This window comes from Sycon ciliatum, chromosome 5, assembly GCF_964019385.1.
Source record: "Sycon ciliatum chromosome 5, ocSycCili1.1, whole genome shotgun sequence".
Classification (NCBI taxonomy): Eukaryota; Metazoa; Porifera; class Calcarea; order Leucosolenida; family Sycettidae; genus Sycon; species Sycon ciliatum.
In genome coordinates this window covers 32,798,097-32,940,724 of record NC_088647.1, presented here as the reverse complement: position 1 = coordinate 32,940,724, position 142,628 = coordinate 32,798,097, and the positions used below count along the sequence as shown (strand labels likewise).

Here is a 142,628-nt window from a genome sequence, read left to right as displayed (position 1 = left end):
TCAAACTTCGGTATGGGTGGGACATATGAAACCTTACAGGTATACCGACTGGAAAAACCATCTATCTAGTCTAATCAAATGTCTAGTCTATTTCTCGGCCATCATAATTCTGACGTAGTCTGCGCAAGTTAATGACGTCATCATCATGTTACCAAATTTAGTGCAAACTTCAAGTTGATATAACTCGTAAACGGCTGCTCCAATAAAACTGGGACATGTGTGTTTTTGTGTGTGTTCATGTGTGTTTTTTGTTTTTTTTACTAGCAAACACAGCCCTACTAATAATCAGGGGAAGAGGACAACTGAAATGACACTGGACAACAAGACAAAGGGGAGTAGGGGCGATGTGCCGATGTGGTTGGCGAGGCTTGTCCGACCGGAGGTCTCGGAATCATAGCCTACGACCAGGCATCGATAGGAATGCAGCTAGGTAGGTAGGTACATTTTTATTTGAATTCGCAGAACCAAACGGGCGGTGTCGCCCAATTACATGGAAGCGAATGGAAACAGTAAAATATTGTAGGAAATAGCCTAACATGATAGCAGGGTGTAGTACAAAGCAAAGAACGCTCAGTCAAAGAATAACGTTAACGTTAGAATACAATAACGGGGAGGCGGTAAACAGCACATGACTGGTACTGTGGAGTACCGCAAACGTTCAAAGATTCCTGTAGTGTTCAGTAGTGGGTGAGGGAGGGAAATCAAGTGAGAAAGAGAGAGAGAGAGAGAGAGAGAGAGAGAGAGAGAGAGAGAGGGAGAGAGAGAGAGAGAGAGAGAGAGAGAGAGAGAGAAGGAGAGATAGAGGAGAGAGAGGGAGAGAGGGAGGGAGAGAGAGAGAGAGAGAGAGAGAGAGAGAGAGAGAGAGAGAGAGAGAAAAAGAGAGAGAGAGAGAGAGAGAGAAGGAGAGAGAGAGAAGGAGAGAGAGAGAGGGAGAGAGAGAGAGAGACAGAGAGAGCCACGAGAAAGGGAAATAAAATAAAACAAGAAATAGATGATGGACGAGGGTAGTTGCTCATTGACGGGCGACATAGCCTTACAGGGAGTCCGTAGCCCAGAGCCAATTATTTTGACGCAAGTGGCGATGGACCTTCGTCTTGAAGGATTGGAGAGACTTCAACTGGGGCATCGGATCCGGAAACATGTCTTGCGTGTGTGTGTGCTTGTGTGTGTGTGTGTGTGTTTGTTTGTGTGTGCGAATTTGTTTCTGTTTGGGGAAGGGCTTCAGTCGTATCGCATTGGACGGATGCAGAGAATAAGTGCTAACTACAGATGAAGTGATACATTGTCTACCCAAAGGTACAAACAGTCATTGCGACAGAACTACGACCGTGTACATGATTGTGGAGAATAATGCCCACAGACAGACCAACTACGGACACAAACAGGCTTGCACATGTAGTGAATAACACATACAGTCAGACCAAGCACTGTACATAAACGTTTCACACCTTGTCTCGAAGCCTCCAGGCAAAGTCTTGAAAAATGACTTAACCTCTTACACCCCCGACATGACAATTTGTTTGGTGTGCCAAAGCTTACTGCAAACTTCAAAAACGCATCCCATTTATTGCAGAGGAGTATATCCCAAGCCCCTGTTTACTCACGCTGAACAACACGGCAATGATAGCGATAGCATCACGATCTCCACTTGCCAAGGCTTGATTAAGATTTTGGTACGAGCCGTTGTAGAAGACGACATCGAGCTGGATAAGTGAAAATCACACACAGCAGTCAGCTATCCTTTTTAAATAATCTTTCTGGAAACCTTTTCACGGTACTCAGACCCTGCCCAAAAATTAAAAATATTAATAATTAATTAAGAAGGCCTCATTTCCTCTGTGCTGCGCTGACGAGTCCACAAAGGACGAAACAGTTCTGTCCGCAGATTGAGTAATTAATTAAGATGTAAAGGGAAAAAGGACCTATAAGTAATAGTTACCAGTTATGACTAACAGTCCACCAAGGTAAAACTGAAAAAGGTGCTGGGTTCTATTTGCCACAGCAGGGTAGGGAGCAACACACAAATCTGTCTACCAGTGTTTGGCTATTACCCCTCTCTCGCACGTTGCGTGCCATTTAGTTATGGCCCACAAATTGAGTGAAAAAATTGATCTACATGTACATCATCGACTATCTAAAAAATGGAAATCCTCGGTTATCTAAGAAATGTCTATAACATCTCCTTCGCACTGCTATCCCCAGTCTGCGTGAGACATGTTACATTTTCCTTTTGAATGCAAAAGCATGGCTTGAGTAAGTGTATGTAGGCTGCATCCAACGCTTGCAACAGGAGCAAGCAGCTAACACGGAAACAGTTATATCTCTCACACTATACACTTAGATTTTCACACCCTAGCTTAGCTTTTTATTCAGCATAGTTCGCACACCATAGTGACAATACAATCACCCGTGCTCCCTTGTTACTGTGGTCATTTTGTAACCTTCAATCACCAAATATTTTGAGCATACATTATTTTTATTTTTATTATTATTAAGAAAGGGTTTGCTCCCCACACCGGAGCTCGCGCTATTCCGCCGACTTTACTTGACACTTGACTGACTCACGACTGCCATCCAGAGCACACGAGAAGTCCATCAAACCTTCGACTCGGCAAACCTGCAAGAAAGTACCACTCCCTGCTCAATACACAGTGTTTCGGGGAATTCACCCCTCATCAGTTGAGCTTGAGTAGGATGAGGAATATTGTGCCTGAAGAGCACCACTTATATAGTGCTCCCCAGGCACAAACATCACCAGGGATACAAACTTACAGAGACGCTCCGTTTCCAGCGCGACAAACACCTCGTGAACACCAGATAGCAGCATGAGTCAGTGTCGCTCCTGGACGGTGAGACAGACGTCGAGGCCCCCTTGGTCATTCGCAACGCTGTCACCTCCAAACCAACTAGTCGCAAGCCCGCGCTGGGCACAACAGTACGAAGTATTGGTTGCGACTTCGGCGATGATTTGTAAGAAAGGGTTTGCTCCCCACACCGGAGCTCGCGCTATTCCGCCGACTTTACTTGACAATTGACTGACTCACGACTGCCATCCAGAGCACACGAAAATTCCATTGAACCTTCGACTCGGCAAACCTGCAAGAAAGCACCACTCCCTGTGACAGCGTTCCGAATGACCGAGGGTCCTCGACGTCTGTCTCTACGTCCAGGAGCGACACTGACTCACGCTGCTATCTGGTGTTCACGAGGTGTTTGTCGCGCGGGAAACGGAGCGTCTCTGTAAGTTTGTATCCCTGGTGATGTTTGTGCCTGGACAGCACTATTATGTGGTGCTCTTCAGGCACAATCTTCCTCAGCCTACTCAAGCTCAACTGATGAGGGGTGAAATCCCCGAAACACTGTGTATTGAGCAGGGAGTGGTGCTTTCTTGCAGGTCTGCCGAGTCGAAGGTTCGATGGACTTTTCGTGTTCTCTGAATGGCAGTCGTAAGTCAGTCAAGTGTCAAGTAAAGTCGGCGGAATAGCGCGAGCTCCGGTGTGGGAAGCAAACCCTTTATTATTATTATTATTATTATTTGAACAAACGGCGAGGAGACAACAATTTGAAAACCGCAATCAGTAATACAAGCTGGATCGACATTTTGTGTACACTGTATTCATGTATTGTAAAACTGTGGAGACAATGTGCAATAGAACGATGAAAAATGTGAAGAAATTGTGTAGAGAAAGAAAAGGATTTAAACAAGTTTTCGTACAACACTCATCAGGAATCGTCGTTGTACTAAAGGACACTGAAACAAAAATTGAACTATTATAGAAAATCTAAGTTAGAGAAATAACACTAAGAGCAACAACAGTGAAATTTACAAATGTGAATTTTAACAATCAAAGCGAGAAATGAACAAAGGAGAAAGGAAGGAAAGACAACGTGATAACACATAACAGCAGTACATTACACCTAGAACATTAACGGCCAAGATTGGCCGCACTAAACACGACACGTTACTTGAACAATTTCAACCCAATTATACTATCTTTCTGTACACACAAATTAGGCTTGTACAGACGCTGATAGATAGCTTCCAACACTTTTAACTGTAGTCCATAACCATGACGACCACGGCACAATACAGTGAACGAAGAGTCGGAATACGCACCGCAACAATCAGGACTAGCCAGCAGATGATTGTACACTGAAGACTTGCTACCACGAAACCTACGCACAACACTAACACTCTCACCGGCACTCTCACCATCACTTCCATCACTGCTCTCCGACTCACTGCTCCCTCCGCCGTCCGTTCCATCCTCCGCTTCCTCTGTACTCTCTCTGTCTCGTCCATCCCGCCTGACCGGGTCCATTGAACTCAACTCGGCCGTCCCCCTGCTATCACGTCCCTCCTTTCGCCCTCGTCCGCTGAGTGCGTAGCTTCTGTTGTAGTTGGCTGTTGATCGTCTTGGTCTTTCAATTATGGGCTTGGATGGTGGATTAGTTGTGGTTGCTGTAGATTGCGTTGTTGGTGTTGGTGTGGGAGTTACTGATATGCAAGGTGGGTCTCTTTGAGTCGGCATTTGTAGTGTTAATGCAGCTGTCAGTGTTGCTCGCGGTCTGCCACTGGCAAGCTCCACCGCCGCAAGAACCGATGGCGGAGGATCAGGAGGAGGCAGTGGGACCGGGACCGCAAGCAGCACCGCCTCAGCCAAAGCCGCCGGGGGCACTGACGAGGGAACCACCGACGGCCGGAGCAAAGGCGGCGACACAAGCCGACCCGATGAGCCACCACGCCCATTCTCCTCCACCACCGTCACCAACGACGGCGGAGCAAGCACAGTCTGAGATCCAGGATCCGCGGGTTGTGTAGGCAACGGCTGTGTGGTTAATGGTTGTTTTCTAGGTCGCCCTCGCTTCGGTCTTTGTTGTTGTGCGCAAGGTGGAAGTATGTGACGTGGTGTGTGTTGTTTGATGCGTGCGTTCAGGTGCTGAACAGTCCTACCAACATACCGACTAGCCTTTGAATTTGAAGTTCTCCCAATCCTTTCCAAATTATTATTATTATTATAATGGGGGTGGCTTTATTGGTTTTGTGTTTGTATTATGCAGCATCCCGGGTCATTTAAGACCATGGGGAGTACTGCTGTTGTATGTGAAGAAAATATAATAAGGGAGACTGAGAAAAAAGAAAGAAAGAAGAGAGAAATACTGTGAACAGCAAATCTACAATGATGCATGTACAATCTATTATACAACTAATCTGCGAGAATGAGACTTAACACAAGCAGGTACAGTAATAGCAAGAGAGCTTAATCAGAAAACAAAATCCGTTGAAAAGTAACCGTCATCAAATCTGAAATCGAGCCCTTCAGCGACACAATAGCACTGAAGGCAGCAATATAATTCTTCTCATTCAACATCAGTGAAGCACCGTCAAAACCGGTGAATGGGGGCTGATGGTATTATTGTTGTCTTTGTTATTGGCAAGTGATTAATATTACGATCATAATTATTTTCTGCAAATAGGTGCTTCAACTAATAGTTCGAACCATGGGCATTCGCAAACCAATGTAACTTTTTAGAGTGTAATTATTATTTCATCTGAGTTATTGACCTGATGATGTCAACTGTGCCAAGGAGTGCCTCCTTTTGCAAGATCGGTACACTAGCTCCGGCATCCAGTTCCCTCACAAAGTCAGCAGTCGAGGGGGTTAATCCACCTAATGCCCCCACAATTACTGGCACGATCTTGGCTCGCACCTGCCACATCTGCTCCACCTCACGCTTCAGGCCTTGATATTTCTGTATCTTTTCCACAGATTTTCGGCGGATGTTCCTATCCAGAGGGACACTTACGTCCACAAGTAACGCTTCATCTTTGCCCTTGATAATAATGTCGGGTCTGTTTGCTCCAACGGGCGCTGCTGTTGGAATTGGCACTTCCCAGTAGATTGACACATCCGTTTCAGCACTGTACACGACGTTGGTGAGTTGGTGACTTGTGTACTTATTCGAAATGTCCGATGCACCATACTTCCTGCACAATGCCCAGTGGAGATATTTTGCTAACCTGTTGTGGCGATTGACATAGTGACTTCCCGCACAAGCTGTACACGCTCCGATAAGGTGGAAAACCGTTTCCTTGTCCCTGCCACACATCCTGCAACTCGTTTTCGTTAACACACCTGTTCCTCGATTAAATATCTCTTGTAAGTTCCGTGTTGGGATAGCCTGGTCCTGTATGGCCATGACAATACTCTCTGTTGCCGGACGCAAAGCAGAAGATCGCATCCTGCAGCATCAGCCAAAATTGGCCATGCAGAGGCTTCTTTCTGATTGTCTCCTCCCGATGCCGCTGGTATCCCTGGCGTATTTGTTCCTTTGTGGCTGACTCCTCCATACCAATCTTTGCCAAATATTTCGCAGCATCACTGGAGACAGAGTATTTTGCTTTTTCATGATGGTACTGTTTTAGGAGAGCAATGGCAATGTGGTCTTGGTGGCCCTCGATGTATTTATTGATTTGGATGATGGATCGTTCATGTAGATCCACCACACTCTGGAATCCACGGCCGCCTTCGGCGCACACCAAATGCACCCTCTCTCTGTCAGCCCGAGGGTGATGCCATCCCTTCTTGGTGAGCTTCTTCCTGAGCAAGATATCCAGCTGCTCCAATTCTACGGGTCGCCAGTTGATGATGCCAAAGCTGTAGGTGAGCAGTGGCACCGCGTATGTGTTTACTGCCTTTGCTAAATATCCAGCCGTTAATCCAGGCTTGAAGATCGCATCTAATCGCTTTCCATAATCCTCACGAAGCTTGCTCTTTATCTCACCATGCGGCAGCGCAGCCGATTCAATGAATCCGAGGTATTTGTACATGTTATCTTCTTGCAGGGTGGGTAAAGCCATACCCAATAGTGTTTCGACAGGCTCCGCATCACTTGACTCAAGCACTCCCCGGTGTACATGAAGCGTGGCGCACTTCGAAACACCAAACTCCAGGCCAATGGCTGAAGCTGTGATCTGCGCGACGTTGATCATGGGCTTCAGCTGGTTGCGATGTTTGGCATACAATTTAATGTCATCCATGTACAGGAGTTGAGAAACGACCTTTGAGACCTGTCCAATTTGCATTTGATATCCGCCGCCTGTCTTCTGCACCTCTCTTGAAATGCAGTTAATAGCTAAGCAAAACAAGAGGGGTGATAGCGTGTCTCCTTGGAAGATACCACGGCGAATCCTGACAGATTCTGTTGAGACCCGTGCATTTTTGATATGATAAACTCATGTGTGTATTCCAGAGCTGCATGCTTGCCTCCAAGAACTTGACAAGAGCTGGGCTAAATTTGTACATCTCTAGCATCCGAATAATCCATACATGAGAAACGCTGTCATAGGCTTTCTTGAAGTCGATATACGCAACAGAGATATTGCGCTTATTATGCCGAGCGTGCTCCATTATCATCTTATTGACAAGAAGTTGCTCCTTACAGCCTAGTGTTCCCGGGGTACACCCTCTCTGTTCATCTGGGAGTATCGAATTGGTGTCAATGTGTTTCCACATGAGACTAGCAACTACGGCTGTCAGGATCTTGTATTGTGTGGGTAGACAGGTGATAGGGCGATATTGGGCTGGGTTAGATGTGGGTGGCTCCGTCTTGGGCAGCAGGATTGTGCGGCCAGTCACCAACCATTCAGGAATTGGCCAATCACCGACAAGGGTCTTCTGGAAGGCGATTCGCAGGGCAATGTGTAGATTTGATAATGTTTTCCACCAGTAACCATGACTTGCGTCTACACCACTAGCTTTCCACCTGCTGACCTTAGCTAGCGTGTCCTGGAGTGCCCGTTGAGTCACAGATACGGGTTCATACTCTGCAATGGTAGTCTCATATTCCACTCTTTGTTCTTGATACCACCCTGATGACTCATCAAACGGCACAGGCTTGGCTAGTATACCAGACCAGAACTCGAATACGGCACCCTCACTCGGTAATTCCCCGGGTTGCTGCTGCTCCGGTTCCTTTCTCAGTCTACGGTAGAATTCTTTCTCATTTGTGCAGAATAGTGTGTTAGCTCTCCTGCTCTCCCAGATGTGTTTATCACGTCTTGTCCTCTCCGCTAGCTCAAGCAATTCCAGCTTCCTCTGTTCCAGGGCGTATCCAATCTGGGAAGTGTGGGATATTCCGTACTGAGCAAAGAACCGTTGGTGCTTGACAGCAGGGTTTTTCAACATCATCGTTAGTCGAGATATATCTGCCCGTAATTTCTTCGCTTTGTTGCGCGATTTTACTAACCAAGTCGGTTCCGGTGGTCGCGAGCTCGCCGGTTTGCCACTAGCGTTTTCACCGTTCGTCTCAGACAAGGAAATGCCACATCTGGTCAAGGAACATCGAGCAGCAACATATACTAAGCAATTGAGATCTTCCATTTGAAGATCTTTGTTTTTACTAGTGGTGTTGATCACTCCAGGGATTGCTTTGTTCACAAGTGATGTCACCTGATCGAGTTTGCGTTGAGGCACATGGCGAGGTACAGGTAACCTAGGACTTTCGGACATGGGTACATTTCTCCATCTCAAGTATGCCTCACTGAGCGCGTTAGTGGTGTCAGTGTTGAGTGCATCCATGGCGTCAGTTTCTCCATCTTGAGGATGAGTAAGGTCAGTGCTGCTTTGTGAAGGCATCCCCTGCACTAGGTTGTCACTGCTTGTACCAGTAGCTACTAGCACAGCTGTAGCAGGCTGCAGGCTGTCACGTCCCTGCTCTGGAGGTGTCAAAGCCAGGGCTGCTCCAGCATTCAAACCCGTAGGTGTAGATGCAAGTAGCAGTGTAGCCTGCGTCGCTGGTGTAACCTCGGAGAGATCACCCATACTAGTACTACCAGTACCAGCAGCACCACCAGTACACAGCTCAGCATGCTCATCAGTCTCCACGGTTACATTACAGTTAGTTTCATCAGCTGAGTTGGTTTCCATGGTGGTAGAAGTTTCAGACGCTCTTTGGTTCCGCTCCTCCATCATCTGCTTCCGCAAGACGTCTTCTTCCACCTTCGAAATTTTCTTGTTTTTAGTGATATATCGCCTTCTATCCGCCAACAGACCCTCACTCACCGGTCTATCAGGCCTCATAGCGGTCCATATATCATGCATACGCCGCACGTACCAAAGCTGCAGCCGTCCACACTCGGTGGCAAGCAAGTACGCCTTTATCACATCCCGGTTGTCCTCCCATGTCCATTCCAATCTCCTCCGCGCACGAACAGGAGGGACAGCGCAATCCTTTCCCGAGTGATCCATTACACATCATATCCTTAGTAAACTTGGGTCTTTTTCCCTCCCCCAGGGGACCAACCACGGTCAGTTTCTGGAAACTACCAGAGGTGAAAGAAAGTGATTTAATTTGGAAAGGATTGGGAGAACTTCAAATTCAAAGGATCAGTCGGGGAAGTGAACTGCCTGAAAAGAGAAAAAACGCCAGACCCACCAGGACTCGAACCTGTGCCATCAGTATGTGTGGCACGTGTTGTGAGCTGCCTTTGGAGTGAAAAACTTGTCAGCGCCTTCTACGTTCAGCCTGGTCCCATAGCTCAGTGGTTAGAGCATTGCTCATGACAAGCAGGGTCCCAAGTTCGAGTCCTGGTGGGTCTGGCGTTTTTTTCTCTTTTCAGGCAGTTCACTTCCCCGACTGATCCTTTGAATTTGAAGTTCTCCCAATCCTTTCCAAATTAAATCACTTTCTTTCACCTCTGGTAGTTTCCAGAAACTGACCGTGGTTGGTCCCCTGGGGGAGGGAAAAAGACCCAAGTGCCATCAGTATGTGTGGCACGTGTTGTGAGCTGCCTTTGGAGTGAAAAACTTGTCAGCGCCTTCTAGGTTCAGCCTGGTCCCATAGCTCAGTGGTTAGAGCATTGCTCATGACAAGCAGGGTCCCAGGTTCGAGTCCTGGTGGGTCTGGCGTTTTTTCTCTTTTCAGGCAGTTCACTTCCCCGACTGATCCTTTGAATTTGAAGTTCTCCCAATCCTTTCCAAATTAAATCACTTTCTTTCACCTCTGGTAGTTTCCAGAAACTGACCGTGGTTGGTCCCCTGGGGGAGGGAAAAAGACCCAAGTGCCATCAGTATGTGTGGCACGTGTTGTGAGCTGCCTTTGGAGTGAAAAACTTGTCAGCGCCTTCTAGGTTCAGCCTGGTCCCATAGCTCAGTGGTTAGAGCATTGCTCATGACAAGCAGGGTCCCAGGTTCGAGTCCTGGTGGGTCTGGCGTTTTTTTCTCTTTTCAGGCAGTTTACTTCCCCGACTGATCCTTTGAATTATTATTATTATTATTATCTTTATTTGAGAGATGACCCAGAGGCGGGTAGCCAATCGAGGGGTCTCAATTTGTGCGATATTGAATAGGTAGAATACCAAGGCGTGAGGGAATAGAATAAATTAGCCAGACACATGGAATGGGACAGAAAAACTTCAAAGGATAGTCTGATGTGCAATTACTGCTGAGGTGTGCATTCTGGTTTGCTTCCCCATACGCATTATTCGATGTGGGTTCATCAATGACCATCGAAGAAAAAACGTTTCTGAATCCTTTTCTTCACATTCATTTTATTTCATTAGTTTATCATGGTATTATGTCGGCGTCAATTTTTTTATTCCTAGCTTTTTTGAAACTTCTTTCTCCGTAACCGCTTAATGGTAGTTCAGCTTGACAATATGCAAGACGTTTAACAGTATTCGAAAACAGGAACTTCTTCCTAACATGTGCAGAACCACATACATGTAGCATGCATCTCAGGCTTGAGGTTTTAACGAGAATAATACCCTGAGGATGCACTCAGTGTGCTGAGATTGCTCAATAGCACGAAGGCAAAGAGTATTCCATGGAACAAAAATGGTACAAGGCTAGCTCGGTGCTCTGATTTTGGAATCATTAGGCTTAAAGATGATGTTGGCTAAGCCAGTATAATTGTAAGTAATTAATTACAATACAAGAACACGCGAATGTCCCTGGTTCGAGTCCTGGTGGTGACAGTCAATTTTTTCTTCAGACTTTTCCCGTTTGTCTCTTTCCCTCAAACTAGTGAATACAAAAACAAATTCCCAAAAATGTCCTTGCATACCTGGCGTGGCCAACAGTATTTTCATGTTGCCTGACGATTGCATACCATGACGTTCAGAATTCCAAAGACCAACCCTTGTGCCTTTGTTGTTCTGTCCGAAGAGAAAAGTACACTGATTGCTGCTCTGTGCTTACACCACATCTGAGGCTGGGTTTTTTAAAGCCTCTTAAAGCCTCTTATGCGGGCAATCACAGAACATGATTTCACTGGCCTGACGCAATAACTACACACTCTGAGGCTGGGTTTACGCGGCAACGAAGTACAACCGAAAGGGAACGAAATTGTGGCCTTTACTTGAGTACTACTATCGTTTACAAGACAACGCATGAAAAGGCACCCCTAAACGGAACGAAATGGAAACGAACTTCAAAGTGTTTTGAAACGTTTTCGAAATGTTTTCGCTCTCGTGTAAACAGTGAAAGCGATTGGAAACGGAGTGCGGTCATGGAAACCATTCCGCGCGGGGAATATTCAAACCAAGTGCACAAACAGCATTCAGGAGTTAGCCAGCTCGAACTAGCGTGTTATATTCCGCTCTTACGCCAGACTTGCGCGGCCTAACTCCAGCCTGATCGCCTGTTTTCCGTTTTCGTGCAAACGGTTCAAAACGATTTGCCGTTCTCGTGTAGATGGTTTAGAAACGATTCGAGGACAGTGCGTTTTGGTTCCGTTCCGTTTCGTTTCGTCTCCGTGTAAACGCAGCCTGAGTACTCTCAGCCAATTGGGTGAACTCTGTGTGAGGAGAACAATTCAAAACTCCAATGAAGATTCTCACCTCTGCTGATGTTCGCATGCCATCGATTGCATGCTCCGACCCATCGTACGTGGAGTTGCCGTAATGCAGGTGGAAACTGTGCAGCTTGTAGTGAGTGACTCCCACCGGTCCACCTGTAAACCACGTGTTAGAGGAACCATAGGCGAATCCCGTTGGTGCGTCGCCGACGTTCTCCAAGTGATAGACATCTGTTGTTGCGTTGCTGGTGATATTCAGCGGTGGATAACTCGCGTACATTGCACTCGCCGTTGGGATGTTGATGGGTGATTGCTCAGTTCCCGTTCCGCATGTTTCGAAACCCGGGATATTGCCCCAGTTTGCAGGGCCTGAAATTTAAGCAACCATTTCCAAAAGAACAGTTAGCGAAGGTCTCGCGTGGTGAAACGAAATAAACCTAGGCTACAGAAAATTAGTACCGTATTTGCTGTTGTATACGCCACACCCGTTCCTCATTTCTTTTGTTCATTTGGCTTATTCGAAGACTAGCCCAGGTTGATTGGTGATGTCAACACGAACAAGCTTATAATAATACTTCGAAGTAATACTAATAAGCCGCACCTTAAACACCAGTAATTCAGCTGAACAAAAACGGTGCGGCATATACTGCTATGACCAAGTGACCCATTTAAGGCGGTAAGCAGGGCAGATGACCACTTTGTCCCAAAAACATGTGGGTGCCGCTTATACATGTACTCCGGAAAGTCACTGATGTGACCAGCATGTTGGAATCTACGTGTACATATACTGAGGCCACTTCTTTGAAGCCCCCGCCGAGTGTCGTTATTCGCAAAGTTGGCTGTACATGTATTGCACATGATAATTATATCACCTACTGAGCAAGGTGAATTGACAACCGAAAATGCAGAAAATTAATCGTCAAAGTTTGATGGTGGGCTAATATTTTTTACAAGACAAATACATAGTTATTTCACGGTTCACGCGAGGCTCTGTTAGACTGAGTTTTCCGCATCAGTATGATTGTCACCACCCTCAAGAATCAAGGCGCAGATGCAGCCCCAGAAGCGGAACACTTCCAATCATAGATAACAGAATTTTATTAATGCAGAGTAAACTATGAAGCTGTAAGCTGTTTAATGATTGTGCAACCTACCAATGTTGGAAGATGGGTCGTAATTCCAACTCTGACTCGCCACTTGGCTACATGAAACAGCTGCAGTTGATATCGACGGCATCAGCAAACAAGAAAACACTCGGGATTTTCCATAGACACCTTGTGCTGAGGGCAGACTGAATTATTATTTTGATAATTATTAGTCAATTTGTTGGGTGAGCCCATTGACGTTACTAGTAACTGCCTCTTTTGATCCCCACTTGAAACAAATTTTACAACAACAACATTCGCCTTCTACTTGCTAATCGTTCTTGAAGTTCGTTCACAAGCGATATCTAGTGGCAACTGAATACGTTATGCCTATGTGTGAGATTTGAGTACAATATTCAAACGTTGGCTATGCGTCACATCACATAATGACTATGTAGCCGTGGGATTAAGGGAGACCGGAGATTATCACCTGCAACGATGTGCGTTATATAATGATTTTTTAAATTCCTGATTTGGAAGTTCAACATCATTCGTGGTGCAAATCGCGATGGCTGCCTTGATCTGCCGACCCCAACTCAGCAACGAATCAAGCATGTTCCAGACAAGCGATTCATGCCAGAGAAGTTTTGTTATTCGGCCCCAAGGCAAGGGTGACTGTAATCTGGTAATGGAGGGCTAGATTTCGAAATCCACGTGGCCACATGCACAGAGCTACAGCCGTCCGGGCCGTGTCATTTCCTTGCGCAGTACGACAGTGAACATAAAAAGGCTAGAACTTGACGAAGCAGTAGCCTCTCTTTTTGCATGCTGGTGTTATATTAATTAATTTTTGTATGTCACACTAGAAAGGTAGATACAATCATGTATACCAGCAGTGCGATAGCATCCAGCACTACAAGTTAGTGTAGGCTGAGAGTAAAATATGCCGCTACACAAAGGGGGATGTTTCATCCTGAATGAAGCTTCCCCAAACGGAATCAGGGGGGGGGGGGGGGGCTGCCTGTCATGTAACAATCACGCCTTCTGGCAAATTCTCCCTGCTCTATGAAATGACAGCTAATAAAACCACAACTGTCTCCCCCAACGACCGTACATGTATCATCGCGCAAGAACTATACTACCTGGTCTTAACCAATAATTATTACTAAATGAACGTTTTGTTCAGTGAGGACGGCCTGACCAGAGTCACATCATGTCAAAAAGGACTTGCCTGCTAGGTTTAACGGAGTAGGATTTTAATTTTGCCGTGCTCCGTTTGCATATCAACGATTCACCTTTCAAGCACTGTTTCTGCAAATTCCGGTTCGTGGGCGGCGGGAGGGGGGGGGGGGGGGCGCCTGTATTCCCCGCTGATGGAAAACTCGTGTTTATGGAACTCGTGTTTATGGAATATTTGGAGTGAGAACGAACGATCTAAGAGTAGAGAATACACGGTGACTACATTGGCTGACGATTTCGGCACTATTCATACTTTCTTTGGGGCGGGGGGGGGGTTCCCGGTAGTGCATTGGGTACTCTACTTGCCCGAGACCCGGAAGGTCGCCCCGAAGTCGCACATCCAACTGCAAAATCCCCACGATGAAGTACACTAGATCAAGGTGTGGGTTCTCTTCACTCAGTACAGTAGAGTAGAACGAGTTACAACTCCCCGTGCCGAAAGGCCTGCTCACGCCCCTACATGACTACTTCCCCTTGTCTAGACCCAAGACTAAAATGATAGTAGCAAACCGGCCGAAAAAAAACTTCCTTCATATCAGCAGGTCGAACAGGATTAATTTTTATTGCAACTCGCCCGGGGGGGTCACTTTTGCGCGGTCATCTGGCAAAAATCATTCTTGTCTACACAGTCTACTTGTACACCCCACCATAAACACCTTGGCATTGTCAAGGGGGGGGGGGCGATATACACTTAGCCCCCTCCCCCCATCCTTACCATCTTCACAAGTTATAACCCGAGTCAGACTCATGACGTCATAGTTATACTGTCATTATTGTGTAGGTGCCACGCACCTACAACACGTACATGCATTTGCCAATAATAATAGAAACTCGAAACTCTAGAGTATTTATTTTATTTATTTATTTATTTATTTCTGCACCTCGTGGCATGTCAAGACAGCCAATTGAATTGAGGAGAGGGTGAGACCAACCACGGAAGAAGAGAAAAAAAGAAAATGAAGAGCACGTACACAAAGTGGGAAGGGATTAGCAACTTAAAAAGCAATGGGATGCTCAGCGAGCTATGCAGCGGAAGTGGTGACTGTGACTTTGTTTACTGGGAGATACTGAAGTGCTGTCTGACGAGGGTACGGAATTTGGGCATATCTGGGGCTTGTCTAACACTGGGAGGCAGTTGGAGCCACGTGGAGTAGGAGGAAAAGAAAGGGGAATTTACGAATAGGGTAGACCTAGCTAGGGGGAGACGAACGCAGCTTCGGGTGGTGCCACCTGAATTGAACCAATTAAGGGACTGTAAATGAGCAGGGTGCTGATCAAGAAAAATTGAATGTGCCAGGGTGCACTTGGAAGCATCAAGGTAATGTTGCAGAGTGGTAGTGGATTCAGCAGCATACAAGTCTAGATTTGTGATATAACGATCAGTACGAAATATGATGCGCCGTATACGGCGATGGAGAACTTCGAATTTACCTATGTGGGTTTTGTTAATGGTGGACCAGGCAGGGAAGCCGTACGTGAAGAGGGGAAGAATGTATGATTTATAAAAATTAATCCGGCAATTTTGGGGCAAATGGGACAAGTGACTTGACATTATGCCGACAGATCGGCATACTTTGGACGACACATGATCAGCATGGTGAGACCAGGAGAGGGCGGAATCTATGACAATGCCAAGGTGTTTATGGTGGGGTGAACAAGTAGACTGTGTAGACTATAAGTATAATACTTCAGCACTAAGTCTTGTACTTGTACTGTTGTAGACTACACACGTAACACAGTCTATCAGGCATGGTCTACGGCCCGGATCTACATGTATCATGATCATGCATGTGGAAGGCGGGAGGCCCAAAAATAAAAAAAATGGTAACACCTATTGAGTGAGCGTTATATCTTTTAAGACTGCCAAAGCTAGGAGTTGCAGGTAGGACGATAGTCGCACGTACGCTGTGGTATGACGACAAGCACGGCCTGTACTGTAGTAACTTACTTTGAAGCCACTTGTACCCCGTCATTGTCAAGTGCCAATAAAACAGGTGGCCATATGCGAGTTAGTATAGCTATAGGGGCATCCAGACGAGATGCCAAAATCCCCACATGTGAAACGCATGTTCTTCCACAGTAATCGCGATTGGCGTACTGGTAGTAGTACCGCGTACCGGTATACCACCTTTTCTCTACCGCGTACATGTACATGTATAAGAAAAATTGCCATGCTAGGAGTTTCCTAGCTTCCTGCCATTTCGATGTAAAATCCGTAGATAGAGTGAAAAACCGCCAGTAAAGATGCCACTCATTGTCCGAAGTTGAATGCGTTCATTGAACTGGCAATATCGCTAGATTGAGCGAAGTGAATCCACTAATAATCAAGGGATGAATCAATGAGACTTGAGCAGGTAGGTAGGTAGGTACATTTTTATTTGAATTCGCAGAACCAAACGGGCGGTGTCGCCCAATTACATGGAAGCGAATGGAAACAGTAAAATATTGTAGGAAATAGCCTAACATGATAGAGGTGGTGGTGCTTTCTTGGTTTGCCGAGTACACGGTCCGCTTTCCTTCCTCTGTGCTCCATACGGCAGTCGTGAGTCAGTCAAGTGTCAGGCAGTCGGCGGGAAGCGAGAGCCGCAACATTCGGAGCAGGTAGCCCCTTGTTGTGCAATCACGGCTTTACGCTATTTCATCCGGTTGAAGCACACCTGGCGAGATGGTGGTAGCTATACGCCTGCCCAGAAAGCGCGCTGTAAAGCTGGAAAGTTCCAGAACAGAGGGCTCCTTCTCGTTCCCCAGGGTTTAACCAATATTCGGTGATGCACTCTAACTGAAGATCCTCACATTTCTTACAGTAAGCAAGCGAGCTGCAATGTGGTGAGAAAACCATTTCCTAGTTAACAAACCGTTCCAATAATTACGTATTGCTAAACTAGCACTATGCATTGCCACTTCGAGCATCACGCTAGCCGATAACCAGGCCCTGTAAACCTCTCAATAACTAATACTTGAACATATTCCATGGTTTCGCGTACGGTGCGGGTCAAGAGACACCTTTCCGCTACTGTGGAAAGCCCCCCCCCCCGGTGTAAAACGTATGTTGACTGACCACTGCGAAGCGTTGCACACAGAGTTACAGCACAATGTTCAGTCGCCACGTCTTAGAAACCTCTGCCCAAGGGCACTTGGGAATGTTTCAGTAGTGGAAGTCGCCTTTAACACTATCCATTGAAAGCATTTTTATACATGAAGGTATCACTCACCCAGTGACATAAAGATGATGAACTTCATGGTTAGCGGTTCAGTCCTTCCCACTGGAAACGAACTCTTCACGGTTCGAAGAAGACGAAGAAAATAGCGAAGCTGTTCCCAGATCGGTGAGGGAAATACGGGTGATATCGCTGGTAACGTGAAGTTATATTTCGAACGGTAAGTATGTGCAAAGATGCCAACTTTGCCGAGTGGCAGGCACCAGTTGCACAAGCAAGCCTCACCATGTACGGACAACAGAATCCCTGTGGTGGTCCGCTTGACAACAAGTGCCTGGACATTTTGAACTGGTATGGCGGCTCATTGCGCACAGCTCGAATAGGGTCCGGAGCGCAGTTCCAGTCATGCTGGTGATTATCGCTAATTACTTTAGTAAAAGACTTTATTGTTCCAAGAATATTGGTCCGGGATGATCCACGATATGAATGCATGGCGGTGTGATGGTTGCATTCAAATCCTTTGCGTTTGAGCGTCAGGCAATCTCCACTGGCTGTACCCAAGGCAATAGTCATGTGGCACGTGTACATGTACAGTGTTGTTTTGTACGAACGACACGGTAATCTAGGCTCTAAAAAGTGTGGCCCTCATGACAATATCATGTACCATCATGTAGTCACCATGCATCCACTTAGGAAGCGCCTAGAAGGTAGGCAGACAGCACTTCAGACTAAGTAAGTTGCACTACTTGTAAAGCAGCGCCATATTGCAAACAAATCAATGAATTATGTTGAGCTCTGAACGGTACGTATTGGGTTTCTATGTGGTTACGTTACGCTATATAGATACTTGCCATCCCAAGGTATAGTCCCAAAGTAAAGAAGACTCTTTCAGACCCCAGTACGCCAGTAGGTGGCCGTGGGTTAACAAAGTCATGTACATGTAAATGAAGTACCTGAAGGTAACCTGTACGACCTTAGAAACGATAGTTGAGGACCAGGCCTAGGAACACAAATCCAAGCACGTCAAAGATTAAGCTGGTCCACTTCGGCACCTGTCGCCCCGTACCCTGTGTTGATTAAGGCTTGAGGACCGCATTCAAGGAGCAAGATGAAGAGTCTGAATGGAGTAACAGTACAGCCATGCACATTGTAGATGCCAAACTACATCCAGCAGAGTAATTATTATTAATTTAGCTTCAACGCCCAGGCCAGTGAGGCTGAGGACCCTGTTATGCTGTGGCACCACCTCTTTCCAATTTTGATGATTTGATACCTTCAACTATGACCAAAATTGGCAGAATATGTCTACAGGTGGCATCGCATTTCAACCAATGGGTGGAAGCCTCAATCCTTTTGAGAACCTGGACATGGATCATAGCCATATGCCTGCTTGCATATTCTACTTAATGTAGGAGACCAAAATGCATTCAGCATAATAATATCGACGTCATGCGGCACATGTATCTCTGCACAATGATCACTCCGATGCCATTGATATTTTCGGTACGTTTTCGTTCCCTTCTAATAGGGCTTGAAAGTGATGACGTCAAAACGGCCAGGGAGTAGTAAGTTGACATCAGATTTCTATTTTTGGATCCACTAAGGTGTGACTTTGCTATTGCCTAAGTATGTGGGTGCATAGCAACCCACTCATGTCGCATGCAGGTGTGACTTTTATTTCGCCACCAGTTGTAACCCCGCCCCCAGTAGCCAATTCAGTCAGTTTCACTGGCTACATCACCATGCTGTGGGTAAGACCGCTTGAAATGTGCTTGGATCCATACAAAAACTGGATCCAGGTGGATCCAGTTTTTGAATTTTTGAAATTGTTGCTATGCTGTGACGTAGCACTTTCAAGCCCTATAACAACACGCGTGACAAGGTGGACATTTATCAAGTTTGGAATAACACACATTTGTTATCTTGATGTTTAGTATTCTTATTCTTTAGTTTTTTACCCTATTAATATTTATGGAAAGGAAAAGGACATATGGATACGACCCTTTAAGAGTAATATTTATTTGAAACTCGGATGTTGAGCCATAAATAAATGTGGAAGAGAAAAGGACATATGGATACGAGTTAAGAGTAACTCTCCATCACTGTAACACGATACTATTATACAGTCAGAAAGTGCAATAACTAGGCACAAAACTGACAGAGTACTGAAACATTCGACGTCCTGACACCTAGCTTCAACACATCTCCGTAGCGCTAACCGACAGCCTTCCAACTTGGAAGGTTCAAGGTTATGGAAAAGACCAAAGAGGGGAAGGCAAGCGCAACGAAAACGAGCAAAAGCTACAGTCCCAACGGAACAAAGAATGTCGATTGTTACTGGACGATGACGAGACCAGTACGATATTTGACAAAGCGGTCTAACTACAATTCGAAGCAGCAAAGCAGCACACCACCCAACTTGGGTGGGTCATAAATATCAAAGATAAGTAAAGAAAGGGAAGCTTTGCGAAAACGAATTGTACAAGCCGAAAGCCAAACTCCTACAGTACTCCTCATGCATGACATTGTGATGGACTAGTTGACTACAAAACAAGTTGTTTCACACGACGTACGTTTCGCCGTATGGTTCGTGACGGCTCATCAGGTGTGCAATTTGAAACTCGGATGTTGAGCCATAAATAAATGTGGAAGAGAAAAGGACATATGGATACGAGTTAAGAGTAACTCTCCATCACTGTAACACGATACTATATACAGTCAGAAAGTGCAATAACTAGGCACAAAACTGACAGAGTACTGAAACATTCGACGTCCTGACACCTAGCTTCAACACATCTCCGTAGCGCTAACCGACAGCCTTCCAACTTGGAAGGTTCAAGGTTATGGAAAAGACCAAAGAGGGGAAGGCAAGCGCAACGAAAACGAGCAAAAGCTACAGTCCCAACGGAACAAAGAATGTCGATTGTTACTGGACGATGACGAGACCAGTACGATATTTGACAAAGCGGTCTAACTACAATTCGAAGCAGCAAAGCAGCACACCACCCAACTTGGGTGGGTCATAAATATCAAAGATAAGTAAAGAAAGGGAAGCTTTGCGAAAACGAATTGTACAAGCCGAAAGCCAAACTCCTACAGTACTCCTCATGCATGACATTGTGATGGACTAGTTGACTACAAAACAAGTTGTTTCACACGACGTACGTTTCGCCGTATGGTTCGTGACGGCTCATCAGGTGTGCAATTTGAAACTCGGATGTTGAGCCATAAATAAAAGTGGAAGAGAAAAGGACATATGGATACGAGTTAAGAGTAACTCTCCATCACTGTAACACGATACTATATACAGTCAGAAAGTGCAATAACTAGGCACAAAACTGACAGAGTACTGAAACATTCGACGTCCTGACACCTAGCTTCAACACATCTCCGTAGCGCTAACCGACAGCCTTCCAACTTGGAAGGTTCAAGGTTATGGAAAAGACTGTATATAGTATCGTGTATATAGTATCGTGTTACAGTGATGGAGAGTTACTCTTAACTCGTATCCATATGTCCTTTTCTCTTCCACAGTAATATTTATGTTTTAGTTTTTCCAAGTTGAGCCATTCCCAGTATTATCCCTGATGAGAAGGGAACGAAAACGTTCGATGGCTGATGAGAAGCGCTTTTTGGATGGATTTGGAAAATTGCGTGAATGCATGCGGACCTGCATGTACATGTACATGTACCTTCGGTTTGAACAATCATTATTAGAAAATCATTATAATTATTAGGCGCATTGTCGGGCCTAATATGGCTATTGGCATATCTTCAGGCTCTTAAAGACCGCTAGGGGTGCTGATAAAATATGTTGATATGCAGTATTATGAGGTTACTACTATTTTTCTAAAAAAATTCTCATACTCTACATGTACATGTATATGTGTGGCTAGTGTGGGTCGGTCATAACGAGAGAGCTTGGAAGCTCAGGGCCCTACGCTATGCTTTTTTTGCCTTGATGACCTAGACAAAAAAAGCATGGGGATGTTATAAATTAAGAAAGGAAAAGGACATATGGAAACGAGTTAAGAGTAACTCTCTACCACTTTAACTAGATACTATATACAGTCAGAAAGTGCAACAACTAGGCACAAAACTGACAGAGTACTGAGACATTCGACGTCCTGACACCTACATGTATCTTCAACACATCTCCGTAGCGCTAACCGACAGCCTTCAACTTGGAGGGTTCAAGGTTATGGAAAGACCAAAGAGGGGAAGGCAAGCGCAACGAAAACGAGCACAAGCTACAGTCCCAACGGAACAAAGAATGTCGATTGTCACTAGGTGTTGGCGGATAATGCTCGGTAATATGGGATATAATGCTCTCAGTAATGCTCCACAAAAGGCCATATAATGCTCCAAATAATGCTGATAATGCTCCGCCGGATGGAATATAAACACCTGAACCTTGCGGTATTGGGCTAAGAAAAACGTTATTATATTGCACCCATGCTATGATAACCACAATACAATACCAGGTAAACATTGTACGCTAGGTACAAACACATACAGGCATATTGAGTCATACCGGTGCCAGCTAGAGCCTTCCCAAGTCGTTTCTGATACGCCAAGAAGGACTCCTTGACCAGCTTCTGCCTCTGAATTTCCCTCTCCAAACGGGACTTTCCTTGTTTGTGTCCCGCGGTAGCTATATGGGACATGATTACACTCTTCTTCCCTGACTATGTTGTATGGCATGCCAGGCACACTAATTACTTGCCACAGTCGCTTTTGAGCGGCGCGGCTCATCTGGGAACTCCCGCGCACGTGTTTCGGCACTGATGGCCACTTCAGTGCTCTGTCCATGAGCTACTCGCGTCCTTTTGGAAACATTTTCAGACTTGGTAACAGCTGTTTTCTGAAAAGACCGCTTCCTCGCTATCTGCAGTTTCCAACTCGACGACGTCACTATCATCAGAGGACTCCGCCAAAACTTTATCTGGAGAAAGCCCAGCTTCCTCCCAATCCCAAGAACGGCATCGTGGCGAGTCAGCCATAAGCGTTGGCTGCTAGTTAGCTGGTCTCACACAATGGTCAATGTCCGGTGAAAGTCCAGCGTTACTCTTCGACAAAGACACGACTCTTCCTTCGATGAAGAATGTTTTTTTGTAACATTGTGGACGGTAACCGGGTAAGGTCTGGAATGTGTGCGTGTGCGCACCTCCACCGTTCCATGCTGGCTCACATTTGTTTCGTTGGTTCGGCGCTGTTACCATGGTTACCTGGATCTTCAAAAAGTTAGTTTCTGGCCGAAGATAGACTTCCGGGACCGGAAGTTTCTGCGAGAGGTTCCACGCTGTGCTGGACCACAGCTAGCTAGCACGACTGCATGCAGTATACCATGGTATACTGGGCCTGGCACTGCGTGCACCGATTTGTTTGGTAGATCTACATCATGTACATGATCTACCAAAGTCCATGCATGATGACTTGTAAAGATCTACGAGTCGGTGGTCTATCGCTTGAACTAACGCGTATAGTAATAAATGTTGCCAATCAAAGACCAACGCTATAGCCGATACGAATCTGTACAATGACGAATTGACGATGTGTGTAGATCTACTATGCAGTCATGTAGAATGTCGTCTATTTACTATTAGCCGTGTCTCCCCCCTCCACCACCCTACACAGTGGGTCCATTGTTATTAGGCATCTGCCTGTATAATGCCATTTTTGGCCTCGTAATGCTTTATGTTACGTTTCGGTTTCGCTCAGTCGGCAGAGCACGAAGGTACAGTAATGGTTAATGGTTATCATACAGAATTGCACACTTATTCAGAGAGAGAGAGAAATAGTTCTCAGGTAATACACTGTAGTCTAGCATGAAACTAATCCCGTACTAGTCCGTAGGAAACTAGAAAGGCAGCAGCTTTTATAGCGAAGGTAGAGAACTAAGGTTGGTGGTAAGACAAGGATTACGAAATCATCCTTCTACAAGTTCTAGAATAGTGGAGAAGGCAAACCTAGATCATCATTGCTACACATGTAGATGTAGATGAAGTGAGCATTGCGTAACAATGACTAAGCGAGGTGTTCTAGAAGGTGAGATATGCAATTTAGTCAGCAGCATTAGTCATCAGGCATATTACTGTAAGGTATGGAACATTCCGGAATCAACGACGTGATTGACTAACTAAAAGGAAGTGGTAGAAGTACTACTAGTTCTAGAAGTGCTGACAACAAGGTTACAAGCATGGGAGTTCTAATTATAGCTGATGACGAGGCTTACATTTACGTGCATGTACTACAGTACTAGTACTAGTAGTAGTCGCAATCAAGTCATGTACATGTCATAATGTATGCATTTCTACCCTAACATTTATAATGCTCGTAATGCTCCGGGTGGTGTATAATGCTCGAAATAATGCCGGCATTATCCGCCAACACCTAATTGTCACTGTACGATGACGAGACCTTTAACTCGTTTCCTTCGATTATGTCCTTTTCCTTTCTTCTTTTATTAGAGAGGTTAAGTTTCACGCAAAAGTCTTACGTCCGTGAACTTGTGTAAGTTTCCGGAATTTTATCGAGTTTGTTGAAAGATTTGATATTTGCGCGAACTAAACCCGAATCCTGCCAGGCAAAATTTCACGTCACGTAGCACGTGTAACTTAACCTCTAAAAATTACACGTAACGTGAGATTTGCACCGCGTTTTGAAAAAGGGCAAACAACGTGTAACTTAACCTCTCTATTACATGTATTGGCTCAATACCCGAGTTTCAAATGTTATAAATTCTTTAAAAAAATCCCTTTTTTTAAGACATAACCTGGGATTCGAACCCGCACTATCGCGCGCCCTGCATGCATCCCCGATACACTTCGCATACATACTAATTCTTCCAAGTTGCTTCACGTTATGATCTTGCATTTGAAAGCCCTATTTGAATATGCATTGTGGCCAGCCGTCTTTGATGGTACGGTACGGTACGGGATAGGTACGGGACAGGTACGATCGAGGGTAATACGACACCGTCTACCGCCTTGATGACGGCAAAAAAAGCGTAGGGATGTTATACATTTTTCAATTCTCCTATTTTTTTTTTCAGGCATATCCTGGGATTCAAACCCGCGCACTATCGCCCTACATGCATTCCCCCATACACTTCGCATTGATACCCATTCTTCCAAGTTGCTTCACGTTATGATGTAGCGGTGCTAGTGATCAGTTCTGTAATGTGTCTTTATCATGTCCTGGCAGCTCATCGACCATAGAAATTGTCCATGAACATAAGCACCTTGGTATAATTATTGACGAAGTAAAATAATAAAATACAATACAATACAAAAAAATACGACTGTCCAACATGGGCTCCTCATGTAGACTATATTTGCAAGAAAACTAGTAGTGTTCTCGGCATACTATATCCTCATCGTTCTCATTTGCCAAATACATGCCGTTCTATGTTTTATCGCTCGTATCTATTACCTATTTTCCAGTATGCATGTCAGTCTTGGTGTAGTCTAAGTCAACATCTTGTGAACAAACTTGAAATCCAACATAAATCTCTTCTTAAAATATTGTTTAACAAGCAGCGTTTATTTCCTAGTCTTGAGCTCTATTGTATCAGCAATACTCAGCCACTGCAAGATAATCGCAAACAGAAGCTTTGCGTTTTGATCCACAGAATTTGCCTAGGTAAAATTCCCATTCATCTCTCCGTATTCAATTGGTTTTCTCTGTCCCGGTCCACTCGTAATAGTCTCTCACTTCCCCGTGCTAATTCAGCCGCATTTACCAACTCTCCTCTGTTTGTGTCCTACAGCCTTTGGCTGCAACTTCCCCAGCATGTTAAGACATCAAAATGTCTTTCCACTTCCAGCTTTAAAAATGCACTCCGATCGCATAATGTAGTACGATAGGATCTCATTGCTGGATTCTTGTCTATCCTTCTTTCTTCTCTTTTTCTATATTCCTTTCTTTTCTTGCCGTGGTTGGCTATCACCCCTCTCTTGCACTTTGCGTGCCAATTGGTCACGAACCACGAGTTGAGTGAAATAAATAAATAAATAAAATAAATGATCTTGCGTTTGAAAGCACTATTTGAATATTGCGGCCAGCTGTATGTGGCCAGCTGTGTTTGATGGTACGGTACGGTACGGGACAAATACGGGATAGTGCCAGGCTTGACACAAACAAACAAACACACAAATACCAAATTAAAGCCGTGTGGACCCTGGCTAGCGCCAGACGTCACTGAAGTAGCGTCTTCTGCATAGCTACCTGAATAATTATCTACTATCACAATACGCAGACTACAACCATTCCGTGAAGCCTGTTGTGAAACCACAAGTTCTCGAGAGTGAAAGGCCTTCTCGCTTGTGACATTGTGTTCGTGACAATGCAGTTGTATCCCGACGCCATCGTACCGCTGATGTTTACGACGTAGTATACGCTACATGCGCTATGTGCGGTTTGCTGTGTGCGCTGTAGTTGTATGTTGTATGTGTATGCTTTTCTCATATACGCTGTCATTTTCACGCTATAACTACCTGGTGGTTTTAGTGTTAGTTATTCAGTTAGTTCAGTTCATTCCGTTGTTCATTCAGTTCATTCAGTTGTTCCATTCATTGTTCATTATTATTAGTCGATGGAAGTGAAAGATACTGTTGAGAATAAATAGTTGTCCTCGTGCCGTGTGGGGTCGTTCGTTCCTGATACTTAAGAGAACCAGAGGGTTCACAACATTTGGCGACCACGCCAGGATACGAAGCGAGCATGGCACAGGAACTATGGATCATTGAAGCCAGCTTTATCGCCAAAGGAATTCGGTATGGATTTGAAGGCGATAGGTTGAGAGAATACGTGGAGAAGAGGCTCCGACAGAGCGAGGAGTTTGAAGAGCGAAGTGCTAGACGGCAAGAGTGTGCGCTCCGCGCAGAGTTTAACGAAAAGCTCAGGAAGATGGCCGAGCGCATCGCCGTCAGTACATATTATGAGGAAGCAAAGCGAGATTTGCTTGCCTCGCCCGGAAGGACGCCGGACAAGGCGTGTAAGACTTTGCTTGCAGACAAGCAGCGGTCAGAGGAGTATTCGAAGCCAGTGGGAGGATCAGATCCAAGGCCCACTGGGTCGGTACAGTGCATGGCGACATCGGTCGGAGACGCTCAGAAGCAGCTGGAGTCTCGGCCGAACGACGTAGAGGCGCAAGACGTAGAGGCGCAAGACGTAGAGGCGCAAGACGTAGAGGCGCAAGACGTAGAGGCGCAAGACGTAGAGGCGCAAGGGTTAGAGGCGCAAGACGTAGAGGCGCAAAAGTTGGAGGCGCGAGAGTTGGAGGCGGAAGAGTTAGAGGCGCAAGAGTTAGAGGCGCAAGAGTTAGAGGCGCAAGAGTTAGAGGCGCAAGAGTTAGAGGCGCAAGAGTTAGAGGCGCAAGAGTTAGAAACGCAAGGCGTAGAAGCCGGGAAAATGAGAAGGGCGATGCTACTGGTTAGCACGGAAGAAGTAAGCGGCGAGACTGTGTGGAACACAGAGATCCGACGTGTGTCCTCGGATTCCGCGCCCGCCCCGGTTCGAAGCAGTGTACCGGTGACCATGTCGTGTGTGACAGCCCACATCGTCGAGCTTTATGACATTATCGGTTGTGTGTTGTCTGGTCCAGCGTCTGCCCCATGTCGAAGTGGATCGGTGACAGTGTCGTGTGCGACAGTCCACAGCGGCAAGCTTCGCGATGTCGAGTTTTCTGAATTGGTGGGCATTAGTGATATTCTACCATGGCCACCACCGCAGCAGCAGATGACGCGTAGTAAGCCCCAAGTCGTTTGACTTGTGAGTTGTTGTACGGCGGTGAGAAGCCCTTTGGTGGGGAGAATGTTGTGAAACCACAAGTTCTCGAGAGTGAAAGGCCTTCTCGCTTGTGACATTGTGTTCGTGACAATGCAGTTGTATCCCGACGCCATCGTACCGCTGATGTTTACGACGTAGTATACGCTACATGCGCTATGTGCGGTTTGCTGTGTGCGCTGTAGTTGTATGTTGTATGTGTATGCTTTTCTCATATACATGTACGCTGTCATTTTCACGCTATAACTACCTGGTGGTTTTAGTGTTAGTTATTCAGTTAGTTCAGTTCATTCCGTTGTTCATTCAGTTCATTCAGTTGTTCCATTCATTGTTCATTATTATTAGTCGATGGAAGTGAAAGATACTGTTGAGAATAAATAGTTGTCCTCGTGCCGTGTGGGGTCGTTCGTTCCTGATACTTAAGAGAACCAGAGGGTTCACAACAAAGCCCATGCTTGCTACTGTGGCTGAGTCATCCTTTCATGGCAGACGAGCAGGAGTCCATGCATCTGCCAACCTCAATCTACAGTACACTTACATGGCCAAACATGCTTCAGAAGGTATGTGTGATTCCATGTGTCTAATAATATTATGATGTCAATTGGATAATTGATTCTACAATCATGTAGATCTACTTTAAATTATGACGCGGTTCTTGGAGTGCGCTTCACTATGGGCTTTGGTTAAAATATGGGTTGTATTTTATTAATAATAATAATAATAATAATTTACATATACATGTATATCTCCAGATTGAGTGTAATTAGGTTACTTTTAGTATTGTAAGATCAAAATCGCATGCTCTATGTATGGCTAGTGTGGGTCGGCCATACCTACTTTCACAAAATGCAGACTCCATCCATTCCGCGAAGCCAATGCTTGCTTATGTGGCTGAGTCGTGGCGAACGAGCAGGATTCCATGCATCCGTCACTGGCAGTGCACACTTAGCTGGCCACATGTTCTTACCAAAAAGGTTTGAACTGGCAGGTACGCGTAGGGCCATGTGTCTAGTATGAATCAAGTGGCATACATGTAGAGGTACTTCGAAGCAATAATAATTATAAATCATGTCATTTCTTGGAGTCGGCTACGCCATGGTCTTTGGATCCATATACATATACATGGACATTGTATTTTGGCGACTATCTACAAGTAAAAGAGAGGTTGGTGCTACTTCGGCGATACAATTCCCTATCCACATTGTACATGTATCTCTCCCTGCCACATCTTCACCTTTTAGTCTCAGCTCTTTCCCTCTCCCTTCTTCTCGGCTCTTTCGACTCTATAAAATTTAATATCAAACAACCTGATTCACTCTGTCACATTATAAGATGCACATGCATGCGCGTACGTATTAAATGTGTCTCTTGGTGTAGGCGTAGCTCTGGTGATAAAACCGAGATCAGAGAGAGTGAGCCAGCTGAGCTGAGCTACGAAATGCGTGCAACTAGATAGCATAGAGTAATGAAGCTTCACCAGGAGATCACCGCGGCAGAACGAGCACTCGAGGGAGCTGTACGGAGGGGAGATAAATTAGTTCACGGCTACTTCAGTTTGTGTCATTGTTCCTAGTTGACCTACCCGAAATAAATAACTCACGTATCCTAACCCGAAATCAATCAGTACTATCTGTTCTTGGTTCAGTCGCTTTGCCCCTAGTAATATGTAACAGTAACTATTCGCTCTATAGGAAAATCTACCGATAAGCACATAAAATACGTTATGCTGATGCTGCTGCAAAAACCTTTAAAAAAATATAATTTTAAAGACTGGACATTGGTTTACATAAGGAAGTAGAGCATCAGGCAGCAGCGCGAGTCAGTGTCGCACATGGAGTTGTGAGAACTGGCTCAGCTGCCTAGTACTCACGAGGTGTTTGTTGGGCTGGAAGCGGATCGTCACTCTAAAGTCTGAGTTGGTATCCCCAGTGATGTTTTGGCTCGGAGAGCACTACATGATGCAGTGCTCTCAAAGCAGAAATTTCATTAGTCTACTCAAGGTCATCTGATGACGGATGAATTCCCCCAAACACTGTGTACCGGTATTGAGCAGGGAGTGTGGCATTCTTTCAAGTTTGCCGAGTGGAAGGTTCGACGGGCTTCTCGCGTGCTCCAGACGCAGTCGTGAGGAAATCAAGTGTCAAGTCAGTCGGCAGGAAGCGCGAGCTCCGACGTTCGGAGCAGACTCTTTCTTCAAGAAGAAGAACAACTCGCATATTACTCAGAATTGAGCTCTATGCATCTGTGAGTGAAAAAGGGTTCCGTTCGTGTCTGTTTTCGGCTAATAGCAATAATATAAAATGCACGGTTCGAGTCAGACTCGGCTAGAGACAGAGTTTCTCGCATCCGTAGGAACGCCAACACCTTCAAGGATCAATTCGCAGATGCAGATGCTAAAGGGGTGAGAGGTGAGGAGATCAGACCCACCAAACTGGTCAAAGACCTAAAACCCCATTCACTGGATACATTCTTCCCTAGTGTCAGGTCACAAATTCCCTGTTGGTCGCAGCACGGCTGGAAAAAATCCTTCCGCTTCCAAGCAGGACTTGAACCTGGTACCCTCTGTTTCTCAATCATGGTGTTAGACCATCCCACCATGCTTGCCGGTAGATGATAGCCCGTGGTTAAACATGTATGTGCGTAAAGATAAACTACTTCAGACTAGAAATATTGCACTGCTGCGCATGTTTTGCCAAGCATGTATTTAGAGCTTTAGGGCCTCCATAGGGCAGCTGTATATCAAGATCAATGTAAATGTGTGTGTGTGTGTCTTTGTGTGAGTATGTGTGCGTGCGTGTGTGGATTTAGTATGTGTGAGCGTGTTTGCTGAATGCTTAGATTTGAGGATATCATTGTATTTTAGCAACATTTTCGTGATTTGTACCCGGACATATTGGTTTCCAATTCTGCCAAGATTCGAACTTTCACTGCCTTTCACTGTCTTTTGCAAAGAATGAAGTGCACGTGCACCGAGCGGCTTACTACTGATAGAATGTTATCCACTCTTGCAGCGTAGAACATGGATTGACTGATTTTGCCTTGAGTGCTTATGTTGCATTAGTATTATTATTATTATTATTATTATTATGAAATGACCCAAAGGCAATGTGCCTATCGAGGGGTTCATTTGATTGAAAGAACAGTAGATGTAGATGTATGTACAAAGAGAAGTAGGAATTGATGTATACAATTACTTGAAGTACTACTACATCCTCGCCAGACAAATCATGCCCTTTCATACATGCCGACATCCATGGTATATCCAGTTGAACTACTACAGTTGAACGTCGATTATCCGACCACCTCTGGGCAGACAACTGTCAGGCGGTGTTCAGATAAGGCAAATGTTCCGGATAAGAAAACACACTGTAAATACATGTACATGCACATTGTAAATAGAACAGAGTGCTACTTTTCAAATTTTTTCTTATTTCTTGAATGGCTCACTACATGCACAGTGCGTACTCTACGGCACGTGCGCCCAAAAAAACTGTTACGGATAATCGAATGGTCGGATAGTCGATGTGCGGATAATCGATGTTCAACTGTACCTCTATTCCGATTTTTGTTCAACCATCCAATCATGAGGATCACTTGGTGCTAAGCAGATAGAAAGTGGGAACTTCATTCATTTTCGTATGCCGCAGAGACAAAATAATGAAGTCTGAACATAATGTGACGGATGAAGGAACGTTGGCAAATCTGAGTAGAAAGTAGTGATGTGAGGGCGTTGTGAGATCCCCTATCAGATCGCAGCAGTGTTTACTACAAGCACTGTACTTATCCATGTACATGTACCGATTATTACTGTTGTCCTGACTTACTATAGTCATAACACCCTGACTACATTCATGCATAAATGTTCAAAGATTCAGCCAAAATCAAAGACAACTGGGTGCGGTACAAGCTTTATACACGTATCTCCATGCTATATTCCTATTTCGGCATATACATGTAAAGAGGTGTAGACCCTGGCTAGCGACATACGCTTCTAAAGTAACGTCTTCTTGCATAGCTTTGGGAATTAAAGGTCTTGTTTGCTCCGGTTGATTTCATCACTGTAATGTGTACTACAGCTGCAGGTGTGCTGTGCCGCATCTTCTGTGATACCTTCTGCTTGCTATTGGTAATGTCTGATAGTATCAGGAAAGTAGTTTCCACTATGGTGATGGTCATCGTCATCGTCATCATCGTGACGGCGGTGTGGTGGCGGTGGCAGTGGTGGTTTAAGGTTCGTAGAAATCACTTGAATCCATACGTTCGCATGCGGATGACGGATTTCTGAAAGTCTAGATCAGTCTGAACTTCATCTCGGAGTATAGGACCCACTTAAGAAAGCGAGGGTGATAGTAGTTGGAGGAGATGGCTTGTCCGTATTCGCCATTTAGAAAGAAATAGTAGCATCCACTGAACCACCAACCACCGCTCCAGTACGTAGCACAAGAATTTTGTTCTCTACCATGGTCCTCAGTGCTGAACGTGTCTCCGTTATGCTGGGTAACCTTATCTGGTAGTGTCGTACTGAAGAAACCCGACACGTGAAGTGTATAGTTGGTGGCTTCGCTGTCCACTTTGAAAGATGAGCACGTGGCGGAATGCATCTCTTCGCTAGTATTGAACACCAAGTCCAGGCGCAGCTCGTATCTCGTACTAGGTTGAGAGGTTAGATAATGTATGTCTTCCAAGCCAAGCCAGAATTCCTCAGTGGGATTGCCGAAGCCGTTCTTGTACGATTGCCAGTTTCGATCAAAATCAACGGAACCATCCTGCCGTCGCTGGAAGACAATCCAGCCGCCACCATCAGTTTCCCGATCGCAATACGCAGTGCTTTCACCCCGATTGGTACGGAACGTGAATACTCCTGAAGGGCCTTGGTCAGTCCTCGAGCAGCCCTGTGCACCTAAAACACACAAGGTGGCAACAGAAAAAAATGTTGCATTTTACACGTGGATGTTTGCCGGCTCCCACTATTTTGGGGATAGTGGCATAGCATCTATATCTACATGTATCATTTCAACACTCGCTTCGCACACATCCTTTTCCATTTGCTATGTTCCTAGTGTATACACATCCATTAAAATCCAAATGCATGTCTTACTGGCTGTAGTGTCGGTAGAGAGTGCCGGGGAGACGGTGGTACTTTCGTCCTGAGTATAGCCGTAAAGAACAGAAACCAAAGAGAGGATTTACATGCATTGTGGGCAAAATTGGAGAAATCATACATGTACATGTACGTGTACATCATGAGGTGTGCAATCCCGTTTGCCATAGGCGTAGCTCGTACCTTTTACTTCTTCTAGAACAGGACATACAGTGTAGAGGAAAATGTCGACCCTGTGAGTTGTTTTAGAATAATTATGTTACGTTTTTATCAGTATGCCACTTCCTTCATTATCGTGTCGTGGTTGTTTGAGTGGAAAGGCCTCTAAGTGTGAACTTGTTGACCATACTTTAACTTCTAAAAGGAGAGTTGGGGCACTAGGTAATGGAAATATGCAGAGTCAGGCACTGCACTGAGGGGCGACCATTGACAATTAGGACCACTTTTCAGCACTTAGAAAAATGCGTGGCGTACATGCACTATGTAGTTGGCAATTTTAGTTGGCAATCAACCTGTGAAAAAACTGACAGACATTCTCAGAGTACATACACTCACGGTCTGTTGTTCGTTTCCATGGAGACGGGAGATTTCATTTGATACTACATCAATTTTCTTCTCCAGCCTTGCCAAGAAATCTCCAATGTGATCCATATTGGCCTTACGCTCTGCTTCTGCTTCTCTCTTTAACTTCTGCATGTCTTGTTTGAGCTGAATGGCCATAGCTGATTGATTGCAGTTACCTGGCGTATCTCGTGGTCCTGAACACAAACATCCATTATTATACTATGATAAGTTCGTTTCACGCACATTTCTACCAATGGTGATGAAACACCCAGACTTGATGACTGCAAGATGAACTACCTGTAAACCTTTAATTAAGTGATTTATTTAATATTGCGTACTGCACTAGCATTGAACACCTGTATTTTGTAATCGGTGAAAGTCATGGCAACCATGAAACCCTTGTACAGCTTCATAATGTGCCTTAAACAGATTGGTGTGTTGTTGTTTATTTCTATTTTACTTCACAAGACCAAACGGGAAATGGTGCCCAATTCTACGGAAGTGAGAGAGCGAGGGAGAGAGAGAGAGAGAGAAAGATAGAGAGAGATGGGGGGGGGGGAGTTACAGAGGCAGAGAGAGGAAAGCAGAGAGGTTAGGGGTATCGTCGAGATGGATTGTATGGATGTATGTTGTATGTATAACTCATAATCACAAGGTGATCGTAGAGGAATTAATCAGCGAGAGAATTGTGAATGATGTCTCTGAATCCAACTCTATCGTGTGCTGCATGAGAGAGAGAGCATGCAAGGGAAGACCCGTCCAACTTTTAATGTTAGAAATCCATGATGTCGCGGGCCTTCCTCTCGATCGAGATCCAGGAGTTCATCCTTGCAGGAAGGGCTTGGAGAAAACGTCATGTCTCGTAACATGGCCAAACCACATCAACTTAAATTTCTTGACTTCGTTCGCTAGCCGCATCCTTGCTCCGATGATGTCATTGATTTCTTCCAGGATAGATTGGTTGGTACGCCGGTCGTGGTATGTTACTCCTAAGAGTCGGCGGAAGCATTTCATCTCGAAGGATGAAATTCTTCTCATTGATGAGGCAGATGAGTGGTGCGTTTTTGGCGCATCAACGTGTGGTTGGGGGTAGCAGCGAAGAACAAATTCTATGTAATTTAGTATGATATGTGAAGGCTGCAGAAACCCACACAATGCATATCTCTGTCTTCTCAGACCACTGTCGGTGTGGAAAGTCATGTAAATACGCGACATGTATTATTTGGTGAACCGTTTGAAGGAGATCATGTTGCCAATTTTAATCTGGTAGTATATTGCATTTAGCAGCATGATATCCATGTTGATTTGGTGGCATTTTGCATTTAGAAAAATTATCTTCTACGTATAACAGGAGTATTTCTCGTGGCCTCCATATCAGTAGGATGTTTCAATGATTTGTTATTGTGTAGATCAGCTCTTGGGTGCCATGCCACGCTCGTGTACGCAATACGCCTCACTGCACAGATTCCAAAATATTTTCTTGCTGCAAAGCGAACAGGCCGATACTAGTGTCATCCTCAGTTATCTTACTTCAGTATTAGTTGCGCACGTCATTTGTGAGCAGCACAGAAGATATGCATGCGCTTTTGGGTTCTCTTTTCGTTGGTCCGTCTTGATATTTGTACTTCGTACTGTTGAGGCAACAAACATCAAACCAGAACGGAAATTGGTGAAGTACGCCGAAGCGTGATCTGAACAATGCTGGCCAGCGCCTTTTCTATTTTACTAATCACTCAACTTGGTTCAGAGCGTGCTAGTTGCACGTACCATGTACACATACATATAATGATGTTGCGTTCTCTAGAATCGCGTTTTATAATCCTGGCATAGACAAACAAAAGTAATGTGCCAGCGACTTACTTCAAGTACATGTACAATGTAGTTGTGAATGTACGTGTAGGACCGGGTACATGCACATGTGCTAGTGGAGTAGTGCACACGTTCTCAAGTGCGTGAATACATGTACAAAGTCATGTAGATGTGTCATAGCCCGAGAGTGAGGGCTTGTAACTTACTTCTGATAGCTACTGTGCGTAGAACTTCAACACACTATGCCTTCCGTAGTTGGAACAGTTATTGTACAATATACTATACGGTGTGTGCCAGCTATATCACCTACCTTTAGAATGATAGGTTTGGCTGTCAATAGATGAAGCGCACGACTGTGCACTTGCGGTAGAAAGTGCAATACAATGTAATTATGAACTCGCAATATAGTAGTAGTACGCGAGGTGTGGATGAGCGTGAGTGCACCTACTTGACCACTTGGTTGGCAATGCTTTTAATCAGGTTATTGCAGTCCAGACGCCGGGTGTAGGCTCTCCCCTTTCAAATACTCTTTCACACTTTGCATATCTTATCATGATGACAGCCGCTTCTAGATCACGCATACCTATGCGTGTGCGTACGCGTGTCCGATCGGCGTTCCGCGCAGGGACCAAAGTACATATAGCAGTTTAGCTGCATGTGTGGTAAGTACTATCGCTACTGCCGCTGCTTGCTGTTTTCTACAATGTGTTATAATCATAGCATGCTGCTGCTTTTAGCGAGAGATTCTTTCGGTGCTCTTCTCCTAAACAGTGAACATATTCTCTGCTCTGACGAGATCAGTTGGTTATGTGTGTGTTGGGTTAGGACTGGGTGAAGTTGCGTTATGCCAGCCGTGACTATACTTGTCACAAAACGTTCAGAGGGTTAGAGACGACACAGCCAAGGGCGAGACTAACCGGAACACTCTCGACCGGGTTTGACAGATGTAAAGCCTATGGCCCGGCATGCACAGGAACGCATAAAGCTCGTATTCCATGTACATGTGTCATATCCGGCAATGCTACAACTGTGACTTTTCCTACTCATGACTAGATGTATGTTATTATTATTGTTGGCCGCGAGCATCATGCATGCAGAGCTGTCCTAACGTATCCCCTTACCTCTACATCTATGTACTTATTGTAATGTACTAGTAGTAGTATTGATCCACGCCGCCATCATCTTGCCTCTAGCTCTCCCCTGACAAATCAGTTGGTGACAGTGCGACATATTCATACCTATCACCGTCGTTATGGTCTGGTGCGCATATACATGTACGTCCGTACTAGTACTGAGTACTCTTAGTCCCGCTGATGACAACATAGGACCTCACCGTATAGCCGGTGCTATTGCTGTTGCACTGAACAATACATTAGCAGCGTAAGTGCTTCTCAGCTGGCATTGTCGTTCGCTATTGCATTATAACCCGCGCTGATGTTTACTTCATGTTTTTAGCTAAGCTTACAATAGGAGGTGTTCGTAGCCGCTAGGGTCACTTCTCGTTTCTCCCTCTTCTTGTCCGGGGCAATAAACGTCCTTTAGGTTACGGTGACCTTGTTGTGTGAGTGGTTGGGCAGTAGCCGTATATTGCAGCTGAACGCTACTACTAGCGGGATACCCGGTTACGACATTTGGCGCTGCGAGCAGGGTCTGCCCACCACTCTACAAAGGATGGCGGAAACTAGCAATTGCCAGGCAGAAGAGGTCCGGAGGGCGCTCCGCGATGGAGCGGCGGCCTTGGAGGCAACCGGGCGCGAACGGCCTGCCACGCTGCTGCGGAGGCTGCGTGGCGAGCTGGTTCGGTTGCAGCGGTCATCGGAGGGCTTCTTCTCCTCCTTCGTCGGTGCGGATGCCGGCAGGAGTGAGGATTCCCCTCCGGTACCAAGGCGGAACGGTTCCCTACCCCAGAAGCGGCGACGAGAAAGCGAGGAGTCTGCCAACGTCGCACCAGGAAAGAGGTCCTGTTCTGACCGACGGCGGGTGAAGCGGGAGGAGCGGTGGCAGGCGCATTTGGCCAAGCGAGGTTGGCCTGCGGAGAAGCCTCGCGGTGAGGCGGCGGCAACAGTTGCCGCAACTACTGCTGCAGCTGCCGTGGTGGCAGCCGGAAGTGTGGCGGGAGTTGTCAATGCTGCACCTCCCAAGAAGCCCTCCTATGCTGACGCGGTCCGCGGCGGGCCAGAAGGTCAAGGTGACCAGGTCGCGATGGACCTGGACACCGATCTCGATTACGGAGGCACGGAAGACGAGGAAGAGGTCAGCGCAACCTACACCGGTCGGCTACGGTCGGTGGTCGTTAAACCAGTCCGGCCACCACCGCCACCACCGCCGGCACCTTCAGCGGAACCCCAATGAGCGCCTGCTCACGCGGACATCGTGTATACTGACTTGTATGTATTGCTAACGCATGATCTACATGTGCATGTATCATGATGTATGTCTACCTGTCCTTCAATGAACCAATGCTTGGATATGAACTAGCCTGCGGCATGCTGTTGTGCTGTGTGCGTCACCTGCTTGCGGTTAGCAGTCACTTGCTCGCATGGGTTCAGTTACGGGTCGTGACGGAAACTCTGGCAAGGCTTTAGACAAGGTGTGGAACTGCGGTTAGTTCCAAATCATGTATCAGCATTGACTGTGGTTCTGATCAGTCTGAGTAGGTGTCATGGTTGGTTGCGTTGTCTGTACGTCTAGAGGCTTGTTGTTACCCTTGAGGGCATTGGTGGTTTGTTCGGAACAGCGCTCTGATAAGGGTCTAGTGGTTGTGATTCGGTGTGATCCGATGGAGTTGATGTATCCTGGGAGCCTGTGGTTAGGTCAGGTTACAGTTGACGAGGATAATTTATTAAGAGTCTGGTGGCGCCACCAGGGATAACGATGTACTAGGGTACTGTGTGCGTGTGTGTGTGCGTGTGGACCGAATGCACAGAGGTCAGAGTGTCGGGACGGCTAAGGTAACAATGGACAGCTCTTGATGAGCTGGTCGTGGGCGATCGGGAGTATCGCGCGAAGACCTGGGTCTTCGGTGGGCCGCTAGGAAGTGCTAGCGGGCCCAGTGATAGTATAAAGCAACGTGTTCGTCGCTGGGGAGTCAGTTGGTGGTTGTTGTACCTTGTTTCCTGACGGATTGTGCCTGGGTCCTGTCGTCCCGCGTTTTCTTTTTTTTGTGTTCTTAATTTGTTGTGTGCGTGAGAGGTGCGATGGCTCAACGAGGGCAAAACCAGGGTGCTGCCGGTGCAGCGCCCGTAGGTGGTGGTGCCGCTGCTGCTGTGGGGGCAGCTGCGCTTGGAGGTGTTCCTGCTGCAGGAGCCGCTCCAGCGAGAGCAGGCGGCGCGGTTGCTCGGCCTGCTGTTATGCCAGAGACCTTTGATGGAGAAGGAGATTGGCAGGAATACTTGGCCTATTTCATACAGTGTGCGGAAGTCAACGGATGGCAGGATCCGCAGAGGGCCCAGTTCCTTGGGGTGAGGCTGCGCGATGCGGCTCGCCGGTTCTTCACTACCTTGCCTGCTGCTCGACGAGTGAATTGGCAACATCTCTGCGCTGATATGGGAAATCGGTTTGCCTCTGCTGCGGTTGCAAACCAGTACAAGGCCCAATTCCGTACGCGGCGACGGAAGGCGGGTGAGGACCTACTGCGGGTCGCTGATGATCTTCGTCGCTTAGTCGTCTGGGCTTACCCTATGATGCCAGATGCGGTTCGCGATGATTTGGTGCGAGACCAATTTATCGAATCTCTTACTCCAGTGGCACACTTGCCTTGTGTATATTGACGACATCATCGTCTTTGGCCGTACGTTCGTTGAGCAGCTTACCCGGCTGGAAGAGGTGTTCGCCAGGCTGGCGACAGCTGGACTCCGTCTCAAACCTAGTAAGTGTCACCTCTTTAAAGATGAGGTTGAATTCCTAGGCCATGTTGTAACGCGGGAGGGAGTTAAGACTGACCCCGCCAAGGTACATGTACACCAACTCGTCCACTGGGCCCGTCCTGCTACAGTTTCAGATGTCCGTGCTTTCCTAGGCTTCGCTGGTTATTATCGTCGTTTTGTTCGTGATTTTGCAACTCTTTGTCGGCCCCTCCATGCACTAACTCAGCAGGGACGCTCGTTTGAGTGGACAGACGAATGCGAGCACGTATTTTGTACATTGAAGGACAAGTTGTCCCGTGCCCCAGTGTTGATGTACCCTCGTTATGGGTGCGATGCCCCACGTTTTGTTCTAGATGTGGATGCTAGTGGGGTGGGGTTGGGCGCGGTGCTCTCCCAAGCTGATTCTGAGGGCTGCGAACGGCCCGTGGCTTTTGCCAGTAGATCTCTTACCGACACGGAGCAGCGGTATGCGTCCACAAAGAGCGAGTTGCTCGGCATTGTTTGGGCCTTCCGGCACTTCAGGTGCTATTTGCTGGGTAGGCCATTTCTGGTGCGCACGGACCATCGCGCGTTGGAGCACTTGTCTCGGTTTAAGGATCCCCCTGCGATTATCGCGCGTTGGTTAGAGTTCCTCAGTGAGTTTGATTATGTTATGCAGTATCGTGCGGGGCGGTCCCATGCCAACGCCGATGGCCTATCCCGACTTCCTGGGAAGGCGTCTGCGGTGGCTTCTGTCTCTGCTAATACGGTGGCAGAGCATGTAGTACCCTCACCTTTGGTGCAGCGTCGCGGTTGGACGTTGCAGGACTGGCGCGACTGCCAGAGCAAGAGACACGGATTTGTCTCAGTTAGCTACGTTGCTCAGCGGTGATGAATCTGCTGAGGTCGCGGACTTGACAGGTGTCAGTCCTGCTTTCCCGTCTTACTGGCGAGGACGCCAGCGCATGTTCGTTTGGGAGGGGGTGGTGTGCAGAAAGTGGGAAGATCCATGCGTCTCTGTGCCACCCAGGACCCAGGTACTGGTTCCGGTGAACCAGAGGACTGCGGTTTTGTCTGAGTACCATGACCACGGGGGTCATTGGGGAGTACAACGCACGTACGCGCAGTTATCGCTAAGGTTTCACTGGTATGGAATGAAACGGGACGTCGAAGACTGGGTCGCAAGCTGTGAATCGTGTAGCCAGAGACGTAAGCCAGCGCAGAGAGGGCGAGGCGCCCCTCTGCAAGTAACATGGTGTGGCTACCCTTTCGAAAGGATTGCTATGGATCTTATTCCTAACCTGCCTGAAACTGTGAGAGGCAACAAACACATCTTAGTTATCGCAGATTATTTTACTAAATGGGTAGAGGCCTACCCACTACAGAGGATGGACGCCGAAACCATTGCCTCAGCATTTGCTAGCGAGTTTGTTGCACGCTATGGTGCGCCGGAAAGTATACATACAGATCAAGGCCGGAATTTTGACTCTGCTCTGTTCAAACACGTGTGTAGCCTGTTGGGTATTAGAAAAACACGCACCACAGCGTATCATCCAGCCAGCGATGGTCTCGTGGAGCGTTTCAATCAGACGCTCGAGAAGGTCTTGTCACACTATGTGTCGGATCACCAGCGGGATTGGGACACACACTTGCCCGCCATGTTGTTGGCGTACAGGGCCACGCCACAAACCAGTACCGGAGGAGGTCGAGCCCGTGGGTGATTCCGGATGCAACCCCGCTAAAGTTCGACAACCTGAAGCGTACCAACCCGATGCCACAGACCTTCTGTACCGGGACGAGTGCGATAATGGCGAAACTTATGGTGGTGAGCCTGCCGTTATGGCACAAGCGCATGCTCCCATTCCTCAGCTGCCACCAGTAGTTCAGCTGCCACAAACGCCTTATGCCATGGCGCGGCCGCAAAGGAATCGTAGACCGCCGGCACGGTTCTGATATTTCATGTTCTTAGAGAAGGTGCTGTGAACTATTATAATAATCATGTGGCATTAGCAATACCATAATTACCGTTCCTAAAACGAAAGTGTTAGTGAAATACGTTGGGTAGGTTTAAATTCCCTTCTTTCCCCTCCATTCATTGCTTGCGCTACGCGGACTCTCTGTACAGTCTTTTCCATTTGTTAGTTATTCCACCTTTGCAAAACACGAGGACGTGTCTTTTGCGAAGCCGGGGGAGATGTCATATCCGGCAATGCTACAACTGTGACTTTTCCTACTCATGACTAGATGTATGTTATTATTATTGTTGGCCGCGAGCATCATGCATGCAGAGCTGTCCTAACGTATCCCCTTACCTCTACATCTATGTACTTGTTGTAATGTACTAGTAGTAGTATTGATCCACGCCGCCATCATCTTGCCTCTAGCTCTCCCCTGACAAATCAGTTGGTGACAGTGCGACATATTCATACCTGTCACCGTCGTTATGGTCTGGTGCGCATATACATGTACGTCCGTACTAGTACTGAGTACTCTTAGTCCCGCTGATGACAACATAGGACCTCACCGTATAGCCGGTGCTATTGCTGTTGCACTGAACAATACATTAGCAGCGTAAGTGCTTCTCAGCTGGCATTGTCGTTCGCTATTGCATTATAACCCGCGCTGATGTTTACTTCATGTTTTTAGCTAAGCTTACAATAGGAGGTGTTCGTAGCCGCTAGGGTCACTTCTCGTTTCTCCCTCTTCTTGTCCGGGGCAATAAACGTCCTTTAGGTTACGGTGACCTTGTTGTGTGAGTGGTTGGGCAGTAGCCGTATATTGCGGCTGAACGCTACTACTAGCGGGATACCCGGTTACGACACATGTAACTGTATACATGTGAAGTAATTCTGTTTATACCAACATTGGGTTTTTGATGTTGTGCCTGCTGTACATTTTTTTAAAGTCTCACCACAAACAGGCAACTAAGGTTTCTTACATATACATACATGTGTGTGACTATAATATTATGAATAACTATTGCGGAGTGGAAGGTGCGACGTGCTCCTCGTCTGCTCTGGATGGCAGTCGTGGGTCAGTCAGGTTCGGCAAGAAGCTTGTGTTCCTAGTTGGAACAATCAACTTCATGATTATTACCGCCGAAGTCGCAGCTTCTAAGTTTCGCATTGATTTCTATTTGAAGTAATTGCACGCTTTCAACCATAGCAACAACAATAACTCACTGATAACGACACTCTGCATGCTCGAGGGGCGTTATTCGCAAAGTAACTTAGTTCACTTTTAATGTTAACTGAATGAATTTATTTACCTGTCTCGCAGTAGTCTCCTGTGTAGCCAATGTCACACTGGCACCCATATGAGCCAATGTGCTGACCAGACCGCGAGAAGATACATTGTCCAGCGTTACTGCAAGGATGATTCCGCTGGCAGGCCTGTAATTGCCCGGCTGTTAAAACAAATTGTACATACATGTACATGTGCACATACCGTTTTAAAATACACGTTAAGTCCCCCTTGAGTGATATTGCTCTATACTTGTGGTGTTCAACACTCTAGGAAATCTGGGAGTTCTTGCCCTTGTAACGTTAAGATGTGCATTCCTTCTTGTTGATTCACCACTTCCGCTGATACTGATACGAGAGAATTGCAGACACTAGTACTAGATGCTCCTACGCCGGTGGTGTCAGGTGGATTTACCTACATAGGGCTACATATTTTGTGATGGACAATTGTCAATTAACGGTACTAGAATCGAATTGGCCTGCTCGATAGGGCGCTCATACCAAAGCCCTATGAAAATCTAGCATCCTGGAAGCTTAACTAGCTTCTAGTACCAGTAGAAGCCCCTGATCCGTCCAGCTCGTCATGCACGACTCCTCTGTACTGCCGAATGTGTCTATACTTCAGCCACCAGTGCAGACTATGCTCTTCACAAATCGAATGTTTCACTCCGCCGTCAACACGCTTCTTAGGCTGCCCGAATTTCGATCTGAATGTACATCCCCACTGACTTGCTCAGTAAAGGGTGCCTGGAAAGAGAACGCTGCCAGCATATTGAGTAAGCCCAGAGATGTCTATTAATTTCGAAGCCAATTTCGTTTACAGTAAAACCAGGTTTAAGCGACCACCCCACGGTGCAAGGAAAAGCGGTCGTTGAAGCCAGGTGGTCTTTAGAACCATGTCCCACAGTGTCGGTGTAGAACTGTCGGTGCATGGAAAAACGGTCGTTAAGGGCAGGTGGTCGGTAAAACGAGAGTTCGCTTACACCAGGTTTTACTGTATTTCTGTATCTCACCTGCACATCACTTTTAGTCTTTATAGTTGTACTTCAGAAATTCAACTATGGATCCTACTATTCTCTGATGATCGCTTAACGCGTAAAAACTCCGAGCAGCACAACATGTTCATCCTCTTATTCTTGTATGGATCACACGCACCCATTGTTTATTCTCTGCACACAGAAGTAATAGTAGAGTATAAAAAAATTATACAATTGCGAGTGTGATATGTTTTAAAACGTTATTGTGGTGTTCCACATTGGTGTAATTTGGCGAAGTCTAGTATGACCGTTTCAAGTTCACGTGTGTTTTTAGTGCGTGTAAATTCACTGTACGTTGTATGCCCGGCACACATTAATTTGATGAAAGTTATACATGTATATGTCCCGATTCTATGTAACATTGTTCTAACTTACTGAGACACTGTATCAACTTCCTGGATGTATCACCACCCAGCAGTACAGACAGAGCGACTTGGTTTGCCTGCTGGGCGTTTCGCTGATCAACAGGAGGCGGTATACTCTTCAGCAGCAGTTCAACTTGCGATCGACTGAGGGTGGTATCGGGTAGAAGCCCCAGAACGCGTCCCATGCATGTTTCTGTGTGTGGCGAGGAACAAACACGACATATAGGTACCATTAGAGGTGTAGTATCATAATATTGTCTTGGAGACTGTACTTAATTTAAGTACTTGATGTATTTCGAGGTACGAGCATTTTGATCAGCTGCAGAGGCAGAGCACATTAGGCTACACATTAGGTTAAACACAGACCATGGTGTTTACTCCGCAAATCGCCAGAACCGTAGCCATCGACATACATGTAGGATACATTGACACCTTTATGAGGATAGACTGCGACGGGGAGCTAACAGACTCGTAAATGCAACCATATTGGTGGGTCATTCTTCATTTCACAATATGACTTAGGAAGCTATGTTCAACATTAGATACCAAGGAAACTAAACTCGGATAATGAGCCAGTATGAAATGTAAACTAGAAGAAGAAAACATATGGAAACGAGTTATAATTTTTACATTCGTGGAAAGTTGCTTCATAACTCGTTTCCATGTGTTTTCTTCTTCTAGTTTACAAAGGAAACTGCCTAGCAAAACATCTTCCAATACAAACATTTAGTGCTAAGTGTTTTACCTTTCGTATTCGTGGAGATGACGTTCTGTATCGCCGACAGCATTACAGAAGCTGAGAGCAGGGTGATTGGGCCCGCCGTCCACTTCATGATTTGGTTCTCTGATTCCCCGACTAATGGGGTTTGAAGGTTCCAGGACCAGAATAGGAACAGACATACAGTGCCAGGCGAAGCTGAAGAGAAGGATTTTAAAATGACAAGTTGCTTTACCAGGTCGGCAGAATATATACGGCCCTTATTCTCATAAGCTCATGCATCTCCGCTGTCAGCTAAATCGTAAGTTGACAAGATTTATGAATTGACCAGAGGACCACTTTTCTATTGTGCATTTGAACGGTTCCAAGACACCTCCGACGGTGTTGAGTGGTCTAGAACAAGTTACATCAGAAACTTCCGAACGGTAATTCAGACCTTGTTCAAAGCCACAGGACAACATACCATCGCCACCTAAGATACAGCACACACCGATACAGCACAGACCGATACCTGTAAATGCAAATGTATACAGGCACCCACATGTAAGCATTCTTGCACAGACAGAAAAATGCTTACTCATAAGATAATTTATAGAAAAAAGAAAGACCAATGAACTACAAGTTACGCTATACTGTCCACTAACACCACCAGTTACTAAACAATAAGATCATGCGATAACATTGCACAACACTGACCCACCGCACTGACGTTCTACAACTACATGTACATTGTAACTGGCTAACGGTTCTAGCATATCTTGGATGCGCACTCCAACAGCACTGTTATCGCATGATCTGGTTGTTTAGTAACTGGTGGTGTTAGTGGACAGTATAGCGTAACTTGTAGTTCATTGGTCTTTCTCTTTTGTATCAATTAAACCTTTGCTCTCCGTCTGAGTACATAAAATAATGTAATTCAAATAGAACCACATTAACATGTCAGTTTTGTGCCCTGTTATCGCACTGTGTGACTGCGTATTATCTTCTTACAGTCGTAGATAGTTCCTTCATAACTCATTGCCATGTGATTTTTTCTATTTGAATTATATTTATTGGTTCAGTATCCGAGTTAAATTCACACATACATTTACAGTATTTGTTCATGTATATGTACATGCATGGAAACACTGCTGCTGACCAAATCCCCCATACTTTTGCTCTGCCTGTATCGAGGGTCAGGCACGAGGGGTACATGGATGCAGCTAATGGGGTCGTTCTCGGCACTTATGCCAGTGGTTGTGCGACTTATCCACTCACCCCCACCGTTAGGCGCTGCATCTGCCGCTAGGGTTTACCGGGTGTTAGCGGCCGTCGTGAGTTCCCCACGATCATTTACTTTTTTTATCGAGGTCAAATTGTCTTGCTCTAGCGTGTATCATTACTATGTTAAAAGCAATGTATAGCTCAAAAGGTCCACAAATAGCACGGAGAAAGGGTCTCAGAACGCCAAGTAATAGACACGTTAGACATGATGCCATGGGTTTTTAACTGGGTGCCCCTTTCGCTCCATTCCTTGCAAATGTATTACTTATCCCCTGGTGACTTACTCATATTCATGTATGAGAACCGCAATCAAGTGGATAAACGCATTCCGCATGATTGTAGTGACTGTATTGAAGCAGTGGCGGCCGATGGAAACAATGTTCCGTGAAAATATTAATGCAAAAAGAAACAATAATTAAAGAGAAAACGAAGAATGCAGAAGTATTCCAATTGCCAACACTTTGTCAGGCAACACTCATCAGGAATCCTCGCTGGGCTAAGGGACAAAGCGTCACAAACGAATTTTCTTCGAAACCCAAAGAAAGACATCTTACGCCTACATGTAATAGAATTAGAAGCATTGAAAAATGCAAGTTTGAATTGCGACAATGAACATTACGCCGAGACCTGTAATAACAACGCCTGACCACACCGAACACACAAAACACTACTTAAACGATGGGAGAATTGTACCCATTAAGGGGAGGGGGTGCAGTCCCATGCTATTTTACAAAATAAATAGCATTTAATTGGCAGAAACCCCTCTGCAAACGAATGGAATACCTGCACTTAGACGGTAGAGCCAACTCCTGCCCACGCCTGCATTGCAATGTACTCGCAAGAAAACCGGGTTCCCGTCGTACCCGTTCCGTTATGAGTCTGTGTCAATTACCTCACTACTACACAATCCGTTCTCGTGTAAACCTTTCCACTTGTAAATCACCCTCACGAATCCATAGCAAAGGGAATTGCGACTCAGAGATGCTGATGTTGGCATTGACTGTCCAACTGATCTCATCAGCGCAAGAAGTAAAAAAGGATGGTGTGGTGATATTATAGCACCCGAGTTTCCCTGCATGGGTCTTGGCACTTAGGCTGCTAGTGCTACTGTTCGCACCCTAGGCCCTGCACTGCTGGACCTCTGGCGCCTTGCGCATAACACATTCACATCAGGGATCTCAAAACGGCTGAGGTTGTGAACACCAAAGTTGGTGACAAGGCGCTCATGCGTGGACAAACGCAAATGGAATATCCACCGCAGTCGCAGGTCTTCTATTGTCTTCGAGCCTGCTGGCGGGCAGGTGCCGCGTTTCCAGGTACCACTGCGGAGCATGAGCGCCCCCTCACGTTTTTTGGCTGCGCACGTCCATCTTTCACGACGTCGCTGTAGCGACGCACATTGGACGATGGCCGTGGATGTTGTTCACGCTTTTTTCGCGCTAAAATCGCTAAATTGCTTTTTTCGCGCTAATTACTCGACAGTGCTCAACGCCTGTCTGTCCAGTTCGCTGGTTATATTGAGTTCCATATTGTCATTTATCCTCATTCTTCTGATGAAGTGACTCATGTCACAGAAACCGGTCAGGTTAAAGAACTTGGAACTCTCCTTGCTTGTGAGTGCGTGGTTGTTATGTTTTAGACTTCCCGTGTAGGACCTTCGCCGCTACTTCACTAGGGTCACCTTTCAAGCCGCCTTTCCAGCCAGCTTACCTTTAAAAGCCATTGAGTTTCACTAATGATTCATTCTCATCTTTCGAAGAGTTGGTCTGCCTTGAGCAGGACACAACATGGCGCAGCGAAAGACACGAACCTCTGTCAAGGCGAAGGCCGAGGAGGCAGCTGCAACCAACGACGGGTTGACAGAGCGGATGCAGCCAGGGACTCAGGAAGAAGGAAGCTTGCTGCAGTCTATCGTCCAATCCCTCAGCCAGCAGCAGCAGATTCTGCTTAAGCTCACAATAGCGCAGTCAAGCCAGCCCGCCGCAGCCGCACGCAGCGGCCCGCCACCATCCACCTCAAGACAGCCAGAGGCAGGTCTGTGGGCCCGGAGAGCGGAAATACCCCACCTGCCCAGTCCAGACTCGATAGACCTAGCTGGTTTCCTCGAGTGGAAAGTCAAGTGGTACGACTACGTGTCGTTGACTGGGCTATGCAGAGACGCAGGTACAGTTACGCAGCAGGCAGTTCTCCGTACAGCTCTGAACGACGGTTGGGTGCGGCTGTGGCAGGCGGGCATAGTTCCCATAGCCGCCGGCTATGATGAGCGGGTTGCCGTCCAGAAGCTGGAAGCTTTCCTGAGAAAACGAAGAAACCCGTTACTCGACCGCCAGGCCTTCCATGGCAGGAGCCAGAGACAAGGTGAGAGTATCAGCCAGTACTTCTCCGGTCTGTCTCAGCTGCATGATGCGTGCAGCTACCCAGATACCGGTAGTCTGCAGTGCGGCAGATGCAGGTCACTGTGCGGCCATGAAGCCCAACTTCGGGAAACCCGACTCCGCGACAGGCTCGTCTGTGGCCTAAGGGATCGAGCGATGCAACGACGGGTGCTCGAAGAAGAGTATGCCAGTGAGTTATCGCTCGATCGGGTCATGCAGATATGCTCTGCATACGAATCCTCTACCCATACGGAATGTGGCCTCGGTGAGCAGCTGCCCGTCCTGGCGTTGGCGGCGGCAGCGAAGTCCACTTACAAGCGTCAGCAGGTGCAGGCAAAGACGCTGAAGTCGGACGTAGGCACGTGAAGGTTTTGTGGGAAGACTCACCACAAGGGCCAATGCAAGGCTTATAACCAGACATGCCGCTTGTGCCTCAAGGTGGGTCACTTTGCTAGGGTTTGTCGACAGCTGACCTCGCCCTCACCAGGAACGGCGTCTGTCGACTCGCTGTTTGTCAACCAGGCTGGTCCTTCTAGGAACAAGCTGGTGACGGTCGGCGTCGCGATCCAGGGAGGATCGTCATGCGCTATCGGGTGGCTGCCGGACACGGGCGCGGATGTGGACGCCATCAGTCTGACCGACCTGGATGGTATCGACCCAAGCCTCAGGATGAATCTAGTGCCGAACACAGCTGATGTCAAGGCAGCTAACGGTACAGCTTTGGATTCCATGGGCAAGCTCGAGGCTCAGTTGTCTTTGAGCGACACTACGGCCATGTCGACTCTGCACGTATTCCGGCAGCTGAAGACACCTCTGCTCAGCAAGGACACGTGCATGAAGTTGTGGCTTCTCGAGGATGGATGGCCTCACTCCCGTCTAAGGGCACAAAGCGTGGCTAACATCTCCATCCCTCGGAAGCAAGCATCCGAAAACGCAGACACGTCAGTAGGTACTGCGTCGACGGCGGCGGAGGAAATCCGACGTACCTTGCTGGAAGAGTTTCCAGAAGTGTTCTGTGATACCCCGCTCAAGCCCATGAGCGGTGAGCCATTGCGCATCGAGCTCATCAACGGCGCGTCGCCATGCCGCCTGTATCGCGCTCGCTCTATCCCATTCAGGTCGCGGGACGCTGTGCAGAACCAGCTGTCCGACATTGTGGGCAAGGGCGTCATTGAGAAGGTGCCTGTCGGCGAAGCATACACTTGGTGCCACCCAGTGGTGGTGGTCCCTAAGAAGAATTCCAGTGAGCCGCGCATCACGGTGGACCTGACGGGTCTAAATAAATGGGTCAAGAGGCCGGCATACCCAACCCGAGTACGTCGGGAGGTCGTCGCGTCGATCCCAAAGGGGATGCAGTACTTCACCACCCTAGATTCTCGCCATGGCTACTGGCAGGTACCCCTCGACGACGATAGCACCAGGCTCACAACGTTCATGACGCCATGGGTTTTTTTTTTTTTTTCTACAAAATCCACATATCTCCAGACACTGGGGTGAATGATGGAGTGTGGTGGTGGGGCCCATTAAGCTCCGCCGACCAGAGGTCTCGGCTTCATAGCTCCATGGACGCACCAAAGGGATATTGGTGCCTACCGTTTCAAGCGGAACGTCATGGCCTTGGTGTCGGCAGGTGACGAACACAACCGGAGAGGAGACGAAGTGTTCGCCGGGTTTTCGAACCTTCAGAAAGTGGTAGAGGATGTCATCGTGTACGACACTGAGCTTGAGGCGCACACCCAGAGGGTTCGCAATGTGCTCAAGCTTTGCTCGGAGAACCAAATCACACTGAACCGCCGCAAATTCGTCTTTGCGGCACCCAGAGCATCGTACTGCGGATTCGTGGTGACGCCGGACGGCTACAGTCCTGATCGTAGCTTAGTGGAGGATCTACACAACTTTCCAATCCCCACCAACCGCACTGATATCCGATCCTTCTGTGGACTCGTGCAGCAGTTCGACGCGTTCACACCGCGCCTAGCGGAGCTTCTATCCCCGATCCGTTCTCTGCTATCTCCAAAGAATGAGTTCATCTGGGAGGATCCGCAGTAGCAGGCATTTACAGCTATACTAGAGGAGCTGGTAAGCCCTCGAGTGTTGGCTACCTTCGACCCAGCACAGCCGCTTCGTCTCGAGACAGACGCCTCGCAGTCAAACGGTCTCGGCATGGCACTGTGGCAGCAGCAAGTGGACGGGCGGTGGCGTCTAGTGCAATGTGCTTCACGGCACGTCACTGAGACCAAGGCCAGGTACTCTGCAACGGAGATAGAACTGCTGGCGGTAGTCTGGGCAGTCCACAAGGCTAGACTGTTCCTGGCCGGTGCTGATTTCGAGCTGATAGTCGATCACAAGCCGCTCATTCCTATCCTGAATGCTAAGACGCTGGATGAGTTGACGGCTCCACGAATCGTGCGACTGCGGGAGAAGCTGACGCCTTTTCGGTTCGTGGCTCAGTGGAGAAAGGGTGCCGATCACAAGGTCGCAGATTGTCTGTCGAGACACCTAGTAAGTGCACCAGACCCTGACGATGAAGCTGGTGAGGAAGAAATCGAGCACTGCTACTGTGTTCTCCGTCAGCTGTCGCAAGAGGACGAGGAAACAGTCCTCCCCGACCTTGGCATTACGAAGGTGCGGGCGGAGGGCCCGACGGACCCGGAATACCTCAAGCTGCTGAACGCCATAAATACCGGCTGTCCGGTGGACAAGGCTGCTCTGGACCTCGATCTGCACCCGTACTGGCAGGTTCGGCATGATCTGTCGGTCGAGGATGGCATAGTGCTGTTGGGCCACCGTATTGTCGTTCCCGGAAGGTTACACCAGATCGCACTGGAGCAACTTCATGCTTCTCATCAGGGACAGACCCGCACACTCCGCAGGGCCAGGCAAGCAGTGTACTGGCCCCAGATCTCCAATGACGTTAAGAACGTCGTCCAGACCTCCAAATCCTGCGTCACGCTGCTCCCCTCCCAGCCTTCTGAGCCGCTCCTCTCTGACAGTCGTCCGTCCAGACCGTTCGAAGGTGCAGCGGCGGACATCTTCTCCCTAGGCGGATTTGAGTACCTGGTTCTCACCGACAAGTTTTCCGGCTGGCCATTTGTTGGGCGTTGTGGGAGGTCAGCTACCACGTCTGATGTCACCAAACATCTCGTTAGTGGATGTCGGATGTTGGCGTTCCTACGCGCCTCACGACGGATGATGGGCCGCAATTCAGATCTTCAGCGTTCGCTTCGTTCTGCTCAGAGTGGAACACGACCCCAGCAGCCCGTACAATCCTCAGTCAAATGGCGCGGCTGAGGCAGCGGTCAAGGCCATGAAGCACTTGTTAATGAAAATCGGCAAAGGAGACGCCTATAACAGCAGTGCCTTCAGAGAAGGGTTGCTGGAGTGGCGTAACACGCCGGGTGCAGGAGGAGCAAGCCCGGCCCAGCTGCTTTTTGGAAGGCCAACGAGGACCAAGGTTCCCACACTCCCTGCAAATCTGCAGCAGTACGCTGCCCACAGCCGCAGCGCTCCCCAGCAGGTCTCATCCCGGCTTGGCAAACCTCTGCCCCCTTTGCACGTAGACGATAAGGTATGGATCCAGAACCAGTCTTCAAAACGCTGGGATATGGAAGGAACGGTCACAAAATGCACAAGAAGAGGACGGAGCTACACGGTGCAGACGGTAACGGGGTCCAGCTTCTGGCGGAACAGACGGTTCCTCCGGCCACGTGCATAGATTGACTGGGCATGCTTCTCCTGCGTTTTCCTTGTTGCTTGTGCGCTACGCTGTGATTTTCGAATTTCAGTTTCAGGATTTTCTTTTTGTTAGTGCTCCAAAGTCGCACTTAAGCCGAGGGGGCGTGTGGTGATATTATAGCACCTTTCCCTGCATGGGTCTTGGCACTTTGGCTGCTAGCGCTACTGTTCGCACCCTAGGCCCTGCACTGCTTGACCTCTGGCGCCTTGCGCATAACACATTCACATGTCACCTTTCAAGCCGCCTTTCCAGCCAGCTTACCTTTAAAAGTCATTGCGTTTCAATGATGATTCATTCTCATTTTTCGAAGAGTTGGTCTGCCTTGAGCAGGACACAACAGATGGCAAGTCATTCGGCGACTGGGCAAAAACTAAAGCTTCAGCTGAAAAGAAGAAATGCTTTGGTAACTTCAGACAACATGCACACAATTGCAATCATTACTTGAAACGTGTATATATACAGATGAGTTAATTTTAATAATATTAACTGGGATGGTAAGACGACGGCGCGTGCCTTTGTTGTTTGCAACAGGTACAACAGCCTCAGGTCCGATTTAGGCAATGGATAAGACTGGTAAAAGAGAATAGACCCTTTGCACAATAACGGTCACGTGATCCGAGACGGGGCATCCTCTTCGATTTTTGTGCAGAGTATCAGTTGTTGAGCATGGTGGAACACTGTATTTTTCCATTTTGGAGATGGAGGAGAGAGTGTCGAGTGGTTTGCCATCGATGGCTGTGGAACCCGTGGACGAACTGTCAAATGAAGATCGGTTGTGTAAGGAACTGAACAGTTTTCTGCTGAATGAGGGTGCGTATCTGTCTGGAAAAAGAAGGAGTTGTTGGAGCGGTAAGTTTTCCGCATTCAGTGGATATTTCGGATTACTGTAGATTGAAATTTATTTTTATTTTCTCTACCTTCTCTCCTCTGTCGATGTAGAGAACACTTCTCTATGCAGAACCCTGATGCTCCTAGAACTAAGAAGGGCACCACTTCCTCGAGTGTACCTTCATCATGCCCAACATTTCATGCGTCCCAGTGGATGAGTGATGAACCTCTGTTTCCCAGAGTGAGTGCCACACCATGCTTGCTCGTCTCCAACGCAGGGGCAAGTCGCCGACGACAGTGAAGAGGGAGCTGATGGAGTAGTACTAGTGAACAAGCCCGTGGATAGTGTCCATGAGTTTTACTTTGGTGGCTATGTGCATAATGTGAAAGTCCGTCATATCGTGCACACAGCCACAGCTCGAACTCAGATGACTTTCTCCGCACACCTGAGCGATGAGGCCGCGTCTCTCTCCACTTCAACAACAGCAGCTCGAGCAGCGCCAGCAAGCAGTCGATCTTCCAATAGGGCTTGAAAGTGATGACGTCAATCGTCGCTTGGCAACAAAACTGGATCCACTTCGCTTTTTGGATCCACTCGCGTCAAGCTGATTTGATGCTGTTTCCCATACTTTTCGAAGCAGAAAGAAGCGACATTTTGAGAAGAGGCCACTTGAAGAACTGTGGGAGCAATTTTCGATACCTAGTATACTCTTGACCCGGCAGGGCGGCTTCGTATGACCATGGTGCAGTGTTTTGCAGCAGAATGCAACCACAGGACAGAGGATCGCAAGTGCAGCTTCTTCCGATTCCCGGCGAGGGATCCAGAGCGCAGAGAGATATGGAGGAAGATGTGTCGGTAAGGATATGTAGGCAGCCTGTACAGTACCTGGATAGTTTTATCGTGATGTGCTATTCACGCTGTGAGTAAATGCTTACCAAGTCTGCTAATGCGTTTTGCTTTGCTGGCGGATGGATGGCGTAACGCTTTTTCACAGTTTGTATTTTGTTCGATCGAGTGGAAGTAATTTTTTCAATTATTTTTTTTATTTTCCCATAGTTGCAGGGAAGCCTACATGTAGTTGGTCCCATAGGTCTTCAAACATTTGGTTGGTGACGGATGTGCGTAAATATCTACGGCGTGATAAATTCTTCCTCAGATTTTTCTCTTTCATATCCTGCAGGGCATGATTTACTCAAACCCAGAATCAGATGCATAGCAACTCACGTGTGTTACAGTGCATGGCATAAATGAAAGATCAGTGCAGTGTACAATGTAACCTCAAGAGTATATAACTCCCCAAGAGTGTGCAACTCCTGATACCCTTTCTATGGGGTACGTCGACGGCGAAAACTCACATCACGTGCAGTGTCGCAGTTGTACGTTTCCAGCCCGTTTTTAGCGAGCAGCGGAGTAATAAAAAAAATCTCTGACAGAAACTCACTGCGGGTATGCAAATCCCCAGCCAAATCATGGCAGATATTCGGATTGCACGCACGCAATCCTTCGTTTGTACGTAGTACGAACGTATCAGAGACACGTGATATGAGTTTTCGCCGTCGGAGACTCCATGTGCAGAGTTGCACACTCTTGGGGGGTTATATACTCTTGATAACATTTAGTCTGTGGACTCCACAATCTGCGCAGTCGACAACGTATTTGTGCTACTGTCAGAGTCAGTACCGTACCGAGTGCTCAGAACATGTGGGGTACAGGTACACACTTCACACGACCTTTCGACCGCAATGCATGGCATGCATCGCACATTTTCGTTACACAACCCTGACCTTGAGTCGCAAGTAGGCGCATCTGCGTCGCAAACTGCCATGCGAAGTAGGCGCATCTGCGTCGCAAACTGCCATGCGATATGGGATAAATCATGCCCTGCCGTGCTAACTTATATTTTTGGCAGAACGATTTTGTTTTTAATCAATGATAGCCGTCTAGGCTAAGCTAAACCAAATTAGTACATGAGCAAGACTGTGCAAATCCTTATACAATCATGTAGGTGGCTTTTTATGATGCAATCTATTGTGACTATTTACTATTGTTTCAAGTTATTGAGCAGCTAGCTAAACTCTCCTGGATATTGTTTGCTCTGTACTTTGCAGGCGACAAGACAAGGAGCCAGATGCCAGTTCTCGACTATGTAGCTGTCATTTCAAAGACGGAGATAAAAAGAAGGACCCCACTATATTTCCACGAAATAAGGATAAGGCGTTCGGTTTTCAGGACCCTGAACCAATGCATAGAAGGTATGTAGTCTAGGTCAATGTAAGAGATTTGTATATTGAACTTGATGTTCTCCTGAAGCGATTTCTAAATTTGTTTTGCCATCCCCCTAAATGAAGTGTGCTATGTGAATTCTAGTAGAGGACCAGATCAGTATTTCATAACACTGTGAACCATCGACAGGCAATCTTTCATTTTTGTTTTGTTTCTCACTGTCTCTCCATTATTTTGTGCAGGAAACGGACTGTAAAGGCATTAGCTGTTGATGATACGGACAAGGATGGTAGCGAACCAACTGAAGCTGACCCATTTGAAGCTGAACGTGAAGCTGCTGAACGCGAAGCTGCTGAACGTGAAGCTACTACTATGCAACGCCTGCTTGAACTTTTCCAACGCATCGACACGTCAATTCTCGAAGTGAAGTATGATAAGCTGAAGGCTGAAGTTAGTGCCTTAGAAAAGCGAAAAGCGAAGGTGGAAATCCAGTTCTGTTTCGAATTTATTTCCCGGAAAGCTGAACTTGTTCGGCACTACACCGGCCTGCCGTCTGCTGACGACTTTCGTATCCTGTTTCGTCTTTGCACGAGGTTCCCGATAGAGTATCACCAGGGCTGGCGAGTGGAGCTGGTACCAATGGAGGACCAGCTCCTCATCACCCTCATGAAGTTGCGGTGCAACTTCAGTCTGACTGACCTCGGCTTACGTTTCGGCACTTCGCACACCACTATATCTAATATCTTCCATACATGGCTTTCTGTCCTTCATACTGTACTCTATCAAGGCATGCTCCCGTCGCAACTTCTGTCCGTCACGAAAAACAAGACTTCTCTACCCGTCTGCTTCTCTACGTTCTCCAGTTGTCGTTTAATACTTGATTGTACTGAAGTCGAAATTGCAATTCCAAGCCGTATGGACACTCAGACGTGGACCTATTCCCACTACAAACATAAAAATACATTCAAAGGTCTTGTGGGTGTCGCACCGAACGGTGTTGTCAATTATGTCAGTCCTCTGTACCCAGGTTCAACCAGCGACAAAGAAGTCGTTCGCCACTGTGGAGTGCTGTCAAAGTTGACAGCCGGTGACATGGTACTCGCCGATAAAGGATTCCTGATCCATGACTTGATGCCGGCTGGTGTTTCTCTAAATCTTCCTCCTTTTCTCACTACTCCTCAGTTTACCGCTGCTCAAGCAAATGTAACTGCCCGCATCGCAAGAGCTCGGATCCATGTGGAGCGAGCCATACAACGCATAAAGATCTTCGCCATTCTCGACTACATACCCTACCAATACCGTTCTTTCTCCAGCGAAATCTTCCAAGTCTGTGCAATGCTAACTAATCTTTGTAATCCTCTCCTGAAGGAGATTGAAGCTGGTGACCTCAGCGCTGATCCTGCATCAGAAACTTCTGAGCACACCGACATCTCTACTCTCACACCACTGCAAACCCCTGCTGCTAAGCCATCACAGAAACTGCCCATCACACCCGACATGGTGAATCAGTTATTCGCAGTCCTGTCAGCTGCAGACCCGTTAGCCAAAGCACCAGCACCGTCAGCATCAGCCGCAGCACCGTCAGCCAAAGTACAGTCAGCATCAGCCACAGTACAGTCAGCATCAGCCGCAGCACCGTCAGCATCTGCCGCAGCAGCAGTACCGTCAGCATCTGCCGCAGCAGCAGCACCGTCAGCATCAGCCATCACACCCGACATGGTGAATCAGTTATTCGCAGTCCTGTCAGCTGCAGACCCGTTAGCCACAGCAGCAGCACCGTCAGCATCTGCCGCAGCAGCAGTACCGTCAGCATCAGGCGCAACAGCAGCACCGTCAGCCGCAGCAGCAGCACGGTCAGCATCTGCTGCAGCACCGTCAGCCGCAGCAGCAGCACCCGCAGCATCTGCCGCAGCACCGTCAGCCGCAGCAGCAGCACCCTCAGCATCTGCCGCAGCACCGTCAGCCGCAGCAGCAGCACCCTCAGCATCTGCTGCAGCCGCAGTTTCACGGGTCTCCCTGGATACATTGCATTATTTGCCACATGACATGTGCCAGTCTCGAATGGATGGGCGGCAATGGAGCAATGCCTGCACCATCATTGCATGTCTACAGGCCTGGAAGTACCTGACTGTGCCCTACCCCATACAGCCATTGTCATCTGCCGAAGTCACGAAGAGATTTGTAAACAGCATGAGAGAGGGCAATCGACTGTATGATGATGCCAAGTTGGGGAACAATCTCCTTGCCATTTATGATGCGCTTGATGTCATACCAGGCAAGCCACTTCGGGTGGCACCTCGTTCCGATTTTGGTGCACGAAATGAGGAAGGTTTATCAAAGTTGTTAAAGAAGTGTAAGGATCAGGCTATTCTTTCCCAATCTGTTCTTCCTGCCTCTTTAATTCAAAATCCCTACACCATTCTTCTGGTATTTTTCCCATCTGGTTATGCTCAAGTCTTCGACAGCCATGCCCATGGCGAGCGTGGTGCCCTAATCGCTATTCTCCCAGCTGACATGAAAGTTGCAGCGAATTTTCTTTCCACGCTTGTTGGGCACATAAAAGATAGCCATCTCTGTATATTGGCACGAAAACAGTAGTTTATCCTTTTGGTGCGTTTTGCCAAAATTATCTTGACCCACTGATTGTGACGAGAAATGTAGTTCTGGAAACTATAAACATTTCAGCCATGTGTTATGGCGATCGCATGCATCCCCCCGATACACATCGCATACATACTCATTCTTCCAAGTTGCTTCACGTTATGATCTTGCATTTGAAAGCCCTATTTGAATATTGTGGCCAGCTGTCTTTGATGGTACGGTACGGCACAGGTACGGGATAGCGCAAGGCATGCCGATGGCACAAACAAACAAACACAAAGTTAAAGCTGTGATGACCTTGGCTAGCGTCAGACGTTACTGAAGTAACGTCTTTTGCATAGCTACGGTAATAATATAATTGTCAGCTTGTAGGTGCAATTGTGTGGAATGTTCAGGTGGTGTTGAAGGAAGAGGAAGGTGTAGAGTTATGATTGCAGCCATGGCACAGGTGACTAAAGCAAGAGGGGTGCTGTTTATCATGCACCTACAATATTCATGCATAAACGAACACGCACATGCACCCACACATACAGAATTATACACCCATACACAACGCATCACACACAAACACACACACACACATGCACCCAGCCACACCTACACACACAGTGGCAGAACTTCAATTTAGAACAAACATACAGATGTTCTCACTGTACTCTACTGTACGCTGTTTTGGTGGAAAGAAAGACATGGCTGGATATAGAAGGGAAGAGTTACACAGGCCATTGCAATCCTAGGATTGACTACACACCACCATCCAGAAAGACAGGCAAGAAAAAGGTTTTGTAGAATTCCTCGATCCGAGCCAAATTTCCTGACCAGGTCGGGTCAGCCCGAATTGGGATGATCACCGTCTCCAACGGAGTCCACACGACAAGGTCGCATACTTCACGACCTGTCAGACATAAGTTACCTTGGATTTGATGGAAATAATTCCATCCAGATTCAGTTGACAAATCAAGGGAAAAGTTAGCAGGAGAGGAAGAAGACACTGACAAGAAGAAGGTCTTTTCCTTCGCCATAGCTGCAAGAGATGTCGATCTTGCCGAGTACGGACACTTGACCTCGATGAGCTTTGTTTCACTAACTACGCCATCTGGGGAACCACCAATGAGGCCACATGGTGCAAGCCATAAGCCGCTGGATCTCACAGACACATATTCACACTCCTCATAGCATGCAACAGCCGTACTTTCGTGCATGAGACCCCACTGGATGGCCTTTTGCCCAGACAAATCATACTGACCAAGAAGGCGAGTAAATAAAGATTTAGATGGCTGGCGGCCAGATGAGATAGTCTTCAGCACAGGACCGAAGTTGGATGCCGTTATTCTGCCCTTGCGTAGAAGCGACCAAGTAGCATTCGAGTTTTGGCCACGTGTTGCTTTTTCCACGGCTACAATTTGGGCAGCAGATACGGATAGCCTGGTACACACATAGGTGACTTTGTGTTCTGCTTCCAGGAATCCTTGACTCAGGGTAATACCTTCAACCGTCTCCGTCGGCAAATTGTCCGCTTCTTTCACCTCGGGATCTAGCAGCCAACGAAAACCCTTCCACCTGTCAAGTGTCCCAAGCTGATGGTGAAACCATGCCCTGTCCTCATTATCCACAGGGCGTGAAATGGCACAAAACGGCTTCGACTTCGGGAAAATGTCATCCACAGTCCTACAAAGCAGATAAAATGCGTGCACACACACACACACACACACACAGAGTGCTTTTTATTACTCCGTTGCTCGCTAAAAACGGGCTGGAAACATACAACTGCGACACTGCATCACGTGACGTGAGTTTTCGCCGTCGGCGTACCCCATAGAAAGGGTATCATGAGTTGCACGCTCTTGGGGGTTATACTCTTGCTAATATCAAGAGTCTGCCTGTCTTCTGGCATATGCGAATACGTGGACTTACTGTTGACGTAAACGCGGACGTGAATATACTAATATCAATAAGTATATAAACAAGAGTGTGCAACTCGAGGATGGGTTGGCCCACGACGCAATTTTTTGTTGACGTAATATTTTCTATGACGGACACGCTGCGAGCCTTTTGGGAAGTTTTGCCTCGTGCACTTGGCCAGGCTTTACATTACAAGGTCGGTGCCCAGCACCTGCTCTTACACTGCCCTGCGGCAAAATCCGCATGCTCTGTAAAAAAAGGTGACGTCAACAAAAAATTCTGCCCGCGGGCCGCGGTATCTGCAGATTGTGCAGGAGAGATCCGGAGTTGCACACTCTTGTTTATCTACTCTTGCTAATATTGATAAGCATCCTCCACATCAGTAACAGTAACACCTGCCAACTGGTTGTCGCACATGCTGGATTGCCAGTAAGCTAAACATCGAGGCAAAGAATTTCATGAAACCAATACATGTACGTGTTGCAGTCACATCGGAGGCACCAGTTTTCTACTTTCACAAAACTAATAATCAACAATAATTTGCTTAAAAATCCTTACTTTGTTTCACTAGTTCCCTTCCGTACAGTCCAAGAACATTCCCTGTCCGTGCTGCTCACATTCTTGTTCGCGTAGACAAGGGCTGCAGCCATGTGGTGGCACCGTCCTTGGCCTTTGGGACAAGTGCACGAAGCGCGTACAACGCCACCTTCAGAACCAAGTTCGATCTACACAAAAATTTGAATATAAAAATAGTAGAAATATTCAAAGACGATGTGAGGGTGTCCAGGTCGATAGAAGAGACTGTAAGCAGCTAGGAACGGCACAACAGTTGCTTAGTGCTAGGTTGCTCACCTCCACATCATATCTCTTGTCCTTCATGCTTGCGTGGATCTTGGCAGTAATGTGCCCAAGCTCATGGTGAAACAGAAATGATTCCACGCGGTTCGAAGAGTGTGCATTTTCTCCACGCTGGATCAGCCTTGGTTCTCCACTGAAAAAAGTGGCGATGCTAGATAACGGTACTAAAGACATTCTAAAACAAACAAAACGCAGAACTGGGGGCCAGGGGGAAGACAGCAGCCTAGGCTTCTGGTCGAAATCGAAAGAAATATATGTCTCCTCCACTATTTTCAAAGCTGGTCACAAGAGCTCGAGTGGGTAGTGGATCCAGTTCATGTTGCACGTGATCCCGTGACGTAGGACTTTCAAGCCCTATAGCGAAGACAGGGATGGGTCATGCCTTTTTCTCAAGCTCCAGAGTCTCTTGGCAGGGCGTTCCATATCTTCGCAAAAGCAAGGATGAAAGTCGTCATGGACAAAGTGTTCCGAGCACAACACTGTAAACGATATCGCAGCACTGCGGCCCTCAGTGCCCGGCCCTCTTCTCGCCAGATAGCCAGGATTCCAGAGTGTGGAATGCCAGCATCACCAGGGAACGCATGGAAAGACAAGTGGGTTCCTTAGACTAACGTTAGGGATGACGGTTGCTGCAAACAAGAACCCAACAGTGGTCCTTGGAAAGCATTTCGGGACTTCTTCCTTCAGAACTAGAAAAACTTGAAAATGAAAAAGGCTGGGGAGTACATACATGAACATCGCGTCGGGACCGTGAAAACACAGCCTGTCACAGGAAACTTGATCACGTCCTGCAGCAAAACCATGCATGCTGGTTGCATGCCAAGTGTGCAGCGCGTGCACAGCATGCCCCGTCTCGACCCCTCTCGCTTATTGCGCAAAGGGTCTATTACCACCTCTGGAGTGTGAACCAGACTCACGTTCCACATGCGTGGGAACCCCGCTACCATCAAGGATGAATTTGTCTTTGCAGCTCCTAACGTCAGTACTAGTCCAGGTATGTCAAGTTGGAAGTGTCAGCGAAACCCGTGTGGCCTTGTCTGATTAATGAAGAATCTATCACTCATATGGATGCAGAACGGAATGACGATGGCACTAATGAATTGTATTATCTTGCACCACACTTCTTAACCGTCCACCACTCCGCACTACGCTCTTGGCCCACTTTCAGAACACCACTCCATAGCGAGGAAGTACGTTCTTGAGTAGATAATACACATCCTCAAATAGCTGAGTTTGTCGCTACTTCTGCGTTACTCCACGCTTGGTGTATGAAAAATATTTTTATTTTGCAACGAGGGTGGCTACCCAACAGCTTGCTCGTGAACGTCCATCAAAATATCTAGAACATTAAAGCACTGAAAACGATGTGCGAATACTGCTGGAAAGCTAAACGAAGACTGAAACCCATAGTGGCTATGGGGTGAAAATTAGAAAAATCCCATTTTGCAGGTCATTTCTAGCACATAAGTGAAGCAAACATAATTGAAGGAATGAGCACATATTCAGATTGAACTCCAAATGTTTAACGCTAATGGTTACGTTATGTGCACACTGTCTAGAGCGCAATCCATTCGAGTCACAGTGAACCTTTGCAAGGGTCTCCCCATACAGGTCACTAGGAGTTCAGTGCATAATTATAATCAAGCCTACGTTGACCAGTGATTTGATACATGATTCAACGAGTGCATACAGCACACGTCACCTCCTTCTCTCGGACATACGGCGGACACGGGAGCTCGCCACAAGCTACCTCGATAGGCACAAGTGGTGCGCCATCAGTGTCCTTAAGTTCCGATCCAGGTACGCCCTGTGGATTTTCGTCAATGCAGATATTCTCGCTTCGGCCCAGACCGCGATGATGCGAACCTTGTAGGTATCCGGCATATTCCAAAGTCCAGCCACTCGGGCACTTAGGCTTACCAACCACTACGTACTGTGTATTGCGATCCCTGGCGTAACATACCGAGCAGACAGGCGTGAGCGCTTCGACATCTGCGAACGGCCTGAACTGCAGAAAGCCATCACCTTCCAACTCAGCATTGTAGATAATGCCAGTATTTTGGAAACCTGCCTGGAAAAGGTTGTACTCAGGATCATTGGGAAGGCAGATGTCGTTTGCACCGCTACCCAGTGTGTTGTAGAACTGGCCAGCAATGAATCCGGTATAAACTGGAGCTGCGCCGGTTGTTTCGTTACATGTACCTCCCCAGTGCATGTACGTCACGCCAACCGGTGCTGGTGTAGCTAAGAACTTGTCCAGACGGCCTTGCAATCGGGCTATGGGGTCAGTGTCAATGTTCTCGCATCGATCACCAAAATGGCCTTTTGAGCAGGAACAAAGGTGGTGGCCATGCTCGTGGCTGAACACACACTTGCCTGCATTCTTACAGAATGGCTGCTTGACACATCTCCCATGATGGTCGCTTGTGCACTGATGAATTCTGTAGATGTCACCGGAGTGGGTCACGTTGAACGAGGAGCTTTGCAGCAGTTTGAACAAGTCCATGAAGCTGAGTTTGAAGAGTGACTCTGCATCCATGCCGTTTTTCACGAATGCGGATACATATCTAAGTACAGTGTCTGCATCGATTCCAGCTAGTAGGAACAGATGCTCCAAACAGTTTGTAACATCAGCAAATTCATCATGACCCGCCACAGATGGAGCATCTTGTATATTGTCTAACTGGTCTAGGACATCCTGTGTGATGAAGTCTTGATTAGGATCGGCATCATCGTACAGTAAACCTCTGCCTTGCCTTTTGGCTATTTCAACATGACCTTGACCCAGCACTACATTAGATGCATCTCCAATGTATATGGCGTAACCAGTGATAAGACAAAAACAAAGAGATATGGTTGCCGAAAGTGCCATGTTGATGAACACAACTTCCACGTCCTGTGCAGCAGGTGATACCACTGAGGTCTATATTGCTTGGTTCGATCTTTATACGTTTTCTAGTGCTCCTTTCGTCCCGTAGTCTCCTCTCTCAGCCGTACTACTAGACTAGGCTACAGCAAACTGTCATAGCCGCTCAGAGCTTATTATGTACAAGTAGCTCGGAGAGCACATTGCATAGGGTGAGCATCACTCAGAGCTGGCTAAGCGATCCTCAGTGGATTTCCGGGCTCGGCAAAAAGCGCTGGGCTCAGATGTGGCCCTGAGCGATAGCCTGGAGTGCTTCTCAGCCCTTTTGTCAGATACATGCATGTATTATCATTACACGCCCTAGTTATGGAGGGGTTTGGGGATGAGAAAAAATGGCGTACCGAAAACTGCCTACCCAAAATCCCTCCATTGGAAATTTACTTGTCTCGGTTTTAGGATCATTTCCCGATTATAATGACTGGTTGCACACTGAGGATATATGGGCGAAGTGGTTGCCCGACGATGCGAATGTATTTGCTTGATGTGTTCCTAAACACGTCAGGTGATGGGGCCGCGAATCCGGCCGCAACCAAACAATAATGCACTGAAACGAAACCGATGTGCGAATACTGCTGGAAATGAAAACGAATACTGAAACACATAGTGGCTACTGGGTGAACATAGAAAAATTAATTACTTCTTGAAGGTCATTTCTAGCACACATGTGAAGCAAACATAATTGAAGGAATGAGCAACTACATTGATATTGAACTCCAATTGTTTAACGCTTGTGGGTACGTTATATGCATTGTGTATTGGTGTCTAGATCGCAATCTTTTCAAGTCACTGTGAACCTTTGCAGGGGTCTCCCGATACAGGTCATTAGGAGTTTAGTGCATAGTCAATCCTGCATTGTCAAGTGAGCTGATGAATCGTGACTCAACGAGTGCACACAGCACACGTCACCTCCTTCTCTCGGAGATATGGCGGACAAGGGAGCTCGCCACAAGCTACCTCGATAGACACTAGTGGCGCGCCATCAGTGTCCTTGAGGTCCGATCCGGGTATGCCCTGTGGATTCTCGTCAATACACATATTCTCGCTTCGTTGTCCGCGATGGGGCGAGCCTTGTAGGTAACCCGCATATTCCAGAGTCCATCCATCCGGGCACGTAGTTTTTCCTGCCACTACGTACTGTGTATTGCGATCCCTGGCGTAACACACCGAGCAGATAGGCGTGAGCGCTTCCACATCTGCGAACGGCCTGAACTGGAGAAAGCCATCACCTTCCAACTCAGCATTGTAGATAATGCCTGTATTCTGAAATCCTGCCTGGAAAAGGTTGTACTCAGGATCATTGGGAAGGCAAACATCGTTTGCACCGCTACCTATTGTGCTGAAGAACTGGCCAGCAATGAATCCGGTATAAACTGGAGCTGCGCCGGTTGTTTCGTTACATGTACCTCCCCAGTGCATGTACGTCACGCCAACCGGTGCTGGTGTAGCTAAGAATTTGTCCAAACGGCCTTGCAATCGGGCTATGGGGTCGGTGTCAATGTTCTCGCATCGATCACCAAAATGGGCTTTTGAGCAGGAACAAAGGTGGTGGCCATGCTCGTGGCTGAATACACATTTGCCTGAGTTCTTACAGAATGGCCGCTTGACACATCTCCCATGATGGTCGCTTGTGCACTGATGAATTCTGTAGATGTCACCGGAGTGCGTCACGTTGAAAGAGGAGCTTTGCAGCAGCTTGAACAAATCCATGAAGCTGAGTTTGAAGAGTGATTCTGCATCCATGCCGTTTTTCACGAATGCGGAAACATATCTAGGTACAGTGTCTGCATCGATTCCAGCTAGTAGGAACAGATGCTCCAAACAGTTTGTAACATCAGCAAATTCATCATGACCCGCCACAGGTGGAGCATCTGGTATATCGTCTAACTGGTCTAGGACATCCTGTGTGATGAAGTCTTGATTAGGATCGGCATCATCGTACAGCACACCTCTGCCTTGCCTTTTGGCTATTTCAACATGACCTTGACCCAGCACCACATTAGATGCATCTCCAATGTATATGGCGCAACCAGTGATAAGACAAAAACAAAGAGATGTGGCTGCCGAGAGTGCCATGTTGATGGTCACAACGTCCACGCCAGGTTCAGTATGTGACAATACTGAGGTCTATATTGCTTGGTTCTGTCTATATACGTCTTATAGTGCTCCTTTCGTTCCGCAGTCTCCTCTCTCACCTGTAATCTTAGACTAGCGACAATGAACTGGCGTGGCCACTCAGAGCTACGTATATCTATAACGTTATTATGTACATGTAGCTCGGCGAACACATTGCATAGTGTGAGCAGCACTCAGGGCTGGCTTAGATCGATCTTCAGAAGTTCAGTGGATTTCCGGTCTGAGCCAAAAGCGCTGGGCTGAGATGTAAGCTGGAGTGGCTCTCAGCCCTTTTGTCAGATAGATGTGTGTATCATCATTACACGCCCTTATGGAGGAGATTGGGGATGAGAAAAACGGCATCCCGAAAACTGCCGACCTAGAATGTCTCCATTCGAAATTTACTAGTCTGGGTCCTAGGATTATTTCCAGAATGTACTAACTGGTCTTTTCGACCGGTACGGCTTAACGGAATTAACAGCCATGTACTTTGTGACTGTATGAGGAACCTGTCCTTGACTGGTCTTTTAAAATTTACACTCATTTCATACTTGTTACATCTGATGAAGAAAATGCTTCAAGTTTGGTTGTTGCATTTTTCGCGAACTCTGCAAACACCAGACCCTGCACGCCATTCCTATTATTTTACGTTCATATTTCACACGCATTAAGATCATGTTTGACGCACCTATCAAGACCATGCGAGCCACATCCCACAGTCCTGATCTGATTCATGGTTTCTTCATACCGTGTAGTATGATATTAGTCGCAAAATTGCTTGTTATTCAAGCCGAAGGGCTTGTTGCCTTCATGAATTGTTGCGTTCACATTGCAATTCTATTCCATACTATCCAATACCTGTTTTTCCAGAATGTGACACAAACACAACTAGTGCCACCTCTCACTATAATGCGTGCCAGAATAGATGTTTTCCAGTGCACTCTATGCAGGTGTTTAGTGCTGTTATTGTGATTCTGGATCACCGGTAATGCAGTGAGCCTGCGACATTGTGCTTTATGCACTTCAAAGAGTGTAATTAAAGTAGTCGTTATTAATGTTTTACAAATACAGTTACACCATATCAAAATTCTAAAGTAAGATGATGACCAAATTAACACACATACATAGCTAGTGTTTTAAAGTAAAATATGCAGAAAGAAAGTCAATGAGAACTAGCAATAGTTCAATACTTCAACGTGATGTCTACCAGGTCTCACATGTACAAGAAATTGTAACATATTCGGTGGTGACTCTTGAAAAAGCGAAGCAGCAGCAAAAGATGAGATACCACGAAAGAACCCAGTGCTAGTCTATCAGTTCATTAGTCGAAGGGAATACTTGTTGCAATTATCGCGAGCACACCGCACAGGTTAATTCCTGTGTCTTGTCGAAAGGACCACAGCGAATTCCGCCGCATACCGCTTCTACTGGGTACATCTTGGAGCTTGGTGTGGCTGCACTGGTACCAGGAACTACATCAGGTGATTGGTCGACGCAGACAAGCTCTGTCCTGTACTCGTGCTTTGCTGAGCTCATCAAATAGCCATGGTATTCCAGCGTCCATTCGTCCGGACAAACGTTACGACCCGATACTGTGATTGTTGACGTGCGACCATTCGTTTGGCATACAGCGCATCTGGGGTTGGCGTTCGCTAGGCCGGCAAATATCGGGGCGTAGGCAGTAACGGTGAGTTCAGCACTGTAGATAAGTCCATAGTTTTGAATGCCGGGCTCAAACTCCAGGTATGCAGGATCTTCCGGGAGGCAATGGTAGTTTGAACCGCTGCCCGTATGGGTAGAGAGCGCACCGCCAATAGACCCAGCGAAGGCAAGCGTTGCACCTGCTGTCTCATTGCAAGTTTCCTTCCCCCATCTTGTGTAGGACGTGGTAGGCTTTGGTCGCTGATCTATCGCAAGCAACACGTTCTCTTCGAGCTCCGCGAGGCGATCCTTCACCGGGTCCTCGCACTGCTCACCCTGGAACGTCTCCGGGCACTTGCACACATGTCGATGGATGATGTCGACGTGCTCGCATCGTCCGCCATTCTTGCAGTGCGGATCCTGCACACAGGCACCGTAGCCTGTGGTGCACTCGTGAAGGCTGTACAGGTCTTGGGCGTCTGTCATGCCATAATTTGGCGTTTCCAATAGATGAACCAGATGCAAGAAGTCCATGTTGTAAAGTTCATCAGCGTCCAGTTTGTTATTTCTGAAGGCCTGGATGTAGTGCGATATGTGTGCGGGTCGAATTCCAGCCTGAATGAAGAGTTCTCGAAGGCAATCTGGCTCGCCAGTGTGTGGTTCATGAGGAAAGGGATCAGGGTACGTGTCATCATCGCCAACAGGGTCATCAGGTGGAAACAATATATCTGTATGTGCGTGGTCGTGAACATCGCTGGAAGTGGTCGGTTCTAGATGACTCGGATTCTCCGTTGTCGCTGTTGGTGCAAACGGATCGACATCCTGACCTGGATATGGAATATCTCCACCACCTGCCAACGGATCACTGGTGGGATCATCATAGTCCAAAGCACCTGGGTCGTAGTTGTAGTCATTCACTTCTTCCTGGGCAGCCTCGGCCAGGAACTTTGCCAATGATTTATCCTCATTCACTGATTTCCCAATGTTGGCACTATCACCTTCATGCAGAAAGCAGACGGTGCAACCAAACAGCACAATGGCCGTGGAAACCCTGATTGGCAACATGACAACAAGGTCAAAGCTGAATGAACGACAATACGAGTCACTTTGGTTTGTGATTCTTTATTGCAAAATGGAAAGGATCAACTCCACAAGCCAGTAAACGCCTTGAATTATGGTTGAGGTCTTTTATCAATAGCCTTAACGAAAGGGTTCAAGCAGTAACTGACGTTCGGAATGTAGATACGAGACAGCATGCACTCCAGAAAGCCATTCATCGCGCATGGTTATGTTTCGGGAACGTCTAGCAATACATACTGTGAAAGGGTTAATGATCATGTTATTGCACACATCCAAGAGAGATACGTGTACCGGTCGAACCGTGACTGTTGGGCATTTCAGTCAAGAGGTACATGTCAATATTGAAAAAGGCGTCTCCAAGCTGCTACTTAGCAAGCCGTCCATGTTTCCCAGGTGGACATAATACTCTCTAGACTTCCGGGTTTGAAAGAATGACTCAAGTGACAGCGATGTGTCTGAAACATTAATATACCTCATTACAATGTCAAAACAATCAAAGAGGAAATCGGTCATTGCCCTTGGGGCGTCCCTATATTACCGCTATCAAAAGTATTTTGGGTGAGACGGGTTATATATTCCGTCGATCAACGTAAGGACGGGGTACGGAGCCATCCAGGATCATTCACCAATATTCAGATACTTGTGGGGAGACTTGGAAGGTACAGCCGAAAATAGAGTTTTGGGCCCCACGCTCCATGGTATAGACAGCACTGCTCAATGAAATCCAGTCGCAACCTTCAAGTACGCGCTGGGCCCAGCGCAGTCCTAGACCTGCGAACACCGGGCTGTGAAATGGTGCAAGGCGCAAACGTGAGTGACGCGACTGAATTTCATTGAGCTGCTGCACTGTACATGCATACTCACACTCGTTGTCCTGTGTTTATGTACAGGCCTGCTTTTTCGCACTCTATGTAATGCAACAGGCCTAGACCAGGCACACAGCCTATCAATTTAATCTACTGCAACATGTTACAATATGCACAGGTAATTAATTGTCGTGTCGTTACCCCAGTTGTACCCTTTCAGGGCGTTTTGGTTTTCAAAAACAAACATAAAGCGGGTTCCTTCACTGAGACAAGTACCACTTGAGCTCAATGGGTGAAGGGGACGCAGGTGGCCCAAGCGGAAACGTTTCAATTAATCTTTTTGAATCTCAGTCCTGGCTACTGGTAAACATTTTCTGGCCAGCGAATAGAATCGAGTCTCGCCAGTCGCCATGTGTATTAGACGGGGTCAACGGCTTGAAGACATGGAATAGTACTGCTCCAACTCGCGGCACGCACGCAGATACAACAGAAGTCAAGTTCTTGTCCGTACGGAAGGAGATACCTAACAGTACCATCACTGTTGTCACAATGAGCTGAGGAAAATTAGGCTGGCCTTGGACCAAAACGTGCGTGTCTCGGCGGGAGGCAAGTGGTAATAGTTCGCGTTTCCTTCTGGAGTTCAAATCTCTGTTTGGCCTGCGCGACACAAAATAATTATGATGAGCTCTCAACTAATGCGGAAAGCCTTTGTTCAGTGATCTCAAATTAGTTACTAATTGAGTTCAGTGTCAGAGGGTCACAAGTCGAGATGGTGCAACTGTGAAGGTCTTGGGTGTATTTCAATATTAATTGACTTTCCGGAAACAAAGATCCACACAGCGGTTCTCTGATGCAGACAGTGCAGCCAAATCATGAACCCTGAGTCAGCCATAAACTGACCAGTTGTCCTAAACTGCCTATCCACAGGAATTAGCCAGCACTGGGCGAAATTTACTTACTCGTGTACATGTAGGTGGCTATGTACTGTATAATTACAATACATATAGGATATCATACAGACTGTGGAGATCCTAGAACAGATAAACACATAATTGTTGTAAACGGTGGCTCTACTTGATGCTAGCACACATCACTATCAAGGCTCGTTGCTTCGTCATGGCTTCCAAGATGCACAAATGTAGTGCATGTGAAAAAATGGGCTTTGTGATTTTTGGATCTACATGTACCAAAAGAAAATTTTTGATCCCATACATGTATTTCCATTTCCCAAGGGGTCAGTTGGGTGGGTGTGGACGACATTTTCAATTAAAAGTCAAGAACGTGCTTTGTTTCCCCAACAGTACATACATGTAGTTATGTTCTCCTTCACGTTTTCCTTCACGTTCTTCTTCACGTTCTCTGCGCCATGGCTGCCAAACTGCCTCTCCTACTCAGACTTGGAATAGTTCATACCATTACTGACCGAAGTGGGCACTATGTGACATGACCACGCCACGATTAAAACCCATACCGCTTGAATACTACCAACAGCTGTGTCGTCTAGTCAGTAGAATGTACAAAACGCATACAATTCGCCCGATCCTATGCTATAGACATACGCATCACACTGAACACACCGACACATGTACATGTATATTATGCATACTGAAGGTTCCGTCCCTTTCCGAGGACGTTGATTGATGCAAGTGCTTACCGTTCACGTGAGTCGCCCAGATACCCTACGAGTATGTTCCAGCGAGAATGTACCATGACTCAGGTAACTTTCCACTTCCCCATACCACCATATCACATACGTCCGTCTATCGTGTACTTTCCGATAAAGTTCTCCTATACATGCATTAGGGATTGGGTTATAATAGGACAGAGGACACTGGAACACTTCATCATTCATAACATAGTGCGATCGCGGCCTTGTGGTCTTCTCCGCCGTCTTTCCGTCACAACGCAGCAATGTCTTCCACTTGGCAACTATTCTTCCTGATAATACTCGGTTTCTGTTATGTCTTCTCAGCGACGATGGCGGGCAGGTCCTCTCTTAAAGAGCTAGATGCTAATGCCGGGCATGAAGACGAGACATATCCAGATGAGCCTATTCATGGTGACCCTCATACAGATGAGCCTATTCATGGTGACCCTCATCCAGATGAGCCTGTGGACTGCTTAGAGCTGCTGTTAACCCGCGCTGACGTCCGCAAAGCCTTCATTCCGGCTTACCTGGAGTCATTTCGGCGAAATGGGCTGGATTCTACCGCCCTGTTCAAGCTCTCCTTCCCCGATCTTGTGGAAATGCTGCAACGCAAGGAATTTGACATAACGTACGCCGGAGATGTGTATCGTATTCATGACTGTACTACCGGACGAGGACACTGTGTGCTTGATCCGATCTGTAAGAATGGCGGAAAGTGTGTGTTCAAAGCAGAATCCAACAGGCATGCATGCGAGTGTCCCAAAACCTTCCACGGCCATCGTTGCGAAACGAGCAAGAAGGATAGACTTTCAGATGTTGAGAGTATGATCAAGGGCCTCGAGAAATCGGCGGTCGACTCAGTTGGTGCCACATACACTCGTTGGGGTAAGTCGACGTGCAACGATACAGCTGGTGCAAGTCTCGTCTATACGGGATTCATGGCAGGCGCATTCTACACGTTCGTCGGCGGCACGACGGACTTTGTTTGTCTTCCCTTCGACCCCATCTACTCTGACTCCGCTCCAGGAGTTCAAGGACTGTCAAATATTTACGTTGCTGAATTTGAAACGCTTACATTTACGCCGTTCAAACCTCTGCATGACCGGCATCCACAGTGCGCTGTGTGTAGAACCAGCGGAAAGGCGGCGGAGTTTATGCTGCCTGCGCGCCGGTCATGTCCCGACCAGTGGACGCTTCAGTACGAAGGATATCTGATGACATCACATCGGGGTCACCGCCGCACCAAGTACATCTGCGTGGACGGCGAGCCGGACGTGGACCATAACCCACCTTTCAGTACGAATGGAGCGCTGCTGTACATGGTGGAGGCCGTTTGCCCAACGGAAATGCCGTGCCCACCATATGACAAAGAGAAAGAAATGACATGCGCTGTTTGTGCTCGCTGATTGTTTCACCATCACACCACATTGACAAATACGAACGTAACAGACCCGTTGACAATTGAACATGCGTTTTGGAAGGGTCTTTGTGTGCTTGGTCGCTTCTTTCCTATGATGATTCCATTATAAATTGCCCGTCAAGCGCTTGTGAACACTAATTCTTCTCGCGGCTCCATATTATCGTGTATGTGCATGTAGCTGTAATTTTAAACTCACAAAGTCTGGTTAGACATGTTTCTAATATTGTAGATGTCGATCAATTAACACAGCGACGTCTGAACACTCGGCTATTGAAATTATTTTGAGATTTTCGGGAACGACGGGAAGTCAATTAAACAGTTGGTGGACCAGAATGAATGCATGAGCACACAGGTTAACAGTGCTCGCATTTGGATTGGTTTTTTTTGCCAGGTAAAACTAAGTTTAGACTGGCGAACATGCTATTCATGGACCATGGCAATTTATGAACCAAATCAAGCGTATTATGGTAAAGTAGACAGTCATATCGCTCCACGGTGTTACCTATTCAATAGAAAGTAACACTGGCACACACACACACACACACACACACGGACACACCGGTTCAATTCTTCAACCCCACACAATACAGGCATAGTCCGTCCAACCTTGCCACCAGTCCAAACAGGGCACATACATGTATATGTACATGTATACAAAGGCAATTATCTCCCATGTACATGTAGATGTACTGAAAAATTTGGTAAGACAGAAAAAGGACCAAAGAGCTAAACGTTACGCTACAATATCCACTAACACCACCAGTTACTAAACAATCAGCTCATGCAATAACATTGCACGACACTGACGGACGATACTGACGTTCTACAACTAACTGGCTAAAAAAAGTTTAATGTTTTGGCCTGTGATTCAGCGCAGGCGGGCACGATAAAGAAAATATTGCTGTTCTGGCAGTGTATCATGCGATCACTGAGCATTCTCACTTTCTCAGTGTCAGTGATTCTGGCCTCTGCCTCTGGTTCTAGAGCTAGCTTACATGAAGATCTACATGCATGATCACAGTGTTTGTTTAGCATCACACCATCAATACTGAACTGTGGACAGCCAAGTACAGAGAACGCCTGAACTGACAGACTGTATGGTCTTCAAAAAAATTCATCCATGAAATACAATACCAGTATAAATGGAGAATGTTCGTTCGAGTTCGTTCGTTAGTGTGAGAGTTCGTTCGTATTCAAAATTCGATGTTCGTTTCACCCCTAGTTTTGGCCCAAACCACGACTGCCATGCTCAAAGCAGGGCGGTTGGACAGCCTGCAGCCTTGCAGGAGAATCGTGCCGACTAGTCAAGTTCCTGAAGGTTAGAGCTGTACAATGACTGCATTGGTAGATGGTACCAGGAGGCGATTGTCTCACTAAATTGACAAGTTCCGCATTATACGAACATGTAGCTCTACTTTAATATGCAAACAAGTTCGAACCTTCTGGGTGATCCCAATAACACGATTACGACCAAATTATCATGGTGTTGTAAACATCACGGTTGAGGTATGCGTGATATCTTGCCAGTGATTACGTTCACTGGCATACAATAGTCATGTACAATGTAGCACTGGGCATTGTGTTAGCCAGGAAGTGAAAAGTGACCGGCTCCTGCTCAAAAGGTCATTGTCGTGATCGGATGTGAGAACATTGACTCCAATCCGAAAGGCAGATTACAGGGCCGTCTCCACCACAACAGTGCCAGTAGAGGTTTATGTACAATCACTGGCGAGGCAAGTGCAATGCGTCAACTGGTGCCAGTCCTGTGTACACTGGATGAATGTTAGGGGATGTTCTTTATGTACAGGTGTACATGATTGTGTATCCTTGGTAACCAATGTTGGAAAAAGGTCACATGTCAATGACTTTTCTGTCTTAGGAACAATGTGATAAGCTTCAGTGTCTCACTACTAGGCTTTGAAGTTGGAGTTGGAGGTGTAGTGAAAAGACGAAACGTCTACCATGGAGCTTCAAAGTTATGAAAAACAAATTCAATGTGAAATGTTCATGTACAGACAGTGAGTTCCCTTCAGGAACGGACACGATAATTTACTTTTTTTACTTTCTGACTTACACACAGCCTTTTCAATCTGTATCAAAACTGAATTCGGGAATGATGCTTTCCCCATTCACACCCACAAGCACAGCAACACACAAACACACTAAACTGTGGCTCAACTGCACCATCCACACATGTAATGAAGAAAGGATTTACGCAAGAGGTACACAAAAGGAAGTAAATAGGGCAGTTTAGGATGGAGATTTTGGCAAACATACCTACTTTTGGTATCTAAATGGTCCTGAATTCAGTGTAGCTTGCAATCCCAGAAGGGCGCAATGCTATTGCTGGCCTTCATCAGTAGGCAAACACAATTCTACTAAACCCAATCCATGTACCATATTGTTCACCTGAGGATGTGAAGAAACATGGCTTTCTCAAGGCCGCACCATACCTGCCATTACAATATCTCTTTCTCCAAACCCGAGGGCCACACAGTTGGAAGCCTCACTCGTTTTTTCTCACCTCGCCCCCCCCCCCCATGTATGTATCATGTACCGTGTATACGCCCGTCGCAAGAGAAGCACGCACGTCTGCAAATGCACTGGATGTGCACCCACAGATTTTCTCTTATACCTTGTTATAGCAACGATAGCGAACAAGATCTGAATGAGACAGATCAAGACTTGCGCCAGATAACTGTCTAATCCACACAACTGGCGAAGCCATGTGAATCGACCACCAATGCACACCTGGTCTACACCACACGGAGTACATCGGCATAAACGGCCAAGACAGTTACCTATGCACACCCTACACTATCTGGTGTAGACGGCATGCTGCTTTGATAGAAGCAGACACTAGATGCACTGGTACCTTGAAGCGAAATTGGAGTTACTTTACCAACCAGCCTCAGCTACTGAGCACTGGGAACCGAGAGCCAACAGACATACCAACAACCTTAGCCATGAAAGCTATTGTAGTTGCCCCCCCCCCCCCCACACACACGTGCTTATGCATACCCCAAGCCACGCACTCGTCAACCTGTTATACTACAAGCCAAATGCGAGAAAAGAATTTCTTGACAGAATCAAAAAAATCAAATTCTTGTGTTATTGTATGAAAGTGCATATACATTGAATGGGAAATGCAAAATTTAAAAACATTATGGGCTACCACCGGAGGGTTAGCAAAGAATAGGCTTCACTTCAGCGAATCAGCTAAACTTGCAATGCACGTACCGGGTTTATGTAAACCGTAACTATCTGTGCACACCTTGGGTTTAAGACCCAGTAGCCCAAATTTACTATAAGATAAGAGAAACTCAAAACCTGCGAAACCTTTCTGAAATGCCTGCTGACGAAGCTATAGATGTTTGAGTCCCTGTGCTGCGCTTCACATGGCACTACACAATATTGTGTTAACGCAATGACTAAAGTCACTACGCATGGAAACATACGGACAGCAATTTGAGTCAGGAATGTGTGCTGGCAGTACTTCCATCGAGCCGCATGTCTGTAGACTCTAGACGTAATCCTAATGGTAGTCATGACAACAGCACATGAAACCACCTACATGTAGGCAATGCTAAAATATTATAGAGCAAATGAATCATATATACTCTGGCTGTGAGCTGCTGGCAAGATTGAAGGTAAGTCTCTGAGTCCTATTCCAGCGCAACGCCACACTAGCTACGTTTGTGGAAAATAAGACCATGGGCACATCCTGCGCTCTATGGCTCTCCAACAAACCTCTAGTAGCTGGTTATGATGGTGTGAACTCCATAGTAGCGTTATGTGTGTGTTGACAATGGGAGGGCAAGATATCCCGGAAGGCAATCTTAGCAGCATCAGCACTGATACGCTCGAAACCAATCCTACTCTATTATTAGACTAATAATTCCCTAGTTCCATCAAGAGGAAAATATAACGCCGATGCGACAATTACTGGATATATATTATACAGGTACAATTCGGTTATGTTCTTATATATCGCGTACTCTATATTCCAAACGCTTCAGCTTCTATCAAACCAAAAGCCCAAATACTAATCCATTATTATATACAAGGGGTTTGAAACAAACCAATTTACCTTGTTGCCTGGCCCGCCGGGAAAATCACATGCTGCGTGGTTGCTCAAGAGTAGAGCGTTTGACGCCAGCATAGTGTCCATCAGCGTGACCACTATCTCTTGCCGTAGGTAACTGGTCCATTTTAGAATCAACTCAATGCGCCGAACGACTTCGGTTGCGGCGCAACGTCTGTGCTCGGGAGCGGGTGGCTCTTGACTGTGCAGGTCTCACAGGTGCTTCTGACGTAACCCATGCGTAGCCGTTGCCATTGACAACGTCATATATGGACGAAATAGTGGTGAAAGCCATTGATACTAGCCACCTCAAAATGAAGGGGAAAAGTGTACTGAAGTACCAAATGATGACTGGAAGGAAGGTTAAGGCCGCGGTTGCAGTTGCAATCTCGGAAATCAAATTGAACAGCAGAGTCTGCGAGATCACTGATGGAATATCCGAAGCTCTAAGCTTACCGGTGGTTATCTCGCGGAATAGGAATACTATCAGCGGCAACAATATGGTGGGACCCATCAATGCAATGTTCCGTAGAATGATGCGTGGCAAAGTTTCCACCGAGGGCACTTCCAGTCCAACCCAATGTGGCTTGCTCGAATTGATTCCCACGTTCTCCGATGGAACTCCTTCAGACTTCGCTTCAGGAATTCGTTCGAGGTAATTAGTCACCCACTGACTTATAAGGCGGAACTCGAAGAGACATTTTTCAATAATCGTGATGATCACTGAGTTTTCGGGATTCTCCACCGGCTCTGAAGAGAACTGGAAGACCTTTTGTTCTGGACAAGTACTCTCGGTAAACATAATACTGGGTTGCTCCACGATATGCGTCTTCCCTGCCATAACTAAGGCTCTCGTTTCACGCGGAAACTCATACTTCGCATATTTGAGTTCACGCACAATATTGATGCGTGCCTCACCGATTAAACTGAGCTCCTCGCCTACCATTGACCGAACGTTGCTGTCAGCAAGAAAGTCGGCCCAGTAAGAAATAGAATTTTCTATGTTTGCAAGACTGACAGCATGAGCATGGGTTGCATCTAACCCCGTCTTCCTCTCTCGTGTGTGGCGTGTTTCTAGTTGCGAGAAAAGCACCCGATTGTTGTGCTGGAGCACGCTGTTCTCGTGGGTCAGTTGAGCGATTTCGTTCTCCTTTGTTGCCAACTTCTGGGTGAGCGCTTTCTTATCTTTGGATAGCTTGCGCTTTCTTTTGGCACATGACTTTTGACTAGCGTTCTTCTTCTTGATCGAAACCTTTGCTGCAGCTAATTTTTTCTGACCAAGAGTATGCGAACGCATGCACCTTTGCAGCTTTCGACGATTCCGCTGACCATCCACCCTTGCAAAGTGCAGATGACCTCTGCAGCTTATGACGTTGGTAGCTACTTCATTCCTCTGCGCCTTACATTCCAACAATGACGCGTTGAGAGTGGAAACTTGCGCTTTCTTATCTTTGGACAGTTTGCGCTTTCTTTTGGCACATGATTTTGGTGTAGAGTCCTTCTTCTTGATCAAAACCGTTGCTGCAGCTAACTTCTTCCGAGCAAGAGTATGCGAACGCAGGCACCTTTCCAGCCATCCACGTTGCTTTTGAACATCAACCGTCGCAAGTTGCAGGTTACGTATGCAGCTTGTGACGTTGGTAGTTAGTTCGTTCCTCTGCACATTGCATTCCGAGAAAGATGCGTTGATAGTAGAAACTTGTGATCTGAGCTCACAAACAAGACAGGTCTGACTGGATATGGCGGGCTGCTGCATTTCATGCCATCTCTGTGTATTGTATTGCTTTAGGAGTTCCACGAGCGTTTTCCTCTCGTGCTGGCAGTCCGCCTCTCGCTGCTCCCAGGATTTCGCACCCGTGACGTTACTCATGGGCGCTTGCTGCGCATCATCGATCTTGCTTTTGGCGTGTGTATGCTCACCTGAATGCTGGTCGGTGCAGAGGCATTGCTGGTTCTCATTCGACGGCCACACCACCTTATAAGACAGCAATGAGACAGAGGACACAAGAGCCAGCCCAAGGCATATGACAAGAGCAAACAGCCAGTTGGGAATTCTTTGCTCACCACGGAACCAATGCTTCTTGTGCTGCTCTCCAATTGCTCCAGGCAGTTCATCGGCATGGCTGTCATTAAGGACGTATTTGGTTTGCTTCGCATATGTTTGGTCCGACCAGTTGTGCTTGTCACGTTGATACGCACTGGTGTATGGCTCCTGATTTTGTGTGCACCGCTCCGGGTGCACGGCTGGTGACTCCTTGACGGCTTTCATGCTCACATGCTGTGGTTGATCATCCTGTAGATGGGACATAAAAGACGGTACAGGATACTAATTATCCTCGTCTATTCCTATTTTTATCGATAAGAAGGAGCCTGCATGCCTGATAAGAAGGAGAAGGAGCCTATCTCAATAATGCAATGACAGATATCTGTTACACTGTACGACTGTAAGTGTCCTCGACATGTGTTAATGGGCCAAAAAACCGGAATACACTAACAACAGCAACACTAGAACCAGATACGTATATACAGTCAACCATCACGGTCACACCACCACCACCACAACCACCACCACCACCACCACCACCACCACCATCACCACCACCACCACCACCACCACCACCACCACCACCACCACCACCACCACCACCACCACCACCACCACCACCACCACCACCACCACCACCACCACCACCACCACCACCACCACCACCACCACCACCACCACCACCACCACCACCACCACAACCACCACCACCACCACCACCACCACCACTATCACCACCACCACCACCAACACCACCACCACCACCACCATCACCACCACCACCACCATCACCACCACCACCACCACCACCACCACCACCACCACCACCACCACCACCACCACCACCACCACCACCACCACCACCACCACCACCACCACCACCACCACCACCACCACCACCACCACCACCACCACCACCACCACCACCACCACAACCACCACCACCACCACCACCACCACCACTATCACCACCACCACCACCACCAACACCACCACCACCACCACCACCACCACCATCACCACACCACCACCACCACCATCACCACACCACACCACACCACCACAACCACCACCACCACCACCACCACCATCACCACACCACCACCACCACCATCACCACACCACTACACACCACCACAACCACCACCACCACCACCACCACCACCACCACCACCACCACCACCACCACCACCACCACCACCACTACCACTACCACCACCACCACCACCACCATCACCACACCACCACCACCAATCATGAATGAAATACACAATTTTTTAATTCACGATTTACATGAGCAGGCATTTCCCTAAATCGGCTGGCCGAAATATTCGAATTTACAAATTTCGCAGTGAATTTGGCGAAAATCGATGTTTCAGTGCCTCTATAGCGTGCATGTAAATGTACAAGTTACTGCGAGCCGTCGTTTCAAGTACTGCTTTTAGCCGAGCGTTCTGACTCTGGAGCTCAAAATATGGCCGAATTTGGACATTCTCTCAGCCGATCGAAAAGCCGATTAAGCGAAAAACCGGGCCTATTTGGGAAACACCTACATGTATAAACATGAGAAACAGACTGAATTTGCCGCATCTTTAGGGACACCACCATCCTCAGGCACATACATGTACATGTACATGTACATGTACATGACTTCAGCTTTTCAAGCGGTGCGAGTTGATTAGGTCAGACCCATCACAAATTGCGATTTTCTCAGAATATTCACTGGCTTGAGGGAAAGACGCAAACGGGAAAGGTCTGAGGGAATATTGACTGTCACCACCAGGAATCGAACCTGGGACCCTCGAGAATATCTTTCCATTCAATATACCACAAGGCGCAACAACAGAGACTAAGAACCTTCTCGTGACTCGGAGTTTCGGGTTCAAAAACACTCATCAGACGTTCTACCTTGTGTAGTGCGCTCTGCCCTTGTTAGAATATTGAGCACTTTTTGCAGCCAGACCCTCAGACACTTTGTCCATTCAATAGTTTCTGAAAGACGCACCCAGTGTCTTGCGAGTGCTCAATACCATCGAGGCAGAGCGTATTGCATACTTGTAGAACATGGTACGCATTGGAACAACCTAGCCCTGCTCCGCAGTCGTACTCTGTCCATTCAATATCCTGGTTTTTCACACACATCTTTTCGGCCAGTACCTTTGACCTCCGCTGAGGGGACCTAACAAGGTCGAAACAGCTAGCTAGCTGTCCGGAGATTGAGAACTTTCGCCATGGTTGGCTATAAAAACCCTGCAGTCGCCATGCAAAGTGGTCATTGGCTACCCCAGCCATGTATTGCTTGGAATAAAATAAAATAAAAAATACATGTACATATGCATGCATTAGGTCTAACAGGTGACTGAAGGACCTGTAAAGTTGTAGTCTTCTATTAATTTTTGGTTTCACTATAGTTATAAGACAGTGTACGTACCATCATTTTGAGTTCTTGTGTCTCCTCCCCCAGCCTGTGGGCTGGAGGATAGCGGGGTTTTTTGGTCGTTTGCGCTGATGTTAGATCTTAGTACCGCCCAGCTAGACGTCTCAAAATGAACCAGCTTCTAAGATTATGGCTAAAGGAATACGACAGGCTCATAGGACCTGATTGTTTCTCCACTGCCTATTTGCTACCATCTATGGGAGATGTGCCAAGGGTAGTGTCCGAAGCTGCCCATCAACGCTAGAGGAAATGTTCCTGGGATAACATCGCGAACTTGACTTGGAATCGCTGTTGACTGTGATTTGCTGCCCACCCTACAGCACACCGACGGACCCAAAAGCGAAAGTCGAGTAGGTTTCGAATCAGGGTCTGTGATGCTGTGCTTAGGTCCATATGCACAGATGTACCACAGTGCCGAACACAGTGAGACAGGGCCGTTTCTTTCGCCCACACTGCCATACTGTACTGCATGCGAATCCCAGTGTAGGCAGCACCTGAGGCAGAGAAGCGTGAATTTACCCATTGGCATTGCTACATGATTGTGTTGGTTGGCATCTCACAAGGACTACGGCGACCTGATACGAAGCATATATTAAATCAAGACGCCAAGATTCAGGTTGGGGTAGGGGAAGTCCCAACGCACGGTCTAGACAGTCCCAGATTGAATTACCTCAGACCTCGTGCTGGTTCTCGCGTGAGGCATGGCATGCGAAATGACACCTTCTAAACCGGTTGAAGGCGGTTGGTGACCACATTAAAATATTTTGACAGCGCATGTGTGGGTGATTATTGACAAGGTCGGAACATTGCATTATCGTTGTGTTGCAGAGACAAAGTTCGTTGTAGAGCCTGACAATACAATCTAGAGGCTCTCAACCCAGTGCACCTCGCAAGGCCTACATACATAATGTACACGTCGAAGTACAATCATGCGCATGTTTGTGTCGTACCTCTGAGCTCCACTGACGAGACCATTTTGGCGAAGATAACAGGGTCGAAACAGCTAATTGTCTGGCGAATGAGTGTATAATTGGATGTGCATGGGAATGTTTGGCCAATGATGATCGAGTGTGGCACGATTATGGCATGGTAGATGCGCATGCACCAGGCAAAGTCTCAGTCAGTCTGAATGACGTACAGTGTACCAAGAAACTACACCGTACATGTACATGTACTTCAAGATCAAGAGAGGTACGTGTACATGATATGTACCCGATGCTGTAGACGGCAAGCTGTTTCGACTATAAAGGCCTCATCATATGTACATAATACATAACTGTACCATTCACATGTAGTTTCCCACATACAGACCACCAGTCGTACAACAGAGATCGTTGCTATCAGTGAGGCCATTCACTTTCAACTCACCTGATGGGATCTACAACAAGAATACTTTTAGTAGTCGATACAATTGACTAGCAGAGTTTTAGTGCCTGTAATTCCCGTACTATACGGTCCCTTTGTTCTGGCGACATAACCGTCTGGGTGCATCACAGGTGATACATACATGTACACGGGCAATAGTATAAGAGAAGACATAGCAGGTGCTATTGAGACAAACATGTGAGATAATGATCTCAGTCACGGTTGTACACAACAGAAGGAGAAAATCTACCATCTTTTTGCTACTGTATGACAGTGCGGGAGACAACTATTGGCAACAGTTACAATGAACATTGCTACATATTATGCATACATGTGTGCTCTGTGCCGCGCTGATGAGTTCAAAAAGAACGAAACAGCATGCTGGCCGCAGATTGAGTGTATGTACATGTATGTATGTATGTACATGTATGTATGTATGTATGTATGTATGTATGTAGTTTTGCTGGGATGCATGAACAGCGTTGCGATTGGGAAAAGCAATGTCAGATCATGGAGCAACACAAATGCAGGTTAACATACATTATTCATTCAAACAGAAGCATGTGGCCCGGACATATCTCCACAGAAATGAAATTTTGCCTCATGTCAAGAGTGACGGAACGGCATTGTTATCCACAAGGTCACTTAGTAGTATCATATTCTCAATACTGCTCCGCCAAAGCTTTAGTGGGAATTGAAATTATAATTCACGATTAAAAGCGAGCTTGCACTCCCTCGCAAGCACATGTGCGTGAGTACGCGCACGCACACACATTGTAACTTTAAACAAAAAACATCAGTCACTGCACTTCCAGCCTCAGCGTGTCCCCCCCCCCCCCCACACACACACATGTACATACACATCCATGCGATTTCAGGAGAGTGAAGCGCTTCACCAGAGAGTGGAACTTGTGATAGAAATTCAGAGATACAAATATTTAAGCACCACAACACGTATCATCAGAATGTAAGTGCTAGCAAAACATCAGAGATAGGAATGCAAAATTTACACATTATGGACTGCCACCGGAGGGTTAGCAACGAATAGATCAAAATCTAAACTTGCAATGCACGTACCGGAATTTTCGAAAACCTAACAGTGTGTGCACACCTTGGGCTTAAGGCCCAGCAGCCCGAAAAATTATGTAAGAAAAAATGATAAAGGAAATGGAGAATCTGGGCTGATACCCATAACTATGATGTTTGTTCTGAAAGACTCGTGACTGGAGATGATATCTCCAGAGGACAAAGAGAGGGTATAGCAAGAGATATCGTAGAGATAACCTACTTGGAAATCATCAAGGTATCGTAGAGAATGGTGTGTCAAAGGTCTCTCACCGGGCCCAACTGAAAACGTGAGTGTACAGTCAAGACTGACTGGAAGATGTCCAGTGACTATGGCAATGTATGCTACATATGCCTGTCCCTCTTGTGTGTGTCACAGGAAAAGGAGAGGGGATATGAGCTGAATATATGGGTTGCCTGGGCGCAGCGCAAGGCATTTAGAGCCTGAAATGATCATACGGGGTGAGAACTTGCGGAAAACCGCACAAGTTCTGAAGGCAAAGCTGTCAGATGGAAAATGGTATTTCCATGCTTCGATAGTTGTATGTGGCCCTATTAGTAAGGGAATAGAACTTGGGATGATAAGGTGGGACTGGTCCCAGACGCCAAAGGCGCATAAACAAACATACTAAGCATTTAGACCAGAAGTTATTCTCCTACCGAACTAATTTCAGGTAGTCTGGCTAAATGAATATATATATACGAAGTCTGAAGAAAATGTTGAACGGCCTCTGCTGGGATGACGACTACACCATAGCTCAGTGGTTAGAGCATCGCTGGCTACAAGCGAGAGTCCCTGGTTCGAGTCCTGGTGGTGACAGTCAATTTTTTCTTCAGACTTTTCCCGTTTGTCTCTTTCCCTCAAACCAGTTAATATATATGAGCCCCAGCCAGCAGAAACCTGAACATGTGTAATTTTTTCAAAAATTATTTTTTTGCTCGAAATTGATTCTACACTATTAATCATTCAAGTTATCAAGTTTGGTGACAATCTGATAAGCGAAAGCAAGGAAAATAGAGTTTGAAGTCACACAGGTCAAGATTCCGTACAGTTGGCACAGCATCCATGCCCAGTGACTCAATGCAAGTTGATCCTACAGTTTCTGATTGTGATGTGGAACAGGTACATGTAAGTAAATGGAATGCAAGTCAGGCTTGCCCTCTTGGTGCTGCAGGCATGAGTAGTTCAGAAGTGTGACGATATTCCGTATACATGTACACCACTACCTTCTTTACAACGCCAGAGTGCAAAACGATGATTGGTGGCTGGCCTTCCAAAATGTGTGCAGGGACCTCTGTGGTGGCAGTTTGAGCATTGTCCCAAAGCTTGCCATACTGATAGATGTACTGACCAATACCACTGACATCCACTCCCTTGCACACTTTCACTCAGACCATGATTTCAGCATAATTGTATTTCAATGATATGAGCGAATACTCGCGTTTTGTAGCACGTGAAGATGTTGCCCCAAAGCGTTCAGCCGGTTTGACTTTTTAGGGATCCCTTTTCTCAGCACAGGCAGCAGCCAGCTTGGCGTCGTCTGGTAAGGTAGAGTACTGATAATACTACGCTCTGTTTTGCGCCGTGAGAAGCCCTCCATCAGTGTCTGCAACATCATTGTTGTCGATGTAGAAATACGGATCGCTCAGCGTCGACATTCAGCTTCTCCTCGCCGTCGCTATTACTCCAGCACTCACTATCGTCGCCACCAGTATCCAGTGTCGATTTTATGAGGGCTCTTCGTTGCTATGCATATGAGACTCGCCACTGCTGGACAAACTCAGCGAGATCGCCACCAGAGAAATAATTCCGATCGCGAACTAACTTTCAGCGCCGATTCGTACAGGGAGTCTCACGCTGACAACTCTGGACCTAAGTCCTTGTCGCGACACCTGTCGCCATCGCTGTGTCGAAACTCAACCTCCCTGTGACGAGCTCTCAAGTAGCGCTGAAATCAATTGACCAGAGACATTTGAAGACACTTGAAACTCCTTTGACAACAAAGACACCCACTCGATCGAAAAAGAATCTTCAAAAGCCAGCTCACTGCGCGTCCCAAACTTTGACGTCACATTTTGATGATTGATATCAAGTACACAAGTGCTGGTTTTCGCAGGCCGGGGCTCATATATATATATATACATGTACATGAATTTGGCTACATGAATATGTACATCTATACAGGTAAGAAGAAGTTTACCTTGTTCTCCATGTCCGGCGTCTTGAAAGCAGCTTGAAGATGCCAGCGGCGAATCACACTTTAGCCAGCCTCTCCTACTGCAACAAAGCCATTGCAAAATGCAATTCCTTTCATACGGAAGGATGTGGATCATCCCGTACTCTCATCCTTGCTTGCCACCTGGACCTGTGCCGCATCGGTACTACTTTCGGCATGGTCGTGAGATGGGTCATCGTCAGATTTCGTTTGGATGGCATTCAGCATAATATATGAATATTCGTAGTCCGAATCTAATGCAGTTTTGATGGTTGTGCATAGAATGGACAGTAGCCATCTCAGCATGAATGGGAAGCGGGTGGCACTCCAAAGGAAGATTGGCATGCCAGTCGTAAAACTGGCCAATACCGCCATGTCGTGGAAGAGGCGAAACAGAAGTCTCCTTGTGATGATTTTGGGGATCTCAGAGACTTTGCACTTTCCGGTGGCGACCAAATGGCATAAAAATGCCAAAAATGGAACCAGTATGTACGGTCCCATTATCACAACATTTTTCATCAGCACTGAAGGCAGGTCCATGAAAGTTGGAACCTCCCATCGCACATACACAGGTTTTCCGGAATTTGCAGCGTGTTCCCTTGCGAGATGTGGAGGTATTAAATCCAGTGTTTCTTGGTCATAGAAGGTGCGAATTATCCATTCGACGATTGGATAAACCATCCGTTCTAGACGGTCATTGTGAGCGATGATGTCTTCAGGGCACACGTGCATGGTGAATGGACGCTTAGCCTCTTCGCTGATCAGCAACTTATCTGCCGTGACTACTGCTTCCGTCGTGTTCGGGAACTCATAGTTCATGTTCCTCAGTGTGTTAACAATCCGGATTCGGTGATCGCCGACATCTCTCAGCATGTCACGTATCAGAGCTCTTGCTGTGCGGTCTCCAGCCCATACGGTCAGACGCGCAAGTTTATCCTCATAACAAGCCAGGCTGACTGCACAATCATGAGAGGAATCCAAATACGGCTGCAGTGAGGCCCTATGCTGTTGGTGGATATGCGCAGACAAGACCTGATTGTTTTGCTCCACTCGGTGTAGGCTCACAGTCAGGCGAGCAATCACTCGTTCTTTGGCAGCCAGTAGCCCACTTAGAGCTTGTTTGGCTTCCACATGCCGGCTTTTCGCTTCCATGCATGATTCCTTGGCGTCGTCCTTCTTCTTGATCAAGCCTCTAGCCGCTGTTAGCTTTTGCTGATAGAGCGGAAACAAATGCATATGCTTCTGTATCCAAGCCTTGCTCTGTAGACCTTGGATCCTGGCATAATGTAGATTGCCTATACAGGTTACAAAGTGTGTAGTGGTCTCACTCCGCTGGGCTGCGCAGTCCATCAACGACGTGTTCAGGGTGGTCATCTGTGCTCTGACTTCGCACAGCTGCAATGCAGCCGACTGCTGCATTGCATGCGATGTTTGTGAATAGCACTGCCTCAGGTCAGCTTGCAGTCCCTTATTCTCCCGATGGTTCTCAGCCGCTCGTTCCTTCCAGATGTCTCGCTCAATCTTCAGGGCTTTGTTGTCACTCAGCAAAACCTGGGAGTCATTCTTGCAATGCGTTACTGAATCAAACAGCCTCTTGTTCTGTGTCTGTTGGTCATCAAGTCGATCTTTGAAGTGGCCTCCCTTCATTGTAAGTCGAAGGTTATCATCTCTCAGCTGGTGATTCTCATTTCTAAGATGCACCGCGTAACCTGCCACCAGTACGATAATGAACAAGCAAAGACCTGCAGCCAGTGAGGAAGGGGCAGGTGTTTTCAGATAAAACCAATCCAGAATTCTGTGCATTACTCCAATCTGCTTTACATCCTTGTGTCGGCCAGGTGGGCTTGAAGCATCATCCCGAGGTGTGTTAAGGTCTGGCGTGCTACGCTCCGGGTACGACGTTGACAACTTGTTGTACCCATCAGGACGATGATCCAATGGAGCATACGGACTTGGGCTATCTGAACATCTCTCTGGCTGTGTGGATGCCGTTTCCCGGACAGCTGCCGTTCCCCCATCGTCTTCACCAAGCTCCTGTAAACAATAAACATGAACATGTAACACAGACACTGTCACTGGAATAAAGACTTAGAGAGATACTGTAGTAGCTTGGATCCATGATCCCACACGGTGGTGGTTTGTCTACGGCTGGGCGGCCTGATCCCATCCAAGTAGGGATATCAGCGAAGGCACTGCACAGCCCATCTGCGCAGGTCAGCCTGGCCCATCTACGCGCGGCCGACAAGAAAACTCATGAACACTTTCATTTTTTTGCAAAATAAATCGTGCGAAGAATATGCACGGAATGGCTGAAAACTAGGCTGAGGAAAAGTAGCATCCAGAGACTGTCAAACAAATTCATGGTCCATCGCTTCTGACAATGGCAGCAACTCTCTACCAAGCGCGGCGCTGGTTACTCACCAGGGCAGGGCGCTTCCATCGCGCAAGAAATGGCCGCGAGCGAGAAATGCAAGTCCGGTTTTGGAACGATCCAAACGTAATCCCTTGAAAATTGGCCTGAACACCTCTCATACTGGTGTTTCACGATGTGGAAACTTTCAGAGAAATCGACCTGGGAGAATGTGGTGAGTACGTGGGTCCTCCGTATCGCGTATGATTTGAATGGTCGCGGAGACAGAAGAATAATAATTTTACGACTCCCAGGGGTGCAAACAAACCGCGGCCATGTTGTCTCTGTCGGCCGCGATCACGTTCAAAAAAATTGACGACGCAATGCATGCGCAGAGGCCTGCGCAGTGCATTCGCTGACATCCCTAATCCCAGCAGGGGTGCCCTACTATACTCCCAGGCTTTGCTATTCCCAAAATGCATTTTCTAATTCTTAAAAAATATATATAAGACGCAGAAGTCGGTTTATAAAAATCCATTGCAAGCCTCCAAACGATATCTGGATATACATTGTATGAACTACCTCCAGCAGATATTATGATGATAGTCCACTGTGCTACAACCCCCTTACAAGTACACAACACAATAAAAATGATTCATGACTTGAAGTTGTTTGCATACGAGTTGCATGTGCATACTTGTACTTCATGGTATAGAAGAGTAATTAATATTTGAATTGTACTCTGAGCACTGCGAGACTGGTAAATTTCACACCTGACACCAGTGGCAAAACCTGATATTTACGAAATTTTTTTTAACAATGTACATGTACATGTAGTAACTCGCTGTCCACATTGATACATGTAGGTATCATTAGCTGACCAGGACCCACTTTGCCTTTACAACGGCGAGGGTACTACGGACATGCGTAGGCAATTGGAGATTTCCAATATGTTCCCTGTATCCGTTACACTTGCACATGATGCACTCGGAGCTATCAACTAAGATTATCGCCTGTCAGTGATTCAAACACTATTTTGCGGAGGGAAGTCTATTCCACGTGCGATGGACTGGTAGCGTATTCAAGCAAGTAGCGTATTCAAGCAAATAGAAACGCTGCATATTGGTATTACACATGCGAAACGTTTGCTTCGGTCGTGATCCACTAAGGTCACATAAATATTATAATTCCATCCTTCCGTTTTCCGTAACTCACTTACCATCATGGCTATCGCCCCTATCGTCCCCTCCCAGCTTCCAAGCCGGAGGCGACGAGCTCCGATCACGCCTGCGTAGAACCTTCTTGTGTTGGTGTACCACAATCCTAAAAGGAATTCTGGAGTAAACTTTGAAGAGTGTCTTTCCCACACGAGCGCATTTCAGGGCCCGGCCATCTATCTATTGTTGGCGAGAGTGGAATCAAAACAAAGCCTCGCTATCACTGTGTCAGTGCGGATCAAAACGAGGGTTCTACTTCTAGTGCGTCACGTTGCCACAGTCGCTCTCTGCAGTGTTGTTTGGAACATTTCAGCGATGGCACTGCACTGCGCTATGCGTATGACACGTCGGCACTGATAAAGCTGTGAGGGCTACACGCAAATCACCGCTGTCAGGACTGAGGACTACATGTACTTTGACGTTCATGATTGAAGTCTAGCTGTGGCTAGTTGGATCTGCGCCAGACAACCCCTCATTCGAAACTGTTTTGACTTTCAATACCTTTCACAATGTTCGCTGTACTGCAATCAGACCTGTGCCAGGCTGTGGTGCGACTATGGGTAGGGGAAGAGGGGGGAAGTCCCGAGGCATGGTCAAGGCAGCCCCAGATTGCATTACCTAAGAACTCGTGCAGCTTGTCGCGTGCTATGGGCGATGGATGGTATACCATGGTATACTAGTACATAATCTCATTACGGTATGGCATGCATCCTACAAAGTACATGTACAAGGCTACTACACTACAGACAGTCTACAGGCGCTAGGCCACAACCCAGTCGTTGCGTTGGACTTTGTTGGTTTGCTACCACATGTGACATACATGGTTGACAGTGCGCCGCCGCCGATACTGTGCGGCTGATAACATCCAGCAGTTACACGATTTTCTGTGGCAGGGACAGCCCGCCAGCGACATTGCCAGTACTGTACTCAGTAGTAGTCCACATGCACAGACTCAGTCCCTGCGAGAAAAAATCCGATCCATGTACATGTCATGTACATGTACATGTACATGTACATGTACATGGGACCGTAATAGTTAGGAGGTAATTATTGAAGTGAAAATTGTAAACAGGCTCATCAGTAGTCACAATGCAACAGTCGAGATTAGGCACTGGCGGATTATGCCCGCGAAATCATGGCATTTTGTTTTCATGGATTCTCGCATTATGCTCGCAAAATCCTCTTATTATGCTCTGGCACGCGGGGATACATATTCACTTTGTTGTGCTTATGGAGCCTCAAAGTTCGGAAAATTGTGCCTTTTTCGTACTTGCAAGCGGCCATAATACAACAAAATACATGAGTATCCCCATACCAAGGTGTCCATGCATACTAGAGATCAATCTGGAAAAGAGAAAACATTGCTTCTTCTATTCATTAGCTGACTTCTTTTGCTTTGAAGGATTTTTTCCTTACCTTTGAAAACTGTCATGTTCAACTGTCTTCGTAATCATACTCGTCCAACCGATGTCACCCTAACCGTGCGAATTCTCATAATAAGCTCATCTCTCCCGTAGCTCCAGCTCTCCTTCCATCATTGCTGAACATCAACTATACCTCAATTTGTTGAATTATTAGAGCAATACCCATAGCATGCACAGTCATAGCTGCTAAGATCCAGACGTCATGACTTCGTAACAAGCATAGTGTACATGTACGCGGAGTTTTGCGGACTACCCATCACTATCTCGTCCGCCCCGGGATACCTGATAAAGGCTGATTCACTCGCATCTTCTGCTACATGTACTGTATCACGGTGAGAAAGAACTTTGAGAAGACGAGTTCGAGCACACAAATGTATTTCCTTGATTTCTACCCTGCTTTTCATTGAAAACACTATCTGCATGACCTCCAAACCCTTTGCCATGCAGACCACCAGCACTGATCAGGTGCATTGTAAAAAAATGTGTAGCTTACATACTAGAACTGTGATACAATCATGCAGTTATGCTCCTACCTCCGAAAGGATGCCAAACTATGCTCCAAATTTTCAACCACCAAATTATGCCAATAATTATGCCGGCATAATCCGCCGGTGCCTACCTCTGGGTCTGCAGCGTCGGCCAGTTCGCTTCGTCGTTCATTCCCGGTCACGTCACTATGGGACAAGTACAGTCAGCCGCAGTATCTTTATTTTTGTGGCACATGCAGTAACTAATACTTACTTACTTTTCTGGTGTTAGACTGACTGCTGTTTTTTGCGCCCCCTTTTCACACGTGCTACATGTTTCTGTCCCAGCCATGAGCGCGTGTCTTTATCACCAGACCTTGTTATCGCTTTTGTCACTTAGGGTATGCCACGTTTCTAGGCAGAATGAGCGCAATTGCGCCAATTTAGCCCTATAAAGATCAGTCTATTCATATTATTCTTTAATCAACATCATATGCCTACACTGGTGAGCTCAGGAGGATCGATACAGCTGTCTGGAGGGACACTGTCAATATCAATCTATATACCGGAATTGTCCTCGCTGTGGTGATGGTGATGTGAGTGCAGAGTTTGGATCGGCCAAGAGCGCAATGTGGCGGCGTGGTGTATTGGATTCCAAAATGGCCGGGTCGTCGCTACTTCTTCTCAAATGCCCTAAACAAATGGCGCTAAACACCGGAAATGTCAATCCCGATCTCCTCATGATCCTCCATCATAACATGCTAGTGTTGCTACCACTACTCGAGATACGATTCAAACGTTTTCTTGTGGTGTTCATCAGGAATCAATAACCACAATGGGATCCATTTGAAAATGGAATCAGAATTATATCAGTAGCCAAGTCAGAGAGAAACCATGCATGTACATGTACATGTACATGTACATGTACATGTACATATAGCTCCAACAAATACCCGAATAGCGCTACAAGCAGCGGTGAAAAATTACACATTGTAGGAAAAAGGAGGTTAAAACGAGGAAAACGTTTGAATCGTATCTCGAGTCGGGTCCGGCGGATTCTGCCGGCAGAAAAATTGGCAGAATGCGGTAATTTTTCTGGTAAGTTTCATGCATGTTTGGTATGTGGATAAAGAAATGGAGCAGAATTCGAGGAGTTGCCTGCCATAAGGTTTGTATGGTTCTGCCAAATTCACTGCTTTTCGAGCAGAATCTGCCACCTTTTCGAGCAGAATCCGCCGGTCCCTAATTTCTCGACTGCTACATGTACATGTACATGTATATAATGTGACTGCTGATGAGCGCGTTTACAACCTTCATTAGAGAGGTTAAGTTTCACGTAAAAGTCTTACGTCCGTGAACTTTTACGTCAAAAAGTGAAAAAACTCACGTAAAATTTGACGTGTTTTACGTGAGTTGACTGTCCCGCACGTAAGTTCATGACGTGAGTTTTTGGAAGTTTCGCTTGGTTATTCCGACCGAATTTGTGTGAGTTTCCAGAATTTTATCGAGTTTGTTGAAAGATTTGATATTTGCGCGAACTAAACCCGAATCCTGCCAGGCAAAATTTCACGTCACGTAGCACGTGTAACTTAACCTCTAAAAATTACACGTAACGTGAGATTTGCACCGCGTTTTGAAAAAGGGCAAACAACGTGTAACTTAACCTCTCTATTTAAATTAAATTCTACCGTTTTTTGTCTCCTCGCCAATAATTTTCAAAATACGGCATGTACATGTACAATGTCATGTACTACAACATAATACTATTAATAGCACCAGGGCACAGGGATTTTAAGCGCCGTGAGTATGAGCAGAGAGTTGTCAATGTAGAACGTGGTTCTTTTACCCCTCTAGTGTTCGGTACTCATGATGGTTGTAGTCTGTTGTGCACTTTTTTTTTAAACGTCTTTGTCGCTTACAATGTGAGTCTTCTGGTAGCGAATACTCTGTTGTCATGAGTCTGCTACGTGCCCGTCTCTCTTTCTCCTTACTGAGATCCAGTAGTCTTTGTATCCGTTGTGCTCATTCTCGTCGGGGTTTCCCCGTCCAACGTTTTGTGGATAGTTCCGTCGTTGTGGCTGAGTCTCTGCTTGTTACGTAATTTTCTGATCTTCTATACTGTGTTTATTTGTTTATCAAGTTTTTTGCTTTTGATTTTTCTTGATGAAGTTATTTGTGTTCTTATTAAGTTAATTAGTACAGTGTTTTTTGTTGTTTTTTGTTATTGTTTTTCTCCTTTTGAATTGAGTTTATTGAGACAGGGCCGTTTCTTTCGCCCACACTGCCATACTGTACTGCATGCGAATCCCAGTGTAGGCAGCACCTGAGGCAGAGAAGCGTGAATTTACCCATTGGCATTGCTACATGATTGTGTTGGTTGGCATCGCCCAAGGACGGCAACCTGATATGGAGCATATAAATCAAGACGCCAAGATCCAGGTTGGGGTAGGGGAAGTCCCAACGCACGGTCTAGGCAGTAGGGACGTTTCGCACCACGCGTACGGATACGAAACGAATGCTGATTTGTCACCTGGGTTCGAGGATTCGTCAGAGTCGCCGCGGAGAGCTCGTTTTCACGAATGGAAGCCTCTTCATTCGTGGCACGCTCCGAATCCGTCAGGTACACATTTTTTTGCAAGGTACACATGTTTTGCCAGGTACACATTTCTTCCCTTGATTCCATGATCCATGCACGTGTGCGCGAACACACCCGTACGCCAAGCTACCGGCCGTATTCGTAGTTGCCATGCACATTTGCATTACGACTTGCGAAACCTGAATTCTGTTTTCAACGAAACGATTACGAGCCGAATCAAACTTTCGTTTCGCATTCGATTCGTAGCAAATGCGAAAGGTCCCTATTCCCAGATTTAATTACCTCAGACCTCGTGCTGGTTCTCGTGTGAGGCAAGGCATGCGAACTGACACCTTCTAAACCGGTTGAAGGCGGTTGGTGACCACAAAATCTTGAGGCTCTCAACCCAGTGCACCTCACAAGGCCTACATACATGTACATGTATGTGCACGTCGAAGTACATGTACAATTTGTGCCGTTTGTGCCGTACCTCTGAGCTGCACTGACGAGACCATTTGGCGTAGATAACAGAGTCGAAACAGCTAATTGTCCGGCGAATGAGTGCATGACTGGATGTGCATGGCAATGCTTGGCCGATGAAGATCGAGTGTGGCACGATTATGGCATGGTGGATGATCATGCACCAGGCAAAGTCTCAGTCAGTCTGAATGACAAACAGTGTACCACGAAACTACACCGTACATGTACATGTACTTCAAGATCAAGAGAGGTACGTGTACATGATATGTACCCGATGCTGTAGACAGCAAGCTGTTTCGACTATAAAGGTCTCATCATAATAAATGTACATAATACATAACTGTACCATTCTCATGTAGTTTCCTACATACAGACCACCAGTGACCACCAACAGAGATCGTTGCTATCAGTGAGGCCATTCACTTTCAACTCCACTGATGGGATCTGCAACAAGAATACTTTTAGTAGTCGATACAATTGACTAGAAGAGCTTTAGTGCCTGTAATTCCCGTACTATACGGTCCCTTTGTTCTGGCGACATAACTGTCTGGGTGCATCACAGGTAATACATACATGTACATGTACACGGGCACTAGTATAAGAGAAGACATAGCAGGTGTAATTGGGACCCACAATTTGAGAAAATGGTTTCACTGTTCTACACAACAGGAGGAGAAAATCTACCACATTTTGCTACACGGTCCGGGAGGCAACTATTAGCAACAATTACATGAAAAAAAGGAAATTATCGTGTCCGTTCCCGAAGGGAACTCACGACGGCCGCTAACACCCGATAAACCCACAATTACATGAACATTGCTACATATTATGCGGATACTCTCTGAAGAATATCCCCTTGCCCAGCCACAAGGAGTACACACTCTCCTGGCATATATACCGGCATGGTCGGCACCCGATCTTCATGTTGCCTGATGATTGCGTAAGCATGAAACTTAAAGTAGCAGCAAACAAGCCTTGATTGTCCTTGTTGTTCTGTTGTGTATTACGCTCTGCCTTTGTGGTGTTGAGCACTGTCAAGCACTCTGGGTACATCCTTCGGTGCATACATGTATGTATGTATGTATGTATGTATGTATGTATGTATGTATGTATGTAAGTAAGTACATGTATGTACATGGATGTATGTCTGTATGTATGTATAACGCAAACAGCAAAGGCACTACCCCACGCAAGAGTGCTCAACTGCTACAAGAGCAGGAGCGAAATACTCAATCAATCAGATTGAGTATGTATGTACATGTATGTACTCAATCTGCGGATGTATGTATGTATGTATGTATGACAGAAGTTTAATTTTAATTTATTAATTTAAAAGTAGGACGGAGGCAGAAAATATTACAAAAAAATGTATTATCTACGCATGTATCTACGCAAGAGTCACCACCAGCCAATTAGCACATGTGTCAAAGTATTGAACGTTTTCGTTCCCTTCTTGTACATACGTAAGTTAGACCCTGAGCTTTGTGTTCAGAAGGAGAATGTGTTGTCTTTGCAGTTGTTTGGCACTGTTCGTCGTGAAGGTGCGAAATAGATCTCTTGATATTTCTCTCTTTTTCTTGTCACTACGTTTTTGTCACTTATTGGATTTGCATGCTGTTTTTTTTTTGATTCTTCACATCTATTTTTTCGTGTCACTTCTACACATAATTGGAGTGATATGTTTCTGAACTTCTTTTCCTTATAGTTGTAGTCTTTTAGCTTATTTCCATCATTCCCTGTAGTATTTTGACAAGAAGGGAACGAAAACGTTCAATACTTTGACACATGTCCTAATTGGCTGGTGGTGACTCTTGCGTAGATGCATGCGTAGATAATACATTTTTTATTAATTTTATTTATTAATTTTATTTATTTATAATGTATTTATGTACATGTATGTATGTATGTACATGTATGTAGTTGTGCTGGGATGCATGAACAGCTAGCGTTGTGATTGGGAAAAGCAATGTCAGATCATGGTGCAACACACATGCAGGTTAACATACATCATTCATTCAAACAGAAGCATGTGGCCAGGACACATCTCCACAGAAATGAAATCGTGCCTCGTGTCAAGAGTGACGGAACGGCATGGTTATCCACAAGGGCACTTATCGTATTCCCAAAACTGCTCCGCCAAAATCTTAGTGCACATGGAAACTACAATTGACGATTAGCATGAGCTTGCACTCCCTGGCAAGAACATGCGCGAGTGCGCGCACACACACTTCAAACACAAAAACAACAATTGCTGCACTTCCAGCCTCAGCATGTCCCCCCCCCCTTCCACACACACATGTACATACACATCCACGCAATTTCACGACCGTGAAGCGCTTGACTTAAACTCGTGAGAGAAAATCAGAGATACAAATATATAAGCACCACAAAACGTATCATCAGAATGTGAGTGCTAGCAAAACATCAGAGATAGGAATGCAAAATTTACACATTATGGACTGCCACCGGAGGGTTAGCATCGAAGAGATTAAAATCTAAACTTGCAATGCACGTACCGGAATTTTCGAAAACTTAACTGTGTGTGCACACCTTGGGCTTAAGGCCCAGCAGCCCGAAAAATTATGTTAGAAAAATGATAAAGGAAATGGACTCGGATGGAGAGCAAAAGGATAAATGTACAGAAAAGAAAGGGGTCAAGGAACTATAAGTAACCCGTGGTGTTAGTGGGAATTATATTGCCGCTTGTTGTTCCTTGGTCCTTTTATTTCCTATTGTATGGAAAGTTTGTGTTGATACCAATCTACGCTTTCTCTGAAAGATTCCTCACTGGAGATGATATCTCCGGAGGACAAAGAAAGGGTATAGCAAGAGATATTGTAGCTGGTTTGATCAGACAATAAGGAGTACCTTCATGAAAATCGTCAAGGTATCGTAGAGAACGGTGTGTCAAAAGACTCTGACCGGGGCCAACTGAAAACGTGAGACTACAGTCAAGACTGACTGGAAGTTTTCCAGTGACTATGGAAGTATGAGCTCAACACGCCTATCCTTCCTCTAGGAGGAAGAGATTAGGCTTAAATGACCAGATTGCGCAAGTACAGCATGAGACACTCACATATTGAGTGATCACTTTGACTGGGAACTTGGGCAAATATTTATCAAGCTGGGTCTGTAAAGATGTCCGACGAAAGGAAATGAAAGGATGAAATATAAAAACGCATCCAAATGAATGACCTTCAGGGTTGACGTCAGTGTATTTGACGCCCCTGTTCCTCTTTCACAGCTACACCCATGCCCCAAAGGAATCAATGCCTTGCGTACCGCTTCAGCAGCATTGGGGGGGGGGGGGGGGGGGATCATGGGAGTAGACTAGACCTTTTCACCTTTTTATATACATATTATCTATGATTTGGGTCAGAAACTATACTTCAATCCGAATGAACTGGTATGGTTTCAATGTACCTTTAAAGAACATACATGTATAGAAGCAAGTTAATGCCATATTTACCTTGGTGTCTGAATGGTAGCTTGGAAGTGCTGCCTATTCATAATGCACTTGCTATCTCCATGGTGTGGACAATCCATGACACCAACAGCTCTCTATGTATATGCACCAATCCTGAAAGAGCACGCAATGAGTTCATACCATGGTTGCAGGGTGTAGCATGCTAACTGGTTTCTGCCGCATCGTCGTCACCTTCACTAACGTTATGATGAATCGATGGGATGTGTGCTGAATCATCTTGCCTGGCGGTCAGTTTGGGTGAATACTTGTTTTCCGAATCACGCACTGACGCAATGGTGATGAACACCAAAGAAATCATCCACCTGGGTAGAAATGGAACGCGAGTCAGCACCCAGAAATATAGTGGTAGGACAGTGACGATGGATCCGTATGTGGCAATATCTGAAAGCAGGCTTAGCAGAAGGGTTCGGGTTAGGAGTGACGGGATCTCATAGGCCTTGAACTTTCCAGCTGCAATCTCTCGACACAGACACACGAAGAATGGTATCAACGTGTATGGCCCCGTTAGCATAATATTTCGAATCAACACTGCTGGTAGGCTCTTGATAGATGGCACCTCCCAATGTACATACGTACGCTTGTGGGAGTCAGTGCCTTCTTCTTTTGGCAATGGTAGTATTTCACCCTCTGAATCCTCTTCAAAGAAGCTACGGATGATCCATTGAGCCATGTGATATGATATCTCGCTTTTCCGTGCGTCGTGAGCGATGATTTCTTCAGGACAGACATACACGGTGAATGGACGCTTAGCCTCTTCACTGATTAGCAACTTGTCTGCCATGACTACTGCTTTGGTTCTGTTCTGGAACTCATAGTTCGCGTTCTTCAGGGTGTTAACGATGCGGATCCGGTGATCGCCGACATAGCTCAGCAGATGGCTTATCAGAGCTCTTGCGGTGCGGTCTCCGACCCACACAGTCAGACGAGCCAGTCTATCCTCAATATAAGCAAGGCTGATGGCATAATCATGGGAGGAATCCAAATACGGCTTCAGTAAGGCCCTATGCTGTCGGTAGATAAACTCAGACAAGCCCTGATTGTTTTGCTTCTCTTGGTGCAGGTTCACAGTAAGGCGAGCAATCACTCGTTCTTTGGCAGCCAGTTGCCCACTCAGAGTTTGTTTGGCTTCCACATGCCGGCTTTTCGCTTTCATGCATGATTCTTTGGCGTCGTCCTTCTTCTTGATCAAGCCTTTAGCCGCTGTTAGCTTTTGGTGATATAGCGGAAACAAATGCATATGCTTCTGTATCCATGCCCTGCTCTGTAGAGCTTGGATCCTTGAATAGTGCAGATTGCCTATACAGCTTACAAAGTGTGTAGTGGCCTCACTCCGCTGGGCTGCGCATTCAGTCAACGACGTGTTGAGGGTAGTCATCTGCGCTCTTACTTCGCACAGCTGACATTTCTCACTGCCCGCTGCTGACTGCTGCATAGCATGCGTTGTCTGTGAGTAGCACTGCTTCAGGTCAGCTTGCAGCCCCTTATTCTCCTGATGGTTCTCAGCCGCTCGTTCCTTCCAGATGTCTCGCTCAATCTTCAGGGCTTTGTTGTCACTCAGCAAAACCTGGGAGTCATTCTTGCAATGGGCTACTGAATCAAACAGCCTCTTGTTCTGTGCCTGTTGGTCATCAAGTCGATCTTTGAAGATGTCTCCCTTCAGCGTAAGTCGCAGGTTATCATCTCTCAGTTGGAGATTCTCATTTCTAAGATACCACGCGCAACCCGTCACCAGCATGATAATGAACAAGTGAAGACCTGCAGCCGTTGAGGGAAGGGCAGGTGTTTTCAGATAAAACCAATCCAGAATTCTGTGCATTACTCCAATCTGCTTTACACCCTTGTGTCGGCCAGGTGGGCTTGAAGCATCATCCCGAGGTGTGTTAAGGTCTGGCGTGCTACGCTCGGGGTACGACATTGACAACTTGTTGTGCCCATCAGGACGATGATCCAATGGAGCATACGGACTTGGGCTATCTGAACATCTCTCTGGCTGTGTGGATGCCGTTTCCTGGACAGCTGCCGTTCCCCCATCGTCTTCACCAAGCTCCTGTAAACAATAAACATGAACAATGTAACACAGACATTGTGACTGGAATGAAGACTTAGATAGACACTGTAGTAGCTTGGGTCCATGATCCCATACAGCAGTGGTATGTCTATGGCTGGGCGGCCTGGTCCCATCAAAGCTTGGGTGCCCTACTATACTCCCGGGCTTTGCTATTCCAAATGCATTTTCTAATTCTTTAAAAAAAAATATAAGATGCAGAAGTCGGTTTATAAAAATCCATTGCAAGCCTCCAAACGATATCTGGATATACATTGTATGAACTACATGTACCTCCAGCAGATATTATGATGATCGTCCACTGTGCTACAACCCCCTTACAAGTACACAACACAATAAAAATGGTTCATGACTTGAAGTTGTTTGCATACGAGTTGCATGTGCATACATGTACTTCATGGTATAGAAGAGTAATTATTATTTGAAGTGTACACGGATAACTGCGAGACTGGTAAATTTCACACCTGACACCAGTGGCGAAACCATGATAATAACGATTTTTTTACAATGTACATGTACATGTAGTAACTCGCTGTCCACATTGATACATGTAGGTATCATTAGCTGACCAGGACCCACTTTGCCTTTACAACGGCGAGGGTACGACGGACATGCTAGGCAATTTGGAGATTTCCAATATGTTCCCTGTATCGGTTACACTTGCACATGATGCACTCGGAGCTATGAACTAAGATTATCGCCTGTCAGTGATTCAAACACTACTTTGCGCAGGGGAGTCTATTCCACGTGCGATGGTAGCCTATTCAAGCAAATACGAACGCTGCATATTGGTATTACACATGCGAAACCCTTGCTTCGGTCGTGATCGACTAAGGTGACATAAAACTCCATCCTTCCTCATTCCGTAACTCACTTACCAGCATGGCTATCGCCCCTATCGTCCCCTCCCAGCTTCCAAGCCGGAGGCGACAAGCTCCAGTCACGCCTGTGTAGAGCCCTCTTGTGATGGTGTGCCACACACCTAAAAGGAATTCTGGGGTTAACTTTGTAGAGTGTCTTTCCCACACGAGCACATTTCAGGACCGGGCCATCTATCTATGGTTGGCGAGAGTGGAATGGGTCAACTTGATCAAAAACAAAACTAAGGAAAACTGCAGACTGCGCAGCACAGCCTCGCTGTCCGTGCCAGATCAAACGAAGGTTCTGCGATCATTACACATGTCCTAGTAGTAGCTGCTGCGGTCGATCTCTGCAGTGCAGTGTCTAGCGACTTGAACGATGGCACTGCGCTATGACAGTACACGTCGACACTGTACTGATCTTACTTCAAGGCTATGAACTGACACAGGTGAGATTGTGTGGCCTCGCGCTGTCTCTTGTCAGTCTTGACTTGAGTCTTGGAGAAAGCACAGTACTGCATCGACTTGAGTCTTGGAGAAAGCACAGTACCGCATCATGCAGGAGTAGTTCTACTACTACTAGTACTAGTACATGTACAGTACTTGAGTTTGACGTTCCTGATTGAAGTCTCGCATATCTTATCGATCTAGCGCCGTAGCGGTGACTAGTTGGATATGTGCCAGACAACCACTAGCACTCATTCGAAACTGTTTCGACTTTCGATACCTTTTCACCATGTTCATGGTCAGTACATGTACCACATACTAGTACTAGTGACAGTCAATCAGACCTGTGTGGCATGGCGTACAGCCTGTAGCGACTATGGGTAGGGGAAAGCGGGGGAAGTCCCAAGGCATGGTCAAGGCAGTCCCAGATTGCATTACCTCAGATTCTCGCGTGACCAGATCAGGGTTCCACTGCACTGACATGTAGATGTAGATCTACACGTAGAAGTACATGACTGTATGGTTTTTTTGCAAAACCTACAATCTTGTTATCTACGTATCTAATATTGACTGAGTACGAGGTCAATAGGAAATAAAAGCCGAGGTCTTTTACGAGGTTTTTATTTCCTATACTGACCAAGTACGAAGTCAATATTAGATGTATCACGACAAACAGTCCGTATTTCAAATTCCAGAACGATAACCTCATGAATCCCGGTTTTATGATTGCACAACCGTTGCACCACCACCTACTCGTGCAGTGACAATGCTGCACTAGGCACCGTTAAACTGCGCAACCCCTAAGCAGTCAAATATAAGCAGTCAATATAGCCCTAAGGAGTGAAATATGCAGGAATATTTGACTGCTTAGGTATGGCAAAAATCTATGTGGGTCAATACTAAGGGAGTGATAAATGTATGTACAGGCTACACCTGTTGAACTGGAGAATGAAGTCGGAAGCGCGCCTATGCTGCGTGACCGGAATGGCCTGCGAACTACAGTACTAGTGCTGAGACGTTCGCCTTTATTAATTTTTGGAAAACAAACTGCGTGATGCAGTCGAAAAGCGCTCACAGAAAGCAAACGCACATCTGATCCCGCAATAGGAAAATCAGCAATGCCTGGACATGTTTCGTAAGGTGTAAGGACTTTTAGGTGTGTGTTTGTGGTCACATGACTTCGCCAGTTACATGTACCATGTATATGGACTAGACAGTCATCTCAGTGTGGAATGCACACCTCACAAGTGAGTCAGGGTAGAGGGGGTTAGTCTCTCAACCTACATCGTATCTGGCGTGCAATGGCCCATAAGTTATAAACCTGCATCCTTTTTATCCTCATTCTCAGCTGTGAGTACCCAGTTGATGGCGGGTACCGGGTGTCGGCGCAGTTCACCACGCACATACATGTATATTCTACTCGAAAAGCAGTGATATTGGCAGAATTATGCAAACCTTATCCTTGAATTATACTGCATTCTCAACCAACTTACCAAACAAGCATGAAACATACCAAAAAGGTACCAACTTCTGCACAATTTCCTGCCCGCACTATCCGCTATGAGCTATCATCAGGTGGAGTCACCCTATACTGTACAGTATCAAGATCAACTATCTCTTATTGGCGATGGTGCCATCGTGAGAATAAAGAATTCAAACTAAACAAGGATTATAAGACGATTGGAATACAATGACTGCATAAAACTAATGGGAAATGGGGAAATCGATTGAAAGATATGGATAAAGTATTTGAAGATGTATGTATTACTGGGCATTTTCTCCTGCTCTCACTGAGCGGAGTTGAAAGCGCTGAAGATAGCGGCGGTTGGCGCGAATGCGAAAATAATGCGCTGTCTGCCAAAAGTTGCATGCCCTGTTCGCTTCATAGACATTTGGCATTTTCAGCAATCGACAGGCATACTTGGCTTTATGGCTTTTGGACCTACTACCAAAGTATAAGAGGATTACTAGTTGAGCTATGAAGAAAAATTCTCCCATCAGTTTCAGCAAAACGCTAGCATATATTGGAAATATGGAAACGATAAATGCAATCACAAACACCGTCCAGAGGAAGTTAAGACGAAATGATGTTGAGTTTATGATATATCCTTCAGATGTTTTGACATTCACCTGGCCTTGGTAAATCACAATGTCCCACAACATACACGTGATAATCGCAAATGCAAAAAAACACATGTGGTAGAGCAATGAGATGATAAACCCAATCCATGGGAATCGTCCATCCTCAAACGGGTCCTGCCAAAAGCGATCCACCAGGCGAGAAATGAACAATAGAAACGAAGACAGATGACTTCTGCCTACCGGTATTTTGCAAATGTCGTATGTACGGCTAACATCCTCATACTGTAGTAAAGAGATGAAGTGTTGAGGAATATCGTGGCCCAAAGGAAGCTTGGACGCCCACACCTTTACGGCTGACTCTTCTGGAAACTGGTAGTTTCGACTTTTCAAGAAACGCACAGCTTGGTCTTTACATCTCTCCAAAACAATCAGCTGCGCAATTAGCTTACTGCTAGCTTCTGTCCCGCGACGAATCAAATCAAGAGACTCATTACTCCATTCGTGAAGGACGGCTATGTTGGTAGCATACGCGTGTGCTATCTCCATGAATTCTTGATCGATTCTATTTCGATCTTCCGTCCAGTTTGCATTTCTTCTCTCTATAGACCTCCTCAGATGCTGGTTTTCGTTTTCGAGGCGTTTGCACTCACTCCGTGATTCCGACAGGTAGGCGTGTTGCACTGCAATCACAAGCAATAGCAGTGATGCCATGAGCATAGCTATCGTACCAACCCTGCGTGATGTCATCCATCCCATGTACATATAGGCAGATGAAGGTGAAGCCTCCTCTCTGCCGACACGCGGAATTTCCGTGCTAGCCTGCGGCCGGTCGGAGCTAGTAGTAGGAGCGGAATAAGCACCATTCGCAGGTACAGGAGTGGGAGCAGACGCACGGTCCGTACATTTCTCAGCTTGTATGGGGGCTCGCTTCGATTTGGAAGACCTCTCCATTACTATATCCTGTGCTGATCCTGGGCAGAGAGAGACAGGAGAATCTGGGTTGAACTGGAGATACATATAAAAGGCTCGAACAAGCCGTAAACTAGAACACTAAGAAAGAGCACCCACTTCAGGGTCGTCAACACCGACCGTGATTTTGAAAACGTTCAACAAGAAAACGTTTGTGTCTTCTCCTCAGGGCACGTACAGGCAAAGGTCATGTTGAGTAAGCTGAAGTGTGTGCTCTTTCCAAGTGTTCTAGCATTTCAGTCTGTGATGAAATTCAAAAACTAAAACTATATGTACCTACTCGCTGTGGTCATCTCACTAACTTAATTGCATAATCCTTTCAAGCTTGAAAACCCCCAAGTAAGCAAGTGCACGTATCCTTGACCTTTGACCTTTGACGCCCATCTACAGTGGAGATGATAGGCTACTGAGTTGGGCAGTACTTGAGGTGACGCTTCAAATCTCCACTTCTCCTAAACGTTCTGCCGCACGCGCAGTGGAAGTCCTTCGGTGCTGGGAGAGGAAGACGATATTGATGTACCCGCTTGCGCCATTCCGGGCGATCCTGCGCGAGATTGTACCACTCGGACTCCGGAATATCAATCGTGTCTCGCCAGCGCTTCTTTGGTCCATGTCGTGGTCTGGTTGCCTAGAGCTGCCCAACCAACACTTGTTGAGGAATTCGGGCCGCGTCCATACGGGCAACATGACCCAGCCAACGCAGACGGCACTCACGTAGGAGAGTGCCGATGTCCTCAGGAAGACACGCTGCCATGCACATACACACGTACACGTAGCTACATGTACGTAGAATTACTTCACAAGACGCACATACACGACTGCACACATACAATCATGTAGACTCGTGCACACTGGTTACACAACAAGTAGAGGTCTCCACGTCGACTCCTTGATCGTTCGTTCACAATGCAATCCTGAACACGTCATTCCTATTGTTATGAGATCCCAATCCGCTCAAGGCCCGGCATGGAATACATTCTCTGTTGACCAGTATCTGGGGCAGGGATACCCGATTATTTCATTCATTGATACGAGGATGTGTCAGCACTACTATTTGCGCTGTGAATGGCTAGCGGAAGTGAACAATTTTTAAATTAGGAGGCAATCTGAACAGGGATTAGGAGTTGGCTTGCTGTTTGTTGCAGTATAATGTAGTCCGTGTGAAAAATACTAAGAAAGTTTTTGACATCACGCAACTGCGTAATGTCTGAAATACACGTACATGTACAAACGGAAGTTTACTATGCACGATTCCAATGGGAAAGGTTTCGCACACTTATACACCTTATACCGTGAACCATGGCATCACATCCTTACCAGGTACTGTAATGTAAAACGTGCGCGAGGGGAGAGAGGAACCGCTGCACCTTTCTGGCGGATGTGAGCAGGTTATGGTTGTATCGCGGCAGACGATAGGACCGCGCGACTCTGGCGCGTGGCACACTGGGAGCTTCTTATTCCCCAGTGGAGGTTCGAGTACGTTTCAAATACGTCTAGGATAGCCAGCTACTTGCATTGTGTCGCACAATTGTCTAGAGTTACAAATACAAACTGTCCTGGATCAATTCTCTCTCTGTGACTACGCCCGATGCTACCTGTACTTTGGTGCTGACTTCGGCTTACCTCGGCTTGCACACAATAAGGCCCTACATGTACATTGTATTTAGTCATAATGTACATGTAGATAGGGTGCACCACGACACAGACATCTCCTTGGCATATAGGCAGAAAGGTTCCACTGGCACTTATCAAAGTATTGGCAACGGTCCAAATCCTACACCTGCTACGCCACGAAGCCATACAAAAGATGGAGTACCGGTACTTTACGACATCCTCAGTAGCAGGGCTTTCTTGTTGACGGGCTCGTAATCTCTACTGTGCTCGTAATCCGGTCAGTTAGGCGCATGACATTTCATCACGAGACACTTCGAGGTGGTCAATTCATCGAATGACATTTCACAACTGTGCTGCTTCGCAGCTTCATTTTTTAGCCGAATAACACATTCGGCGAGTACATTTCGACGAAGTTATATTCTCACCGCCAACCCTGTCGCCGAATTCACTGAAAAACTGTAAGCTTTGGGTACGAGATCCTTCATCTTGGTGACTCAATCATGGACACTTATCCCAATTTTATTGGCCTACCTTTTCGAGGCAAACCCAAACTAGTCAAGGATGCGCCTGCCTACGTGCGAGACAAGAGAAGTCACGAGACTGTTTACTGGAGCTGCGAAAGAGAGACGAGCTGTCCTGCAGAGGCCGCATGCACACAAAAAAAGCCGCGACGAGTCATGACTCTTCCCACCAGATCGTCCCAGGGTCACTGGGAAAAAGGTGAGCTGTGGTGAGCTTACCTACCGTATTCCATAGCTCTGAAGCGAATAGAGCAAAGTGCCCGAAATGCAACCAACAATGTTCCCACATCAGCTAACTTGGTTGCACTGGTGATACTGGACATGTACATGAAATCGCACGGCGGGGAGGCATTCCTAATGTTTCAAGGTATTTTCGATATTCTGAAGGCCAGTATAGCATTTTCACTGTGGAATCGACTCAGCGTCCAAAATACTACAACATATGGGCCAATCGCGGTCATCCATGCTTTTATAAGAACGAAATGGCGCTTTTAGTGACATTTTGCATACAAATCCCCATCTAGTAGGGCGCAGTCACCCAGTTTCGGTGGAAGTCCGCAAGTTCGATTGGGATTCAAGTAGGAAGGGAGCGTCTCAGCTTCCTCGGACCACGACCATTCGACTCAGCACCCCGAAGACTACAACTGGTGAAATTTTAATTTTTGCCTTAACTTCCCCTTTAACACCTACATGTACCTACATGTACATTGTACATACACACACTCACGCACACACGTAAACACTCATGCCAGTACATTGTATAAGCACACGTGATTGCCCAAAACGGATTGGTTTTAGACATTTCCAATTTTATCAGGGTTGTGAGTTGGACTTTTTACTCTATAATTTAGACATGGCATCAATGATTTTTTAAATTATAAATGCAAATGCAGCCGTAGATAGGAGGTAACACTTTGAGTAACACAGATTGGTTGGGGGAGAGGAATTTTTAAGGCACAGGAAATACAGTACAGCGCTATCATGACGACATTGTGCTAATAAGTACAGCAGCTTCAAGTGATGGTAGGACCTGCGGGGAGATTCAGTGTGCGTTTCGAAGAAATCCCTCATGGCAATGAGAGTGACGGGAGAAAATTGAGGCCTCCCAGAAGGAGGTGAGAAGTGGAGGAACAAGCGTTGGAAAGTAGAAGGTACATGTACATGTATTTCTAAAAAAGACAGGAAATAAATACATAAAATTTATAGCAGTTGGAGGTTTTGAAAAGAGTGTAAGGGCGTGTCGGGACGTTCATCGAGAAACAGAAGCAGTCTAATGCTACGGTAGGTATCTAGGTTGTGTGGTACATGAGAGTGTGGGAAGAAACGCCTAACTGTCCATTAAAAGCCTGGAGGTGGAGACAAAAGTTTGGTAAATCACTAATCATAATTCTCAGTAATCCAAAAGTAGAAGAGACAGAACATACAGTGCAAACCAGTCGCAAAGTGCCAAAATGTAAAAGTTGGTGGAGAGATTTTTGGAGTGGCACATTACGTTCCTGGGGTGATTGGACTACATGTACTATTACAGAGTTTACAGTTAACGTGTACATACTGCACACGTTAGCTCCTTCTGCTTGTCGTATGGGGGACATGACATCTCACTCTGACACGTGACCTCCGTGAAGTACAGTAGAGCTCCATTCTGGTTGGCTGATGTTCCCTTGCCAACGTCTGGGTCCACATCCACGCAAATATTCTTTGTGCGGCGTTGTGTATGATGCTGCGCCATTAGATATCCATGGTACTCCAGAGTCCAGCCCGAAGGACAGGTATTTCTAGCTGGAATCATGATGTGGGACACACGAGAGTCAGCCTGGCATACTGCACACAATGGATTGTGCTGGTACAGGCCGGTGAAAGGCTGAAATGTATGAGAAGTTTCCAACTCACTAATATACACCAGGTTTCCTGACTGAACTCCAGGTTTGAAGTCTCCATACTGAGGCTCCTCCGGCAAGCAGAGATACTCGGCAGCACCACCCTTGTGAAGGTAGAAAGACCCAGCCATGAACCCGGTGTAAACTAGGGAGGCTCCAGCTGTCTCGTTGCACGTTTCCTTTCCCCAGCGAGTGTAGGAAACACCAAAGTGAGCAACTTGATGCTGGAGCAGCACAACAGTGTCTTCTACCTTACTGAGGCGATCCTTCACCTTCTCTTCGCACTGGTCTCCCTGGAAATCCTCAGGACACTGGCAGATATGCTGTCGGATGATATCCACATGTACACATCCTCCACCATTCTGGCAGAACGGTTTCATGATGCATTTTCCATAGTCATGGATGCAGTTGTGAAGTCGAAAGATGTCTCCAGCATTGGTTATGCCGAAAGCCTTGCCCTGAAGCAGAGTTACCAGTTCAAGGAAGTTTAGTCCGTACAGGGAATCGACATCCAACTCGTTGTTTCGGAAGGCCTGAATGTAGCGCGGGATGGACTGCTTGCGTAATCCAGCTTGGATGAACAGCGCTTCCAAACAGTCAGTTCGCTTGTTGTCACTAGGGGGCTTCGTTGGTGCATCGGGAATATCATCGGGGTTGTAAAATTCTGGAAGAAAGTCTTGGTTTTCATCTTCGCGACTATTTACACTGTCCGAAAAGAGTTCATCGGTGTCAGTTGCAGGCTCTGCACGCGTCGCTTTATCGCCACGAGAGATAAATATCATTGCACAAAGCAATAAAAGAATTTTTGGGGCAGACATTTGCAGACTGAAAATGGAAGACGTTGTAATCTACCTTGCCAATTTTTTCATTTAAAATATTTCTTATAGGATCTGACCTTGAAGGAAGGCTGATGATTGATCTCGTGGTGTCGCTGAATTTATAGGCTTTGCTCTCTGGTGATTTTCGCAATCCCGTGGAGCTTGAAACCTCACGTTTCCTGTTACAGGAATACGGAAAGTCTTTTCCGCTGTATCTTTTTAAAGGAAAATAATTTGTTGTCCGATGGTTCACCGTGCATGATTTTTTTTTAAGTTTCATGCACTGGTGAACCATCGGACAAAAATTTCTTTTCCTGTTAGATGATTGGGTTACGTATCGATGCTTTGTTGTGGCAGGTACACATTTCCGAGTTTTCCACTTCAATTGGGCAAACTGTCACTCGTGGTCCAATTATGTTTTGGCATGTTCATCATAATATTATCAGGATGGGGTTTATGGTGGTGAGTGTGCCGCAAAATATGCACAGGTGACTGTGTGTTGGTCTATGTGGTTCCTCTATTGTTTGTTATTGTGTGAAGCGTTGCCATCCTGTCTAGCAGTTTGTAGCTGAAGTGCCGATGTTGCCTGAAATATTCTCCACTTGTCTGTGCCGGTTTTTTGCAGGTTGTGCGCATGTAAATTTGGGGAATGCGCTGAGTGTAAAATTAGAATCCACATTCCACAAGGCTCAAGGTTAGTTTCCGGGTTTGCGTGTCTACATCGTACATTGTAGGTAAAGAGAATCCAACCCTCATCTGTTTCAAAAACACACGGCATTGAAGCCTTCCCTCATGAAACGGCATGATTTTTGCAGTTCATGGAAGGCCATTGCAGGACGTTGAAATGACAAGGTACCGGGGAGTTGTTATTGTTTTTGATTTATTTTAGTTCGTTGCCTCAACTGTACAAAGTACAACTTCAAAGAGGGTTGAACAGGCTTGGACGCGTGACGATTATTTCCCGAGATCAAGTTAAAGCTGTACGTCATCAGAGGGAATGTTTCTTTCCCTTCCTGCGGTTTGCGCTGTCCCCATTTTTCTTTTTTGCGCATTATATTTCGACTAACTTGGTCCGGCAATAATTTTTTGTGGGATCCCTAATAATAGGAAATGAACGTGACAAATGCAAAATCCGTTTCCTTAAGCACCGTGTCCACACCACCAGCATCAGCCCTCTACTGAAAGATAGAGTAAACCTCCAGCCTCAGTCTCAGTCTCAGTAACACACTTGGCAATGACAATTGCAAATACGTTGTGCTGCTAAGTCGGTGAACATCTGACGACAGCCGACCATTGGTTTCCGTCGCGACGTTTTGGAACACCCTGCCACAGTAGCTCACGTTCACTCGTCGTCCACACTCCTTTAAAATATTGCTAGAAGTGTTTAATATGTATACAATAAATGAGGAGGCCGAGGGTTTATGACCTGTAAAAAACTCCTACTCAATCTCTAACAACAAAATTAGTGGACAGCTGTTATTTGTGGTGCTATGACAACTCGTATCAGGCAGGCACAGTGGGTTGGTCAAAGACCATGACTGAGATACGAGAGGTACCTGGTTCAAGTCCTGCCTGGGAGCGGTTTTTCCAGCCGTGCTGCTACCCAAACAGTCAACTGGGAACTTGTGGCCAGGCACAAGGGGTACATGGATGCAGCTAATGGGGCCGTTCTCGACACTTGTGCCAGTGGTTGTGAGACTTATCCACTCACCCCCACCCTTAGGCGCTGCATCTGCCGCTAGGATTTACCGGGTGTTAGCGGCCGTCGTGAGTTCCCTTCGGGAACGGACACGATAATTTACTTACTTACTTATGACAACTCGTGTGCTGGAGGAGTATTTGTTGTCATTGGTTCAATTTCTTTTACTCTTCATAGGCTATTAGATCATTTTCCTTATTCGATCTATTTATAACCAGTATCTATAATGAGAGTGTGGTCTGTCTCCATGGTTACCAGTGTTAATTTCATAACTATAGCCACTTTTCCTTGTTAGACCTTATCTGGAAGGCCCATTCTTGCATATTCCAACAGCAGCCAAGGGAGCTAGCTCTCTTGGTTATGCGGATTGGGTCCGATCCTAAAAAGCTGTTTTATGAACTGTTTTATGAACTGTTTTTATGAACTGTTTTTATTGGATAGGATATGATTATGTTGAAAAAAAAGAGGTTTGTGTCAATGGTGGATTGACTTGGAGTTTTTACGAGTTGATTCTAAAGCCAGGCAGTACAGGCAGGGCAGGATGCCGTATCAACATAAAACTGTGTCTTTAGTGTGGTTTAGCAGTAGGCCTTTCTCATCGAGGTATTGCTCTAGCAGCCGCATACTATCCTGAAAGCGTACCATGATTTCAGCCACATCAGAGCCGAGGATGTAGAACGAAATAAACCTACCTCTGCTAGAACACTCTGGTGAAATATTTTGGGCAATCGGCGAACGTAGATGCAGAAAAGCAATGTCCCAAGGACAGACGCTTGGGGAACCCTCTTTTTCAGGGCTTGGTGTTACCCTTCTCACCGTTGACAATAACCTGCTGGCTGCTTTTCGTGAGATAGTCCGGTAGTCAAAAACCACTTGAGGACGTGCCGCCCAAACCGGTGGTGGCTAGTTCGTCCAGTGGACCTGTGTGCTGCACCTACTTGTACTTGTACACTCATGTACATGTTATGGTTAGGCTGCGAGCACGAAAATACTTTAAGTTCAACATTGTATTTCTGTTGAAATACAAGTAACTCTGCACCTACCTACATTGTACATACACACACTCACGCACACACGTAGACACTCATGCTAGTACATTGTATAAGCACACGTGATTACCCAAAACGGATTGGTTATACATGTAGACATTTCCAATTTTATCAGGGTTTTGAGTTGGACTTTTTACTTTATAATTTAGACATGGCATCAATGATTTTTTTTTAAATTATGAATGCAAATGCAGCCGCAGATAAGAGGTAACACTTTGAGTAACACACATTGTTGGGGGGGGGGAGGAATTTTAAGGCACAGGAAATACATTACAGCGCTATCATGACGTCATTGTGCAAATGTTCAATCTAATAAGTACAGCAGCTTCAAGTGATGGTAGGACCTGGTGGGAGATTCAGTGTGAGTTTGGAAGAAATCCGTTATGGCAATGAGAGTGTCGGGAGAAAATTGAGGCCTCCCAAAGGGAGGTGAGAAGTGGAGGAACAAGCTTTGGAAAGTAGAAGGTACATGTACATGTATTTCTAAAAAAGACAGGAAATGAAAACATAAAATTTAGAGTAGTTGGATAGTTTTTGAAAGTAGTGTAAGGGCGTGTACAGACGTTCGTTGAGAGACAGAAGCAGTCTAATGCTACGGTAGTTATCTAGGTTGTGTGGTACATGAGACTGCTGAGTAATCCAAAAGTAGCAGAGACAGAACATACAGTACAAACCAGTCGCAAAGTGCCAAAATATACAAGTTGGTGGAGAGCTTTCTGGAGTGGCACATTACGTTCCTTGGGTGATTGGAGCACGTGTACTATTAAAGAGCGTACTGTTAACGTGTACATACTGCGCACGTTAGCTCCTTCTCCTTGTCGTATGGGGGACATGACATCTCACTCTGACACGTGACCTCCGTGAAGTACAGTAGAGCTCCATTCTGGTTGGCTGATGTTCCCTTGCCAACGTCTGGGTCCACATCCACGCAGACATTCTTTGTGCGTCGGTGTGTATGATGCTCCGCCATTAGATATCCATGGTACTCCAGTGTCCAGCCCGAAGGACAGGTATTTCTAGCAGGAATCATGATGTGGGACACGCGAGAGTCAGCCTGGCATACTGCACACAATGGATTGTGCTGGTACAGGCCGGTGAAAGGCTGAAATGTATGAGGAGTTTCCAACTCACTAATATAGACCAGGTTTCCTGACTGAACTCCAGGTTTGAAGTCTCCATACTGAGGCTCCTCGGGCAAGCAGAGATATTCGGCAGCACCACCTTTGTGATTGAAGTGAGAACCAGCCATGAACCCGGTGTAAATTAGGGAGGCTCCAGCTGTCTCGCTGCACGTTTCCTTTCCCCAGCGAGTGTAAGAAACACCAAAGTGAGCAACTTGATGCTGGAGCAGCACAACAGTGTCTTCTACCTTACTGAGGCGATCTTTCACCTTCTCTTCGCACTGGTCACCCTGGAAATCCTCAGGACACTGGCAGATATGCTGGCGGATGATATCCACATGTACACATCGTCCACTATTCTGGCAGAACGGTTTCATGACGCATTTTCCATAGTCATGGATGCAGTTGTGAAGTCGGAATATATCTCCAGCATTGGTTATGCCGAAAGCCTTGCCCTGAAGCAGAGTTACCAGTTCAAGGAAGTTTAGTCCGTACAGGGAATCGACGTCCAACTCGTTGTTTCGGAAGGCCTGAATGTAGCGCGGGATGGACTGCTTGCGTAATCCAGCTTGGATGAACAGCTCTTCCAAACAGTCAGTTCGCTTGTTGTCACTAGGGGGCTTCGTTGGTGCATCGGGAATATCATCGGGGTTGTAAAATTCTGGAAGAAAGTCTTGGTTTTCATCTTCTCGACTATCTACACTGTCCGAAAAGAGTTCATCGGTGTCAGTCGCAGGCTCTGAACGCCTCGCTATATCGCCATGAGAGATAACTATCATTGCACCAAGCAATAAAATAATTTTTGGGGCAGACATTTCCAGACTTGAAATGGAAGACGTTGTAATCTAACTTGCCAATTTTGTTCTTTTAAAATCTTTCTGATAGGTTTTGACCTTGAAGAAAGACTGATGATTGATCTCGTGGTGTCGCTGAATTTATAGACTTTGCTCTCTTGTGATTATCGCAATCCACTGGAGCTTGAAACCTCACGTTTCCTGTTACAGGAATATGGAAGACGGACGACTTTGCCGCTGTACCTTGAAGTTTCATGCACTGGTGAACCATCGGACAAAAATTCCTTTTCCCGTTAGATAATTGGGTTTCGTATCGATGCTTTGTTGTGACAGTTACACATTTACGAGTTTTCCCCTTCAATTGGGCTAACTGTGACTCTTGGTCCAATTATGTTTTGGCGTGTTCATCATAATTATCCGGATGGGGTTTATAGTGGTAAGTGTGCCGACAAATATGCACAGATGACGGTGTGTTGGTCTATGTCGTTCCTATATTGTTTCCTTTTGTGTGAAGCGTTGCCATCATGTCTAGCATTTTGCAGCTGAAGTCGTGCCAACGTTGCCTGAAATATTCTCCACTTGTCTGTGCCGGTTTTTTTGCAGGTTGTGCGCATGTGAATTTGGGGAATGCGCTGAGCGTAAAATTTGAATCCTCAAGTTTAGTATCCGGGTTTGCGTGTTTACATCGTACATTGTACTTGAAATAGAATCCAACCCTCATCTGTTTCAAAAACACACAGCATTGAAACCTTCCCTCGTGAAACGGCATGATTTTTGCAGTTCATCGAAGGCCATTGCAGGACGTTGAAATGACAAGGTACAGGGAAGTTATTGTTGCTCTATTTTTGATTTATTTTAGTTCATTGCCTCAACTGTACAACGCACAACTTCAAAGAGGGTTGAACAGGCTTGGACGCGTGACGATTATTTTTTTCCGAGATCAAGTTAAAGCTGTACGTCAGGAGCTCACTTTCACTCGGCGTCCACACTCGTTTAAAATATTACTGGAAGTGTTTTTCTATGGTTAATATAGCCGAATAGAGCCTCCCTCTGGCATCGGTCCTCATGTTCCCATTTCTCTCTGATTGTTAATTCTGATTGTTAAATCAATCAATGCTGTGTGCGTTCGATACTGGGTTAACCTGAGAGCAGAGGTAGAACAATTAGCCAAATTTGCGACAGGATAACACCAAGACATTTGTTATAATCAAGGAAGGATGCGCATTTGCGCCGGTACCATAATTTTTTCATGCCTTTCCTGCCTGAGGTAAGTTAGGAGGTCGACTTGAAGTGCAAAGAGAGTGCATGGACAGTGTGGGTGATTAAAAGACACGAGAACAGTTATGCTCACGGTTTCTTTCACTGTTATACTCGTAGTGGTAGAAAATCTTAAAAAATCAAAAATCGAAGAATAAATCTAAGGTATCCATAAAGTTGGAAATCCTGCTTGATCGTTCTTTGATGTGCGAGATTTCTGTACATACATGTACATGTATACATAGTACCAAAATTGCTAGTACATGTCGTGTCAGGTCACACCGACTTGTTCGGGAAATTCAATACCACTTAGACAAGAAGAGATTATGAGTACCCTTCAAGTGCTCATTGTCTAGCAGCTCTTCACGTGTGGGGAATACCTCAGACAAAAATCCAAGCATGCCAGGCCTACAATGTAGGGGCTAGTGACGATCTACATGTTTCGCCCCATTGGCATTGTCGAGGTTCTACGCCGCATAATCGGAAAGTCCATCCTCTCCGTCATTGGTCGGGACATCCAGTCGGCAGCAGGAACCTTGCAGCTATGTGCAGGTCAGGACTGTGGCATCGAAGCCGCAGTCCACGCAATGACCAACATCTTTAACTCCCCTGACACTGATAGTGTTCTGATGGCAGTGATGCGGCTAACGCATTCAACAACCTGAACCGCAGCGTATGCCTCCGTAACGTCCGCCATCTGTGCCCTGCGCTGGCAACGGTGGCCATCAACTCGTACCGAAGCCCGAGTCGCCTATTTGTTGGCGGTGAAAGCATTTCCTCCAGCGAGGGCACCACACAAGGGGATCCACTGGCAATGCCTCTCTACGCCATCGGCATTCTCCCTCTCATTCCGGCAACCGAAACGGATGGTGCCAGGAAGCTATGTTACGCAGATGATTCCTCTGATGGCGGTAGGCTACGCCGCCTCCGTACGGTGGGATTCCCTCATGTCCCCTGGCCCAGGCTTCGGGTGCCACTTTAACGGCAAAATCCGTACTGATCGTGAAACTGGACTGCCTGGAAGAAGCCACGAGCATCTTCGCTGATACTGGCATCCAGATAACTGCTGAGGGGCATCGGTATCTCGGTGCGGCAATAAGCACTCCTGCCTTTATTCAGGATTACCTCCAGAAGAAGGCAGATGCATGGTGCAAGGAGATCGATGTGCTGACCTCCTTTGCCCTATCTCAACCACAAGCAGCATATACAGCCTTCACGCGTGGCCTCGCCAGCAGGTGGACGTTCCTCTGCCGAGTTCAGAAGGAGGCTCCGGAAGCCATGGCACCCGTTGAGCATATCATCTACACCAAGCTTCTACCAAACTTGACGGGACAGCCTATTGACTCCGCTCTCAGGCATCTCTTCTCTCTCCCCTGCCGTGAAGGCGGGCTCGGTGTGCTTGACCCGACCACACTGGGGACGCAGTACTGTTCCTCTCGATCCATCACCTCGTCGCTCGTTGAGTACATCGTCGCTCAGTGCCCACAGCTTGGTGATGCGCTGGCCACTGTCAGCCACATGAAGACCAGGGTACGCAATGAAGCCCGCCGCCGTATTCAGGAGGCTGCTGCGTCTTTCATCACCGCAGCTCCTGAAAGCCTGCAGCATACTATCCACCTGGCCAGCGAATCTGGAGCATCCAGCTGGCTACCCTGCCGTCCATTGAAGGCTCATGAGGTCTCCCTATCCCAGAGTGAGTTCAGGGATGCCCTAGCTCTGCGGTATGGATGGCAGCCCAGCCGCCTACCATCAGCGTGTGTGTGTGGTGAGCCATTCGATGTGACCCCCGCTCTTTCCTGCAGCACTGGCGGCTACCCGACAATCCGTCACAACGAGCTTCGTGACGTGACAGCGAATCTGCTCAAGAGAGTTGCCACGAATGTGGCAGTCGAGCCTCGACTCCAGCCGCTAACTGGAGAAAGGCTGCAGTACCGAACCGCTATCACTGACGACCAGGCTCGATTGGATGTGGCTGCTAGTGGTGTGTGGGGTGGAAGATTCGAGCGTGTGTTTCTCGATGTACGGGTTTTCAACCCTTTCGCGCAATCGAATCGAACCTCCTCAGTCACCAACACGTACCAGCGCCATGAGAAGGAAAAACGTCGACACTATGGCCAACGCGTCAGGGATAATGAGCATGCCACCTTCCTGCCATTGGTTTTCTCAGCCAGTGGTGGGATGGGGAAATCCGCCACCACCTTTTACAAGCGTGTCGCGTCTCGAGTCTCAGAGAAGCGAAGGAGCCGTACAGCCAGGTCATGTCGTTGATCTGGTGCCAGCTGTCTTTTGCCCTGCTGAGATCCAGCATTGCTTGCTTGCGGGGCGCATGGCGGATTCGTCCCCTGCCAGCCATGGACACCTCTGTCGTGAGGGTGGTGGCTGAAGCGGCTATCCGGTCCTGAGGCAGTTGTGTTCGGTGTCTAAGGCCGGTTTTTGACATGCCTGTACTAAGTACATCGTAGTTGTACATTTGGAATTACAATTGTTATTATTTACATTAGACTGTATTCACAGACATTTTATGACATTAAACTGTAGTACTAGACTGTTTTCACAGCCATTTTTGCTCTCTCCACTGTTTTCAAAACCATTTTTGCTCGTTTTTCTTCGGGTGCTGTTGAGATTGCACTCGTAATAATAATTGGGTTTATTTTGCGCATACAAGAGGCTTGGTTGCGTTGAAAAAAATCTACATGTTTATGTTCATGTCCTTGTGCAATGTTATTGTGTGACTATGAGTACAAACGTCCTCTTGAACCCGATGTGTGACCCAGTTGAAGGACTTGAACCCCGAACGATAATCCGGCGGAGAGTAATATTCGGGAGAATGAAGTAGAAGACACCACTGCAGCTAATCTTATGGTTGATAAATATGGTGGTAAAAACACACCTGGCAATATGGCGGTAAACACACGCCTGCCCACACACGCTCTCTAGGCTGCAAAGTTCTGGCACAGAGCTCTCCTTCTCACCACCACCACCACCACCATCTGTACGCGCCTGGCACCTGGTCAATGCATGGCTGGCGGTATCCGGCATAGCAGGCTGGTACATCAAGAAGCACATGGCACATAGATGATGACACAGCAACGACATAGCTCGATTGCGACGTACGTTTCGTTCCCGCTGGACTCATCAGGCAATCTTCTTCTTGGATGTCTTCATACGGAGCTTGACTCGGGAGAATGAAGTTGAAGACACTACTGCAGCTGTACTTATGGTTGATAAATATGGTGGTAAAAACACACCTGGCAATATGGCGGTAAACACACGCCTGCCCACACACGCTCTCTAGGCTGCAAGGTTCTGGTGCTATGTCGTTGCTGTGTCATCATCTATGTGCCATGCGCTACTTGATGTACCAGCCTGCTATGCCGGATACCGCCAGTCATGCATCGACCAGGCGCCAGGCGCGAACTGATGGTGGTGGTGGTGAGAAGGAGAGCTCTGTGCCGGAACTTTGCAGCCTAAAGAGCGTGTGTGGGCAGGAGTGTGTTTACCGCCATATTGCCAGGTGTGTCTTTACCACCATATTTATCAACCATAAGTACAGCTGCAGTGGTGTCTTCAACTTCATTCTCCTGAGTCAAGCTCCGTATAAAGACATCCAAGAAGAAGATTGCCTGATGAGTCCAGCGGGGACGAAACGTACGTCGCAATCGAGCTATGTCGTTGCTGTGTCATCATCTATGTGCCATGCGCTACTTGATGTACCAGCCTGCTATGCCGGATACCGCCAGCCATGCATCGACCAGGTGCCAGGCGCGAACTGATGGTGGTGGTGGTGAGAAGGAGAGCTCTGTGCCAGAACTTTGCAGCCTAGAGAGCGTGTGTGGGCAGGCGTGTGTTTACCGCCATATTGCCAGGTGTGTCTTTACCACCATATTTATGACTTCCCTACGTGAAGCGTAGAGCAGAAAAGGATTTTTTACAGGATACATTTACGTTACGGGAACGTGAAGAGAGTTCGCGTGATTCTTTGCGCCGCGTTTCCCAAATGTAGAGCAGAACCTCACTAGTTCCTCTTATAGAAATATCGTTACTACACAACGTTTTTTGCTTGGGTGTCTAGTGACAGGTAGTACGCAAAACATTGCGTACATGTACATCAAATGTTTGCATGATACGAAGTCACGACCTCTAGATTTTAGCAGCCGTGACTGTCCGTGACTGTGGCTAAGAGTATTGGTCTAATAACTAAAAAAATGGTATAGTTGATGTTCGATAATAATGGAAGGCGAAGTAGAGCTACGGGAGAGATGAACTGATTATCCGCAGTGCGAGGTTGCCATCGGTTGGACGAGTATGTGACGATTACAAAGACAGTCAAACGTGATAAATTTCGAAGGTAACTCAAACTAAACGTTTTTAAAAGAAGTCAACTAATGAAAATAAGAAGTAATGTGTTCTCTTTTCCATGTTGATTTCTAGAATGCATGAACACCTTGGTATGGGGATACTCATGTATTGTGTTGTACTAATGGCCAGTTGCAATTACAAAAAACGCATAATATTCCGAACTTTGAGGCTCGATAAGTACAACAAAGTGAATTTGTATCCCCGCGTGCCAAAGCAGAAACGTATTATGAGGATTTTGCTAGCATATTGCGAGAATCCATGGTAGCACAATTCTATGACTTCGCGATCATAATCCGCCGGAGCCTACAGCAGGGGCAGAATGTATGTTGTAGAGTCATGTGTGTGTTGCAGAGCCACGATGCCTTCTGGATGGTTGTTTCATGGGATAGATAGTGTGATTGCTTTGTCTGTACACTGGTTACGCAGCAGTGTTACTGAAAGATGAACATGTCTTCAGTCTACAAAGAAAGGAAAAAGGAAAGCCAATTCAATTATGGACTCAGATGGAGAGCCAAGGTTTAATTTATATAAAAGAGAAAGACCAAGGAACTACAAGGTACGCTATACTGTCCACTAACAGTATAGCGGAGTGCGCATCCAAGATGTGCTAGAGCTGTTAGCCAGTTAGTTGTAGAACGGCAGTACCGTCGGTCAGCGTCGTGCACTGTTATCGCATGAGCTGATTGTTTAACTGCTGGTGTTAGTGGGCAGTATAGCGTAACTTGTAGTTCCTTGGTCTTTCTCTTTTGTATCAATTCAATTATGGTAAAATAGGAGACGGACAAAAATAAAAAATACGACAGGAATATGCAATGTATAACTATACAATACAGGCCATTGGCAGCCACTGGCTATCCAACTCTGGTGTTGTTTGCTGTGTTGTGCGTTCCGAGCACAAAGACGCACTGTAATCATTTCCTAAAATTAATGTCAACATGTACATGTACATGTATGAGTAAAATGGTCCCGTCCGTTCAGATTTTTCTTTGTTTTGCTAATGTTCATGATTCACACAGGCATTCTGTTAGCTGCTAAAATTGACCCTCGCTGAATACATGATTGTAGTATAATCACATTTTTGTTTAGCCCTTTTTCCCCTTCTGTTATTTTTATTTGTCCCCACATGATTTTTTTCAAGCAGTCCCCATTCCATTGTCATGTAGATTCACTGAGGAATGTAACAAGAAAACAGTCCTGAGCAAATCCTCTCTTTCCTTTTCGTTGTGTGCCTTGCGATCATCGTTTCACACATTACTAATGCATGTCGATATTAAGGAAATGCTTACATTGCAATTAGTCGTCCTTGCTGCTATATTCTATTTATTTATTAATGTATTTATGCACCTCGTAGCATGTCAAGACAGCCAATTGAATTGAGGAGAGGGTGAGACCAACCACGGAAGAAGAGAAAAATGAAAATGAAACGAATGTACACAGAAGGGGGAAGGGATTAGCAACGAATACTAACAAAGCAATGGGATGCCCAACGAGCTATGCAGCGGAAGTGATGACTGTGATTCTGTTTACTGGAAACTACTGAAGTGCTAACTGACGAGGGTACGGAATTTAGGCACATCTGAAGCTTTTCTAACACTAGGAGGCAGTTGGCGCCACGTGGAGTAGGAGGAAAAGAAAGGTGAATTTCCGAAGCATCAGGACAGTGTTGCAAAGTGGTAGTTGATGCAGCTGGATTCAAATATGTACTAGAGACGTAACGGTCGGTACAACATGTTATGTGAAGTATGTGGCGGTGAACAACTTCTAGTTTCTAAATTTGGATCCAAGCAGGGAATCCGTACGTGAAGAGAGGAAATATATAATATACCATATTATGATATTTAAATAATTAAGGCTGTGTTTTTTGGGGCAAATGGGAGAAGTGACTTTTTATGATGCCAACAGATCGGCATACTCGGGAGGACACATGGTTCGCGTGGTAGGACCCGGAGAGGGCGGGATCTATGACAATGCCAAAGATTTTTTTATGATAGGGAGCTACAGAGACAAAGTGACGGGGATCGTTGGGAAAGTGGAAGATAGGCACGGAATCTGTGGGAGGTGAAAAAGAAGGAGCTCGGTTTGATCACATTTGGCTTGAGGTACCAAGTGCTCATAGTGGTATCATCCGCAAATAAAGAAATCTTTGGAATTGCATAGGGGAGGTCATTTACGTACGTGAGGACGAGCATTCATTTTTGTAGACCAGTTCTTCAACATGGTCGCTGTTGCTCTACAAGTGGCGCTTCGCGGTTGAGAGGCAAAACGTACTTAGGCCGTTTGCAGAGCAATCATCTAAAGGAATATGCGAGATGGAGACAAGCGTTTTTACTAATCCGATGACAAGAATCAAAGAAGCGAACATTGAACGTTGAAGAAAACAAATAATTAATATAAACATGCATCAATATACCTGACAACAAATGTGCAGTTACACACCTACGAGTACATGCAGTTGTGGTCATTCTATCTAAACCAAATGCCTTCTTCATCGAAATATGACTGACCGTTTAAGGCCTGTTATATAGCGTTGTTTTTGCCAGCTAGCTGGCCTCTGCGTACACCGCAGACACACTCACACACAACAGAAAGATGCAGGTCACAGTAGTAGTGTGGTCGTTGTTCACTCAGTAGTAGTGTAGCCTTTGTTCACTCACGGTGGAAGATGGAAGAGCTAAGTGTATACATGAGCAAGAAGAAGGGCATGCCATCTCACGCATATACATGTACACGTATGTACCAGACCAATATGATGCAAAAAGTGAACCACTGTGGTGAATGGGGCCTCCGGATAATTAACCAGCTCAAAGCTGGCGGAAAAAACCTCAGGACCCCGGCGGAGGCACAACCCTGAGAAAAAACCAGTTAGAATAACCCCGTAAGATAAATGAACAAAACGTAGCCTACAGGACCTATCCAGAAGTGAGAATAATGGGGAGGGTGGGTGGGAAACTGCAACGAAGAGAAAGACCACGATGAAGAGAAAAGTTTGAGAACACTGACAAAAGAACAGCTGACGCAATCCTAGTGCCGTAATTATGGTAAAAATGCTGGCAAAAAAATACATTTTTCGTTTCATTCGCTACGCTCAGCCAACGAAAAAATAACACTTTTCAAACAGTGCACATACACATTTCTAGCATATTATACTGTAGACTGGATAGCTGACAGGTAGAAAGTTCTCTGAGCTGTAGCCGATAAATTGCGACGGGCATAATGAGCAAAACAGGCTAGTGTAGCAAAGAACTTCATTATTCCAACGTATTTAGGCAGGCGTTGTGGCCGGATTCTGCACTGTAAAAAAAGAGTTTAGCGAAGTCTGGCTAAGACACCATTTTTTGATTTTCACAGTAGAAACATGGGAAATGACAATACCTTTACAGATCGTGTACAGGACAGGGCTCAGTACAGGCAGGGCAGGATGCCGTATCAACATAAAACTGTGTCTTTAGTGTGGTTTAGCAGTAGGCCTTTCCCATCGAGGTATTGCTCTAGCAGCCGCATACTATCCTGAAAGCATAGCATGATTTCAGCCACATCAGAGCCGAGGATGTAGAACGAAATAAACGTACATCTGCTAGACACTCTGGTGAAATATTTTGGGCAATCGGCGAACGTAGATGCAGAAAAGCAATGTCCCAAGGACAGACGCTTGGGGAACCCTCTTTTTCAGGGCTTGGTGTTACCCTTCTTACCGTTGACAATAACCTGCTGGCTGCTTTTCGTGAGATAGTCCGGTAGTCGAGAACCACTTGAGGACGTGCCGCCCAAAGCGGTGGTGGCTAGTTCGTGCAGTAGACCTGTGTGCTGCACCTACTTGTACACTCATGTACATGTTTATGGTTAGGCTGCGAGCACGAAAATACTTTAAGTTCAACATTGTATTTCTGTTGAATTACATGTACTTCATAGTAACTCTGCACCTACCTACATTGTACATACACACACTCACGCGCTCACGCAGACACGTAGACACTCATGCTAGTACATTGTATAAGCACACGTGATTACCCAAAACGGATTGGTTATACATGTAGACATTTCCAATTTTATCAGGGTTGTGAGTTGGACTTTTTATTTTATAATTTAGACATGGCATCAATACTATCTTTGAATTATGAATGCAAATGCAGCCGTAGATAGGAAGTAACAATTTGAGTAACACAGATTGGTTGGGGGAGAGGAATTTTAAGGCACAGGAAATACAGTACAGCGCTATCAGGACGACATTGTGCAAATGTTCAATCTAATAAGTCCCGCTTCAAGTGATGGTAGGACCTGCGGGGAGATTCAGTGCGAGTTTGGAAGAGATCCATCATGGCAATGAGAGTGCGGGAGAAAATTGAGGCCTCCCAAAAGGAGGTGAGAAGTGGAGGAACAAGCGTTGGAAAATAGAAGGAACATGTACATGTATTTCTAAAAAAGACAGGATATGAAAACATAAAATTTATAGTAGTTGGATAGTTTTTGAAAACAGTGTAAGGTCGTGTAGGGACGTTCATTGAGAGACAGAAGCAGTTTAATGCTACGGTAGGTATCTAGGTTTTGTGGTACAAGAGAGTGCGGGAAGAAACGCCTAACTGTCCATTAAGAGCCTGGAGGTGGAGACAAGAGTTTGGTAAATCACTAATCATAATTCTCAGTAATCCAAAAGTAGAAGAGACAGAACATCCAGTGCAAACCAGTCGCAAAGTGCCAAAATGTAAACGTTGGTGGAGAGATTTTTGGAGTGGCACATTACGTTCCTGGGGTGATTGGACTACATGTACTATTACAGAGTTTACAGTTAACGTGTACATACTGCACACGTTAGCTCCTTCTGCTTGTCGTATGGGGGACATGACATCTCACTCTGACACGTGACCTCCGTGAAGTACAGTAGAGCTCCATTCTGGTCAGCTGATGTTCCCTTGGCAACGTCTGGGTCTACGTCCACGCAAACATTCTTTGTGCGGCGTTGTGTATGATGCTGCGCCATTAGATATCCATGGTACTCCAGAGTCCAGCCCTGAGGACAGGTATTTCTTGCTGGAATCATGATGTGGGACACGCGAGAGTCAGCCTGGCATACTGCACACAGTGGATTGTGCTGGTACAGGCCGGTGAAAGGCTGAAATGTATGAGAAGTTTCCAACTCACTAATATACACCAGGTTTCCTGACTGAACGCCAGGTTTGAAGTCTCCATACTGAGGCTCCTCCGGCAAGCAGAGATATTCGGCAGCACCACCTTTGTGAGTATAGAAAGACCCAGCCATGAACCCGGTGTAAACTAGGGAAGCTCCAGCTGTCTCGTTGCACGTTTCCTTTCCCCAGCGAGTGTAAGACACACCAAAGTGAGCAACCTGATGCTGAAGTAAAACGACAGTGTCTTCTACCTTACTGAGGCGATCCTTCACCTTCTCTTCGCACTGGTCGCCCTGGAAATCCTCAGGACACTGGCAGATATGCTGTCGGATGATATCCACATGTACACATCGTCCACTATTCTGGCAGAATGGTTTCATGATGCATTTTCCATAGTCATGGATGCAGTTGTGAAGTCGGAAGATGTCTCCAGCATTGGTTATGCCGAAAGCCTTGCCCTGAAGCAGAGTAACAAGTTCAAGGAAGTTTAGTCCGTACAGGGAATCGACGTCCAACTCGTTGTTTCGGAAGGCCTGAATGTAGCGCGGGATCGACTGCTTGCGTAATCCAGCTTGGATGAACAGCGCTTCCAAACAGTCAGTTCGTTTGTTGTCACTAGGGGGATTCGTTGGTGCATCGGGAATATCATCGGGGTTGTAAAATTCTGGAAGAAAGTCTTGGTTTTCATCTTCGCGACTCTCGACACTGTCCGAAAAGAGTTCATCGCTGTCAGTCCCGGGCTCTGAACGCCTCGATATATCGCCACGAGAGATAACTATCATTGCACAAAACACTAAAAGAATTTTTGGGGCAGACATTTCCAGAATGAAAATGGAAGACGTTGTAATATAACTTGCCAATTCTTCTTTTAAAATCTTGCTACTATGATTTGACTTGGAAGGAAGACTGATGATTAATCTCGTGGTGTCGCTGAATTTATAGGCTTTGCTGTCTGGTCACTATCGCAATCCCCTGGAGCTTGAAACCTCACGTTTCCTGTTACAGGAATACGGAAGACGGACGACTTTTCCGCTGTACCTTTACGTTTCATGCGCTGGTGAACCATCGGACAACAATTCCTTTTCCTGTTAGATAATTGGATTACGTATCGATGCTTTGTTGTGGCAGTTGCACATTTCCGAGTTTTCCACTTCAATTGGGCAAACTGTGACTCGCGGTCCAATTATGTTTTGGCCTGTTAACCATATCCGGATGGGGTTTACAGTGGTGAGTGTGTCGCAAATAATGCACAGGTGAGGGTGTCTTGGTCTATGTTGGTCCTCTATTGTTTGTTATTGTGTGTAGAGATGCCATCATTTCTAGCATTTTGCAGCTGAAATCGTGCCAATACTGCCTGATGAATTCTCCACTTGTCTGTGCTGGTTTCTTGCAGGTTGTGCACCTGTGAATTTGGGGAATGCGCTGAGCGTAGAATTTGGTTCCGCAAGGCTTACGGTTAATACACGGGTTTGAGTTTCTATATTGAAGGTAAAGAGAATCCTACCCTCATCGGCGACAAAAATACACAGCATTGAAACTGTCCCATAGGAAACGTCATGTGTTTTTTTGCATAGAAGGCCATTGCAGGACGTTGAAATGACAAGGTACAGGGGAGTGTTTGTTGTTGTTTTGTTTTGGATTTATTGTGGTTCGCTGCCTCAACTGTACAACTTGCCACTTCAAAGAGGGTTGAACTGGAAAACAATAACTGAAGTCGCAGTACGTTTGAACAGGCTTGGAAACATGAGGATTATTTGTTGAGATCAAGGTAGAACTGCATGACATCAGAGAGAAGGCTTAATTTTCCTTTCCTGCAGTTTGCGCTGTCCCCATTTTTCACTCCTTCCGCACGACTAACTTGGTCCCGCAATATTTTTTGTGGGATTCCTAATAATAGTAATTGAACGTGCCAAATGCAAACTCCGTTTCCTTATGCACTGTGTCCACACCAGCAGCATCAGCCCTCTACTGAAAGATATAGCCCTCCAACCTCAGTCTCAGTAACACACTTGACAATGACAATTGCAAATACGTTGTGCCGCTAAGTCAGCGAACATCTGACGACAGCCGACCATTGAGTTCCATCGCGACGCATTGGAACAAACTGCCACAGGAGCTCACATCCACTCGTCGTCCAAACTCGTTCAAAAAGCTGGAAGTGTTTTTTATGGTTAATATAGCCGAATAGAGCCTCCCTCTGCATAGACAGTGTGGGTGACTGAGAAAGACAGGAGAACAGCAATACAATGTATGCTTACGGTTACTCTCACTGTTATAATCGTAGTGGTAGAAATTATTTCAACATCCGAAATTGGACGAATGAATCTAAAGTATCTCTAAAGTTAGTTGTAAATCCTGCGAGATCGCTCTTTGATGTGCGTGATCGCTGTACATGTACGTAGTACCAAAATTAATGGCATAATTAGAGTGCCACGTCACACTGACTTGGTCGGGAAAGTCAATAACACTTAGACAAGAAGAGATTATGAGTGCTCGTGAAGTGCTCATTGTCTAGCAGCTCTTAGCGTATGGGGAATACCTCTGACAAAAATCTAAGCATGTCCTTGTGCAATGATGTTGTGTGACTATGAGTACAAACTTCCTCTTGAACCCGATTTGTTCCCAGTTGCAGGAGTTGAACGACGCATGCATGCCACTGAATGTTAGAGCGTGGCTAACCCTATCATGTACAGCAACATGTAAAGCATGTACTGCATGCATGCGAACACGTGAATCTTTTTTGTCTTTTTTTAACTGACAGACAGAACTTGAGTCACCTCCACCATTACACTGCGCTCTTTAGCCGACTAGACCTTCCTGCACAGAACTTGCTCGTACAAAGAGTAAAGAGAACGGGATAAGACAACAATGGGAAGAGTAGGGGGTCCAGGAAGGAACCTGTGCTTTGCAAGCCAACAACATCCAGCTGTGGTCCCACCGGCTTGAGCACCATTAATAGTATTTATTGCAGCATCTCAAGACTGAGTGGAATCACCGGCCAAGGTGAAGAGAGTGGGTGATACCCAACTACGGAGATCAAGAAAACGGAAGAGTGGCAACAGCCATGGCAACAACAACAGCTAGCCCTTAGCGGATTATGCCAGCATAATATTTGGCATAATCTTGGGATTTCGTCAAAAAAGTATGCTACGGCATAATAATTATACGGATTCCAACGTGTAAGGTCGGCATAATCTTTCGGTTTAGACGAAAAATAACCTTAGGGGCATAATACAGCTTTGTCAGAAAGCCTGCAGATGTTTTTTTAATACCCCAGTTACGACTCCTTGTCATAGCCCTTGGCGGATTATGCCGGCATAATATTTGGCATAATCTTGGGATTTCGTCAAAATATTATGCTCCGGCATAATACACGGCTTCCAACGTGTAAGGTCGGCATAATCTTTCGGTTTAGACAAAATATTATGCTTGGGGCATGGCCGTGTGTGTATGCGTGGTTTCTCAATCCTCTATGTACAGCGTGAATACATAGTGGAACCGAGCATAATTCAGCATAATTCAGCAAATTTGTTGGCATAATTGTGGCATAATCAAAAGCATAATTTGACGATTAGCCGAGCATAGTCCGCCAATGGCTAACAACAGCACATCTGCAACGAACGAGGATGGCAAAAGCCATGTGTTAGGAGAGTTTCTAGGGAGAGCGAAGAAGACAGAATGGAGAAGGGTTTATTGTAAAATATGAGGACGTGTAGAGATCAGGATGGGAGTGCAGAAGACGTACATGTATGGATGATCGAGAAGATGCATGTACATGTATGATCAGGGTTAGAGGACAGGAGCACATCAAGTTCTTTACTCCATTTTCCATGATGTGGAGCATTTCTAGACACAAACACAATCAGCTAACAGTACCGTTACAGTGATGCTAGTTACTAAAAACAATTTGGGTTGGTCAGAGTCTGTTATCAAAGGAACATTGGGCAAATGCGGTGCGCAGGGACCAGGGATGATGACTCAACATTCCTTGACCTGGCTAGGATCAGAAGCCGTTCTTACCAATTTAATTGGGGAAATTGGCTTTACTCCAATCAGTTTGAATTGTACCTTTGATACCCGGAAATTGGATCCATAGAGCTTAGACTCGTGCCCACAGATGTATTGATTTCCAATACTAGTGTGCGTTCAGAAAGTGGTGGACGTCACGCAACTGCATCGCAAAAAAAGGGCGTTTGTCAACTGTCAGCCGCTTTAATACTATTGCGACTGAGAATAATGTGACTTTCGATGACTTATTTATTACCTAATAGACCCGGATAGGAAACACTTGCATACAGCCTAAGAGACAAAACACCCATGAATGCGGTCACCTGAAGGAAACATTACTTAAGATAGTGGGTGCAACGAATATTCATCACAACATGCGGCTCAATGAAAGTAAGATTAGATTACGGCAGCCCAATACTTATCACCGATCTGGGTAACGAGCAGCTCTCAGCTCTCCCTCTTACTACATGTATCTGTCGCAGGAGCAGAAGTCAAAGAGAGCCTGATCGTGCATGTGTCCTACCCCTGTCTATCGTTTTGACATCCCGTAGGCCATAGCCTTGTTGCTGGTGATAAGGACCTAATTGGCACCACTTCGCATGTCACATGGTTTTTCCACGCTCCACAGCGTGGTGAAAACAGTCTATCATGCGCTCAGGCCAGTCGGGGTCTGCCAGCTCGGCATTTGGGGAAATCCAGGGATCATTGGTCTGTCCCAGGGGTCAGTAAGGATGTCCGGTTGTTGGTGCATCTTCCTGATACCTACATGTAAACCGTGTTTTAATAATTTGGATGGGGAGCCAAGGCAAAATTGTAACAGGGGAACATTTTGGGTACAAGTTATGCGGTCGAGTCCAACAACTTGAACTGTCATACGTGCACTATCTCGCCAAAAACTGACAAGGAGTACCGAGACCCTCCACAGCATGAACACGGACATTTGGAAGGCGATTGGTTAGAGCTATTCAGCAGTGCTCAAGCTGACTGTCATGCCGTGGAATGTCTCAGTACCCCTTGTCAGTTTTGTGCTTCGCTCCATTGTAGGTTGTGCACGTTTGACGTGGTTCTGGTTCCCTATCGTATGTATTGTACATGTACATTGTACATGTACACGTTTGAGGTGGACTAGCACGTTACCGTGTGGGGTACAGAATAATGATAGTGATGATGATGGCTGGTTTACTTCGTAATTCCAACGGGAGTTTGTTTGCTTGTTTTATGTGGATTCGCCGGAACAAATTGGAGAGACATTCAATAACAAGATAGCGAATATTGAAAGGGAAAGGGAAAAAATGGGTGGTGAGAGGGAGATAAAAGTAAGAAGGAGAAGGAGCAACAATTTCTTTAGAGCAGCGACGAGATAAGGTATAATTATTAGAGGAAAGAGGTGTACGTTAAATGTGTCTAAGTGTTAATACAGGTATGTGGAAAGTATAGTCATCTTGGGGTTAATGCCGATGGTATGTATCCAGTATCTAACATGTACTAAGCTACTGCTGCAGTACAAAGAAAAAGGCACAAGAGCATTGAGTAATACGTCTTTAACTCACACAGGACAAGCACCGAAATATAGCTCGCTGAGCATCCCATTGCTTTGTAAGTTGCTAATCCCTTCCCACTTTGTGTACGTGCTCTTCATTTTCTTTTTTCTCTTCTTCCGTGGTTGGTCTCACCCTCTCCTCAATTCAATTGGCTGTCTTGACATGCCACGAGGTGCAGAAATAAATAAATGGTAGTCCTTGGGAGCACATCATTATTACATACATGTAGAAAAGAGTCAGTTGCTCCATGTGCTCCCTGCTAGTACATGTTCCCGTATACATCCTCGAGCTGCCTAGACCGTCCTTGTTTGTACCGGTATATTGCACGTTGCATGGTCAACTGTAATAATAATAATTATTATTATTATGAAATGACCCAAAGGCAATGTGCCCATCGAGGGGTTCATTTGATTGAAAGTACAGTAGATGTAGATGTATGTACAAAGACAAGTAGGGATTGATGAGGAGAGAAATCGGGAAAATCAACTGCAAGGTGGCGGAATTCCGTTGATTGCATAAGCATGGTCAGCTGTAAATTTCCTGAGGGCAGCTTTGAACTTATAGAGAGTAATGCTGTCTACAGCACTGTGTACTAGTACTATAAACTTCAATACGGATTAAGAGGCATCTACTCAAGAGAATGTTCAATGAACATTTAAGCAAAGGTGGTTTACACGCCCGGACCGGAGCACGGAGCTTCGTTTTCATCAATTTGGATCTAATAAAGAACGATCCAGAGCCACACGTTCTAGAACACGTAGCATTACGCATCCGAGGGGCTTTCAGGAACTGTACATTTTAGCAACAAAAGTGCAACATTTTTTGGATACGTTTTCACCACCCAGGGACAGAATTCACAAAACAAATAGGTATAAGTTTCCTTTATCCACTGACGATGTTGTTCAGGGACAACGAAACGTTTGGAGAAGTACCGTAAATATTTCTATCTTTATTTATCATACACCCACTCTTTGGTCTAGAAAGAATACTTTTTTGATATTGCAATGAGAGTGGATAATCAATGGCTTGTCCACCAACTCTTTAAAACAAATAGGACTGAAGTGTACAAGTAGACCACATAAACTCCAGCACCTACTTCCTCCGTATACAAAAACTTCGTGACTTTTTTTGAAAGCTGCGCACAGCTCTGAAATGGTTCCGTTTGACTTCGAATAACGCTCGTGGCATTGTCTAACCTGTTTACAAGCTATATACAAAGACAAAAGCAACTCAGACGAATGAAATTGAGTTTTTTCAGAGTCTTCGTCGCTCATGTCATTGTCACCTGACGAAGCTGACTCCGCATCGCCAACAGTCGCTGCTTCCGCTCGCATTTCGTTCAGATTCTTGTCACCTGCAGTGATGATCCGACTCTGGACTTTTGGCTACGTCCTCTTCATCTCTAGAGCTGTGTACGAATCTGTGTCGACTATATTCAGTTGTTCCAACCCGCGACCTCCATTCTGCCGTGAAACGAGTCGTACAAGCACATCCAACCGCTTCGCATTTTCTCGCCAGGATAATCCTCCCAAGCATTCTACAATGGCTTCGAGGAGGTCCCTGCGATTCCCCTTGGCGACAAAGGAGACGTCTGACTGGAGAGAGGCGAAGAACGCCAGGCCATCGACATTCTAATCCTGAGTCTGCGCTGGTTGCACGACGACTGAAATGTTTCATCTTGCCGTGCGAGCGAAACAAATCTATGTTCTCACGCTGCGTAGATCTATGGGGCCGCGCACCGCAAGTACGAGCCTGGCCAGTTTCAGGGCAGCGAGTGCTGCGTGACTCCGTGTTCTAACCACGAGCTACACTTCGTCACTGTGTCAGTTTCGAGCAAGTAAGTGTTAGTTATTTTGACTCTTGAGTTTCTGTCGGCAACGTCCTCACACGCATGGCGTCCGTGGAGAATCTGTTCGGGATCAACCAAACTAACCTCCACATGGACGTGGGTTGTCGATGACAGCCTTTGGCGCCGTTCGTCGAGCAGGTTCTTGCTCAAAAACACCGTTCAAAAAAAGTCACGAAGTTTTTGTATACGGAGGAAGTACATGTATATTGTATGGTCAGTGGCTATTGCCAAGTGTATGAAAAGGGTGAGTTGCTATGCCCACCATACTTATCAAATTCAATATCCTGTTGTACATCTTCATGTGTTAAGAACACGGGGAGAAGTCTAGACAGTGGTGTGACACCAAAGCAGAAAGAGGAAAATGAGCTGAGAATTTAGTATATGTCCCAGGGACACTAGTTCGTGAAACCTTTTGAAATGGCAATACAAGTACTTTTCGTTAGAAATGCAACTGCTAGAGTTCTTAGCGCACGGAGCAATTGGGGGAAGGTGCTTCTTATTGTTCAGTTCCAGTTGCGTTGACAGTCAGGACCTATTCTGGAACGCGGATCCACTACCGTTGAGCACTTGCTCACAACAAGATTGTTTCGCAACAAAAGAAGCTATGGGGATTTTCCGGGGGAGCGAAGGAAACGTTACGATGCGATCCTGCACTCCCAGTGCTTTAAGTTAAGTTACTTTGATTTTTTTAGTTCCAGGATGGTGTTGACGCTGGCAGGGATCATATCAAATTTCACTTTCTGCATTAGTAGCAATAGAATGTGAAGCTTGCCTGCTGAGGGAGAAAGCACCATTTCACTGTCCCTCTTATGATACATACATGTACATAACAGTGCTATCCCCATTGTTCACGCTGGTTTGCTCACCCGTGTTCTAAGCTATATGTACATGTACAGGCCACTCTCTTGCACCATTGTCTTCCGCGCAAAGTTACACTTGGTGGACACATCGCGGATTGCTAGCGGAATGAATTCTCCGTAGTCTTGCACCACATCACGGTGCGGTTCCATGACTCTTCTCTAGAGGATAGATGCTGGTGTGCAATTCCCCCTCGCTCTGCTGCAGTAATGATTTGATTTTGAGAGAAGGTTTGAGGCTTGTCAACCCTGACCTGAATATTAAAAGCTGACATCAAGAGGGCGATTCTTTCGTCTTTCTATAAAGATGGAACAAGAGCCGGGATGAGCTCCTGAAGCGAGAGAGAGAGAGCTGAGTTTGGATTCGCGACTGTTTCCCCACCCATGGTATCTCCGCAATCACCAGGGATTTCTCCAGCAATTCTTGGGCCTTCACTGTTGCCTTGCCTGGCATTTGTCAAAACGTTCTGGTGACAAAACGTGTGCGGTGAGTGCATGTACATGTACATGTGCTAGTTGAAAAACTAAAGTATGGAGAGAATTTTGAACAGTTGTTGCTTGGATGACACATACACCATAGCTCAGGGGTAAAGCATCGCTGGCCCTAAGCGAGGGACCCTGGTTCTAATCCTGGTGGGGACAGTTAAATGTTTACTCCGCTTTCCCCGTTGTCAGCTCCCTCAGCCTTATGAAAATTGTATCTATTCAGCGTACAATACTTTGATGTTGAGCCAATAGTATAATGTAAAAAGCCTTTTTAAGAGCCTTGTCGCGCCTTGACTTTGATTTTGTGTTTCTCATTTTGTTGCAATCACTACTTATCCATGCCGGTTCCTTTTTTTTTCTTCTCCTCCCCTTCTCCCTTCCTTGCCGTGGTTGGCTAACACCCTCTCTCTCTTTGTATTGGCCGGTGTTCTCACTGTGCTATGAGATGCTGTAATAAATAAATAAATAAATAAATAAAAAAGGAAAGGGCACATATAGATACAAGTTAAGAGTAACTATCCACTACTGTGAGTAGATACTGCAACTGTATATTATTATAAAGTCAGAAAGTGCAACAACTATCCATAAAACTGACAGAATACGGAGACATTCGACGACCTGACACCTGGCTCCAATACATCTCCGAAGTGCTAACCAACAGCCTGCCAACTCGGAAGGCTCTAGGATTCAAAGAATGTCGACTGTTACTGGACGATGACGAGACCAGTAAGATCTCTTTGTCCGTCACCAGGTAATCTTACTTCGAAGTATAGACTTCAAGACGCATTTGCAGCCTCGAAAATGGTCGAAATGAAAGCAATGTTATTGAAGATGCAGTTCGATCTTTCCCACAATGCATCTCTTTCTTTGAAATGAATGAATAGAGGTTACCCAATGGCTAGGATCCCCAGGAAAGGTCTCTGTGTGCAATAAATGCTGATGAATTGCAATTACAAGTGGAAGAAATAGACTAGGAGTGAAATAGATAAATACTACCACCATCCTAGCATTACATTTGTGTTGTAGATTGCTCGCATATGAACTAACGACAGTACATGCATGGGGAATTTACTGAATCATTTAATTTTGTTTAGCCCCATCCCTCACACAAACAAGTCAACAAAGAGGCATCTTTGGATCGAGGAGTGCTGGTTTCGAAACAACTGGTTTGAAGCTCAAAGTAGAGCTGCTGTTAGCTCAGAGCAGAGCTGCTGTTAGCTCATAGCAGAGCTGATGGTAGCTCAAAGCAGAGCTGCTGTTAGCTCAGAGCTGAGCTGGTGTTAGCGCAAAGTAGAGCTGCGGTTAGCTCAAAGAAGAGCTGCTGTTAGCTCAACGTAGAGCTGCAATGCTAAATGAATGTAATATAGCGCAAGGCAGTGCCGCAGCAAATAGCTAGATAATACCAGTTGTGAGAGTGGACCCGATTACATGCAGTGGGTACGATGTTGTTTGTTTGTATTTATTTTGATTCGCAAATTCAAACGGGCATAGAACCTAATGACAAGAAAGCGAATATGAAAATTATAATGAGGATGAGAATTAAAATACTTAGATCTTCAGCGTAGAGTCAGCGGTACATCAGAGGGAAATCGGGTAGAACAGAAAGAGAACAGAAAATATGAAGATTTCGCTTATCGGCTGTGCAAAGGTCGTGGGTACTGAATACCATGGTATGGCCAACTGTGTAGCAGTCTACAACGTGTAGGAAATGGCAGCTCGGCGGAATGCTGGGATGTTGCCCATGGCTCGCACCGTGTCAGGTATAATTTTGGTTCCATAACAGGCAACCGCGAGATGCCGGTCGGCATTGGCCTGCTCGGCTTCTGGCTATTGGTTGTTGTGGGCCCAGATTGCGCTGAAGGCGTGCAGGACTGGCACGCTTATGAACGCACCGCCATACCAGCAGGAGCAGTTTCTGGCGATATACGTCGTCCACGCGATAAACAGAGAGCCGCTCCAAGAGGTCACTGGCCCTGGTAAATCGTGGTCGTCCGAACACCGCCCTTGCTGCGCGGTTTTGGGCCACCTGCAAGCGGATTAGCTGGTTGTGGGTCAAGGATACGATAATTATAATAATGGTGTGAATAAGTTGGATAGGGAGGGATGGTGGGAAAAGAAACACCGCTGAAGCACGAGCCGTTGTCTGGAGGAGCACAACAGGGCAAGCAAGATTTGTTTTTCTTTTCAGCAAAACGGGCTGGTGCCATTTATGATTCCGCAGCAAAGCAAAGCGCATAACGTCAGTCTTGAATGCAGTACAAAGCAATGCAGTGCAGTGTGTGCGCTAGTTCGGATTGTTGCTAACAAGTACTAGCACAGGTGGTACCCCAGCCTCAATGAAAATCACATCTGTGCTCTTGATGGTTCCGTGCTGCTGGTGATCAGTAGCCATGTGTTTATCCCACGGTTTGCCGAGCATCCTGTGACGTGCTCCATAGTAGTGTTCCTCGAACCGGTCTCTTGCAACCCTCAGGGTCTTAACGACATACCGCCCCCGACACAGTGCACACTTCATCATAATTATAGATAATGCCGGGGGTATCACACATGCAGCTCGGCAAACCAGATGCAGGAGTTGAGCGGTCTTCCTCGCTTTCGCTATTCTCGGCGCCTCACTCGATCTTGTGTCACGCTGCACTTCGATTAATTTTGTGTTCAAGTATGTACACATGCATGTTAATAGTGGAATACCCTTTTTGGTACTAGCCTAGGAGGTGCTTCTTCATTAGCCATAGATGCATAGAAATATTTTGATAGCTCCATATGGGCCATGTCTAAGCTTGATTGCCAACTAGGGTTTTAATTTGCGGTGGAAACTGGGAAGAACAGAACCGATTTTTGAAGAGGCCAAATCCTATAATATTACAGGATTTTGAAAAATCTGGACACCTTTGCACGAGAGGGCCTGTTACAGAAAAAGTAGAGCCCTTGTGCTGGTGAAACGTGGCAGACATCATCTCTGATAAACACAGAATGCAGACTCTAACAGGTTCTTGAAGAAAGAACTATACTTTGCAAGGTATGATCTACCCTTTCCCAAAAATTGGGAAAATCCTATATATCGGATTTGACAGACACAGAGATACTTCAAAAAGCGGTCTAACTACAATTCAAAGCCGCAACGCAGCACTCCACCGAACTTGAGTGGCTCAGAAATATCAAGGACAAGTAAAGAAGAGGAAGCTTTGCGAAAACGAATTGTTCAAAACTGAACATTCGACATCCTTTGTTTCCGTGAGGGGTGAAAGTTGGCACTGAGATCCCGAGTTCGAGTACTCTGATTTTCTCCGATCGAATATTCGAGTATTCGAGTATTCATCATCTCCTATAAATTGCACACCGAGGGCCTTAAAATCACATGATACAACCCTGCTTGAACCGAGTAGCAATCCTTTTTCTCAGGTATATTGGTTGCTGGGTCATTTGGGCTCCCTCTACTCGTGAACAAATATTCACCACACAGACTGCACATCAATATCTGACCACTGCTGCTCTGAAACTGCAGATTTCTGTGGTAAATGCATGTACCACGTATGAACGAGTACTCTGATTTATTCCGAGCACGATTATTTCTGAAAAAACCGAGCGAGTACTCGAGTATTCGGTATAATTGTTTCACCCCTAGTTTCCGTTGGACTTTAGCCTGTACTTAATAGCAGTTACTCTTAACTTGTACTCATATGCCCCCTTTCCTTTTTATAAACAATTATCTCATTCTAATTTTCGTTCATGTGCTGGCAGTGGTCAACGTACTTGGTGGTGCTGTAGATGGGCTCTGCAATGATGTTCCCTGAGGCATATAGAAGTACGACCGAAACGTGCACTACTGTATTTATATTGGACATTCAAAAGAGAACAAGGCTGGTACCGGGTGTAGAAAGTGATAAACGTATCAGGACAACAACACAACAAAGGGAAGAAAAGGGACTACAAGAAGGTGCCTGTTTCTGATGCTAAAACTAGAAATTCCAACAACAAGCACCCTGAAGCCCATCCTCCCACCCTCAGCCAACCATGCCCAGGGTGTGTTCGATCCACTAGGCTAGCAACGGAAATTGCCCACTGCCACCCGCTCCAGCTGAAGTCAAAGTTGCCCGTGCACAACCGTAGCAGCCTCCAGAGGTCTTACCCAGATTGCATAATTCCCTTGTGGAACAGCCTACCAGCGGCCATCCTATCAGCAGAGCCCCAAACCAGACAGCTCCAGTTCTTCAAGGAAAAATGCAACAAGTATCTGCTGCACCTGAACTGGCAAACAGCCACTGATGCCCTATGAAATGGTTTAGACCAGCGCCTCACTAGCATCCTCCCTCCCTCCTCACCACAATGTGATGTTATCTCTCATTCTGATTCTCTCAAGACCACATGGTATCTCTCACTCTGCTTCTCTCAAGACCATCCACCCATTGTCCTCGTTCCTCACTATTATTCATTTCCCTTCCTCCTCTCCTCCTCATGGTTTTGCTGTATTACGGCGCGCTTTGTCTGCGTAGACGCCGAGACCTATAAGGTCGGCAGAGCAGCCTAGCACCGCCATCACTTCTCACACATATTCGGGAATATAGTGGACTTTCGTATAAAAAATATAATTCTTATAATCTTCGGCGGAAAAGCGGGGCCTCGGGCTGATTTTCATCGCGTGGATTAAATCTCTCAAATCTGCCGCTCAGCGGCAAATATCCATGGTAACCACGGGATTTTTTTAAATTTCCCTCAGTGTGACCTAAGCTGGCAAGAATTTGGAGTTTTAAAGGGCTTTTACTCAAACTTACTTTGTTGCCATGGCAGCAGTAAACCGTGCCAGAACATTTTCTTTCCCAAAGGACTTCGTTGCTGTTTCGAGCGACGGGGAACAAGAAGAGCAGGTCGTGCAAGCGTCCTGAAAAGAGAGGATTCTCAGGAAAATGGTTTGTTAGGAGAACAGCACCTGTCCAGGAAGCAGCTGGGGAAGTGTGTGAAGCTGAAGCAGTGCCAGAGTCCGCCTCGAAGCGCAAATTGTACGATGGCGTTCCAAAATGGATCCAACAGAGCGACAGTGAGTCGGATCCGGGGGAGAGCTTTGATGGGTGTGCCCTGACCTTGAACCCAGACAGTGGCTCCTCGAGTGATTCCTCGTGCTCTGAGGACTTTCATGGCCCAATCGCTGAAGGTTATGGTTCAGACGCCACTGGAAATCGCTTAGTGAACTTGAATTGTTTACGAAATTTGATTTCCTCTGCTTGCTCGTGTAACTTGAATACTGTGGAGGTGAGTTGACCATTACTGAAACTGCACGTTCTGGCTTTGCATCCACGGTCAGCATCAAATGCTGCAATGGAGAGTGTTCAGCAGTCACCAGCTTGCCAATGGTGGAGAAGTCAGGACGGGTTTATGAGTGCAGTCGCCGCAGTGTTCTGGCATCGCGCACTCTGGGATTTGGCCATGACGGCTTTCAAATACTTTGTGGCCTCATGAATTTTCCCCCTACTGTTCAGCTATCTGCATCCTAGCGGCACCAGCGAGCATTGTGCAAGGCGGAAAAGTAAGTTGCGCAAATCAGCGTGAGCAAAGCAGCAGATGAAGTGCATAAGCTGAACAAGACAATGGACCGGCCTGAGTATATAACTGCTGCCACCTACGATGGTGCATGGATGAAGCGTGGATTTTCTTCCCTGCATGGTACATTAAATTAGGGCAATTGACTGGCTCACCACATGTCGAATGCCAAGGTGTACGCCTCAACGCGACAAGGCCCAGTCAGCACTACCTGTCGCAGACGTCGGCTGCTGTGGCTGGGCCATGTTGTTCGCGAAGGACGTAACTCAGCGTCCTACCAAGCACTGGAGATGGCAATTAATACCCGGGACATCAAGCGCCCACGTGGCCGACCCCATCTCAGATGGATTGACAATATTAAAAATGATCTAAAGCACGCCAATATTGATATTTCTGACTGTTTTGAACTGGCTCTAGACAAGAAAGAATGGCTGATGCTTGTGGAAAAATGTGCTGCGCTTGCGTAGTTGTTCTTACTGCGATACGTTCTAACAATAATGAGATGCCTTTTGTCGGCTCTTCTGCCTGGATTTCGTTGACAGATGCGTTAAGCCCATGGATCCTCCCATGAGTGACATGCGAACTGTAACTATTCTTATTATTTGAAACTCGGATGTCAACTAGTCCATCACAATGTCATGCATGAGGAGTACTGTAGGAGTTTGGCTTTCGGCTTGTACAATTCGTTTTCGCAAAGCTTCCCTTTCTTTATTTATCTTTGATATTTATGACCCACCCAAGTTGGGTGGTGTGCTGCTTTGCTGCTTCGAATTGTAGTTAGACCGCTTTGTCAAATATCGTACTGGTCTCGTGATCGTCCAGTAACAATCGACATTCTTTGTTCCGTTGGGACTGTAGCTTTTGCTCATTTTCGTTGCGCTTGCCTTCCCCTCTTTGGTCTTTCCATAACCTTTAACCTTCCAAGTTGGAAGGCTGTCGGTTAGCGCTACGGAGATGTGTTGAAGCTAGGTGTCAGGACGTCGAATGTTTCAGTACTCTGTCAGTTTTGTGCCTAGTTATTGCACTTTCTGACTGTATATAGTATCATGTTACAGTGATGGAGAGTTACTCTTAACTCGTATCGATATGTCCTTTTCTCTTCTACATTATTATTATTATTATTATTATTATTAATTGACTGGCAAGTGGGGAAGGTCATTGATGTGCATGTAGCTTCCAAATAATGCAATGGGTGCAGCTTGTGGAAATCTCGCCGGGAGGGGAGTGAAGCCACAGCTGACGAGTATAAGAAGTGGAAGTCGGGCCATATCCCTCTCTGCAACCGCAATACGGAACAGTCGTCACCCAGTATGGAGACTGAAGGCGCTACCATCATCTGGTGCAGGTCAGTACAGGAGCGCCAGCTAGAGTACACCACATATATTGGAGATGGTGACTCCAAGAGCGTAGATTGATATCGCTAAAGAAGGTCGCGTTGGTCGTATGCAGAAGCCGTACGTTGGGTACAGCAGATTGTGGAGGCTAAGGGTATCACATACTGTACATGTACGTGTACGAGACTGGTGGTTTTCAGGTGGAACAATAGTCTTAGAATCTGTATTTTGTATTGTGTTTTATTATTTTACTTGGGCATTCCCAACAGACCCTAAGGTCTTTTTACAGGGTGCCCAAGATGAATGAAATTGTTAAGTTCCTGGCGAAATGAATTGGGGATATGATTTTTGCGAAGGGTTTCGGGAAGCGCATTAAAGCGGTCAGCACCAAGGAATGAAATAGATCTGTATTCAGCTTGAGCTTGCACAATGGGTAAGGAAAGGGAATAATTGACTTGGCCGCGGGTTACTCTATCTGTGTGAGCGCAGTCACGGCGAAGGGAGAACATGTCAGAGAGGAGTGAACTGCAGATATTGTGGATGCATCGGAACACGAAGAATATGGACTTAGTATGATATATTTTGTCTAAGCTAATTATGTGGTATCGCTTAAGCAAGTATGATGTCCGCGTGAATGCGTCATGCTCAAATATGCATCTAAGTACACTCTTGCTTATCCGTAGCAGCTGATCTCTCACTTTGTCAGCGAGGCAGTGGACATAGGTAGTGCTGGCGTACTCGAGCTTGCTCTGGACTACTTACAAGTAGAACTGCCTTCTGGCCTGGACAGCAAGGTTCCTCCTTCCACGTCCAAAGGCACCTAATTTCTTTCCGATGTCTTCCCTGAGGGAGTTAACGTGGGCACTGAAACTTAAAGTTGAATCGAGAGTCAGTCCTAGATACTTATCTTTGTCAGACGGGGCAATAACAGTCGAACCACAGACAATGCTCAGGTTAGGTGGAGGATGTGAGCGTCTGCTGTGGATCAGTAGTACTTGGCTCTTGCTGGAGTTCAGGAGCAGGCCGCGATCTGTGAGGTGCTGCTTCACCACTGAAAAACTTCTTCTAAGTAGGACATGAGAATTCGTGGACACTTTCCAGAGGCATACAGGGTGGTGTCGTCTGCATAAAGAAGGCATTGGGAACGCAATGGCAGAGTGGGGACAAGTCGAGTGTAGATGCTAAAGAGGGTAGGGCCTAGGACGGAACCCTGGGGAACGCCCCTAGTGCAGGTTCTACAGTCACTTGTGGTTCCGTTCACTTCTACGCGTTTCTGTCGGTGAGACATATACGACTTGAACCACTCAAGATCATTTCTACGGATCTTCAGATTGTGAAGGTCATCTATTAGCGTTTGGTGGTGGACGCGGTCAAAGGCTTTGCTGTGAGAACCTGTGAAAAAGACACCTAAATGCTTTTGCTTTTTAGACTTTTTTCTGCCTTTTAGCCTTTTTCTGCCTTTTTGGACATGATTGTGGCTAGTGTGTATATTTGAGACCTATCAACCCTTACATTTTCGGAATCAGTGACTTGTTGCGCAGGGATTGAACTACAATGGTAATCATAGATAGACCTTTGGGGACTCATCAGCGCAGCACAGAGAAAATGAGGCCGAACCTGATAGCAATCAAAAATAAATATTCCAAAACCAGTTTATAATCTAGACATGCTCAATCTGCGGACAGAACTGTTTCGACCTTTGTGCACTCATCCGCGCAGCACAGAGGAAATGAGACCTAATCTGATAGCAATGAAAAATATATTTTCCAAAGCCAGATTTAAACCAGACATGGACTTAATGCTTTAATCGCAGATAGGAGGTAACACTTTCAGTAACACAGTTTTGAGAGGCATTTTAGACACGGGGAAGTACACTTCCAAATGTTCAATCTAACACCTGTGACATATCCCACCAGTATTGAGTTAGCGCTTACGCTCACACTTCCATTCACACCTTATTCCTGCACTTACATCATCTACACTTGCATAGTGTTGGTTATCACCTATACCCTCCTATTATACACCATGCTATCTACTCCCCTTACATATCTATTCCTCGGCTCAAGAAGTTGGTACAATAAATATAGCCGCAAATGGAGGCAGGACCTGTTGTGAGATTCAATGTGATTGGGAAGACATATGGCGATGTGAGTGTCGGTAGAAAATTGAGGCCTCTCAGGAGGTGAGAAGTGAAGTAACAAGTGTTGGAAAGTAGAATATATTTCGGAAAAAGACTAGAAAAGGATCAAATAACGAAGAACTGTGCAAATCATTAAATCTATAGCAGTTAGAATGTTTTAGACAGCAGTGTAAGGGCGTGTAGGGACGTTTATTGAGAGAAAGGAACAGTCTAATTCTACAGTAATTATCTAGGTTGCTTTCTAAATGAGGGTGTGGTCATAAATGTTTAACTGTCCATTTTAAACATTTTGTAAGTGGCAAAAAAGGTTTCGTAAATCACTGATCATAAGTCTCAGTGATGGACAAGTAGAAGCGACAGAAAATACAGCACAAACTCGCCGCAAAGTGCCGAAATATTACAGTTGGCAAATGTTAGAAAATTTCGAGCGAGTGTCTGTACGAAGGTCCAGTGAAAGTCTAGACACAATCTTATCCTACGGTAGTGATCCTTTCGACTTTTCATTAGTGAGATCGTTACAAGGAGAATAACTGAAAGATGTGTGTGCGACCATCCATCTGACCATCTGACGCCCATCGCCGGAGGCGATGATAGCAATGCTACAGCAGAAGCCATAGCAGCTTGTACTGGCATTGCACCATTCAACAGCTTCCAAGGCTGAAGAATTGACCGCCACTATTCAGCCTGGTCTTCACCATACAGCTATCAAGTGGCTTTTTCTGGTGGTGTGTGCGAAAGGTTCATAGCATACATGTGTGAACTGGATGCATTCTACAATTGCTATTATGTCGGATGCATAGCCAACTGCTGTTGAAACCAAAACAAGATGGGGAACAAAAAGAACCTGTTGTAAAAAATGCAGAACTAAGAAGCGCTGAATACTACTACTACTACTACTACTACTACTACTAGTAGTCACGCACATGGGTATGGCAGTAACCAACCTGCATCAGGTAAGGTGCCGTCTCGGGATTCGGAGAACTACCGCCATTTAACGTGTACATACTGCACATGTTAGCTCCTTCTCCTTGTCGTATGGGGGACATGCCATCTCACTCTGACACGTGACCTCCGTGAAGTACAGCAGAGCTCCATCCTGGTTAGCTGATGTTCCCTTGCCAACGTCTGGGTCAACATCCACGCAAACATTCTTTGTTCGTCGGTGTCCATGATAGCCCGCCATTAGATATCCATGGTACTCCAGAGTCCAGCCCGAAGGACAGGTATTTCTAGCTGGAATCATGATGTGGGACACCCGAGAGTCAGCCTGGCATACTGCACACAATGGATTGTGCTGGAACAGGCCGGTGAAAGGCTGAAATGAATGAGAAGTTTCCAACTCACTAACATACACCAGGTTTCCTGACTGAACTCCAGGTTTGAAGTCTCCATACTGAGGCTCCTCGGGCAAGCAGAGATATTCGGCAGCACCACCTTTGTGAGTGAAGTGAGAACCAGCCATGAACCCGGTGTAAACTAGGGAAGCTCCAGCTGTCTCGTTGCACGTTTCCTTTCCCCAGCGAGTGTAAGAAACACCAAAGTGAGCAACTTGATGCTGAAGCAAAACAAGAGTGTCTTCTACCTTACTGAGGCGGTTCTCCGCCTTCTCTTGGCAATGGTCGCCCTGGAAATCCTCAGGACACTGACAGATATGCTGGTGGATGATATCCACATGTACACATCGTCCACCGTTCTGGCAGAACGGTTTCATGATGCATTTTCCATAGTCATGGATGCAGTTGTGAAGTCGGAATATATCTCCAGCATTGGTGATGCCGAAAGCCTTGCCCTGAAGCAGAGTAACAAGTTCAAGGAAGTTTAGTCCATACAGGGCATCGACG

At 46.3% G+C, this 142,628-nt stretch overlaps 16 protein-coding genes across 16 annotated transcripts in view; 2 read left to right on the top strand and 14 right to left on the bottom strand.

Annotated features, from left to right (window-relative positions):
• LOC135818389 (carbonic anhydrase 1-like) overlaps positions 1–17,589 on the bottom strand; it is a 23,767-nt gene extending 6,178 nt beyond the window's left edge. The window contains exons 1-4 of the mRNA XM_065331749.1: positions 17,336–17,589; positions 12,954–13,013; positions 11,843–12,168; positions 1,605–1,703 (exon numbers count right to left, since the gene is read on the bottom strand). Coding sequence (XP_065187821.1) covers positions 1,605–1,703; positions 11,843–12,168; positions 12,954–13,013; positions 17,336–17,363 — 513 coding nt within the window. The 5' untranslated portion in view covers positions 17,364–17,589. The remainder of the gene's footprint in view (positions 1–1,604; positions 1,704–11,842; positions 12,169–12,953; positions 13,014–17,335) is intronic.
• A 13,075-nt stretch (positions 17,590–30,664) lies between these two features.
• Positions 30,665–43,939, bottom strand: LOC135816732 (angiopoietin-related protein 7-like). Its single transcript, XM_065329852.1, has 6 exons — positions 43,779–43,939; positions 43,044–43,226; positions 41,658–41,795; positions 32,727–32,929; positions 32,169–32,217; positions 30,665–31,970 (listed from the first exon to the last, which is right to left on the bottom strand). Exons 1-6 carry the CDS (start codon positions 43,864–43,866, stop codon positions 31,360–31,362), a joined length of 1,272 nt encoding a protein of 423 aa, XP_065185924.1. The 5' UTR covers positions 43,867–43,939; the 3' UTR covers positions 30,665–31,359.
• Positions 43,940–52,468: 8,529 nt separating this feature from the next.
• Positions 52,469–56,986, top strand: LOC135818384 (uncharacterized). Its single transcript, XM_065331745.1, has 3 exons — positions 52,469–52,809; positions 54,063–54,206; positions 54,420–56,986. The coding sequence occupies exons 1-3, from the start codon at positions 52,688–52,690 to the stop codon at positions 56,773–56,775; spliced, it is 2,622 nt and encodes an 873-aa protein (XP_065187817.1). The 5' UTR covers positions 52,469–52,687; the 3' UTR covers positions 56,776–56,986.
• Positions 56,987–57,066: 80 nt separating this feature from the next.
• Positions 57,067–59,901, bottom strand: LOC135818385 (uncharacterized). The gene is made up of 3 exons (XM_065331746.1): positions 59,533–59,901; positions 59,239–59,405; positions 57,067–58,446 (listed from the first exon to the last, which is right to left on the bottom strand). Exons 1-3 carry the CDS (start codon positions 59,710–59,712, stop codon positions 57,522–57,524), a joined length of 1,272 nt encoding a protein of 423 aa, XP_065187818.1. The 5' UTR covers positions 59,713–59,901; the 3' UTR covers positions 57,067–57,521.
• Positions 59,902–60,811: 910 nt separating this feature from the next.
• Positions 60,812–62,456, bottom strand: LOC135816731 (uncharacterized). Its single transcript, XM_065329851.1, has one exon. The coding sequence runs from the start codon at positions 62,408–62,410 to the stop codon at positions 61,214–61,216; it is 1,197 nt and encodes a 398-aa protein (XP_065185923.1). The 5' UTR covers positions 62,411–62,456; the 3' UTR covers positions 60,812–61,213.
• Positions 62,457–63,109: 653 nt separating this feature from the next.
• Positions 63,110–64,690, bottom strand: LOC135816730 (uncharacterized). The gene has a single exon (XM_065329850.1). It carries the CDS (start codon positions 64,535–64,537, stop codon positions 63,344–63,346), a length of 1,194 nt encoding a protein of 397 aa, XP_065185922.1. The 5' UTR covers positions 64,538–64,690; the 3' UTR covers positions 63,110–63,343.
• An 853-nt stretch (positions 64,691–65,543) lies between these two features.
• LOC135818383 (uncharacterized) lies at positions 65,544–67,394 on the bottom strand. The gene has a single exon (XM_065331744.1). It carries the CDS (start codon positions 67,280–67,282, stop codon positions 65,924–65,926), a length of 1,359 nt encoding a protein of 452 aa, XP_065187816.1. The 5' UTR covers positions 67,283–67,394; the 3' UTR covers positions 65,544–65,923.
• A 2,569-nt stretch (positions 67,395–69,963) lies between these two features.
• Positions 69,964–71,431, top strand: LOC135816728 (uncharacterized). The gene has a single exon (XM_065329849.1). The coding sequence runs from the start codon at positions 70,015–70,017 to the stop codon at positions 71,155–71,157; it is 1,143 nt and encodes a 380-aa protein (XP_065185921.1). The 5' UTR covers positions 69,964–70,014; the 3' UTR covers positions 71,158–71,431.
• Positions 71,432–74,234: 2,803 nt separating this feature from the next.
• LOC135818382 (uncharacterized) lies at positions 74,235–80,180 on the bottom strand. The gene is made up of 2 exons (XM_065331743.1): positions 79,731–80,180; positions 74,235–77,548 (listed from the first exon to the last, which is right to left on the bottom strand). The coding sequence occupies exons 1-2, from the start codon at positions 79,734–79,736 to the stop codon at positions 75,395–75,397; spliced, it is 2,160 nt and encodes a 719-aa protein (XP_065187815.1). The 5' UTR covers positions 79,737–80,180; the 3' UTR covers positions 74,235–75,394.
• Positions 80,181–81,984: 1,804 nt separating this feature from the next.
• On the bottom strand, positions 81,985–88,334 carry LOC135818381 (uncharacterized). The gene is made up of 2 exons (XM_065331742.1): positions 87,952–88,334; positions 81,985–86,416 (listed from the first exon to the last, which is right to left on the bottom strand). The coding sequence occupies exons 1-2, from the start codon at positions 87,955–87,957 to the stop codon at positions 84,497–84,499; spliced, it is 1,926 nt and encodes a 641-aa protein (XP_065187814.1). The 5' UTR covers positions 87,958–88,334; the 3' UTR covers positions 81,985–84,496.
• A 6,898-nt stretch (positions 88,335–95,232) lies between these two features.
• On the bottom strand, positions 95,233–99,517 carry LOC135818380 (uncharacterized). Its single transcript, XM_065331740.1, has 2 exons — positions 99,326–99,517; positions 95,233–98,429 (listed from the first exon to the last, which is right to left on the bottom strand). The coding sequence occupies exons 1-2, from the start codon at positions 99,329–99,331 to the stop codon at positions 96,525–96,527; spliced, it is 1,911 nt and encodes a 636-aa protein (XP_065187812.1). The 5' UTR covers positions 99,332–99,517; the 3' UTR covers positions 95,233–96,524.
• Positions 99,518–101,355: 1,838 nt separating this feature from the next.
• LOC135816727 (uncharacterized) lies at positions 101,356–104,399 on the bottom strand. The gene is made up of 2 exons (XM_065329848.1): positions 104,123–104,399; positions 101,356–102,807 (listed from the first exon to the last, which is right to left on the bottom strand). The coding sequence occupies exon 2, from the start codon at positions 102,785–102,787 to the stop codon at positions 101,519–101,521; it is 1,269 nt and encodes a 422-aa protein (XP_065185920.1). The 5' UTR covers positions 102,788–102,807; positions 104,123–104,399; the 3' UTR covers positions 101,356–101,518.
• A 1,342-nt stretch (positions 104,400–105,741) lies between these two features.
• Positions 105,742–107,628, bottom strand: LOC135818379 (uncharacterized). Its single transcript, XM_065331739.1, has one exon. The coding sequence runs from the start codon at positions 107,597–107,599 to the stop codon at positions 106,478–106,480; it is 1,122 nt and encodes a 373-aa protein (XP_065187811.1). The 5' UTR covers positions 107,600–107,628; the 3' UTR covers positions 105,742–106,477.
• A 2,991-nt stretch (positions 107,629–110,619) lies between these two features.
• Positions 110,620–112,377, bottom strand: LOC135818378 (uncharacterized). The gene has a single exon (XM_065331738.1). The coding sequence runs from the start codon at positions 112,317–112,319 to the stop codon at positions 111,162–111,164; it is 1,158 nt and encodes a 385-aa protein (XP_065187810.1). The 5' UTR covers positions 112,320–112,377; the 3' UTR covers positions 110,620–111,161.
• A 9,592-nt stretch (positions 112,378–121,969) lies between these two features.
• On the bottom strand, positions 121,970–123,914 carry LOC135818377 (uncharacterized). The gene has a single exon (XM_065331737.1). It carries the CDS (start codon positions 123,853–123,855, stop codon positions 122,698–122,700), a length of 1,158 nt encoding a protein of 385 aa, XP_065187809.1. The 5' UTR covers positions 123,856–123,914; the 3' UTR covers positions 121,970–122,697.
• Positions 123,915–140,725: 16,811 nt separating this feature from the next.
• LOC135818376 (uncharacterized) overlaps positions 140,726–142,628 on the bottom strand; it is a 2,320-nt gene continuing 417 nt past the window's right edge. Inside the window, exon 1 of the mRNA XM_065331736.1 lies at positions 140,726–142,628. This exon is cut by the window's right edge and continues 417 nt beyond it. Coding sequence (XP_065187808.1) covers positions 141,779–142,628 — 850 coding nt within the window. The 3' untranslated portion in view covers positions 140,726–141,778.

Coding starts and splice junctions, on each gene's coding strand:
- LOC135816727 (XM_065329848.1), bottom strand. CDS start 102,787: ATGGAGAGGTCTTCCAAATCGAAGCGAGCCCCCATACAAGCTGAGAAA.
- LOC135818385 (XM_065331746.1), bottom strand. CDS start 59,712: ATGTCTTTAGTACCGTTATCTAGCATCGCCACTTTTTTCAGTGGAGAA. Junction 59,406..59,532: donor ACAAGAGATATGATGTGGAG/GTGAGCAACCTA, acceptor ATTTTTGTGTAG/ATCGAACTTGGTTCTGAAGG. Junction 58,447..59,238: donor AAGGGAACTAGTGAAACAAA/GTAAGGATTTTT, acceptor TCTGCTTTGTAG/GACTGTGGATGACATTTTCC.
- LOC135818383 (XM_065331744.1), bottom strand. CDS start 67,282: ATGTTGCCAATCAGGGTTTCCACGGCCATTGTGCTGTTTGGTTGCACC.
- LOC135818378 (XM_065331738.1), bottom strand. CDS start 112,319: ATGTCTGCCCCAAAAATTATTTTATTGCTTGGTGCAATGATAGTTATC.
- LOC135818377 (XM_065331737.1), bottom strand. CDS start 123,855: ATGTCTGCCCCAAAAATTCTTTTAGTGTTTTGTGCAATGATAGTTATC.
- LOC135816731 (XM_065329851.1), bottom strand. CDS start 62,410: ATGGCACTTTCGGCAACCATATCTCTTTGTTTTTGTCTTATCACTGGT.
- LOC135816728 (XM_065329849.1), top strand. CDS start 70,015: ATGTCTTCCACTTGGCAACTATTCTTCCTGATAATACTCGGTTTCTGT.
- LOC135816730 (XM_065329850.1), bottom strand. CDS start 64,537: ATGGCACTCTCGGCAGCCACATCTCTTTGTTTTTGTCTTATCACTGGT.
- LOC135816732 (XM_065329852.1), bottom strand. CDS start 43,866: ATGAAGTGGACGGCGGGCCCAATCACCCTGCTCTCAGCTTCTGTAATG. Junction 43,227..43,778: donor CATCTCCACGAATACGAAAG/GTAAAACACTTA, acceptor CGCCACACACAG/AAACATGCATGGGACGCGTT. Junction 31,971..32,168: donor CTCTACCGACACTACAGCCA/GTAAGACATGCA, acceptor TGTGTGTTTTAG/GTGCACAGGGCTGCTCGAGG.
- LOC135818379 (XM_065331739.1), bottom strand. CDS start 107,599: ATGATATTTATCTCTCGTGGCGATAAAGCGACGCGTGCAGAGCCTGCA.
- LOC135818384 (XM_065331745.1), top strand. CDS start 52,688: ATGACCATGGTGCAGTGTTTTGCAGCAGAATGCAACCACAGGACAGAG. Junction 52,810..54,062: donor ATATGGAGGAAGATGTGTCG/GTAAGGATATGT, acceptor TGTACTTTGCAG/GCGACAAGACAAGGAGCCAG. Junction 54,207..54,419: donor CCTGAACCAATGCATAGAAG/GTATGTAGTCTA, acceptor TATTTTGTGCAG/GAAACGGACTGTAAAGGCAT.